Raw genomic sequence first — 109,761 nt, 5'->3', positions numbered from 1 at the left:
GGTTTGGGCGTAATTTGTTAAGGTTTTGTTTAACCCGTGCGAAGCCGGAGCGGCTCACTAGTGCTTCTAAATAACCAAACACTTATGATTAAATATAACACTTTAAACCCTCGCGTTTTGTACACATATTTAATTACACAAACGGGGCTACGGCGATATAATTTCATTATTTTTACCTTTATTTCCGACGTTTCAGCTGAGTTGCACCAGGTCACGTATGATTAACTTGAGACACAAGCCTTTTACATTCAAGTGAACTAAAAAAATGTTATTTAAACACTTGTTGTTTTTTTACCATGTGAATTTAGGTTTAATTCATTAGTAGTCTCAGGAATATGGACATTTGTAAATATACAAGATCTTTGCCTTGTTAAAACAATTTAAGCAAGCAGTTTTTGTGATAAAATAGTAAAATACAAATAAGATTAAACCTTAAATCTGCTATATTGATTCTCATTAAATTTCTTAATCATTTATTTTGTGGCAACTAAGGCCCATAGATACATACCTTTTTATTTATAGCCTTATTTCAGAAAAGGTACATTTTTTTTATACTATGTCTACAGTTTTCATTATTCTACATTCTACGGTAACCGCTTCTGTGTGCCATTGGGCTAAGGCCTCCCCTAATCTTCTCCACTCTTCCTTATTATGAACTAATCTGGTCCATGTTTTTGTTTTTGTCCTTCCAGCCATATCTTGGATTTTATTGGACCATCTTTTAACACTTGTTCTTTTGTACGCAGCTATAGACGACCGGTTTCTGAGGTAGTGCGCCGTTTTTTGCCCGGTTGCGAAAGTGTTAAACTGCCTGCCTCTGTTTCTTTTGTGCCCTCTAGGGTGCCAGAGTGTTACAGTTTTGCTCCATCTTAGATACATGACCTTACAAAGTAACAATAATAAAAGCTTAAATAAAGTGTGGACACGAAAAAATTTGGTCGTACATATTTTTTTGTAATTTCCTCAATAAAACGAAATTTAATGTAACTTTTTTTTTACTAATAATACATGTCAGAGGCTATAAAAATACAATACAAAAGTTACTCAAGTTTATGCGTGTGTATGACATTACGTACTTTAGACTTCACCTTCGTCATCATTCGCTGAACAACATAATCAGAAACTTCTTTACTAGCTTTTTGCCACTTCGCCTTAAAAGTTTTAACGTCTTTACAATCCGTTTTATACTTTTTTAGATTTTTTTTCACTATGGCCCAATATTTCTCAATGGGCCTCAGTTCTGGGCAATTGGGGGGATTTGCTTGTTTTGGTACTACGGTTACGTTATTATTTCTGTACCACTCCATGACAACCGCACTGTAATGGCATGTCGCCAAATCCGGCCAAAACAGTACAGAACCCGTATGTTGTTGGATGAAAGGCAGCAATCTCTTTTGCAGACACTCCTTCTTGTAAACTTCTCCATTGATTGTCCCAGAAGCCACGAAAGCTTTGCTCCTCTTACCGCAGGAGCATATCGCTTGCCAAATCATGTGACGTTTTGGGAATTTTGATAATTTAATTTTTTTATATTCATCAGGAATAGTTGCCTTATTTTTTGCCACATAAAACTGTTGCCCAGGTAACTGATTAAAATCAGCCTTGACGTATGTTTCGTCATCCATGACTAGGCAATCATATTTTGTCAGAAACTGGTCGTACAATTTTCTACAGCGTGATTTGACAGAATTTTCTTGTTTTTCTGACCTATTAGGCCTGACTACAGCTTTATAAGTCTTTAAACCTTCGTAACGTTTAATTTTCTGCACATACGATTTGGACACTTTCAACTTTTTTGCAACATCTCGGATAGATATGCCCGGATTTCTCGTAAAACACTCGACTACCTTCTTTGCCTTTTTTTTGTCCACAGGTCCACTTTTTCTACCGCTTCCTTGCTTCCGTTCCACAGTCAAGTCCTTTTTGAACTTAGAAAGTACCGATTGTACCGTCGATTTATTGATTTTCAGACACTTAGCAATGTCGTTTTGTGAAATGCCTAGATTTTCTTGAAACATGTTCACGATTTTTTTTCGTATTGCAAGTTCTTTGGACGGCATTCTTTTAATTACATCATATATTATAAAAATACCGAAACAGATTGATAGAATCGAGTATTGACAGTAAGGTTTGACATAATTTTTTTTGTTTTTAAAACAAATGAACGCCGACAGATCGCATTCAAACCGACCAGATTTTTTCATGTCCACACTTTACTATAAAATCGCAAGTTGCGTGCGGCTCTTCACATCACCCATAAAATTAATGAACATTATACTTAATTTTAAATAGTTTGTATAAGTTTTGTTTTTTTGTATATTAATTGAAATGATAAAAATTGGCATTTGATTATGATTAAACTATCCTGTAAAAAGGCAAATTACCGAACTTTATGAACATTTGAATTGAAAGTTCTTACGGCACTGAAAACAACACCTGCAGTTCTTTAAGCTTCTTTGCAGTGGCGTAGCTAGCATGGGTGGCACCCGGTGCGGAAATTGTGGGTGTCACCCCAAAAACCAATCAAAATTGTAAAATAGTATATTTAAAAAGAGTAATTGTAATTTATGTTAAATAGCTCAGGATTTACTCCATCGCTATTTTACGAATTTTTATAGGTGGCACTACTGATGTTCACGGTCGGGTGTCACCCCTAAATGGGTGACACCCGGCGCGGACCGCCCCCGCCCCCCCCCCCCCCCTAGCTACGCCACTGCTTTGAACTGGTGGTTTCTACTGCAGTTGTCTCTTCTCAAAAGTTGCCATCCCCTGGCCTTAACTATTAACCTGATGTGTATATTTTTACCTTAATTTGATTTTATAATAATTGCAACCCTTTCTTTCAGTCCTTGTTAAGGAGGAAGCTGAATACACGGACGAGGAGTGTGTGAAGGAGGAGTGTGAGGACAGCAGAGACGGGTGCGGCGTGAGCGAGGCAGCCATGATGGCCGGCCTGTATACCAAGCACGAGGTGAAAGACGAGCTTGTGCTGGGGCCGGAGCTCCCGCATCAACCCATAGTCACCATGGAGCTGAGAGGTGTGTGGACATTTGTTTAACATGAATATGTACAGTAGGGCGTCCCTTATTTTGCGATTTTTAAAATTAACAACGCATACCTCCTAAATATAAAAAAATTAAGTATATACTAATTACCAGTATCAAGAACCAGTGCCAACCCACAACTGAAATTCCCATACAAATTACTATGGAGTACTTTGACCAGACACTAATTTGATAATTTTTCATTGGTTTTGTGTTTTTTTCTTGTGTGTTTTTTATCTGTATTTTGTATGTAATTTGACATTAAGAGACCATATACATCTCTTAGTAATTGTAATACGTTAGATTGAATTGTTAGTTTTATTTTATAAAATTGTTGATGTTATTATTTTTGCTTTTATGTAAATTCAATGTTGATGTGTAAAAGTGCCCTTGTGGCCTATTTGCTGAATAAATGTTGATGTTTGATGTTTGCATCAAGATTTTTTTGTTAAATAAATTTTATAAATATATCAATATTATACAAAATCGATATGAAAAAAAAATTGTCATTATCATACATTGTATGGAAAAATCTCATGAAAGTCGGCACTGGTTACAGTTACAGGAAATTGGAATGACCTGAAATTTTATTACAGAGTATTTTGGGATAAAAGAAACTGATTTAGTGGGTATGCCTTATTTATTTCTGAAAATCGTGAAATAAGGGACATCCTAATGTACAGTCAGCTGCAGATACAAACAAATACAAATCCCTGCAAAAAATTTTGCTTGTAATTAATATATGTATCACATAACTGTTTGCTAATTCTAGGAAAAATAGTATAAAAAATATCACATCGATTTCCACTGCGTAATCTGTGTTAGAAGTTGCATCAGGCTAAATCATATTTATGTAAATATATAATTATTCGTAAGAGTTATAGGAAAATCTTACTGCTATCAGAAAGGTACATTATTTGCAATATGCCTATGATAAAGTTTATAAATATAAAATAATTACAAACCCCAAAAAAACTGTCGAAAATCACATACAAAAAATTATCAACCGGGGTTTACCAAGTTTTCCGACATTACGTCGTAAAACAAATGTAATTTTTATAAATTAAAATACTGCATAAATTTAAGTAATCATTCGAAAAATGCATTAGTTTTACTATTGAAATAATAAACAGGAACAAATAGAAATTGTCTTATACTCGTAATGCATACAATTATTTTTTTCAGTCGGTCTCGGTACAAAAAATATTGAAGTTGATTGACATGACAAATACGAACGTTTCCGAGAAAATACGAAGGAAAACAAATATGCACTACATCTGTAATATTGAACTTGGCTCTCATTTTTTCATTGATGTTTTCGATGGGTCTTTTTTTACAGTTTGTTCATCGTTTCATCCCGCATAATATATCAAGCAAAAAAGTTTTTTTATGCTAGAGTATTGATTTGAATGTGTACTTTAAGTATGCAAACCATTAGTATTGTTATGTGGTGTTGCAGCGCCCGCTCCCGTCTCGTCTGCTGTGGTGTCGGGTCGGCGCGGCTCGTGCTCGGTCAGGCTGGAGCGCCTGCTGGTGGACGCGGAGCGGCGCACCTGCCGGGTCGGGCGCCGCACATACAAGCTGCACGCCACCGAGCCCGCACCCACACCCCATGTCACCGCCACCATCTATCAATGTCACCATTGCGGCAAACGGTTCAGGAACAAGTCGGTTTTGGAGAAACACATAATCACTCACTTGTCGCGTAATTCCACCCGAGAGAAAATTGCTTTGGATCGTCAACAAATGTCACAAAGGAATAGAAAACCTAATGACAAAGCCTTTAATTGTGATTACAAGTCCAATCAAAAATTACACCCAGGGAATCACAAGAAGACACGCACTGGTGAAAAGGCATTTAAATGTAACTACTGTGACTACAAGTGCAACACAAAAAATATGTTACGGAATCATATGATGACTCACACTGGTGAAAAGCCATTTAAATGTAGCTACTGCGATTACCGGTGCAATTTAAAAGGTAGTTTGCGGAGGCACCTATTAACTCATACTGATGAAAAACCTTTTAATTGTAAGCACTGTGACTACAAGTGCATTTCGAAATATTTGTTACGGAATCATATGATGACTCACACTGGTGAAAAGCCATTTAAATGTAAGTACTGTGACTACAAGTGCATTTTGAAAAATAATTTACAGAGTCATTTGATGACTCACACTGGTGAAAAGCCATTTAAATGTAGCTACTGCGATTACCGGTGCAATGCAAAAGGTAATTTGCAGACGCACCTATTAACTCATACTGATGAAAAACCTTTTAATTGTAAGCACTGTGACTACAAGTGCATTACGAAATATATGTTACAGTATCATCTGATTAACCACACTGGTGAAAAGCCATTTCTTTGTAACTACTGTGACTACAAGTGCATTACGAAGTATATGTTACAGAATCATATGATGACTCACACTGGTGAAAAGCCATTTAAATGTAGCTACTGCGACTATAAGTGCATTACGAAAAGTATGTTACAGAATCATATGATGACTCACACTGGAGAAAAGCCATTTAAATGTAACTACTGTGACTACAAGTGCATGAGGAAAAATATGTTACAGAATCATATCATGACTCACACTGGCGAAAAGCTATTTAAATGTAGCTACTGCGATTACCGGTGCAATTCAAAACGTAGTTTGCAGAGGCACCTATTAACTCATACGGGTGAAAAGCCATTTCAATGTAACTACTGTGACTACAAGTGCATTTCGAAATATACGTTACAGAATCATATGATAACTCACACTAGTGAAAAGCCATTTAAATGTAGCTACTGCGATCACCGGTGCAATTTAAAAGGTAATTTGCAGAGACACCTATTAACTCATACTGATGAAAAACCTTTTAATTGTAAGCACTGTGACTACAAGTGTATTACAAAAAGTATGTTACAGAGTCATATGATGACTCACACTGGTGAAAAGCCATTTAAATGTAGCTACTGCGATTACCGGTGCAATTTAAAAGGTAATTTGCAGAGGCACCTATTAACTCATACTGATGAAAAACCTGTTAATTGTAAGCACTGTCACTACAAGTGCATTACGAAAAGTATGTTACGGAGGCATATGATGACTCACACTGGTGAAAAGCCATTTAAATGTAACTACTGCGATTACCGGAGCAATTCAAAACGTAACTTGCAGAGGCACCTATTAACACATACTGATGAAAAGCGGCGCCCGCTTCGTTCCAGCTAATGAATATTGTATAAAATCCATTTTAAAATAAAAAGATTAATACAAATTTTAATTTGTTTTGTGTTTATTTTCAACTTCACGAAGATAATATAAAAAAATAACTATTTATGCTGAAAATATTTTGCTGCGTCGCTTTAGTATTTCGTGTTCGTATCACTAAAAAAAATCACCCCTTATGTCAATTTACGGAAAATCGCTGGAAACAATACTTCACATGTTTTTGTACTTTTAATTGTCAGGGTTCGGTCGGTAGGAGAAGTTGCTAAGCGCGCCAGGTGTTCAAAATGTTCTTGTCGTGACGTTAATTATTAAGTGAATAAGAGCGTGTCAAGGTAATTTTGAACACCTCGCCCGCTTAGCAACTGCTGCTGCTGACTGTACGGTAGTACTATTATACTATGGTACTGCCCTATAATGGTTCTGTTCACGGGCATGGTTCTGGCTACCCCCGGTGAAGTGAGCCAGCAAATCCTGCGCCGTCTCAGCCAGATGACGGAACACATCTACCTTCTCCCTCTCCACTCTCAGCCTCTCCCTTTCCAGTCTCAGCTTTTCTCTCTCTCTCGCGTGCAGGTTTCTCTCTCGTATCTCATCTAACTTAAGTCGCCGGCGTTCGATCGATGTGAAGTTATTGAGTGCTTCGGCGAGGGACACACGCGGTAGTAGGGAGCGACGATTTGCAGGAGGACTAGTAGGAAGATGACTAGTTGCAGTAGAACGACTAGTAGTAGCACTGGTTGTAGTAGAATGGCGAAAGCTTGATGGAGGATGAGTATCTGAAGTAGGAGCGTTTAACGATTCTTGTGAATTTGCCGTGTTTGGTGTATCGGGCGCGGGGCGGGGGTGCGGTGCCGCGGGCGCGGGGCGGGGTTGCCGGGAGCAGGGTGTTGGTGGCGCTCCGAGTGCCGATGCCGTTGAATATGCTGAAAAGTACCATTCCGTTTTACCAAAAGTCAAAAACTTTTTTTTTCATAATTTATCATTAATAACTTAAATCGACATAATATTTTTGTATTTTATTATGTGTAACGCAAGTCACGTAGCTTATTAACCTTTTGAACACCACAGACGGCAATTGACGTCAACACAAAATCGTGACAACGACGCCAAAGACGGCATTTGACGTCGAATGTTTTTTGTTGAAAATCTACTGAAAAACAGCGCACTTTTAGGTTGGCATTACTTATTCACAAAACTAAATTTTACCCCCGTAGCGTTAGTGGTACGGCAAATGGCAAATGGCGTTCAAAAGGTTAATACTTAATACTAACTATGAACTGTAATTGACAGGTAAATATTTGTCTGAAAATAAAAACAGTATTCTCCAGGTCATGACGGGCTCAGCATTGAGCATTTGCAGTATGCGGGCACACATCTGCCTAGACTTTTGGCCGTGCTGTTTAATCTGTGCATTAAACACTCATACCTACCAACGGAGCTAATGAGAACGGTAGTTGTGCCGATTATTAAGGACAAGACGGGTGATATTGGAGATAAATCCAACTATCGGCCGATCTCATTGGCTACCGTTATCGCCAAAGTATTTGACAGCATGCTTAATAGACATCTAAATATTCATGCTACGCTACATGATAACCAGTTCGGGTTTAGACCCAAACTCTCAACAGAAAGCGCCATTGTCTGTCTGAAGCATGCCGTCAAATACTATACCGATAGAAATACGCCCGTTTACGCCTGCTTTCTCGACTTGTCGAAGGCATTTGATCTGGTTTCCTATCATAAGCTGTGGGAAAAGCTCGACAAGATTAAATTACCTCTAGAGCTTATCCGGATATTTCAGTATTGGTATGGAAGCCAGATCAATCATGTCAGATGGGGGGAGAGTATTTCGGAGGGGTACAGGTTGGAGTGTGGCGTGAGACAAGGGGGGCTGAGCTCGCCCACACTCTTCAACCTGTACGTTAACGATCTGATTGAGGTGCTCAGCAGCCGTCATGTCGGTTGTCACATTGACGGGGTATGCTTCAACAATATTAGCTACGCAGACGACATGGCGTTGCTGAGTGCATCTGTTGGAGGTCTCCGCGAACTCATTAGTCTCTGCGAGCAGTTTGCCAGTAGTCACGGCCTTAAATATAACGCTAAGAAGAGCGAACTAATGATTTTTAGGGCGGGGACTAAATGTCCGTCCGAGGTACCTCCTGTACGTCTCAGCGGGGTCCCTTTGAAGCGTGTTCACCGGTTCAAATATCTAGGCCATGTATTAACTGACGACCTTAAAGATGACGAAGATATTGAACGGGAGCGGAGAACGTTGTCAGTCCGAGCCAATATGATAGCCCGCAGGTTTGCTCGTTGTTCTTTTAACGTCAAAACTACACTGTTTCGTGCATATTGTACCACTTTTTACACGAGCAGCCTGTGGGTTAAATACACACAGAAGGCATACAACGCTCTCCGTGTTCAATACAACAATGCTTTAAGGGCGCTGCTGCATCTGCCGAGGTTTTGCAGCGCCTCGGGAATGTTCGCGGAGGCGCGTGTGGACTGCTTTTACGCCACCATGCGCAAGAGAGCAACATCAGCAGCGAGACGTGTGCGCACCAGCGGCAGCGCCCTGCTGGCAGTCGTCGCCGACAGGCTTGATGGTCCATTTATGGGACACTGGTTGTCATTGCATGCACCAGTGTCCCATAACTGGGCGAAATGATGTAACTAGTTAAGTAAGGTTCTAAAATTAATATTGTTTGACATTCCGTATTCCTTTTTATTGTATTGTATATAGTATGCCATTGTATTGTTTATGTGTATTTTTATTATGGGTTAAAAGCCTGAAATAAATGATATTTTATTATTTTATTTATTTTTACAGTATTTCTCATAAAATCATCCCTTGAGGTGAAAGTGGGCTATGGAAACGCTAATTCTACGTAAACCAAGTGGCGGGCAGACGCCAATAATAAAATGCACATACCATCTCCAGCGTTAGCGGCCTCCGACTGTCCTGAGCCGCCATGCGCTACGTTGTCGTCTTTAGGTGGTGCCGAAATCTTTGGTGGAATCTGGCATTAAAAGTAACATCGTTTACCTCTTACCATCTTATAGGGTATTTGACTGTATTTAACTTTTTGAACGCCAAAGACGGCATTTGACGTCAAACGTTTTTTGATGGGAATCTACTGAAGAACAGCCCACTTTTAGGTTGGCATTATTTATTCACAAAACTAAGTTTTACCCCCGTGGCGTCAGTGGCACGGCAAATGTATGCGCCGTTTGGCGTTCTAAAGGTCAGTGTTGCCAACTCGGATTTTGAAAAAATGCTAGACTATTGTGCAGATTATGCCAAAGTTTTTTGAAAAATGCTACAAAAAAAAAGCTAAAATGTCACTTGAAATTAGACACTTAAAAACACATACATTTTTCAAATTTGCCGCCTTTTTCTACTGACAAGATCTGCTTGACCAACTTTATATAGTCCGTCGACGTCCATCCGTCCACAAAAGTCAAAATTCATAATTATGAAAATATGAACCACATAAGGCAATGGCGCATATTGTTGCTGCCAAGTTTTTGCAGACTAGGCTTAGACTAAATTATGCTAAAAAATATGCCCGATGCTAAATAGAAAATTTTGGTGTCAAAGCGAGTGAAAATATGCCAGATCTGGCATCATTTATACCAAGTTGGCAACACTGCTAAAGGTTAAAATAAATTATTCTACAACATGCATGAAATAAAGCACCAGAAGATTAATAGAGAAACGTAGACAGCAGTTATTTTTAGACACAATTTCTATTTGAATACCCGTGTAAAACTATAAAGAGTAGGTAATTTGATCGTGACGTCACATGCTAGTGTTTCAAATAAATTCCATAGTAGAAAAGTCGTTTTGACAGTTCGAAAAAAGAAACTGATTTGACAGTAGTCAAATACCCTATTCGCCAGTAACTGGCCACCCTAAACTAGAAATGATTCTATTCACCTATAAACATAATTCATTTTAGTATAAAAGGTTTCAATAAGTGGCCAGCTTTAAAAAACTATTAGCCACCTTATACTAAAATGAATTCTGTTTGTAGGTGAATAGAGCTCATGTTTAGTTTAGGGTGGCCAATTGCTGGCGAATAACCTACTTCGTTTTACTATTTTTACTTCTGAAACCAAAACTAATGCTTTTCCCTTAAAACGTCACACATGGTATACAGGGTGACTCATTCAAATCGGTCAGTATCGGAAAATCTGAAACTATAAGACATACGACGATCTCTTCTTAGGAACCATCTCATCGATTTTAGTAACAAGAAAAACTGCATTCATACATTTAATAAAAATGTATGTAAAATGTATTGAAAAAAAAAATTGGTCATTTCCAAAATAACTAAAATAAATTAAAGGATATGAAAACAACCTATGCCGTCCTCTATAATAGTCCATGCACGGGGCCCATAAAAAGTTGAATAAATATAAAACAAGACCGAAGTGATCCCATAAGTGTTCCGTAAACAAAGTTTTGTACGGAACACTAAAAAAAGCGGCCAAGTGCGAGTCGGACTCGCCCATGAAGGGTTCCATAGCAAGCAAGTAACATAATAAAATCGCGGTCTATGACGTATTAAAAAAACTACTTACTAAATCTCGTTCAAACCAATTTTCGGTGGAAGTTTGCATGGTAATGTACATCATATAGTTTTTTACTTTTATCATTCTCTTATTATAGAAGTTACAGGGGGGGGGGGGGGGCACACATTTTACCACTTTGGAAGTGTCTCTCGCGCAAACTGTTTAGTTTAGAAAAAAATGATATAAGAAACCTCAATATCATTTTTGAAGACCTATCCAATATACCCCACACGTATGGGCAGGCCTATGGAACTCTCCGCGCGAGCTCGGATTTATACCTACGATTCTGCTCCCGTTCACGGTAGAAAAGCAAGCCAGTTGGTTGCCACATGCGCTCACGCACGCGCGTCACCGCGCGCCGCACTGACAATATTTACGATAGTTACAAGCTACGTAGGTACTACTGAATTACTTTAATTAAATAATTAAACATGTAGTGTTTATTACGACAAATGTACTTATAGTTAGATATCTATTTGCAATAGGTAGCTAACTTGGTAAATGTTCATTTTATCGACAGTAAGATCTTAATTTTACACCGGAAAATAGGTACTCATTTATTTTGCTCTGGTTATCTTATAATGAATTGATTTTAAATCACACGAAGTTTTAAAACTAATTCTTTCTAGGTTCATTGCGTGGTTTATAAGACGGCGTAAACACTGCGGTCACTGCAGGGACATATGACCTTTTAAAATGAGTATTTCGCAAACACTACCCTAACCTAACGCATAAACGGAATACTATAAATTATTGCCGAAGGGAGGAAGAGATAGATATTCGAGTCCAAAACGCCCTAAGATGCTCGGCAGCGCTCCATCGAGTCTTAGTGTCCAAGCTGATCAGTAGACCAACCAAGATTCGAGTCTACAAGACCGTGATTAGACCAATTTTGATGTATGGGTGTGAAGCTTGGACGCTGACTCAGAAAGAAGAGAGCAAGCTCTTAGTGGCGGAGAGGAAAATCTGGCGGAAGATTCTGGGACCTATCAGAGAGGAGGATGGAACTTGGAGGCGAAGAAAAAATAGGGAGCTAGAGGAGCTGGTTGCGATGCCTAATATAATTGGCGAGATCAAAGCAACACGACTCCGCTGGCTTGGTCACCTGGAGAGAATGGGGGAGGATCGTGCTGTGAGAAGAGCGTATGTGGGGCGCCCGGGCGGAAAACGTCCATCTGGGCGTCCCAGATACCGCTGGAGTGACGAAGCCCAAAAAGACCTGTCTGCCCTCGGAATACCCAACTGGCGTGAAGTGGCGCAAAATAGGGCAGAATGGCGCTCTCTTGTGTCAGAGGCCAAGATCCTCTTTGGGTCACTGAGCCAGTGATGTATGCATGTATGTATGTATAAATTATTGCAACTTAACTTGCTTAAATGTAGTTATTTAACGCTATATGCTGTTATCGTCGGGTGACAAGCAAAAGTCACTAAGCACTATCAAAAAATTAAAGTAACAATGCACTTTATTACACTTGTAACACGGTTTATTGTCCAATAATTTCAATGGTGTTAGTTAGTGATTTTTGCTTGTCACCCGACGTTATATACTTTATGGCAAGTTCTAATGTTAGTTTGATAGTTTGATCAATCGAATTAGAGACCGGTCTTCACACGTATAAAAAATTCTATGCGTCGCGTCGGCAACCCTAGCGTTGTGCCGGTGCGCGCGGTGCGGCGCGCTGAAGGTCACTCCATTGTATTTCTGTGTAGGTATCAAACCATTTTTATTTATTATAGTATTTGCGTTTTCTTTGAGAGATAAGTATCTGTTCGTAAGAACTATTATATAATTTGTGGTATGGGTTTGATGAAAAAAACAAAATTTGAGTTACAGTTCCAAGTATGGGGAACCCCCCAAATTTATTGTTTTTTTCTATTTTTGTGTAAAAATCGTAATGCGGTTTACAGAATACATCTACTTACCACGTTTCAACAGTTTAGTTCTTATAGTTTCGGAAAAAAGTGGCTGTGACATACAAACGGACAGACAGACAGACATGACGAATCCGTAAGGGTTCCGTTTTTTGCCATTTGGCTGCGGAACCCTTGAGCTAAAAAGCTTGTAAAAAAAGATACTTCTTCCCTAGTCTAAAGAAATTACTTATTGAGCTGTGTCCGTATAGCCTTAACGAGTACTTTATAAAACTTAATGTAAGATAGAATGAATTGCATGCTTGCTATAATATTATTTTAAATATTGTATTTTAATATATGCTACACCGATCTGGTAAAATTGTATTGAGACAATATGACATGTAAAATGGTACCATCTTATGTAAACATACAATTCATGGCAAATAAATAAATGAAATGAAATGAAATGATACTTACAAAGCCTTTCTCCAAGTCGGCCATTTTATAGGCAGTCGGTTTCATGACGCCCAACACGCGCTTCTCTAGAACGTTGAGGGGACCCTTTGCCGCGTTATTCTTTCTTAATATGATTGCCTTCTTCTTTGTATTGGCTTTCCAGTCAGCCCACACCTGGAAAACGAACAGTTGATATCTTAGAATACGTCAATGTGGTGAAGATCGGCGTATAAAATACGGTCTTCCCCAACCTTTCTAGAAACTATTCTATATCCTTCCCCACGACATACTATCTATATACCAAATTTCAACTAAATCGGTTTAGCGGTTTAAGCGTGAAGAGGTAACAGACAGACCGACACACTTTCGCAAAAGCTTTTATTTCGGACAAGATATCCATAGTAAACTTAATAAATTACAAAACAACATCAATATAATGAATAGAATCAGGCGTCACTTTGCGGAAATCCATATTAATTAAATACAAAATATTACTTTGTTAATCCGATAAGATAACGTGCCATTCATAGTCATTCAGTGCTAACCCGTTACAGGTGAAAACCGCATGAAAATCCGTTCAGTAGTTTTGAGTTTATCACGAAGATACAAAAACACAAACAGACAGACGCGGCGGGGGACTTCGTTTTATAAGGTGTATTGATTAATTAATGTTCAATACTTTAAAGAAACAAAAGCTTACCTATAGTTCGTTTTTTTTGCATTAGAAAGATCTTGCAAGAAGGTAAGCGATCTTGACATGTCTTTTAATTGAAAAACGCTTTTTAAAAATCAAAAACTATTACTTATGAAAGCAGAAGAATATAAATCATCGTATTAGATTCATAATTGTTACATATTTGCCGTAACTTATTTTTAAATTGTGTTTTTCAATTAAAAGACACATCATGATTGTTTACCTTATTTCTAATGCTAAAAAAAACGAACTATAACGTGAAATGTTTTTAAACTCTATAGTGACTTACTTTCTTCCACTTCTCGGGGGGCTTATAGACGCCGCCGGGCACGGCGTTGAGCGTCGTCACGAGCTGCAGCCACAGCCGGTCGCCCCACAGCCGGCAGCCGCGCTATATCCGAGTGTCTAATACACAATAAAGGATTAAACGAACTTACCTGACTTGACGTTAGTTTATACTTACTTTCTTCCACTTCTCGGGGGGCTTATAGACGCCGCCGGGCACGGCGTTGAGCGCGGTCACGAGCTGCAGCCACAGCCGGTCGCCTCACAGCCGGCAGCCGCGCTATATCCGAGTGTCTGATACACAATAAAGGATCAAACGAACTTACCTGACTTGGCGTTAGTTTCTACTTACTTTCTTCCACTTCTCGGGGGGCTTGTAGACGCCGCCGGGCACGGCGTTGAGCGTCGTCACGAGCTGCAGCCACAGCCGGTCGCCCCACAGCCGGCAGCCGCGCTATATCCGAGTGTCTAATACACAATAAAGGATCAAACGAACTTACCTGACTTGACGTTAGTTTATACTTACTTTCTTCCACTTCTCGGGGGGCTTATAGACGCCGCCGGGCACGGCGTTGAGCGCGGTCACGAGCTGCAGCCACAGCCGGTCGCCTCACAGCCGGCAGCCGCGCTATATCCGAGTGTCTGATACACAATAAAGGATCAAACGAACTTACCTGACTTGGCGTTAGTTTCTACTTACTTTCTTCCACTTCTCGGGGGGCTTGTAGACGCCGCCGGGCACGGCGTTGAGCGTCGTCACGAGCTGCAGCCACAGACGGTCGCCCCACAGCCGGCAGCCGCGCTATATCCGAGTGTCTAATACACAATAAAGGATCAAACGAACTTACCTGACTTGACGTTAGTTTATACTTACTTTCTTCCACTTCTCGGGGGGCTTGTAGACGCCGCCGGGCACGGCGTTGGGCGCGGCCACGAGCTGCAGCCACAGCCGGTCGCCCCACAGCCGGCAGCCGGGCGGCAGCCGCGCTATATCCGATTGTCTAATACACAATAAACGATCAAACGAACTTACCTGACTTGGCGTTAGTTTATAGTGACTTACTTTCTTCCACTTCTCGGGGGGCTTGTAGACGCCGCCGGGCACGGCGTTGAGCGCCGTCACGAGCTGCAGCCACAGCCGGTCGCCTCACAGCCGGCAGCCGCGCTATATCCGAGTGTCTGATACACAATAAAGGATCAAACGAAGTTACCTGACTTGGCGTTAGTTTATAGTGACTTACTTTCTTCCACTTCTCGGGGGGCTTGTAGACGCCGCCGGGCACGGCGTTGAGCGTGGTCACGAGCTGCTGCCACAGCCGGTCGCCCCACAGCCGGCAGCCGGGCGGCAGCCGCGCTATATCCGAGTGTCTAATACATAATAAAGGACTATACACTTAAAGGGCCAATTTTTAATGTATATTAATAATAATAATAATAAGCCCGCAGGGCAGCTTGTGGCGAGCTGTTGGGGAGTAACGACCCCACGGACCCGAGTGCTCCCGAGAGTCGGTCAGGGTCTCCGTCTCCGGCGTGTCTTCGTCGGTCGGAGTGGACCCCAAGGGGACCCGCAGGACTCTCAGCTCTGGCTTGCCTTAATTGGCCGTCCAGAGAGGAGTCGCTAGAGCTATATGCTCCAGGGGTGGAAGTGAAAGATGCATAAGACGCGAGTTGGCACAGTGGTTGTTAACAGCCACTGGGTAGAAAGCGGCGCACACCTCTCGACACCCCTGAGCCGCTCACACCGGTGTTGCCTCTGGTCGTCTTTACGACGGCAGTTTCAGGGGCCCATCTAGTAAGCGGCGAGTCACCACCTGCCTCGATAACGTGTACTAACATTGTTATGGCAGGTGTCCGGACCTCTCAGCAATAGCCCAATCTTTTGACAAGCCAAAATTCATCACTATAACCAGCACTTTTCTCCACTATATTTACAATAGCCCCTACGCCTGTTGGGACCGATTGACGGGTATCTATTTGTACCCGTGAATGGGTTCTAGCAGGTGTATTACATAACAGCAAACTTCTCCAAAGGGCCTCTACGTGTTGGATCTGTATCCCCACGCACGCCTATCAAATGACCGGGATGTATATACCCGTGAGTTTTTAAGAGAGACAAATAATAATAACCCCGCGGGGGCAGCTTGTGGCGAGCTGACGGTGAGTGGCGACACCGCGGACCCCTATTCCAGAGGGCCCTGTCATCTGGCCCTCGCCTCTGTGCTTGCCTTGATTGGCCGGCCAGAGTGGAGTCGCAAGAGCGGGACCTATGCTCCAGGTTGGAAGTGTAAAATGTCATAACGCCGGCGGCCTGCTGAACGGATCACCGGGATCTGGCTACCGCAGACTCACCTCTCGACAACCTTACAGCCGCTCCGAAGTGTTGCCCTATTGTCGCACTGTGCGTGCGGCCGTTGTAGGGCCCACTAAATGAGTAGGCGAGTCACCACCTGTCTTACACAATTTTGAGACTGATTGTCACGGCAGGTGTCCGCTAGTCTCCTCCCATAACCCATTATCCAGTCCATCCAACTTGCATATCAATAGCCCATGACCTTAGTTCCCATCGCAGCACAAAAGTGCTGCACTGCAATAGTCTTTGCACCTGCCGGGACCATCTCCGGATGTATCATATTGTGCGCTCGGGGATGGTATCCGCCATGTGTATCCTTTGCTTTTAGAGTAAACTGTCTTAAAGGGCCTCTGCGCTGTTGGCTTCGGCCCCACGCACGCCTCCCAAAGGTCCGGGATCCCATGGTCCCGAGATATGGAAAGGACAAACAAATAATAATAATAAAAGACGTTTATTCAAAAAGTTTGAACATAGGTACATAATAAAAGTACACGATAATGCTTACAAACTAATTGAAAAGGTTGTAAGGCTCAGCTTATGTCTGTGCCAGAAGGCTTCGGGGCACAGCGGCCTTAAAGACTTGCAGCAACGGACGCTGTTATTCTGCCACCGCCGTATTTGTATCTAGCTAAGGACAGTAAAAACATTTACACTATTTATTACATGTAGGACAAGATAGCAAAACCGAACAATGTGCAGTGGATAAAAAAGTGCTAACTTTACTAAAATTAAATATCTATAGAGCAGGTCACTCAACCAAAAGTGTATGTTACATTCTTTTGGAGGTCCAGCAAATAAGCCTTGCAACGTAGTTTGAAAACCGCCAGGGACTTACTGTTAACTACTGGTGGCGGCAAATTGTTCCAGCATTTAGACGCAGCATAGCGAAAGCTGCCTCTAAATGACTGAAGCCGGAGCAATGGAAGGGAGATACGCTCTTGTTGCTCACGCAGACCTTTCAACTTTCGGTTTGGCTTCCATTCAAGTTTACACGCGAGATAGGGTGGAATACCAGATTGTTTAAGCGTAAATACCATTGACGCAAGCTTTAATATTCGTCTGTGTGACATATTCAGTTTACCCGCTTTATTAAGGTAAGGGCTAATATGTGAGCGGCGAGGGATATCTTGACAGAAACGTATGCATGAATTTTGTACACGTTGAATCGCTCGTTCTGTTCTTTTTCTTATGCATTCATACATATACACATACATGTACATATAATCATGCCTATTTCCCGGAGGGGTAGGCAGAGACCACGGATTTTCACTTGCTACGATCCTAACATACCTTTTTCGCTTCCTTCGCTTCCATAACATTTTCTCGCTCGAGCTCTCGAGCTCGCCGGTTTAGGGTGCTCTTGACCTGGCCTTTTTTCAGGATTTCCCCGATCTGATCAGAGAAAGTCCGCCGAGGTCTACCCCTTCGAACTCCAACTTCCACTTCTCCCTTATACACTCTGCACTCTCATTGTTAGCCTTCTTTCACTCATTCTTTCCACATGTCCAAACCATTTCAACATACCTTTCTCAAATTTTGTCACTACATCTACATCCATTCCACACTTTTCCCTTATCACACTGTACACATACATATAACTACGCCTATTTCCCGGAGGGCTAGGCATGTTTTATATGACTTTCATAACTAAAGGAGATAGTATGTATGAAAATAAATTTAATTGTACCTTTCCATAAACCCAACTAGAGTTGCATATTGTTTATAATTAGCGCGCGCCCGCGGCTGCATAACCATGCCTGAAAATATAATAATATTATAAATAAAATAACATAAAACGGTTTGCAATTTTATTAGGCAGACGTCCGATTTTTTATCCCATAGCTCAGTACTTAGTCCATCTCTTTCACCCAATATCCTAGTTCATATTAGATCCCATAAACTCTCAATAGTCCTTACACCCTGGCGATGGCGGGTGCTGCCTCTGCGTGCGTCCCATGACAGCCCTTACATTTCATTAAAGTGTAAAAAGGTCCTCTACATGTTGGCTGCGGCTCCGGGCATGCCTCCCAAAGGTCCGAGGCACCATTGTTCCGTGATGGGAAAGACTTATAAATAAATAAATATTACAGGACTAATATTTGGCTAAATATAGCTGTGACACTTTGCGATATTTGGACAAATAAGGCCAAGAGTGTAGAGGTAAGATAAAGTGTTGTGAACACACTTCTTCTCCTCTTCTCTCACTGATTGATGAAATCTACTTTAACACTAAGGCCCACTTGCACCATCCCATTAACCCGGGGATAAGCGGTCAAAACTAATAACCTAATGTCAAATTGTACTGGTAACCATGGTAACGCCAGGTGCCAGGATAACGCGAGGAAGAAGTTAGTGTACCTAATAAAGTAAAATAAATAAATATAATAAACATGGAGATATTGGAGAGGGCAAGTTACCATGCGTCGGAACCTCAGCTTCCTCTGGCTCCAACACAACGACTTCTTCAAGCACGTGGCTTGTGTACAGGCCGGCCAGCACGCCCGCCTCGCTCGCTTCTGCACTCTCACACTCCTCCTTCACATCCTCTACTTGTAATAATACTGCTTCCTCTTCATCTAAAAACAATGTGTGGACATTAGACCGATCTACTTTATAGATATCATAGACACAGCAATACTTGGCTACTAAGTGTAAGATAATTCAATACCTATTTATGTCTCTACGTTCATGATTTTAATTTGTTTTATTGTTCTTTAATTTAGTATATTATCTCTTTGTCCGAGATACAGGATTATATTCCTAGTTCAGGCGCACGTAACAATGTACGTAAAATGTAAAAGTTCACATAATGTAACATTAGCAATTCGAAACGTCGGGATGTAGTATGAATTCAATATACGCGATATAATTTTTGTCACTACATCTACATTCAGTCCACACTTTTTCCTTATCACACTGTACACATAGATATAACTACGCTTATTTCCCGGAGGGGTAGGCATGTTTTATATGACTAATAGTTTTATTTCATGGGTAACTATCGCGGTAACCGAAGACAATATTTCTGCAGTAAATCTGGATAATTAAACCCACCCGTGAGTAGCAGCGGTATTTGTTTACAGTAAAATAACGTACGTAGTAAACTCACCGTCATCACTGTCCTCACATTCGGGTCCTTCCTGGATGTATACCTCTTCCAGCGACATACTGCCAACCACGAATTCATGTAAATGAAATTACTTATATGACGAGTCTATATTGATGCAATCTTTACACAAAACTGAACGATTCTAAATGAAATAAACGGATATGATTGATATTTTAATTATTTTATCACTGACGCCGTACGCCGAGATCCCGAGATTGATTGTCACTGTCAGTGTCACTCAGTGTTGCCGTGGTGAAGTAAGAAATGACAGCGTTTTACACAAAAATAAAACGCTAATTAAATAACTTACCCTATTCGGAACCTAATAATAATATTGAGAATGGCAACCCTGTTGTCGGTCGTATTGTCCTTTTCTAGCATATACGTCCCTCTCTCTCCCACACTCCCACCACACAGCAGTTTGCTTTTTGGCGGTTGTCGCAAAAACAAATTTCCAACTCATTGTCTCAAAATTACACCAGGCAGGATTAAAACTTTAGGTTCCGAATAGGGTAAGTTATTTAATTAGCGTTTTATTTTTGTGTAAAACGCTGTCATTAAACAACTGTACCGCTATTCGGAACCTAATAATAATATTGAGACGTGTTTGTTATCGCCTGGTGGTGGGAAGACGCCAAGCCAATGTGATTATACATGTACTTATTATGTATATGTAATATTATTATATTATGAGTGTTTAATTAATTATGCAGTACACCCTTTATTTTAACACCTGTGAGGAGAGAGGTATTTAGTAAAGCATACAATTTGATATTCCATTATATTATGATTATGATACTAACTTAACATTTTGTATACGTACTTAATGTACTTATAAATGTTCAAAAAGAATAAGTGAGTCACCACAAGGGTGCTATACTTAATTACTTAAATGTAGGTATGTGAAAACTAGGTAAAAGAAGATGTGATAAGTCAGTCTACTCTTCAAAGAGCATACAACATCTGTTATAAGGAGTAATGTAATTCAAGTATGAAAAGATAAAAATAATAACGTACTAGAGTAGTTTTTATTTATAAGTCGCAATTCTTATCAAATTTGATAATAATTATCTATAATAGTAAAGTAAGCAGTTGCAGGAATATAACAAGGACAGGACCTTTCTTATTTCCAGAATCCCTCGGGATTAGGTAGACGAATATTTTAATTATTCGTTATATCACTATCACCACAAACAGAGTTAATAAAATTAGGTACTTATTCAAATGTCATAGGGAATCACTAAATTTATTTAATGACTGTAAGCCATATACTTGGTTATAGGTTATAGTTATAGCTATAAAATGCATTTAACCCTTTTATATGCTTTACTAACGAGAACGCAAGTCACTGTAAATACATAAATAAACCTTACTTAAAAGTGTGAAGGTTAGGTACTATGAGAGCTTAAGCCACAACACTCATTGTTCACTGCGCTGTGGCACTAGTTATGACGCTTTGTGGTGTTCTTGTGTAGAATTGCCACAGAACTTTATCAATAATATTTGCAGAGTCATTCTAATTAAATTCATGTTTAGCTATCATAACCTTAATTTTACTCAATAATTTGTATATATGTAGTAAGAGTAGTTTCTTAGTGGTTTACTTTATCTGGTGCCTACTGGTAGACATAAGCCTTAAAACTTTATTGGTTCTGACCGCTAAAGTGGCTTAATTTCTGTAAACTATTCATAGACATTGCTTAATTCTGAATATTCAGTTTTCTCTATTCAGTGTGTAAATTATAAGGAATCAGATACTTAATTCGAAACCCTAGCTCATCGCATAGGTGCTTTTAACCGAAATACAAATTTATGTGCTTATTTCGTGATTTTACATTATTTGCTGTGGGAAACCAGGGGGTTCCCGACCATTTGCCGGGCGCCTGTGGCCCCAAAGCCACAGCGCAGAGGCCCTTTAAGAGGGACCTATTTTATCCAATGCTAGAATCAACACTTTGTCGAATCTATTAGATATTTAGGTATACTTATCCTCCTTATGAACTAAGGATAATTGTTACTTGTTTATATTTCAATAATAGCAAGATTGTAAATTATTTTATATTCTGAAATATAATATTACTTAATTTGGGCCAGTGTACTTTTGTATACTATATCTCTGGCCTACTACCTACTATATAGGTTAGTCTAATAACATCCCGCCTCCTGGGAGGCAATATACAGAGTTCTTGGATATATATTCACGATATCGCTAAGTGTGTGGATCTAGTTTTCCGACACTTGACTGCATGAAATTATTGTGTACATTTTTTACAGGTCTCGAGCAAGAAGGGTACCTATATATAGGTTGAGGTCCTTAACTTGTGGATTTGGTAATAGGAGCAAGACACAGACGGGGTGTAAATTAATTGATCCACCATGTTTCAAGAGATTCATGTGCATTGATGCCTTCAAGTTACACTGTACAGACAGACTATATAACTCTTTTGCAGAGTTTTGCCAACATATTATAATATAATATAAATGACTGCATTTGTTTGGGTGTACTTGTTCCACGACAAAAACATATTTATATATATTACAATGTATTTTTGAAAAGTACTCGCCTTTCAAAATAGCTTCGCCTTTTCGCAAGGCTTGCTGCTGTTTCACATTGTGCAAAGCAAACAGTATCGCAATGCTATAATTTTGTATAAATTGAGAACTAGAGGGTCATGCCCTAGACGTGACCGCCCAGAAGTTATACTAGAATCGTTCGTGCAAACCATTAAGTCACTGTTTATTAAAAACCTTATGACTGGGTACATTACATTCCACGGTGGGTACATTTGTTAAACGTATAGTATCAAACTATGACGAATAATGTTAAGTGAATTAAGTGATAACAATATTTGGTCCGTGCATAGAAGCACGTGCCTTTGAGATTAGTGCATGGGTAGTTTAAAATAAACTTAATCTGTGCATAGGAGCACTTACGATCAAGGTGGTTCGAATCCTCAAGGTTCACAAGGCAGACATAAGGGTGTAAAATAAATCATTCATAAACGCCCCGTTAGGTCAGTTTTGTACATTTTTATTTCCAACATGCTTGTGCAGCACATGACAATTTTCCTATACCATGCCAGTCAGGGATATAATAATTAAATAGGTACCTAACCTTGGTTATGTCGTGTACCTACATAGGTAGGTACTCGTAAAAATGTTAACTGAAAGACTAGTGCTCTCGAGGCAAATATAATTTATATTAATTTCTAGTCTGTCATAGCAGGCATAGACTTCAAAGGTTTTTAGATATTCATAGGGCCGCTAAACGGAACCCTTTGTACACCTTGAGCAGGCTGTTTGTGCTCTTGTAATTTTATTTTCACACCATCAGTGATATTAAACATAGCTTATTTCAGAATTGAACCGTAAGCTATGTTGTGTCGTGAGCTTAAGTGAGCCTGATTTAATTAGAGTCCACAGATTATCTGGACCTTGGAGGATTGACCACACCTTATTCTAAATATCAATATTCTGTCTGGGCTTATGGTCGAATTTAGGTGACTAAATCTCTTAGTATTATCTATGCCACCAACGTTATGAGGCTTAGCGTCTCTAGACCACAATTTTATATTAGGGTGCAAAGATTTTTTCATCTTTAAAATAAAAATGAGTCGAGATAGGCCTGGAATCTTAGGTTATTTCATATCTATTATATTATAATTTTAGAAATGTTAATTATTCCAATTTTGAGTTTAGCCAATAGGGTGTCCGGGACCCTTAAAATAGATTGGTAAACAAAAATGAAACCTCGAATAACGTAACCTATTTCGACTGATTTTTACCCAGAACATTATTTTGTTAGAACCCTTTTCACTTGTCCTTTGTCCAAAAGGAGGTATTTACATATTCATCTTTGTTATATTTTTATGATTGTGGCCTACTCGCTCGCCTGTGTTATGACCATATCATTTAATTTCTGACATGCCTTGCGCAGGCTTATATAGGTTGTAATATCATGATCAGTAACTTGACATCAATTTGTGAATGAATCAAAGATTCTTTGGCACACCTTACGCAGGTGGAAACATGGCAGCCTTGCGCAGGCTTAAATAGGTACACAACATATTGGTATCATCACAAATAACTTGACGTTAGTTTGTGACTGAATAAAAGATTCTCTTAGGCACACCTTACGCAGGTGGAACCATAACAGACATAGCTTAAGAATATCATTCAAATGAAGTTTATGTTTATGGGTAATATTCCCTTAGTTGCGAGTTCTTCGCTCGACAAGGGGAAAGGATTTACTTTAATAGGCACTTTTAGAAAGTGTCATTCACGGTGACGAGATTTGCCATGACTAAACTTTAACTCTACAGTTAGCGAATATAATTTGAAATTATGAAGCAAACCATGCGTCTTCGTCAATGAATCAATCTAAACATTCCCATATTGTTAATGCCCTTTCAAGTCACAGGCTTCCGATTTTATTTAAAACGTTTACAAGTGTAGGTACTATTTATGTAGGTAGGTAGGTAGGCTTAAAGAACCGTCTTGTATGTACCTATAGTTACATATAGAATGAATAATCAAGTTATTCAAATCCAAAATAATACACGCACATATAGCAACTACATGCAAGAGTTCTTTTAAGCTGTTAGTACCTGTTATTTATTTAAAGAGATACCTATCTACCTACATTTTAACCATTTTTTTTTTTTTTCAAAATCTAAGATCTAGTTGGAGAGATGTAAATTGATAAGGAGTGAGATACTTAAGGATTTCCATGTCATTCTTGCGCAGAGCCATGCTAATATATCTCTTTATCTAGTCAGACTTAAGTTTACGTACTGCCGAAGTACTCACTTTCCACAAAAATAAATGCAATTCTTGCGATGTAGGTTTGTTCGTTACCTTGTGTCCCTCAGAGCGGAAATAGAAGCCCCGCGAAGCGGGGCTTCGTCGACTCCTAAGCGGGTACACGTTATTTATCAGCAAGTTTATTACCAAAAATGCAATATTATATTTAACCCGGAACGGGATAAACCGACAAGTTGCTGATAGATACTTGGACAGATAAACCCTACACGTCTATAAGCTTCTACCTTAATACGTAGGTTCTACGTAACACGTATTAACTATCCGATCCTTTCGTATTCGAAAACACAAATCACTTGAAAACTGAAGGGTATGCCTCCACACATCACCATTTAAGTGTTATACCTAATTTCAACAGTTATTATAGACACACAAAGATTTAAAGTAATTAAGTAATAAGACTCTGAAGAGACTTAATGTAGGTATAATATTAATTAAATTCTAATGGTGACAAGTGCACGCTTTACCAGCTCGATGTGTTTTCTACCATTATGTGTTTTAGTATTTTCATTAGCATAGCCACGGTGCGCGCAGGCAGCCTTTGAAAACTTACACATTACTATTCCGGATCGTTTTTATTTGCTAGATAGTTTAACGGACACTAAATTTAATTATTTATTTCGAACGGCAAAAGCCGTTAGAAACTGTTTTTCAATATAGTCAGCTAAACTGGGGTACAATTCAAAAACTCACCAGCAGTTTAGCTTCACGACCTTCCAGATGGAAAAACAGCAAGCCAATGAGTTGGAAATTTGTTTTTGCGACAACCGCCAAAAAGCAAACTGCTGTGTGGTGGGAGTGTGGGAGAGAGAGGGACGTATATGCTAGAAAAGGACAATACGACCGACAACAGGGTTGCCATTCTCAATATTATTATTAGGTTCCGAATAGCGGTACAGTTGTTTAATTTCTGATATATATAAACTGGGTCAAGCAAGTCTTGTCAGTAGCAAACGGCGGCAAATTTGAAAAATCGCGGGTTAGCAACACTGTGTCCGAATAATTCAAAAATCGCGTGTCATATGTGTTTTATCTGTGGAATGTGGATCGTGAATGACAGCCATCATCTTTGTTTACATTCTGAATCGTTTCTATTTCAAGAGATATTTCTGTTGTCACCATTAAATACCAATATATTAAATAAGATTGTGAATGGTCTTAAGTAAAGCTAAGGTTCCTACAATGCCTATAGTGCCAATGCCAACTGAGAAATCTAATAAAATATTAAAATCCAGTAGGACGTCTGTATCTACCTGCGGAAGCAATGATTTTATTCATACATTCTTGTTTAAATTCTTAAGGAAAGAAATTAGCGTCAATCTACACCGTAGACTTAGAGAATATAACCAAACGGAGTGGTCATTAACAGGCGTTCCCCTCTGTCGAAAATAGGCGGCCAATGGTCAACGACATGTCAACGGTTATCAACAATGGCTTGTTTACGTTACGTATACATTTCATGTGCCCCTCCCCCGAAAAAAACGGCAGATTATTTTGTACCGAAAATTATAGACATGGCGTCTCCGTTGGTTATATCCTCTAAGACCATAGATTTGAACTGAACTTAGCTTCGAGCAACACCGGCTTCCGACACGTAACTTAAGTCACGAGAATAAATGAACTTTTGAAAGGGACATGTATAATATGTGTATTTATATAAATCTTATTTTATTTTATTTTTATTCGTATGTTATATACTTGGTCAAGCAGATCTTGTCAGTAGAAAAAGGCGGTAAATTTGAAAAATGTAGGCGCGAAGGGATAGCGTCTCATAGAAAATTTGAATTTCGCGCCTTTTTCTACTGACAAGATTTGCTTGACCATCTATACTTTTATACTGTTTTGTATTGTGTTTTTCTGTGCTAAAATTCTTATATTGAATTTGAAACACCTACTGACATGACATAAATTTATTAATTTCCGCTACCTAAAGGTTGTCTGGAAGAGATCGCTTTTTAGCGATAAGACCGCCTGTTGTTTAACCTCTTCTTCCTGTATTATTTGTATTGTTTTCTGTAATGAGGTGTGCAATAAAGAGTATTTGTATTGTATTGTATTGTATTTTTTTGTATGGAGTTATCGTTCTGTTCCTTCGTGAGTATTGTATTCTTGAATCTCAACCTACGGCAGTACGGTACCTAAAAATGTAACCCCGTTTAGGAAGGAAGCTTTCTAAAAAGATTCAGAATCCTTAATTTTAAAGCCGCCGTTTTTTTAGTCTATTAAGACTACCGCACCCATCTTTCATCAGGTATATCTTTCTCGCTCTCACTTATGGGTGCGGCGCGGTCATCTGTTACGGCTTTTATGATCCCAGTTAATATGACTGAACTAAGGTGGAATAAGTGTGTGAAGCGTTTTAGGGTTGATAAAAAAAATATTGATATATATTTTTTAATTTAATAGTTTTATTTACATTTATTTTCTGTCTTTATTAATGGTTAATTTCTCTTTTAATTTCTGTGCCTGTTGCCGCTTGCGACTCCTCGGCCAGTCTCGGCCGCCATGTTTGGTCTCGATGTGGAGCCGCAGCGAACTCTTAGTACTGACGGTGCTCCCACAGATGTCGCACGCGAAGCAACCGCGGAGGCCCAGGTGCACCTGCAAAAAAGTAAAAATGTTTATAGTACATACGGTCCCATTTTCCCGCACTAGTGAGTAAAATAGCACTTTTCGTGCGATGTCAATAGTTCAAAAGGGCCATATATACTGTAAAACGTTATACGATACACGCGCGAATAGGTACTCTTTTCGCACTTGTATCGTAAATAACTATTATACCTACCTACTATGAAGTATTTGAACAAATTAAATTATTTTCCAGGAAGGAAATATTTTAATTTTATTTTTAGGGGGCGCCACAAGCCTTCAGTAAAAAGTGCATATACTTGGAAAATTTGACTATTGTCTCTGTGACCCGGTGGCCGAGTGGTTCAGGCACCTGCCGCGATAGCAGAGGACGCTGGTTCGATTCCAGCCTGGGGCACTGGAGGCCTTGGTCACTTTTTCTTAGTATATGACATCTATTTCAATTTATAACTATTATACTACTACTATTTTGATACATACTTTTACAAAAAAACCGGGCAAGTGCGAGTCAGACTCGAAGTCGAAGTCGAGTCGCACGAAGGGTTCCGTACCATAACGCAAAAAAAAAACAAAAAAAAGCAAAAAGAAAAACGGTCACCCATCCAAGTACTGACCACTCCCGACGTTGCTTAACTTTGGTCAAAAATCACGTTTGTTGTATGGGAGCCACATTTATATCTTTATTTTATTCTGTTTTTAGTATTTGTTGTTATAGCGGCAACAGAAATACATCATCTGTGAAAATTTCAACTGTCTAGCTATCACGGTTCGTGAGATACAGCCTGGTGACAGACGGACGGACGGACGGACAGCGAAGTCTTAGTAATAGGGTCCCGTTTTAACCTTTGGGTACGGAACCCTAAAAAAATGTGTAGCTAACTGTTTTCTTTCACCAATCATCAAGGCGAAAACAATTTTTCGCCAATCTGATTAAATTGTCCGATCAAATCAGGTGGTGCGGACGCAAACGCCAATTTGGCCACTTTCACATTTTAAATTCATGGTGATATTTGAGAGCTCTAAAATTCTAAATTAAATAAAATGCCCCAATCGCGAATACTAGCGTCACAAATAGGTGTTCTTGCGTCCGCACCCCATTTCATCGGTAATAATCGGCGAGCCAAATTGGCGTTTGCGTCCGCACGGCCTGATTTGATCGGACAATTTAATTAGATTGGCAAAAAATTGTCCCCGTCGGGATACGCCTTTAGGCAAGCCAAATTTATCAGTAGAAAATGTGTGTGCGAGATCAATTCTTCGCACCTACATTTTTCAGATTTCCCGCCCTTTTCTACTACATAACACTAGCACTGCGTGGGCTATCAAAATGGCTGCAGACTTTTTTTGGTCACCGCGTTGTGGTGTCGGTCGAGGTTCCTCTTCATGGTGAAGGCGAGCGGGCAGTGCGTAAGCCTTACGACTGTAAAGTTGTAAGTTGTATGATGGCGGTATGGTGTCGAGGTTACCCCACGCGCTGAAGGCGAGCACGCAGTGCTTACAGTTGTAAGGCTTCTCGCCCGTGTGAAAGCCCGATCTGTGGAGGGGAGACTGGAGAGACTTAATGTTAGGGGAGACTTAGTGTTCACGATGGTACTCACCTTATGATGGCGGTATGGTCTCGAGGTTACCCCACACGCTGAAGGCGAGCACGCAGTGCTTACAGTTGTAAGGCTTCTCGTCCGTGTGCAAGTCCGATCTGTAAAGGGGAGACTGGAGAGACTTGTTGCGAAGGGAAACTTAGTGTTAATATGGTACTCACCTTGTTATGGTGTCGGTTGAGGTTACCCCTCATGGTGAAGGCGAGCACGCAGTGCTTACAGCTGTAAGGCTTCTCGTCCGTGTGCAAGTCCGATCTGTAAAGGGGAGACTGGAGAGACTTGGTGCGAAGGGAGACTTAGTGTTGAAGATGGTACTCACCGTGTTATGATGTCGGTTGAGGTTACCCCTCATGCTAAAGGCGAGAGAGCAGTGCTTACAGTTGTAAGGCTTCTCGCCAGTGTGCGAGCGGATGTGGTCCTGCGCATATAGTATACACATTTAATTGAAATGTAACGAGATCCAAACTGCTGTTGATAAAATAAATTATGACTATAATTAGTAGGTAGAGTAGTATTATCAGTTATGTTTTACTTATTTTCTCTTCGCAAAACGCTTTTGTATCTTTTAATGTTTACATTATGAACCTCCAGGTCTGTTCTTATATCTTTTTATAAGTTATATCATTATTTCTTTGTATGACTGTATGTGTTCTGAACAATAAATAATAAAAAAATAAATCAATAACGAAATAAAACTCGATAGTACAGCTCGATTCACAAGAGCTGTCATAAAAGGAAGGTATGAGCGAATGAAAATATCTGTGTGTATCACATTTGCCAATAAAATAGTGGCTCTGACTGTATACGCTGTGAGACTTTCAAACCGGAGATCGCGGGTTCAAACCCCGGGTCGTACCAATGAGTTTTTCGAAATTTATGATTGCAATTGATATTTAAGGTAAGTACCCCTATTAACGACCCCATTAAAATTGGCATTCATTACCGCGGTATGTACAAAATAGCGTTTAATAAGAAAGCTTATTAACTTTCTTTGAATCTAAGAACACAGAAATAAAGCCTTATCTTTTGACTGTCGAATAAGTATAACACTACTACGAAAACATCACACAAACAAGTCGAAAAATGTAAACTAGCGTATTAAGAGCGCAAGATTTGGTTGCTCCATACTAACACGCAACACCTCAAGTAAGTAAACGCGTATTTTATTTAGTGATTAGCGTAATAATGGTAAATATTATGGAAAGACTAAGACTTGAGATTGATTCTTAGTTATTATCTCTATGATTGCCAAATACTTTATTTGCGATATTTGCTCGCCAATAGGGGAAAAAATAGGAAATTAAAAACCTCGGTGTTAGGTTCCATTTTCTTTGTGTGACACCTAATTTCGAGGTATACCTCGGTAATAACGGAAACGGTATTTTAGATTCGAGCGATCTTATATTCATATATAAATGCACATTTCCTTGACTTTTGATGTTATTGAATTATTTAACCACCTATAAAACTAAAGAGCTATTAACGTGGTATGAAACCTATGCAAGAACTCTTAATTTTGATTACAATTTTAGACACCTTCTCACACGTTTTCTTAGAAATCCTTATATGAGAAACTCGTTCAAGTATTGATATAAAAACAGGAGTATGGTTATAAAGTTTATTTTAACCATTGTTTTGTAATATTTGCAATCATCCATATTGATAGCATTAAAAAAATACAAGATTACTATTTATTTTGATCAGTCGTAAATGAGTTTTAAAATTATTTGAATTGAACCGTTTAACGATGGTTAGAAAAGACATCACTCGGTAATAAGCTGTATGAGAACCTAATACAGACCCACCCAAAACTTTCATGGCTTCGAAATTATTAGGTTCTAAAAATACCTAATACTTTTGATACTCTTTTGTATACCAGGTACATAATAAAAGGGTTCTTAAAATTCAAGGGCCTCATTTTCAGACCTAATGTTGTACCGTTGCACACAATATTTTTTATAAGGAAGCAAACATAAAATGATGTATAAAGTCAAACGAAATATTGGTTTTTAGATCTTTGCCTAGAAAAATATTTTTTTTTAATACAACTCTTGGCTATTGTGATATTTGTGATCATATAGAGTAGGTATAGACAAAGGACACGGCCCCCTACGCACCGCGCTTCAAGTGTAGCTGGTTTAGATATCACTGGCAGTCATTTAATCGGCAAATAGAAGTGCTGCAGTAGAAAAATATATTTTATGTTAAATATATAAAATAGACACTCAACACAAACATACAACATTAACATTAACTTACACAGATCTTGTATATGTATTGTGTAGAATATAATTGTGATAGCCTGAACGTTTTGGCACAATTTGCCCTCCACGTCCGGTTGAAATAATTAAGTACCTATTTATTTAACGTACCATGTGTTGGGGGTACTGTCTACCGTGGAGTTGAGAAGTTTCGGTACCTGGGATGCACTATTACCGACACAAACACCAGAGAGGAGGAGATCAACATACGCATCCAAAACGCCCTGCGGTGCAGTGCAGCCCTCCACAAAGTGTTGGTGTCCAGGCTTCTCAGCAAACATACAAAGTTACGGATATATAAAACCGTTATACGGCCTATCCTAATGTATGGCTGTGAGGCCTGGTCCCTAACACTAAAAGAAGAAGGTCAGCTCCTGGTAGCAGAGAGAAAAGTTTTTCGCAAGATCCTGGGACCTATTCAGAGAGATGACGGCACCTGGAGGATCCGGAAAAATGCCGAGATCGAGGAGTTAGTGGCCGAACCCAATATCATCGGCGAAACGAAAGCGCACAGACTTCGCTGGTTCGGTCACCTACTCAGAATGGGAGAGGATCGGGCTGTCAAGAAGGCGTTCTTGGGACGACCGACTGGTAGCCGTCCAGTGGGTCGGCCCAGGTATCGCTGGGAAGATAGTGTGGCGGCGGATCTGCTTCAGCTTCGCGTCAGTAACTGGCAGGAAGTTGCGCAGGATCGGGACAGGTGGCACGCTCTCGTTTCGGAGGCCAAGATTCTCTTTGGATCGCTGAGCCAAAATAGTTAGTTTAGTTAGTTAGATAGGTAATAAATTAAACAAGAATTTCGACAGCATCACCCTTGCTCGTAAAGGGTACCCCACGATGTTTTTAGCGTTAAAGGAACCAACTATTTATATTTTAAATGTATAAATTAAATAAGTCTTATAATATTAAAAGCGTAGGTATTGAATATACCATATTTTATCCATTATTGTCAAATAAATAATATTTAAGATAAGATAAGATAAGATAAGATAATCATTTATTGCATAATTATAGGTGTTACAGAAAGGAAATTATAGGTGTTATCATAATTATGGAACTAAAAATGCGACGAGTTATCTACCCTCGTAAAAAGGAACCCATATCCGCGGTATTTGGGTAACAGTGGTCCATTACCACGGTAATAGGCGATTTCGACATTTTGGTTTTGATAATTATTTTTTCCTTTATAATTTTCTAAAACAAGGCCAGAAACTAAAATAATATAAACTTTAACTAACAAACTAACATAAAAAAATATGTCTTGTTCCTTACACCGCCGGTTTATGCTTAATTTTTGGCTCTTTTTGGGAAACTTGCTTAACCCCCTCGTTAATAGGGGTACTTACCTTACCAGTTGCTTTTCGGTGAAGGAAAATGTCGCGAGGAAACCGGACTAATCCCGATAAGGCGTAGTTTCCCCTTTGGGTTTGAAGGTCAGATAGCAGCTACATCAATTCTTAGGATTAGTTCTCAAGCGGACCCCAGGCTCCCATGAGCCGTGGCAGAATGCCGGGATAGTAGTAGTAGTAGTAATCACTTTATTGTACACAACACAGGTTTACATAATATTTACAGAAATAAAGGTACAAAGGCGAGCTTATCCCTGCAAGGGATCTCTTCCAGCTAACCTTCGAGTAGATGAGGGGAGAATTCAAATTAGATAGACAAACTTAAGGAATGCACTGTAACATTTTAAAAGTAAACTAACCAAAACGTCCAAAAGTAAATAAAATACATAAATATTTTATAAAATAAAATACATGCTACATACATAAATACTAAACATATATTACATATAATATAATTATATATATATACACAACTGTCAAAAAAAAAATTAATAAACATCAGTACTTAACCAAATCACGCTTGGTTGGAAAGCAGAATGCCGGGATAATGCGAGGAAGAAGAGTATTACCTCTAAACCTGCCTTCGATGAGAAGCCTTTCGCGCATTCATTGCAGAGATACGGCTTCAGAGCCTGATGGTATTTTTGTTGGTGTAGCTTCAGCTGCGATGGGAACTGCCACAAAATTGCATTATTAGATACAGTCAGCAGCAGAAGTTGCTAAGCGGGCGAGATGTTCAAAATGACCTTGACACGCTCTTATTCTTTTAACAATAAAGTCGCGTCAAGATCATTTTGAACACCTGGCCCGCTTAGCAACTTCTGCTTCTGACTGTAATATTTCATATTTGTGACATTCTACGAAAAAAGGTACCTTATGGCGGCTGGCGCTTACGTCGCATAGCGCTGCAATAATATTGGAGCGGCGTTAATAATAGCGTAAGCGCCAACCGTCATAAGGTACCTTTACCCGTGGGACGTCACATTTTATTAATAACTGACAGTAATATCGGCCCTACTATGAAAAAAAAACTCGTATCTCTTAATCAAAATAAAAATGCGGTATCTATGTATGGGACGCATACAGAGTTAAGCGGGATTTACATTACGAAATTAGTGTCATGCATGTTGAAATCAGTTTCACGAAAGTAGTTTCGATACATGCGGAAGTAATTTTGTGAAATAATTAGTGTCGTGAAATTCACAGTATCGCAGTGACCATGGCCCCATCAGCATCGAAGCTACACGTCCGAAAAGCGCAGACGTCACGTCGCATTTACACTACGAAATTAGTTGCATGACACTAATTTCACCAAAAAATCGCGCAGAGCACGAAACTGATTTGCATTCGTGAAATTAATGCATGCATTATGAAAGTACTAAATTACACGTGAAACTGTTGGTAAAACCAATGTCACGAAACCAATTTCATGACACTAATTTCGTAATGTAAATTCACCTTAAGGTGTAGGAGGGTCATTTCGACTGCGGGGTAATTTCATCTAATCGAAATATCTTCCATGTTTTATATTCATATTTTCGCTATCTGGAATACGTACTCTAAAGTCTATTCCAATACAACTTGCTAACTATGTAAACAAACAACGTAATTATGTTTTATCACTGTTTCTCTTTGAATTTTCACACCACCTCATCAAATACCATTGAAACCATACACATATACACTATTGAAACGGTCCGTTCCGTAAAATACATAAATATGTAACTGTATCTTGGATATTTCATTAAAAGTTTAAAATGGTTTCATAAGTTAGGTTATTAGGACCTGGGCCCAGTTTTATAAAGTTACAAGTTACAAGTTTACAGGCGTTTACTGGCAACACTTGCTCCGTTTTTTACAATTTGCGTTTTATAAAAGTACTGTGTTACAATTTTACAGGTTACAGGTACAAGTGCCTGTAGCTCAACCATAGACGAAAATACGGGAGTTTTATAGTTTTAAACTCATAATCGAACAGGCGTTTTATAAAAAAATTGTAAATTACAAGTGTAGATTGGTACACTTGTAACAAAAACTTACATACGTCTTGAGTCCTGTAACAGCACAACAGCAGTTACTTGTAGACTCGTTTTCTGAGAGATTTTAAACTTTACTCTTTATTGTTAAGCACCAACGCCAACGATTGTGCCAGGGCATGCATACTTTTCCATGCACTGACCTTATCAGTTTTTGTTAATGTATCTGAAATATATAGTAAATAGGAAATAAAGTGACAATATGTTTGATATTGATTTTATTGACGATTCGTTTTATTTTATCTACTAGGAAATGGAAAGGGATTATTGCCGATATTTGTCGTTGATTTATTAGCATTCGTCTCTTTATATAAGTATAGTGCATTCACATTATGGTAAAGTGTACTATTCATAATTTTCGATACACACCGTATTTATCTTTGAGCCGCTACCGAAACGATACATTTTAATGTAAGAATGTGAAAGAGTACCTACTTATTTACATGTTATTTACTTATTACGTAAATATTTCATTAAATCTAACTTAATCTGAATCTGAAAACGGCCCAAAAAGTATATCCTTGGCATGGAACGCCGCTCTCAACCACTCGATTTTTCCTTCATTTCTGGCCATTTTTCCAGTAATTAATATTTTACAGCAAACAAAAACACATAATTTAGTAGAGAACCGAGTATCTATGACACACATTTTTTTTAAAATAGTGATGTCCTTCACACCTGTAGATTTCACATGTAATCGAGATTGACCGTGGTTCTTTACAACTGTAATTATTTATGTGTATTTATAAAACACCTGTAGCCGTTCACAGTGCATTACAGGTGCCTGTAGCCTGTACTCTTGTAACCTGTAACTTGTAACTTTATAAAACTGGGCCCTGATGGAAGGGCGGTTTTGTTTCTTTTAAATTCTACTATTGTCTATGATGGGTAGTGTTGTGACTAAAGTTTGTAATATAAACCCGGTACACACTACCCAACCCACGCTCTGTACCTACCGCCACGGTTATAAAATACATCAATACATCACTCTTAAGTACTAATTTTTGTTCTGATCGTGATTAAACAAATTAAAATTAAGTAACTACTTGTTTTTTACTTTTGGTATCTTATTATTCGATATGGTTTGACATTAGTAAAGTAGTAAGTAGGAGTCTTGCCCATCACTAGTAAATTGATCATTCAAAGACAATTTCAATATGGCGGTTTGTTTACATAGTTAGCAAGTTCTATTGAAATAGACTTTAGTTAATAATGTAAAACATGGATGGTTTATGTATGTTGATAAGTTGAAAATTTCAAGTAATCGAAATATCAGCCGTCACATGTTTTGCCGCGAAATTACCCCGCATTCGAAAAAAAAGTAGTGTCTATATGTGACATTCCACGTGTACCATTGTGTGTACCTTATGGCGGTTGGCGCTTACGTCGCATGGCGCCGCAATAATATTGGAGCGGCGTTAATAGCGTAAACGCCAACCGTCATAAGGTACCTTTACCCGTGGGACGTCACACATGTCATGTGTTGCGTATATTACGTACAAAATGCTTTATAATGTGAATGCTGTCTACCTTTTTCTGTCTTTTTGTTGTTGTGTGTTGTTGTTTCTTGTTGTTGTTTTTGTGTTTCTGTTGTTCTTTTTTGTATCTAAACACTTAGATAGATAGTAGCATCTCCGGCATCAGCCATTTGGATGCAATTAATTATTATTATTATTATTTTTATTATGAAAGGGCTTACTCATGGCCACAGACTAGCCGAGGCGTAGACGTGGCCTACGTTGGAGCGAGCTCGCCCAGAAGGTGCCTGTTCACTCTTGATTTGAAGGTTGCCGGGTTATAAGAACTCGGAAATATAGACGCAATATATGAATTAAATGTAACAAATGGGGGTTATTACCGGGAATTTGTCTCCGCACTGCTCGCACATAACTTCTGTCTTCTTCACGCCGGGTGACTGCTCGCATACAAGCTCTGTCTTCTTCATGAGGGTCTTCTGTTTCTTCCACTCGCGGTATTGTCGCGATTGCTTGATGACCATCCTCTCCTGGAGATGCGAGCGCGACACGTGGGTTGTGTAAGCTTCGGTATTCGGGAACGATATCGAGCACTGTTCACAAATAATCAAGTCAGAGACGTCTTCTGGGCAGCATATGAGCATACATCGGGGTTTCCGGTGCAAGAATGTTTTACACTAGCCAAATCATCATCATCATCATCATCATCTCAGCCTATATACGTCCCACTGCTGGGCACAGGCCTCCTCTCGAGCGCGAGAGGGCTTGGGCTATAGTCCCCACTCCCCGCGCTAGCCCAATGCGGATTGGGGACTTCCTGATTGCCAGGTCATTATATGTATTACAAATTAAAGATATCTTATTGATACTGTTTTAACACCCCCTGGCACTGATTAAAATAACCGACTTGGTTTCACATTACATCTAAAACTTTTTTGTAGTAGAAGTGTTGCGAGACTTGCACCTTTTTACATGTAATGTTTTTGATGGGATATTTTATTTCAGAATAAAATTATTAAGACGTTATCTTTGTGGTCATTTTTCTGTACAAAACAGTCTGCCGATTTTTGCGGGGGAGGGGACGTCAAATGTATTGCTATTTATTCGTCGCCTAGCACCCATAGTACAAGCTTTGCTTAGTTTGGGGCTAGGTTGATCTGTGTAAGATGTCCACCAATATTTATTTATTTATTTATTTCTACATGATTTCTACGTAACGTATACGTATACGTAGCCATGTCAGTCCATACAAAAGTTTGCACAATTGTGCAAGGTTTTCGGCAGAGGGGTGGGTATGCTCTTAAAGGCGACTCCAGTTATTAAATGCTCTAAGCCTTGCACTAACCACATCACATCGAATTGACTCCTTCGAATGTGTGTCTTCCACATGCTTTTGTAGCGCGTCCTCGCTCGCACAGTTCTCGCCGCACTGCTCGCACGGCCGCAGGTCTTTATGCTCGCCAGCCGTGTCAGTATGTCTGTCCAGAGCGGCTGAACTCACGAACTTGGCTGAGCAGATTTCGCAATTCATTTTCTGAAAAAAAAAGAGTGTAATATCAACCTTCGTGAATTTCGCTAAGGTTGACTATGGTTTGAATGGACAGATTGTTAGTATTTAATTGTTACATTTTCTACATAAATTAATAATTACTCCTCATGTACATAGCTATATAAATATTTCTACGCCGATGCATGCCGGCAGAATGTGCTGACCTAACACCTTTTACTAACCAACATTGTATGTACCATATTCTTGGAAATAAAATATTGAATTGAATTGAATGTGCTTTCCAAAAATGTCTACTAAAGTTTTACATGACAGTAGGTACTCCATATAAATTAAACAACTGTCATTGGGGTCTCCGTGATTGCACATGAGAGCACAGAAGTAACAGAAAAGAAACTTCCTACAAAATGCTACTACTTTGTGAAATGTATTTTTTTTCTCCTTTCTTTTTTCTTAACATTTTTTTTGTGTTGTTTCCACTTAGTTATTGTATATTAACTGTATTTTTGTGAACATCTGTTATTGGCTTTGTTTTTTGCTCACTGTGCTATGTATCATGTACTTTTTGTATTGCTGTTGATGCCCCAAATAAATAAAATAAAACCGAAGTTTCACAGCGATTCAGGGACGAATCATGCTGTCGCTTTCTTATGGTACTTTCACTTTCGGCTATTTAGGGTTATCAAAATTCCAGTCATTATCTTGTCTGGCTCCACATGACTCTGGCATTATGGCTCCTCTACACGATGGCTCAGCGCTGGCCCAGCGAAATGGCCTTGCGATGGTTTTCTCGTCGGCACGATGGCCCAGCGCTGGAACAGCGAGATGGCCAAGCGATGGTTGAGAGCACGCCCTATGGAATGGGCCACGAGTAGATGCGTGCGTACGCACCATCGCTGGCGCACTACCTTTGATGTGGGATCGAAAAACCGACATCGTGGCAATTAGAGATGCACCGGATATTCGGTTACTATCCGGTATCCGGCCTATCCGGCCAATATATCAATATCCGGCCAGATACCGGAAAGTAACATTGCTTGATTTCGGATATACAAATTGGATTTAAGAAACAGTCACGGTCATAATCGTACTTGTTTATTATTTTAAAACAATTTAAACATTCCACTGACCTACACGCGCACTCATTTCGAACCTAGAAATGTGTCCGCGCGAACGTTCATTCGGAAACAGGTCAAACCTGCACAATGCGCACCTGAAAAACTGAAATGTAGGTATAGTTCCGCCGGCCGAATATTCCGCGGCCGGATACAGGATATTCGGCCGATGGTCAGGCCCAATATCCGGTATCCGGCCAAACAACTATCCGTTGCATCTCTATTGGCAATCCCATCGCCATCCCGCTGCGCCATAAGCCATCCGACACCACTGACAGTGTAGTGGGACTAAGATGGGCCAGTATATCCCATCTTATTGGGCTAGTATGATTGCGCATCGTTTATTTCATTTATTCCTTGCTTAGTGTGTGTACAAAAGGTCTTATGTGTAAATCATTACATGTCTCAACACAACCCTGTGAGGGTATTGCAATACACTTAACCTCTAGCCGCCCATACGTCAAACCTTGCCAAGCAAAATGAAACTTTGATTCATTCGACATAAAGTTCAAATTAGAATGGAACATGAGACCTTTTTACAGCCCTCTGGGCGGCTAGAGGTTAAGAGCTAAGAACTAAAGTACCAATACATAATAACATTTAATATACAAATCTAATTAGTTAGGCATTAAAATTACATTTTAAATTAATTTAAAAATATGATAATAATATAATTTCCATTGTTTTATGATAATTTTAAATAGGATATATTGCTATTAAAGAGAGGTGACAATATCTATGACCATTTTCAATATTGTGTTAACTTGACTCATCATTTTGTAGATATTCCGCGACGTTATAATAGTTTTTTTCCACAAGAAATTGCTTTAATATACGTATAAATTTGTTATAATCAGGTTCAGTTTTTATGTGATTCGGTAATTTGTTAAAAATCCTTATTGACGTGGGATAAGGTCCATTTTTATGTATCGCTAAATTAGATGATATTTGTATTAGATTACTTTTGGAACGAGATTCAAAACGACGAGGTACATCTCCGATTTTAGTGAACATTTCTGGGTGATTTTTAAAGAATTTGCATGATTCTAAAATGTAGATACAAGGTAAGGTTAGGATGCCAAGGTTTTTAAAATAAGGTTTACAGCTTTCTGGGTGTTTAGTGTTTGAAAGAATACGGATAGATTTTTTTTGTAAGATGAATAAATCTGGTGCGTCAGTGCTATTGCCCCATAAGATCACGCCATAGCTAAGCCACGCGTGCGCGAAGGCGTAGTATGCCGATAGGGTGGTCTGTAGGTCGGTGGTCCTTTTTAGTTGCCCTAGTGCATAATAAAATTGGCTGAATTTTGTTTTTATTATTTGTACGTGATCTTTCCAATTTATATGGGTGTCAATAGTGATGCCGAGAAGTGGGAACGTGGGGACGCGTTCTAGTTCAATGCCGTTGAAGGAAAAGTTCATTTCTAATTCGGTTTTTTGACTGGGCCTAAATTGCATTATTTTTGTCTTGGTAAAATTTATTTATAAATGTGATCGTTCATCCACCCTACAATGTTTGTAACTAGTTGATGTATTCTGTCATTGAGGTTGAAACTATTTTTACATGATAGTAGTAGGGAGAAATCGTCTGCAAACATGACACAAGTTTCGGAGAAAGTTCTAGGGAGGTCATTTATGTAAATAATAAAAAGCACGCACCCCATAACGCTTCCCTGGGGGATTGAGTCTAACACGGGCTGGACATCATAATTGACTATGCCGCAATGAGGCGTAGTATTCAAAACTGATACCATTTAGCCAAAAAAGCAAAACGGTCGAACACAGATAATTTCATAATCATTTAGATTTCCAAGTTTGGTTAGGATTGGTTAAGTTTTGGAGGAGGAAACAGTCGAGTACGAAACCTCGATTTTTTAGAATATTTCGCCTTGTCCTTATCGCACTAGTTTTAGGAGCCACTTCCGTTAGCGAGACGGGTATAATTACCTAAAATTTTAAAACTCAGCTCCTGTTTCGTCTTAATTATTATTCGGAGCAATGCTGAGCCGAACGGAGCCGAGAATGCCCGAAGGGATCAGTTTCGCCCTACTAGTGAGAAGTATGGAACTAACCTTGGCATGTATTTTGCCCTTGTGCATCCCGAGGCCCTTTCGGCTAACGAACACCTCTCCGCACTCCTCGCACGCCACGTTCAGTCCGGGGTGAGCGAGACGCACGTGGGAAAAGTGGGTCGATCTTTTTCTAACAAAAAATACTCAACTTAAGGGCTCCTCTACACGATGGGCCAGCGCCGGCCACTCCAAGGGACGTAGCCATGCGGTAGAATGAGATAGCAATATCACTTGCTCCTTACGCATAAATGCGTCCCTTGTAGTGGCCGACACTGGGCCGTCGTGTAGAGGAGCCATAACATAGTCCGACCTGTGAGTCGTGTCACAAAAAACGCAGGAATTTCAGTACAAACCGCACCTGCCAATAAAATTACTATGAAATTAAATGACAGCTTGAAACCCGACAGCTTATTTGATAGGCAAAAAAGTTGCCATATAAAGAATTTTAAAAAATAGCTTGTGGCACTCGCTGGTCAGACTCTAAGCCCCCATTCGCACGACAGCTTTTTCAACGCGCGTTAAAAAAGCGTTCGTATGGCACAAATGGATACACGTGTATTTATTCACACGACGGCGGTGGCGCTTTTTATTAAGCGTTGTTGGATTTTCGACTTTAAGCCTTGGTCGTTAAATCGAATTTAGAGTGCGGACAGATTCAAGCGCTTTTTTAACGCGCGTTGAAAAAGCTGTCGTGCGAATGGGGGCTAAGACTTGGTAAACTATACTCGTTATCTTTAGGTACTTAAATAAAAGTAAACAAATAATTTGTACATTTTCGAGTAGTTATAATATTTATTGATTAACTGACCAAATACAAAACCACCTGAACAGTCACTGAACGACCAGGTTTTTAACCTACATTATTTGATCATGTAATGTTTTCATCTAACCTCATTGAGGTTCTCTTAAGAAGAAATTTGAAGATAGATTTTGTTTCACTTTATAAATACCTAAATATACAGACTATAGCCATTTTTCGGGTTTTGTACCTAAAGGGTAAATACGGGACCCTATTGCTAAGACTCAGCTGTCCGTCTGTCTGTCACCAGGCTGTATCTCACCATGATAGACAGTTGAAATTTTCACAGATGATATATTTCTGTTGCCGCTATAACAACAAATATTAAAAAGTACGGAACCCTCGTTGGGTGAGTTTGACTCGCACTTGTCTGGTTTTTTTTATTACAAGCTTTTATTTAGTTTCACCTGACCGTTGTCTGTCTGTCTGTGTGTGTGTTCAAATCTTGCATGTTAAATTTGATCCACTTCCCGGTTTCCGATTGAGCTGAAATTTTTCATGCATGTTTAAATCGGATGACAATGCAATATTATGGTACCATCGAGCTGATCTGATGATGGAGACAGGAGGTGACCATAGGAACTCTGAAAGAACGTAACCTAATTGTGTTAGGGGTTTTTAGAATTGTCTCGATGAGCGTTAGTTGTCTGTCGTAAGAAAAGTACAGTCAGCCATAAAGCTTGCACCAAAAATGAAATTTTTGCCAAAAACTTATTTAAATTGGGAATGGTATTGAGTGACCACTCTGCGTACGCCGGAGTCACAAATGCGATTTTGACACCCACGAATTCGTAGTGCTCCTATGATTCGGTCAAATTGTGTTTTTTGAAAAACAATTATAGCCAGCTTGAATTGAATGTATTATGGTCATTTACGCACACAAGCGTCCTATCCCCTCCCCCTGACGCAACCCCCCCCCCCCCCTTTAGCATAACTATGTTACGATTGACGGTTTTTTTTGAGACAAGTATTAGAGTTAGGAAAAAAGTGTCCAGGTAAGAAATAATCCTTAATAATTTTAAACAAAAAAGGCTATAAGCAACTTTTTGGCGAGACTAACCATACTCAAAAATATCATACTACATTCATTTCATGCTGGTTATAATTTGTTCCCCATACATTAGATTAGAAGATAACTTGACCGAATCCAGGCGTGGCTAGCCATAAGCCGCGCGTGGCGCTGTCGCCACCCAGCGGTCATATCTATATCTGTCCTAATCGTAACAGACGCGTATTGTTAGAGGGTGAGTCTTCTTTACCTAGTACTATTATTCATTTTGTGCCGAATCAGTAAGGCGTGTATTTTCGAAATAATATATAAATCAATGGCATAAACCCACTTGAAGCTCTTGCCACAATGCTGGCACTCGTAGACGCGGCCCGCGTGCACGCCGTGGTGTAGCATCGCCTGGGACCTGCAGATATCCATGCACACATTTACATACAGTTGTGTACATACAGTCAATAAGTAAATAAAGAATTAGGGGAAAACGATAACATTAGATCAATTATATTGGATATTTTCTTATAACTCGTCTGCATTACTTGACATTGTTTCAAAATTAGCTGTAGCCTTTTTAAATAACATCGGAAGTAAAAAAAAACCGGGCAAGTGCGAGTCGGACTCACGCACGAAGGGTTCCGTACCACAATGCAAAAAAACAAACAAAAAAAGCAAAAAAAAACGGTCACCCATCCAAGTACTGACCACTCCCGACGTTGCTTAACTTTGGTCAAAAATCACGTTTGTTGTATGGGAGCCCCATTTAAATCTTTATTTTATTCTGTATCTAGTATTTGTTGTTATAGCGGCAACAGAAATACATCATCTGTGAAAATTTCAACTGTCTAGCTATCACGGTTCGTGAGATACAGCCTGGTGACAGACGGACGGACGGACGGACGGACGGACGGACGGACGGACAGCGAAGTCTTAGTAATAGGGTCCCGTTTTACCCTTTGGGTACGGAACCCTAAAAATTAGGGGAAAACGATAACATTAGATCAATTATATTGGATATTTTCTTATAACTCGTCTGCATTACTTGACATTGTTTCAAAATTAGCTGTAGCCTTTTTAAATAACATCGGAAGTAAAAAATATATCATGAAAATCGGTTTTTTACTACTTCGCTGAAATTCTTATAAAAACGTAACCACCTACTAAAAATACAATTGTCTAATATTATTAGAGATGCAACGGATAGTTGTTTGGCCGGGTACCGGATACCGGATATCCGGCCTGGACACTGGCCGAATATCCGGTATCCGGCCGCCGGATATTCGGCCGGCGGAACTATACCTACATTTCGGTTTTTCAGGTGCGCATTCTGTAGGTTTGACCTGTTTCCTAGTAAACGTTCGCGCGGACTCATTTCTAGGTTCGAAATGAGTGCGCGTTCAAGTCAGTGGAATGATTAAATTGTTTTAAAATAATAAACAAGTACGATTATGACCGTGTCTGTTTCTTAAATCCAATTTGTTTACTCCGAAATCAAGCAATGTTACTATCCGGTATCCGGCCGGATAGAAGGTCACTATCCGGTATCCGGCCGGATAGTAAAATAGTGGCCGGATAGGCCAGATACCGGATAGTAACCGGATATCCGGTGCATCTCTAAATATTATTGTTACTTAGTATTTTGCGTATTATTTCCAATCAAAGCTTTCCATCTAAACCTATGTCATCCAGAAAAAAATAAACTTTTCTATAAGACGATTTTTTTTAATTCCAATAATATTTAAGTAAAGGTATAGTTAATTTTGAAACAACGTCAAGTAATGCATAAGAATTAAAAAAGATCCCATATAATTGATCTAAAATTATAGTTTGCCCCTAATTTTCATTTTACCATTAACTGCTTGTTTAAGTAGATTCAAAAAGTGTATATCAATCTTCATCACTGCCGTTATATTGCACACAACTGTACATATTTATTTAAGGATCACCGAGGAATACATCTACATTACAAATTCCGTGTCCGTCTGTCTGTCAGGGCGTGGAGGTATCGAGTTGAAATTGAAACCATGTCCTCAGGTGTAATGTCCCTTGAAGCTGTAAAAATGAAAGGACCCCAACAAGCATAAGGAAACAGGGAAAAAGCGGTTACAGTTAAATCTCACGAAATTTTAGTATGATCGGTGGGCGACTCGCACTTGTCCGGTTTTTAGGGTTCCGTAGCCAAATGGCAAAAAACGGAACCCTTGTGGATTCGTCATGTCTGTCTGTTTGTCTGTCCGTCCGTATGTCACAGCCACTTTATTCCGAAACTATAAGAACTATACTGTTGAAACTTGGTAGGTAAGTAAATGTATTCTGTGAACCGCATTAAGATTTTCACACAAAAATATTTTTTTTTCTAAACTGAATTGTTTGCGCGAGAGACATTTCCAAAGTGGTAAAATGTGTCCCTCCCCCCCCCCCCCTTTAACTTCTAAAATAAGAGAATGATAAAACTAAAAAAAATATATGATGTACTTACCATGCAAACTTCCACCGAAAATTGGTTTAAAAGAGATCTAGTAAGTAGTTCTTTTTAATACGTCATAAATCGTAAACCGCAATTATTATGTTACTTGCTGCTACGGAACCCTTCATGGGCGAGTCCGACTCGCACTTTTCCGGTTTTTTTCCTTTTGATATACGGAACCTTAGCTTCAATAGAGATACTGACTTTTTCCTAGAGACGAAGTCGCACAGTGTGCAGAGAATCTTGGTGCGATGCATCTCCTGGTGCGCCGACCGGTTCCGGTTACTCGCGAAGCGAATGTGGCAGAGATCGCACTCGTACGGACCGCCGCCCTAAAATTTAAGATAAGGTCAAGTTTATTAAAAGGGTTACAACTTGTACATTATTTATTAAAGCTGAAATTCCAGCCAGACATGTAAAGAACTGAATTTGTATATATTGACATCTTATTTATAACTCGTGTTTTATCAAATAAACGATTATCTTATCTTAACTACATTACATTACATAGGGCTCAATGTACTTAAAATCAGATGGGAATAAATGCATTATTTTCGAATTATAATTAATAAGTAATGTAATAAAACTAGAAACAGGGAATTAATACATACATACATCACTGGCTCGTTGACCCAAAAAGGATCTTGGCCTCTGGCACAAGAGAGCGCCAGTCTACCCTATTCTGCGCCACTTCACGCCAGTTGGGTATTCCGAGGGCGGACAAGGAAAGAATACTAGGCTCAAATTAAATAAATACCAAATTAATTTTGTATTAAGCACAAACCCCTGCAAATGATGCTATGAATGAAATGAAAAACTCATTGATATTCGCGATTCATCGCGATTTCCGGATTCAAGGTCGCACGCTCTTACCGCTAGGCCACCAGCGCTCTTCGAGGCGGTTTTCCACACATTGACCAACTAACACATTGACTATCTTCTCTCCAAGATAAGATAAGATAGGACTGTGCCTGTGTGTGTGCTTCAAGGAAGTATTGCTTAACTGTTCCAATATAATAAGTCTATGTCTATGCTAATGTGATGTGCTATAGTTGTTAAAATAATTAATTGTTGCTTTTATAAGTACAGTAGAATCCGTTTATTATGACTCCGCTTATACTGACCAACCGCTTACTATGACGTAATTATTGTGCGAAGTTTGGTTTTCATATAAAATTCTTTGCTTACTATGACCTAAAAATCCTATTTCCATGAAATTATGTCCGGTTATACTGACACATTCGCTTAAGAAAAAACTCATTTCTCTTAAAGGAATTTGAGATTAATTTGGAAAACAACAAAAATAACATGTTGTACAAGTATGTTTTATATGACATCCGCTTAGTATGACGTCTTAGTCACTTCCCTCGATGTCATTATAAGCGGATTCTACTGTATTGTTATTGTTTTCAGTCTAAGTTTCGTGACGCATTGGTTTAACTGTAATGTCATGTAAACATTTTTATCAATAAAATAAAAAATAAATAAAAATAAAATAAAATAGTTATTAAGATAGGACTTACAGCACTATGCCGATGCATGTGGTTCTCATAAGAGTCTTTCAGCCAGAATCCTTTGTAACACTCCTTACACTTGAAGTCCGTCTTCAGGTACAGTGAAACCTGGTTAATTGGAACCTGCATAAATGGAAAACCTCAATAATTGCAACCAAAAGTCCGGTCCCGGTCCCTTGAGACCAAAAGGCCTCTATAATTGAAATTTTGGAACCTCTATAATTGCAATTTAGATTTTAGTGCTATTCGTAATTTTGCCTCTATAATTGACCACATCGCAACTTAAGACCTCTATAATTGACACTGTGCAAAAAAAATCCGCTATTTTTGCTCTTGTTTTTACCTCTATTATTGAAACGAGTCTTGCTTATTACCTCTATAATTGAAATAATGTAGTTGTAGACAGCAGAAACAATATTTCAATAGCAATGATCATTTTATTTATATCTCCATCCAGAATTTAATTTAGTTATTGGGTATCTATCACAGCCTGTAGTAGGTGAAATAGTTTTTTTTGATCAATAAAAAACAAAGTATGCTTTCTAAATTCTAATAAAACTTTCTTCTACAATTCAAGGGAATTTTTTAAACCCAAATGATAAGAAAATAAAGTGGTAATTAATGTAGTGTAAAAGTGCAAGTATAGACAGAAGCAATATATAGACCAGAAACCCAGAACGTAAGCGTGTAAATCTACTTTAAATTGTTATTTGCACCTCCATAAAAGAAATTTGTCAGAACGCAACCTCTATTAATGAAAACCTCTATAATTGACACAACGATTTTTTGAACCTCGTTAATTGACACGACCTGCTTAAATGAAAAACCTGGTTAATTGACAAAAACTGGCCGGTCCCTTGAGATTGCAATTATCCAGGTTCCACTGTAGTTGTTGGTTTTCTGGCGCGCTGCTAATTCTGCTAACTGCTCCTCCTGCACAAACAGCAACACTCGACCTTATTACAAAAGGCATAAGGTCTACCTTTGGACAGTTAACAGTGTGGGCGGTGATACACAAAAAAAAATCGAGAAAAAAATTGGCTCTCTCATAGAAAATATAAATATGAACAGCCAAAATGCATGAAACAGGCGATTTTTCGCGTTTTCGGTGTTGGTCCCATAGTAAAAATTTATAAGTAACATGAGCAAACAAGGGCTTCTAATATACTACTTAATTCCTACTAGGTTTGTGTTTCTTTTATTAGTTGTAGGTTTTATTTAAGTTGTTCCAGTTAAATTTAAGTCTCAGCCTCAGTAAGATTTACTGTCATAAATTTTTTAAATTCATTCTAAGTTAATTCTTACCTTGCTCAAAAAGACAATTTTCACTGAATAATTGCTTTCGAAAATCTCATTCCTTCTCATTTTTTCGTTTTCTTTTTTTATTCTTTTCCTTCCTCTCACCAATTTACGACTCGCAATTTTTTCCTTAAGTTTACATTCAGTTTTTTTCTTCTCTTTTTTATTTCCATTTAGCTTTTTTACTGTATTATTAGGATTTTGTACACTACTAACATTTCTTTTTCGTTTTTTGACTGGATTTTTTTTATTTTGTATACTACTAGCATCATTCATATTTTCAATATGATCATCTCCAAATCCTACGTTTAATTCATTTCCTTGACTGACTGACTGACAAGACTTATCTTCATTTTCATTTATAATACCTCCATCCATTTCAATGACATGACCATTTACACTCTCTATTTTAGATTTGGTTCCTGTTCTATCTTTTATAGGCACTATATTGTTTCCTATATGATTACTTTCTTCATCTATTTCTGTATCAAATTCTATCATTTCATCAGTATTGTTTAAAATATTATTTATGTCAATTATATCTATGTTTGGTTCATCTTTGATGTCTTCTGCTATTGGTGTCTCTAAGTTTATGTCTTGTGTTAAGGTTTCCATTATTTTAATATAATTTTCTGGATCAGTTTCATCTTCTAGGATGCAGTCGATAGTTTCGACTTCAGTTATGGTTAAATTGAAGAATCGGTGAGAAGGCTGATATATACTGTGAATGTAATTTGTGTTTAACTGGAAAATTAAGAAAATAATAACATTTACATACCACCAGAGACCAGTAAATATTTAAGGCGTACAACCTCCATACAACATTGTGTTCCATGCATACCTCTTTACGATGTTTACTATTTTTAGAATATAGCCACAAAGTAATAATACTACCATACAAAAAGGACACTTCCTAGAAAACCGAAGTTTAACAGCAATTCAGGGTCGAATCATGCTGTTCCTTTCTAACTTAGGGCACTATCCCTTTCGGCTATTTAGGGTTGTCAAAATTTAAGTCATTATCTTATCTGTGGTCGTGTATGCAAAGGGAAGTCAAGTAGTGCCACCCCTAATAACGGAGCAATGCTGAGCCAAAGGGATAGTACCATATATTAGAAAGGGGTAGCATGATTCGTCCCTGAATCACTATAAAACTTCGGTTTTGTAGGAAGTGTCCTTTCTGTAGAGTAGATTTTTTCTTGTTTCATTTATTTATTCTGTTTTTCGGTAAGTCTATCTTTGTTACCTGTCCCGTCTGCAACCCTAGCAGGAGCTGTTGTTGTGTTCGTGTACACATGTTCCTGAATGAGGCGAACTTCATCAGCAGGGTGCGGCAGTGTGAGCACAGATATTGAGGCAGTTGGTCCCTGATTATCTATTAAAAAACATACATATGATTTTATTACATACATGTAAATTGTATCCGTAATATTTAATAACAAGAATTCGGACAATTTATCACAAAAATAAATATAGTATGGAAAATTATACAATTTTTTTAACCAATATTAAACTTTCGTGAGTCATATTTTAAATTGTTTATACGACAACGGTTTCACTCACATGAATTTGAGGACCCCCGACGGGCCTGAAACATGTCGCCAGTAGCGACTAAAAATTCAAGTGAGTGAAACCGTTGTTGTATAAACAATTTTTTTAACAATTTTGAACTGCAGTTTTTGAGTATAATCTGGAAATTTTATAAAGATACTGTGTACATAATATGGGTTTAATAAATCTTGTCCTATTTTAAGATATAAATTATTTTTGATGGTTTTGCGATGATTTGTCCGATCACTGTTAATAACATTAGACTTCAGACTACAAGAATTATTCTTGGCTAAAGAAAAGACTATTTCCACAAGGATTTTCATACATTAACCCACCTGTTGCTTTCTCTATTGCAAGCACATTATATTGATATTAGGCCAAGCAATGGCGCGCTGGTGGCCTAGCGGTAAGAGCGTGCGACTTGCAATCCGGAGGTCGCGGGTTCAAACCCCGGCTTTTACCAATGAGTTTTTCGGAACTTATGTACGAAATATCATTTGATATTTACCAGTCGCTTTTCGGTGAAGGAAAACATCGTGAGGAAACCTGCATACATCGAAGAAATTCAAAGGTGTATGTGAAGTCCCCAATCCGCATTGGGCTAGCGTGGGGACTATAGCCCAACCCCTCTCACGCTCGAGAGGAGGCCTGTGCCCAGCAGTGGGACGTGTATAGGCTGAGATGATGAGGCCAAGCAATAAAAATGTATAGAGGGAAACACTACGAACACAATTTTTGACTCTGTAACTTTGTTTGGACTAGTTAGATTTAATAAATAAGTGTAATAACAATGAAAGTGTAAAAATAACAAAAACGCATGAAATAAAGGCTATTACTATTACTACATATTTATTTAAAGTTATATGTTTTTACTTTGGAATGGTGTCAATGTGATACCATAAATAACAATAATAAACTAACAATAATAATATTGGTACTCGATATACATAAATATCGGAACTCCCGATTTATACGAAAACGATACCAAAAATGGTAGTAGTAGTAACTTCACTGATGTAGAAGTCAAGATAAAATTGAGAGCCCCAAATAAACTTTCAAAATTGGATATCCTGAAAACTATTCAAAATGTACCGAATAAAACATGTAGTAAATTTAATCAGCTTTCGCGTTTTGGTTTGTCTAAGTCAGTGGTTCTTAACCTGGGGGTAATTACCCCCGTGGGGGTAAAACTGGTATTTTACGGGGGTAATAAGCTAACCTAATATAACAATACAACAAACGTACACGTTTTATTTTTTATTACTATTGGGAGGAGGGGTAAAATCAGGTTCCCTAGTTAGTCATAGGGGTGACCGGACTGAAAAGGTTAAGAACCACTGGTCTAAGTAGTCATGTCGCTAAGACGCAAAGTTTCCGAGATTTTCTTTAGAAGTTAACACTTACAGATGTCCCAGCGATGGCAGAGAAGGCGTCAGCAAGTTTATACTCATGGATATTGTATAATCCGCCGTCGGTGGACAGGCAGGCGCGGCAGCATAACAAATCCTGGTCGGAGCAAGTATTTTGTACCACGGGCAAGACTATGTAGTAGGTATTCGATCCATTGAGCTTAAACATTGTAGTTTGAAGAGAACTGAGTGTTTATGTGAGTTGGTGGCTGTTTAAAATGCATTATACTATTTAAAATTAGTGCACGAAATCCAAACAATGCAAAAATCTAAAAACAAACCAATAAATATAACCATGTGAAAAATTGTGACTGTCAAATCTGTCAACTATCAATAAACTGACAGCGTTTTACACAAAAATAAAACGCTAATTAAATAACTTACCCTATTCGGAACCTAATAATAATATTGAGAGTGGCAACACCGTTGTCGGTCGTATTGTCCTTTTCTAGCATATACGTCCCTCTCTCTCCCACACTCCCACCACACAGCAGTTTGCTTTTTGGCGGTTGTCGCAAAAACAAATTTCCAACTCATTGTCTCAAAATTATACATATTTACACCAGGCAGGATTAAAACTTTAGGTTCCGAATAGGGTAAGTTATTTAATTAGCGTTTTATTTTTGTGTAAAACGCTGTCATTAAACAACTGTACCGCTATTCGGAACCTAATAATAATATTGAGACGTGTTTGTTATCGCCTGGTGGTGGGAAGACGCCAAGCCAATGTGATTATACATGTACTTATTATGTATATTATGTAATATTATTATATTATGAGTGTTTAATTAATTATGCAGTACACCCTTTATTTTAACACCTGTGAGGAGAGAGGTATTTAGTAAAGCATACAATTTGATATTCCATTATATTATGATACTAACTTAACATTTTATAAGTATACGTACTTAATGTACTTATAATTGTTCAAAAAGAATAAGTGAGTCACCACAAGGGTGCTATACTTAATTACTTAAATGTATGTGAAAACTAGGTAAAAGAAGATGTGATAAGTCAGTCTACTCTTCAAGGAGCATACACATCTGTTATAAGGAGTAATGTAATTCAAGTATGAAAATATAAGTACTAGAGTAATTTTTATTTATAAGTCGCAATTATTATCAAATTTGATAATAATTATCTATAATAGTAAAGTAAGCAGTTGCAGGGATATAACAAGGACAGGACATTTCTTATTTCCAGAATCCCTCGGGATTAAGTAGACGAATATTTAAATGATTCGTTATATCACTATCACCACAAACAGAGTTAATAAAATTAGGTACTTATTGAAATGTCATAGGGAATCACTAAATTTATTTAATGACTGTAAGCCATATACTTGGTTATAGGTTATAGTTATAGCTATAAAATGCATTTAACCCTTTTAAACGCTTTACTAAAGGGAACGCAAGTCAGTGTACATAAATAAACCTTGCTTAAAAGTGTGAAGGTTACTATGAGAGCTTAAGCCACAACACTCATGTGTTCACTGCGATGTGGCACTAGTTATGACGCTTTGTGGTGTTCTTGTGTAGAATTGCTGCAGAACTTTATCAATAATATTTGCAGTCATTCTAATTAAATTCATGTTTAGCTACCATAACCTTAATTTTACTCAAAAATTTGTATATATGTAGTAAGAGTAGTTTCTTAGTGGTTTACTTTATCTGGTGCCTACTGGTAGACATAAGCCTTAAAACTTTATTGGTTCTGACCGCTAAAGTGGCTTAATTCCTGTAAACTATTCATAGACATTGCTTAATTCTGAATATTCAGTTTTCTCTATTCAGTGTGTAAATTATAAGGAATCAGGTACTTAATTCGAAACCCTAGCTCATTGCATAGGTGCTTTTAACCGAAATACAAATTTATGTGCTTATTTCGTGATTTTACATTATTTGCTGTGGGAAACCAGGGGGTTCCCTACCATTTGCCGGGCGCCTGTGGCCCCAAAGCCAACAGCGCAGAGGCCCTTTAAGAGGGAGCTATTTTATCCAATGCTAGAATCAACACTTTGTCGAATCTATTAGATATTTAGGTATACTTATCCTCCTTATGAACTAAGGATAATTGTTACTTGTTTATATTTCAATAATAGCAAGATTGTAAATTATTTTATATTCTGAAATATAATATTACTTAATTTGGGCCAGTGTACTTTTCTATACTATATCTCTGGCCTACTACCTACTATAGGTTAGTCTAATAACATCCCGCCCCCTGGGAGGCAATATACAGAGTTCTTGGATATATATTCACGATATCGCTAAGTCTGTGGACCTAATTTTCCGACACTTGACTGCATGAAATTATTGTGTACATTTTTTACAGGTCTCGAGCAAGAAGGGTACCTATATATAGGTTCAGGTCCTTAACTTGTGGATTTGGTAATAGGAGCAAGACACAGACGGGGTGTAAATTAATTGATCCACCATGTTTCAAGAGATTCATGTGCATTTATGCCTTCAAGTTACACTGTACAGACAGACTATATAACTCTTTTGCAGAGTTTTGCCAACATATTATAATAAATGACTGCATTTGTTTGGGTGTACTTGTTCCACGACAAAAACATATTTATATATATTACAATGTATTTTTGAAAAGTACTCGTCTTTCAAAATAGCTTCGCCTTTTCGAAAGGCTTGCTGCTGTTTCACATTGTGCAAAGCAAACAGTATCGCAATGCTATAATTTTGTATAAATTGAGAACTAGAGGGTCATGCCCTAGACGTGACCGCCCAGAAGTTATACTAGAATCGTTCGTGCAAACCATTAAGTCACTGTTTATTAAAAACCTTATGACTGGGTACATTACATTCCACGGTGGGTACATTTGTTAAACGTATAGTATCAAACTATGACGAATAATGATAAGTGAATTAAGTGATAACAATATTTGGTCCGTGCATAGAAGCACGTGCCCTTGAGATTAGTGCATGGGTAGTTTAAAATTTAATCTGTGCATAGGAGCACTTACGATCAAGGTGATTCGAATCCTCAAGGTTCACAAGGCAGACATAAGGGTGTAAAATAAAGCATTCATAAACGCCCCGTTAGGTCAGTTTTGTATATTTTTATTTCCAACATGCTTGTGCAGCACATGACAATTTTCCCATACCATGCCAGTCAGGGATATAATAATTAAATAGGTAACCTTGGTTATGTCGTGTACCTACATAGGTAGGTACTCGTAAAAATGTTAACTGAAAGACTAGTGCTCTCGAGGCAAATATAATTTATATTAATTTCTAGTCTGTTATAGCAGGCATAGACTTCAAAGGTTTTTAGATATTCATAGGGCCGCTAAACGGAACCCTTTGTACACCTTGAGCAGGCTGTTTGTGCTCTTGTAATTTTATTTTCACACCATGAGTGATATTAAACATAGCTTATTTCAGAATTGAACCGTAAGCTATGTTGTGTCGTGAGCTTAAGTGAGCCTGATTTAATTAGAGTCCACAGATTATCTGGACCTTGGAGGATTGACCACACCTTATTCTAAATATCAATATTCTTCCTGGGCTTATGGTCGAATTTAGGTGACTAAATCTCTTAGTGTTATCCATGCCACCCACGTTATGAGGCTTAGCGTCTCCAGACCACAATTTTATATTAGGGTGCAAAGATTTTTTCATCTTTAAAATAAAAATGAGTCGAGATAGGCCTGGAATCTTAGGTTATTTTATACCTATTATATTATAATTTTAGAAATGTTAATTAGTCCAATTTTGGGTTTAGCCAATAGGGTGTCCGGGACCCTTAAAATAGATTGGTAAACAAAAATGAAACCTCGAATAACGAAGCCTATTTCGACTGATTTTTACCCAGAACATTATTTTGTTAGAACCCTTTTCACTTGTCCTTTGTCCAAAAGGAGGTATTTACATATTCATCTTTGTTATATTTTTATGATTGTGGCCTACTCGCTCGCCTGTGTTATGACCATATCATTTAATTTCTGACATGCCTTGCGCAGGCTTATATAGGTTGTAATATCATCATCAATAACTTGATATCAGTTTGTGAATGAATCAAAGATTCTTTGGCACACCTTACGCAGGTGGAAACATGGCAGCCTTGCGCAGGCTTAAATAGGTACACAACATATTGGTTTCATCACAAATAACTTGACGTTAGTTTGTGACTGAATAAAAGATTATCTTAGGCACACCTTACGCAGGTGGAACCATAACAGACATAACTTAAGAATATCATTCAAATGAAGTTTATGGGTAATATTCCCTTAGTTGCGAGTTCTTCGCTCGACAAGAGGAAAGGATTTACTTTAATAGGCACTTTTAGAAAGTGTCATTCACGGTGACGAGATTTGCCATAACTTAACTTTAACTCTACAGTTAGCGAATATAATTTGAAATTATGAAGCAAACCATGCGTCTTCGTCAATGAATCAATCTAAACATTCCCATATCATTAATGCCCTTTCAAGTCACAGGCTTCCGATTTTATTTAAAACGTTTACAAGTGTAGGTACTATTTATGTAGGTAGGTAGGTAGGTAGGCTTAAAGATTGACCGTCTTGTATGTACCTATAGTTATTTACATATAGAATGAATAATCAAGTTATTCAAATCCAAAATAATACAAGCACATATAGCAACTACATGCAAGAGTTATTTTAAGCTGTTAGTACCTGTTATTTATTTAAAGAGATACCTATCTACCTACATTTTAACCTTTTTTTTTTTTTTTTTAATCAAAGATCAAGTTGGAGAGATATAAATTGATAAGGAGTGAAATACTTAAGGATTTCCATGTCATTCTTGCGCAGAGCCATGCTAATCTCTCTCTTTATCTAGTCAGACTTAAGTTTACGTACTGCCGAAGTACTCACTTTCCACAAAAATAAATGCAATGCTTGCGATGTAGGTTTGTTCGTTACCTTGTGTCCCTCAGAGCGGAAATAGAAGCCCCGCGAAGCGGGGCTTCGTCGACTCCTAAGCGGGTACACGTTATTTATCAGCAAGTTTATTACCAAAAAATTTTGCAATATTATATTTAACCCGGAACGGGATAAACCGACAAGTTGCTGATAGATACTTGGACAGATAAACCCTACACGTCTATAAGCTTCTACCTTAATACGTAGGTTCTATGTAACACGTATTAACTATCCGATCCTTTCGTATTCGAAAACACAAATCACTTGAAAACTGAAGGATATGCCTCCACACATCACCATTTAAGTATTATACCTAATTTCAACCGTTATTATAGACACACAAAGATTTAAAGTGATAAGTAATAAGACTCAGAAGAGACTTAATGTAGGTATATATTAATTAAATTCTAATGGTGACAAGTGCACGCTTTACCAGCTCGATGTGTTTTCTAGCATTATGTGTTTTAGTATTTTCATTAGCATAGCCACGGTGCGCGCAGGCAGCCTTTGAAAACTTACACATTACTATTCCGGATCGTTTTTATTTGCTAGATAGTTTAACGGACACTAAATTTAAATGTTTATTTCGAACGGCAAAAGCCGTTAGAAACTGTTTTTCAATATAGTCAGCTAAACTGGGGTACAAATTCAAAAACTCACCAGCAGTTTAGCTTCACGACCTTCCAGATGGAAAAACAGCAAGCCAATGAGTTGGAAATTTGTTTTTGCGACAACCGCCAAAAAGCAAACTGCTGTGTGGTGGGAGTGTGGGAGAGAGAGGGACGTATATGCTAGAAAAGGACAATACGACCGACAACGGTGTTGCCACTCTCAATATTATTATTAGGTTCCGAATAGCGGTACAGTTGTTTAATGACACATAACTTACGTTCGGAATTTTTTTAAACTTTAGTGGCCTAAAGTCCAGACCATAGAGTTATAATATATAGAGATGGTGTCTCAGCGAGCTGTCACTGTTGCCACTTTTGTTTAGTGCATAGATTTACTATATATAGAGATCCCGTCTCAGCGAGCTGTCACTGTTGCCACTTTTTTTAGCGTACGATTAACAATTTAACACCACCTTGCTGTAGCCATGTCGATAAAGTCATATCGATAAACTATCGACATTTCTTGCAATTTTAATTTTACTTCAAAGGTTTAACGATACCTAAAATGAACAAAAACGCTTTTATTCTTTATTGTGGTTATCAGATCACAATTTTATCGTCACGCCCCAGCAGGGAACCAAGGGAAAGTTCAGATATTTAATTAAAATACATAAATACCTACCAAAATGTGTGTTCCGCAATAATTGAATTATTTTATTATATTCTAATATATTTATTATTCATTAGCATTACAATTATGTATATGTTTAACGAAGATATTGAAGCTTCAATTAATAGCAATTTCGTTCCGCTGTGTAGCGTTTATCGATATACAGGGTGATCAATCTAAATGGGTCAGTATGGAGAAGTCAGAAACTATAAGAGATAGCAAAATCTGTTCTTAGGAACCATGGCTTCGATTTTAGATTCAATAATAATGGCATTCAATTTTTTTTTTAAATCTATCATACATAACCTCATACATATCATACATATCATACATAACATCAGTTGCTCGCGCGCATTCGGGTACGACGGGTGTGTGCACTTATCGCTGCACTACGGTAGTGGCCGCTAAAAAGATGTCCACTTTGAAGTGTAATACGTGTAATATAGTGATAGATGAATTATTAGCTTATATTCAGAATAAACTCAGTGTTTCAACGGAGGATACTCTAGTGCGAATATGCAAGTCGTCGTTCTCGTCAATGGAAATCAAGACGTCAAAATCGTTATTATTTGAATCCCTGCCTATCAATAAACGCAAAATCTTAAGAAAAGGCGAAGGCAGAGAACAACGTGACTTAGAGGACATTATAAGTGTGTTCAAAAATACGGATCCTGAATTTATGCCTATATTTGTTGCCCGTGATCTGGACAAGTTGCCGCCTCTAAGCTATGATCACATCGACGTTTCAAAGCTATTGAAAGACCTACTGAAAGTCCAAGCTGAGGTTGCCGACATGCGATCTAGGTTTGCAACAGCCGAACAAGTACAGGAGATCAGACATGAGCTCAATAATTTAAGGTGTACACCCGCTATTATGGACTCGTACTGCAATGTAAACAAACGGCGCGGCGCTTATCTCGATAGCGGTCCGACTGGTTTTACTCATCTCGATGTTACCACCAATAGTCCACAGCAGCCCTCATGTCTGCATAGTAATATTTCAGCTCGAGAAACACATAATGATAGTCTGTTGCAAAGCCAAATATTGTCAGCGAATAATGATTGCAATTCACCGTGCGCCAAAGAGGGTACACCTGAGCGCCGCGATAGCATAGATGCAGCGACGGTTGAACTTGAACCCGCGATGACGTCATCGTACGAGATAACTACTAAGCTGACCGCTGGAGTATGTTTACCTGTTAGTAACAGCAATGCGAACAGCGAATGCACTTTTATAAATAACAAGACTAAATTGTTGGCGGACGTCGTTAAGACGACAGTATCTAGTCGAGGTGCAGAAAAAAGTCCTGAGCTGAACCCGAATGAGTGGAAGAAAGTTGAGAGCCGTAAGACTATACTGCAAAAACGGCTTATAGGCAAACGAGGCGTAGCGTGCGAGTCAAATTCTAATTTCAAAGCCGCTGTGATGAAGGTACCGATACTTATCACCAACGTGCATAAGGACACGGCAGAGGACGACATTGCCAATTACATTCGGGACAAAACGCATGAAATCGTCAGGCTTCATAAAATTGCCATTAAAAAACATAATGACTACGATGCGTATAAATTTTTTGTACCACAGCACAAGTTGTCATTGTTTTTAGAGGATAAGCTGTGGCCCGAAGGTATCATATTTAGACGCTTTGTGAATAATAAGCCCAGGGAAGTTACGAGTATAATCCCTGGATCCGGAACTGTTCCTACAAATACGTTAAGTTAATGAATATAACGTCAAATCAGTTTGTCAGTTATAACTGCAAGAATGTGAAGCGTTCTCTTGAGAGTATTAGGGAAATATGCAGGTGCTCCGATCTGGTTGCTCTTCAAGAAACTTGGTTACTACCGGGTGAAGTGTCGTATTTAAGTAGTATTGATGATGAGTTTGGTACCACGGGAACTTCGGCAGTTGACACTACCGTAGGTATGTTACGTGGCAGGCCCTATGGTGGCGTTGCCCTTCTGTGGCGAAAAAGCGTATTTCGTGATGTGTCTGTATTAAGCTGTGACAACCCGCGTGTTTGTGCGATTAAAATAGTTATTGAAAAGCGCCACATACTGGTTGCGAGTGTATATATGCCTACAGACAGGCATAGCAACTTAGCGGAGTTCACGGATTGTCTCGGTGCGGTGAGTGCTATAGTGGATAATGCTAACTGTGAGTCTGTGTATATACTCGGGGATTTGAATGCGCATCCTAGCGGTTTGTTTTTTACTGAGTTGTCGGATTTCTGTAGTGAGCGCGAGTGGACTATAGCGGATACAGATATTTTGGGCTTGTCGTCGGAAACATACACCTTCATAAGCGATGCTCATGGATCTAGACGGTGGCTAGACCATTGTTTGGTGACTGAGACTGCACTGAAGTCTGTTATGAATGTGTATGTTGACTATAACACAGTTTGGTCCGATCATTTTCCGTTATGTTTACGAATTAATTTAGGTGTTATTAGACAGAAAAATGATCCTAATACATTTGATTGTAATAATCTTAAGGTTAAATGGGGGCACAGAAATGCGCATCAGATTAGCCATTATACAATGCTTTGTAATGATTTATTAAATTCAATTGACTTTCCACATGAAATGAGTGAATGTTGTAGGTCAAATATTTGTATGAATGAGGGGCACAAAAGTGACATTTCTCGTATATATTTGAGTATCGTGACTGCTCTCAGACAGGCTGCTATGCTAAGTTATCGTGGTAGTGATCCCAAAAGATAAAAGGCGAAGTGTGTTATTGGATGGAATAGGCACGTAGGTGAGGCACACAGGCAGGCTAGACTAGCCTTCAAGGTGTGGGATGAATCCGGTAAACCTTCGACGGGTCGGTTATATGAGGCGATGTGTGCAAGCCGTAGAATATTTAAGTCAAGATTAAGGTGGTGTCAAAACCATCAAGATCAAATTAAAATGGACAAACTTGCATTACATCACTCAAGGAATGACTTTCGGAGTTTCTGGAAAACGACTAATAAATTAAACCCTGCGCCTGGCTTGCCTGTGAGCATGAATGGTGTGACCGACCCTGTAGAAATAGCTACTTTATTTAAAAACCATTTTGCGGTGAAGTCACCACTCGGACCGTCCACGTCGATGCTTGACACTGAGATTAAATCTGATGACCCAGTTCTCGAAATTTCGGCTAAAGATGTGGCACAAGTGCTCAAACAGATGTCTAGAGGAAAGTCACCCGGTCACGATGGTCTCAGTGTTGAGCATCTTCGTTACGCCGGGCCGCATTTGCCCAGAGTGCTTGCAATGTTTTATTCGCTATGTCTCCGCCACTCATATTTGCCAATGGAATTAATGAGAACTATTGTAGTGCCTATAGTAAAGAGTAAGGTGGGGGATATATCGGATAAGAGTAACTATAGGCCTATTTCCTTAGCGACTATTCTGGCTAAGGTTCTTGACGGCTTGCTTAATGTTCAGTTGGATAAATATCTGACAGTCCATGACAATCAGTTTGGGTTCAAACCCGGATTGTCTACTGAGTCCGCCATACTGAGCCTTAAGCATGTCGTTAGGTACTATACCACACGGAAAACACCTGTTTACGCCTTATTCCTCGACTTATCTAAGGCTTTTGACTTAGTAAGTTATGATCTGTTATGGAAAAAGCTTGGAGAGTCTAACGTGCCTGTTAGAGTAATGAATATTTTTAAATATTGGTATAATAACCAAATAAATAATGTTCGGTGGGCCGATAAGCTCTCCGAGCCTTACAGGTTACAGTGTGGGGTCAGACAGGGTGGGTTGACTTCACCGAAGTTGTTCAATGTATATGTGAACGCGCTGATCGTCGCGCTCAGCAGCCAACATGTCGGCTGCCACATAGATGGCGTGTGTGTTAATAACCTAAGCTACGCGGACGACATGGCGCTGCTGAGCGCGTCGGTCTGCGGGTTAAGGAGACTGCTTCGGATATGTGAAGACTATGCATCTACTCACGGTTTGATATATAACTCTAAAAAGAGTGAAGTAATGGTTTTCAGGTCTGGAACTCGTTTACCAGAAAATGTGCCTCCAATTAGGTTGAATGGGGTCGAACTTAGCCATGTAAGGCAATTTAAATACCTAGGTCACCTGCTCACGGACAATTTGATGGATGACGCTGACATCGAGAGGGAGCGTAGGGCGCTGGCAGTCAGGGCGAATATGCTAGCTCGTAGATTTGTGCGATGCACGAGAGAGGTCAAAGTGACTCTTTTCCGAGCTTACTGTACCTCATTGTATACGTGCACTCTATGGGCTCATCACACACGCAAATCTCTCAGCGCCCTACGCGTCCAATATAATGATGCGTTCAGGGTGATGTTGGGGTTGCCGCGCCACTGCAGTGCATCGGGCATGTTCGCGGAGGCGCGCACCGCGTGCTTCTTCACCACTCTGCGCAGGCGGTGCGCGTCCTTGCTCTGCAGAGTGCGTGCTAGCCCCAACACCATCTTGGACATGATCTCCAGCAGGTTTGATTGCCCTTACATGAACCACTGCATGTCAATACATGTAAATAGTAATGTAAAGTAAGGTTATGTATATAGTATTATTAGGTAGTATTATATTTTTTATTTTATTTTGGATTTTATTAGTAACATGTTATTTATGAATTCATCTGACTGTGCCTAATTTGAAATTCTTGACATTTTTATTATTTTTATTATTTTGACTTTTTATATTTTAATTTATTTGACAACGATTTTACAATATTTTAATGAATTTATTCTAATTTAAGTAACTTATTATTTTTAACTGAACAATTTTATATTTTAAATGTGATTTCGTTATTTTATTTTTATAAATGTCAGGAATGTTCAAATATTTCAAAATTTTTATTGTTTATTATTTTATTGTTAATCCTATGGAAATTGTAATTTAATCCTATGTAATTTGTAATGCGATGTGTTGGACCTATGATGTCTTAAATAAACGGATTTATTATTATTATTTGTTTCTCCATTTTGGAATTCACGGGCCTACAAATCCCGGTCTTTTGATAGGCTTGCGTGGGGATATAGATCCAACACGTAGAGGCCCCTTGGAGAGCTTTAATGTCATGTAGAACGCCTGCTGGAACCCGTTCACAGGCGCAACAATAAACACCCATGAACCGGTCGCAGCAGGCATTGGGACTATTGTAGAAAAAGTGAATAGTATACCGGTCTATGGATTGAAGTTTGGATGGACAATGAGACTGGGCTATTGTAGAGAAGTCCGGACACCTGCCATAACAATGCTAAAACACGTTATCGAGGCAGGTGGTGACTTGCCGCTGACTAGATGGGCCCCTGAAACTGCCGTCGCGAAGACGACCAGGAGCAACATCGGTGTGAGCGGCTCAGGGGTGTCGAGAGGTGTGCGCCGCTTTCTACCCAGTGGCTATTACCAGCCACTGTGCCAACTCGCGTCTTATGCATCTTTCACTTCCACCCCTGGAGCATATAGCTCTAACGACTCCTCTCTGGACGGCCAATGAAGGCAAGCCAGAGCTGAGAGTCCTGCGGGTCCCCTTGGGGTCCACTCCGACCGATGAAGACACGCCGGAGACGGAGACCCTGACCGACTCTCGGGAGCACTCGGGTCCGTGGGGTCGTTACTCCCCAACAGCTCGCCACAAGCTGCCCTGCGGGCTTATTATTATTATTATTATTATAACCGGGATTCGAACATGGTCAATATTCTTGTTGTTTGTTTGTATGGCAACTTTTAAACGATGCGTGATAGGTGGGGGGTGCTCGACCAAATATCATAGAGGGCCCCGAGACAAAACAAAGTACATAAAAAAAATCAAAATGGCCGACTTTTTTTTAATTTTTTCAAGTTGGTCCGAGCGCGCTGAGAATTGGCATGCGGCGAGCCTGAAGGCCCAAGATTACAATGTCATTGGAAAAATCCAAAACGGCGGCGGACACGGGCAAAGACAAATTTCCAAGTATGTTAAGCGAGCCTGAAGGGCGAGCTTCAGGCCGGGAGGCCGAAGGCCGACCCCGGTGGAGGGCCGAAGGCCCGAAGCCTCCACCCCGACGCCCAAAAAGCGACTCCCAATAGGAAAAGTGTTGGGTCGTGTTTAAGCTCCAACTTCCCCCTCTCGTGTGACGCTTCGGGCCTTCGGCCCTACGCAGAGCTCGGCCTTCGGCCTTCGCAAGCCTCGACGCTTCGCCGTGGGGCATTTGGCCTGCCGGCTTCGGTTATCAATACAGTTGCCTTGGTAGAACGTTTGGAAGCACCGAATTCACGCAGTTCGGCCTTCGGCCTCGCGTTTTGGGAGTATGGGTGGAGGCTCAGGGCATTCGGCCTTCCACCGGGGTCGGCCTTCGGCCTCCCGGCATGAAGCTCGCCCTTCGGGCTCGCTTAACCTACTTGAAAATTTTACTTTGCCCGTGTCCGCCGCCATTTTGAATTTTTCCAAAAATATTTTTTTGACATTGTAATCTTGGGCCCCCAGGCTCGCCGCATGCCGAATGTCAGCGCGCTCAGACCAACTTGAAAAAATTAAAAAAAAAGTCGGCCATTTTGATTTTTTTTAATGTACTTTGTTTTGTCTCGGGGCCCTCTATGATATTTGGTCGAGCACCCCCCACCTATCACGCATCGTTTAAAAGTTGCCATACAAACAAACAACAAGAATATTGACCATGTTCGAATCCCGGTTATGTATGATAGATTTAAAAAAAAAATTGAATGCCATTATTATTAAATCTAAAATCGAAGCCATGGTTCCTAAGAACAGATTTTGCTATCTCTCATAGTTTCTGACTTCTCCATACTGACCCATTTGGATTGATCACCCTGTATAACACGATTAAAATCAACTTTCCACATCCCTAAAAGAGCACACATACACGTTTTTACGCACACATACACAGCATGGATGCATAAAAAAAGGCAACATTTGATTTGATTCCGGATATAATCATAATATTTGTTAAAAGTAACTTATAAATCTAATAGCTATAACTATAAAATTTATACATAAATTTAAAAAGTTGTATTTTACCAACATATTCTCAATTTAAATCTCAAAAAACATAAATCTCGCTTACGAAGTTTCGAAGTGCGGTTAGTATATTTGCAAATTGGAGTGTATAGTAAGTGTACTTGCTTCGGCAGTACATATACTAAAATTGGAACGATACAGAGAAGATTAAAGTAGCTAACACACTATCGCACCGCACCAAGGTCATTGTGGGACGCACCCATAAGTAAAAGGGAGAAAGCGATATCTCTTTCTCCCTCTTACTTATGGGTGCGTCCCACAATGACCTTGGTGCGGTGCGGTAGTGTGTTAGCTACTTAAAAACAACTGCTGCCTAGGGCCTTCATGTGGCACATGCCTACCGTAGTGTAATTGTAAAGCCCCCTACAGACTATGCGCGTGAATCGCGGGCGAAGCCGCGAACGCGAGTGTGGAGTCGATTTCGCAGGTCTGCGTTCAGGACTCCACACTCGCGTTCGCGGCTTCGCCCGCGATTCACGCGCATAGTCTGGAGGGGGCTTAATATTTATCACCAAAGGCCCAACGTCGTTTTACGCAACCACTTACCTAACGTAGGGTAACTGTAGGACTCGTAAACAAAGGCTCATTACATGATTAGACTGTAGGCCCACTATAAATTACACAACTACTTACCTACGGTAGTATTGTAAGAATCCTACACAAGGCCCAACGTTACAATGTTGGCCCTTTGTGGGACAAGCTGTGTTGGGCCTTCAACCTGGTACACGACTACCTACCAGCCGACCTGACTTGCCGTTGGGTAATTGTTGAATTTGCAAACAGAAGCACAACGAAAAATTGCCCTTTTTTATTTTTTTGCAGTTGGCCGTACAACAAGCCATACGGCCAAATGTAACAATTAACCAACCATCAAACATATGTGTATAGGCCCAACCACGACCCAACCAAAACCACCACCGTTGAATAATAGTATGATTTATTTAAATAGGCCCAACGAAAAAATCTCTCTTATGGAGCTCTGTTGGGAATCTTCGGGAGGGCCTTTGTCGAGGGCTCTCCAGCAAATCGTACGGCCAAATATAACGGTTGCCCAACTAATACGTAAACAAAGGCCCAACCAAATCCCTACAAGAAAATGCTATTAGGGGAAGGAACACGACTATAACTCCATACAAAAAAATTGTTCCTTTCAAAAGTTCATTTATTCTCGTGACTAAGTTCCGACGTGTCGGAAGCCGGTGTTGCTCGAAGCCAAGTTCAGAGGGCCTACCGCGAACCACGTTCGAAGTGTTGCCTCCCTGTCACACTTACGGACAAATTTACAAGTGCGATAGAGAGGCAACAAGTCGAACGTGGTTCGCGGTAAGACCTCTGTTCAAATCTATGGTCTTAGAGGATATAATCAATGGAGACGCCATGTCTATAATTTTTGGTACAAAATAATCTGCCGTTTTTTGCGGGGGAGGGGCACATCAAACGTATACGTAACGTAAACATAGCCATGTCAGATAACCGTCAGTCAATACATGTGGTTGACATGTCGTTGACCATTGGCCGTCTATTTTCGACAGAGGGGAACGCCTCTGAAAAATAGACCACTCCGTTTGGTTATATTCTCTAAGTCTACGGTACAGATTGACGCTAATTTCTTTTCTGATCAATTTGGTCAACCCGTCTGGACGTGTCATTATATATCAGAAATTTCTTACTTCGCCACGGCAACACTGAGTGACACTGACAGTGACAATCAATCTCGGGATCTCGGCGTCCGGCGTCGGTGATGATAAAAATAAATATCAATCATATCCGTTTATTTCATTTAGAATCGTTCAGTTTTGTGTAAAGATTGCATCAATACAATATTAATTTCATCTACGTGAATTCGTGGTTGGCAGTATGTCGTTGGAGGAGGTATACATCCAGGAAGGACGCGAATGTGAGGACAGTGATGACGGTGAGTTTACTACGTACGTTATTTTACTGTAAACAAATAGAGAAACAAATACCGCTGCTACTCACGGGTGGGTTTAATTATCCAGATTTACTGCAGAAATATTGTCTTCGGTTACCGCGATAGTTACCCATGAAATAAAACTATTGAAACCATAGACCTAGTATTACATAGATGAGCTATACGCGTGCCTCCGTGAGGGACAAAACATACGCAAAGCGACAATATTAAAAACACGTTTTAACATTCCTGACAAGATACCAAAAACAATGTACGTAATTCGGTCGGGTTATTTGTTTCCCACCATAAACCATACTAAATTTTTGGTGGGGAACAAGCAAAAAGTGAGACTGTGACAAGGACAAGCAATAATTCCGCTTTCTCTGCTACTCCTACTGAAATTTCCGTAAGTGCATGTTGTTTGGTCGTTTGGCCCCTCCCCCGTGTCATCTCTATATTATTGTACCTCTATGATTGAAACGGATTATATTGCTAATTGCTAATGTTACATTAGGCGTGAACTTTTACATTTTACGTACATTGTTACGTGCGCCTGAACTAGGAATATAATCCTGTATCTCAGACAAAGAGATAATTATACTAATTTAAAGAACAATAAAACATATTAAAAATCATGAATGTAGAGACATAAATAGGTATTGAATTAGGTGTCTAAAATATCTTATCTAAATATCTAGTAATTCAAGACCAAAAAAAGTAAGAAAATGTTGCCACTTTTTACTAGCGCGTCTTGTATTTATGTAAAAATAAGTAAATAAAAGTACTTTTTTTAAATAGTAGGAGTAAAATTTTCAATTTCAAAGCCTTTAATTTCGAGCATACAGTTAATAATAATATTTAGTACAGTTTTCGTTATTTGTTCATGTGTTTGCAGCAACCGTCGGCTTGACGTGTCCTTTTGACACAAAGGGCTCCTCCAATGCCTTTCATGCCTCTCTGTCTCTAGCTAGTCGTGTCCATAGTGGACCCGCAGTTTTCCTTAGATCATCTGACCATCTTTTGTATTGTCTGCCTCTTTTCCTTTTTGTGTTGTCTCGTGGGGTCCACACAGTCAGTATGTTTGACCACTTCTGCTTTTCCCTGAGCATGTGGCCCGCCCACTTCCATTTTAGAGTTTTTGATTTTAGAGTAACATCTTCTAATTTTGTGATCTCTCTTATTTCCGTCGCCCGTTTTCTGTCTCTTTTTGTGTACCCTAACATGCTTCTCTCCATTCCCCTCTGGCATGTTATTAGTTTTTGTGTCATTTTTTCTGTTGCGGCCCAGGTTTGGCATCCGTATGTTAGTATAGGCAATATACACATATTGAAAACTTTTCTTTTTATTGAGATGCGGTAATCTTTATTTTTCATGATGGTTTTTAGGGACCAGAACCTGTTCCATGCATTTGTGACCCTTCTGTTCATTTCTTGTTGCATTTGATCAGACATAGAGATGAGTTGGCCCAAGTAAATGTATGATTTTACCCATTCAATGTCTTCCCCGTCCACTGTGATTGGTACTTCCATTCTGTTGGTCATAATTTTAGTTTTGCTTTTATTTATTGTTAGGCCAACCTCTCTGCTCCTGCTTGTTAGGTCTTGCAGCATGTGTCTTAGGGACTCTGGATCGTTAGTCATGAGCACTATATCATCCGCGAATCTCAAGTGATTTAGTTTCTTGCCGTTTACATTTATGCCTGAATCGGTCCAATCAAGTTTTTTAAATACTTCTTCCAGCACGCAAATGAAAATTTTTGGTGAGAGTGGATCGCCTTGTCTGACTCCTCGTTTGACAGGGAACTCTTCTCCTAGCGACTCTAGTTTGACTTGGGCGGAGCTGTTACTGTACACGTTCTTTATTAGTTGTATGTATTTTCTCTCAACACCCTGGTTTGCTAGGGCTTGCCAGATGTGGTTATGTTCCAGAGAGTCGAATGCCTTGTTGAAGTCGACGAATGCTAGGTATAAGGGTTGTCCATACTCTTGGCACTTCTCGATGGTTTGTTTCAATGTGTGCATATGGTCCACTGTTGAGAAACCCGATCTAAATCCTGCCTGTTCAATAGGCTGCTGTTCCTCCAAGTTCTTTGTGATGCGGTTTAATATTATTTTTGCGAATATTTTATAGATGTTAGACATTAGACTGATGGGGCGGTAGTTGTTGATGTCATCTTGGTCACCCTTTTTGTGAATTAGTATTATGTTGCTTGTGGTCCACTGTATTGGAATTTCCTCTGTCTTCATAGTCATATTAAAGAGTGCCGTTAGTCTTTGTAGGATGTCAGCTAACCTTGACTTTATTAATTCGTTGGTAATACCATCAGGTCCCGGGGCTTTATCGTTTTTTTGTGTTCTAACTGCAAGTTCAACTTCTGTTTCTAGTATGGGCGGGATGACTTCATCGTTGATATCTTCGAATATGGTTTGTGTTTCTTGGATGTTTTCACTTGAGTACATAACAGGTCCTTATAAAAGCTAGTGGCGGTGTTGAGAATAGATGTCCTTTTTGTTGTTTGTTTCTTATCTTTATTTTTAATTCTCGGTATCCAGGCTTTAGATTCTTGCAGGTCTTTCAGAGCTTTCCTTATTCCTCCTGTCCTAGCTATATGGTAATTTATGCTGTCCATCTTCCGATTTTCCTTATCCTTTCTTATACTGTTGCTGATTTCCTTGCTTAGTTTGGTAATGGCTTTCGAGGTGGTCGGGTCTTTTTTCATTTTAAATAGTTCTTTTCTTTCTGCAATTAGTGTTTTCGTTTTTGAGCTCAATACGTCCTTCCTTTCTTTTGTTGTTGTTGTGGTGTTAAACATTTCACTGGTTTCTCTGTCGTAGGTGTTTTGAAAGTCACTGGGATCACTTGTGTTTCTGTTTCTTGTGTGCTGGAGCGTGTGTTGGTGAAAATTGAAATGTCTTCTTGTCTTGTTCCTTGCTTTTGGATATAGTGTAGCTCTGACCATTCTGTGATTAGTGTAGAAGTTAAATTGGTTGATGACTTCGACATTCATAAATACTTTTCGTTGGTTAGTGGCAATATGGTCGATTTCATTTTTGTAAACTCCGTCCGGTGACTTCCAAGTCCACTTCCTTTCAGGCTTATTTTTGAAGAAACTACTCAAAAGAGCGAGATTGTTTTCTTTGGCCATAGATACTACTCGTTCACCATTTCCGTTTCTTTTTCCTATCCCGTAATTACCAATGGTGGCCTCTTCTCCTTGTTGTTGTGTCCCTATTTTTCCATTGAAATCTCCCATAACAATCATGTTTTTATCAGCTTGGCCAATAGTTAAGGAGAGTTGTTCATATAAAATGTCTTTTTTCGTTTCTTCGGCAGAGTCCGTTGGTGCGTATACTTGTATTATAGTCCAGTTGTCCTTGTACCCAGGTATTTTCAGTCTCAATACTGCCACTCTTTCTGATATGCCTTTGAATTCGAGGATATGTTTTTTTAGTTCCTTTTTAACTAGAAAGCCCACGCCGTATTGGCCTTTTGTCTCGCCTACTGAGAATAGAATGAAGTCGTCATATTCATTGATGTTGGTACCTAATCTCCTTGTTTCACACAGGCCTAGAATATCCCATTTGATTTCTTTTAGGGCATTTCTGAGCTCCGTAACTCTTTCACAGGTTTTTAATGTTAGCACATTTAATGTAGCTATATATATTGGTGATGTTGGTGATGATGATGATGATAATTTTGCAATTGGAGGGTGTTGGTCATAAGCCCCCACGGTGACCGGCCGGGTTGGGGACTGTAATGGCTTTTTGTTGTTGTTATGATTTTCTTGTTCATTTATTTGTTTTTTTGTTAGATTGTTATTTAATATATTTGTTTTGTCTAAGTTTGTTTTCTTCCGGCGGTTGCTGCTTGTTCGTTGCTATTGTTTACCTGTTTCGTTTTGTGAGTTTGTACGGGAGCGGTGCATGTTATCGAATGCATTTATTTTATTTATTTTATTGGGCGCCTTTTGTATAATCTCCTCTTCCTGGGCTTGTTTGCTTGGTGTTTCCTCTTTTCTTTGCTTTTGTCTGGGTTTTCTTTCCCTTTGATTATGATTCTATCGTATTTTAGCAGGGCCACATTTCCTTTTTCTATTTCCTCCTTTTGTTTTTGTTTCAGCTCCTTCCTAATCTGCAGTATATCCTTAGGGAAGTCTTCGGTAGCATATATATTCTCAGGGAGATATTTATTATTTTTTAGGATCTCTATTTTTCTCCAGGCAAGGGTAAGCTTCATTAGCACAGGTCTTCGTTTCTGTTCTTGTTTTTTACCAAGTCTTCGAACGTCGCTTATTTCCCATTTGTCAAACTCGTGGATTTTGGTTCCTTTTCCTACGCTGTTCAGGGTTTCTATGACTAATTCCATTAATTCTGAGCTGTTTTCCTCTGTTTCCTCTAATCCATGTAATATTATATTGTTTTTCCTTATATCTCGTTCTAGGTTATGAACTTTCGTTTTAAGCTTTGTAACTTCATCTGTAAGTATTTTGTTCTCTTCAGCAAGAGGTTTTAGCTTTTCATCCATTGTTGCGGTTAAGATGGTGGTTTGTGCTTTAAGTTCTTGTCTCACGATCTGCAAAAACATTTCCGTCTGGGAATCCATCTTTCCGTGAAACGGAACGCTTCGGTTAATGGTAGGAAATTTATTAATAGCCTGGCAACACTAGTCGCTCTATTTGACAGACGTCAAACGTATCGTTTTTTAAAAATGTCAGGAGTAAAATTACTAATAAATAAATTATCTTAGCGTGATTATTTATCAAGCGTTGGGACGACGACATCAAAAGGACTGCGGGGAAGAAGTGGCTCCAGGTTGCAAAAGACCGTGACAAATATGGCATAAAATGAAGGAGGCCTACACCCAAAGGGTAGAAAAAGGCTAGAGAGAGAGAGAGAGAGAGCGTGATTATTTATCAAAAGGAATTTACTATTTTCCAAACAAATTATTGCAGTCTGGTCTTGAATTACGTTTTGCAGTTTGGGTCGATCTAATGTCCACCCATTGTTCTTAGATGAAGAGGAAGCAGTACTGTTACAAGTAGAGGATGTGAAGGAGGAGAGTGAGAGCGCAGAAGCGAGCGAGGCGGGCGTGCTGGCCGGCCTGTACACAAGCCACGTGCTCGAAGAATTCGTTGTGTTGGAGCCAGAGGAAGCTGAGGTTCCGACGCATGGTAAGTTGACCTCTCCAATTTGTCCATGTTTATTTTATTTATTTATTTTACTTTATTAGGGACACTAACTTCTTCCGCGCGTTATCCCGGCACCTGGCGTTACCATGGTTACCAGTACAATTTGACATTAGGTTATTAGGTTTGACCGCTTATCCCCGGGTTAACACATTCACTGCCCCCAACGAACATGTGCGTTCACCGTTATACAAGTTTGTTCCTAGGCCACGCCCCCTGGCAGTGAATGCGTTAATGGGATGGTGCAAGTGGGCCTTAGGCTCACTTGCACCCTTCCACTAACCCGGGGTTAACCGGTTAAACCAGGAGTTGCCATGGTGAGCCATACAATTTGACACTAGGTTAATAGTTTAACCGCTTAACCCCGGGTTAGTGGAATGGTGCAAGTGGGCCTTAGTGTTAAAATAGATTTCATCAGTCAGTAAGAGAAGAGGAGAAGTGTGTTCACAACACTTTATCTTACCCCTACACTCTTGGCCTTATTTGTCCAAATATCGCAAAGTACCACATCTGTATTTAGCCAAATATTAGTCCTATAATATTGTTCAACTTTCGTTTGAATATCGATTTAAGGTGACATCTCTATTAGCCTTTAACTTCCGGTAGGGTTAGTTACATACAACACTAGCCGTTTCCGGCAGCCATTAACCTTCTTATCGGCCAACTAGAAGTACGTTGCTCCGAATTAAAATTGTGAAAGAATTATTGTAAAGCCAACTTTCGGTCAGATTCTGTGCTTTCGGACTAATTTAGAGAAGTGCCAATTACATTGTGCGCGTGGATGAGTGGCAGGCCTTGCAGAGAGGTATTCCAGGTTAAGGTAACGGTAAGCCGAGCTCGCACGTCCAACACCTTGGAATCCTCAGGGAGCGAGCCTGAACCTGCGCGAACCTTCACCATCATCAACGTAAAGGAATGTGATTGTGCACTGTTCTAAGTTGTTATTTCTCGTGAATTCGATATACTTAAATATTTAATAGCAAAAGAAAGTTTTCGTCTTAATGTAAAAATCATACAATCCACTTCAAATTATTTTCGATTCATTTCGCGTTTAAACATTGTTCCTTCGGCCGGATTAATTGAAAAGTTACCTATTTTTGCATTAAAATATCATATTTGTCGTGTCGTAATATTTTCGTAATAAACTTGTGGGTAAACTTTTATTTTCTCAGTTCGGTTAATGGCTGACAGGAAGTGTGGTTTTAGTAGTAGAAATTAGTAGATTTTAGTTGGCAACATTGTAACAGATCATTCCGCTCATTCCATTCGGTCATATCGTAGTCTATGTTTCGTGCTGTGGCAACAATTCGGTTAACTGTCACTGTCACTTGTGTCAACTGTCAACATTCGCGACAATAATATTGTTTTTGCTTTTCGTAGTTTTCGTTCGTTGTTTTTCGATAAAAACAGTGGTTATTGCGTGAAAAATGGTTTCGGAAAGTGATACAAACGATAGAGATGTTGACATGAACATGGTCGAGCGGGGTTACGCGGTCATGCGGTTAGAACTGCTCCATGATTCTGTGAATTTGGAAGGTTATGTTGAAGGAGATTTAACTCCTATAATTAAAGATTTTCATCGCGCTCAAAAGGCAATTATGCTTAAAACGAAAGACATGGATGCGGAGTTTTCGGTTACTGTCGATTTCGAACAAAAGGTAAAGTCAGTTTTAACTAGGTTACGGAAACTGGTTCCTGCCACAAAATCATGTGATGAAAGTGATCAGAAACTATTCAAAAGTGAAAACAATTCGGCCAAGTTACCTAAAATTGTTATAAAACCGTTTGATGGTCAATTACATAATTGGTTGTCGTTTAAAGAATTGTTTGATTCATTAATTCATAAACGAAACATTTCGAATATTGAAAAGCTGCATTACCTTTTGACATCGTGTCAAGGTAAGGCATTCGATTTAATTAAGAACTACCCAATTTCGGATGAAAGTTACACTGACGCTTACAATGCGCTGAATGATTTTTATGACAGGAAACGACAAATAGCTTTCGGTTACTATGAAAAAATGTTACATTGTGATCAGGTCAAATCAAAATCTGCAGTTGAATTAGAAAAAGTAAATCGTATATTTAAAGAAACGTTGCAAGTATTAGACAGATTTGGTTTACCAGACAAAAACTTTATGCTCTTTCATTTATTATGGGGAAAATTAGATAAGTCAACACGGGAGGCGTTTTTACTTGAGTTTAACTCAAACGAGATCCCTCGATTTGAAATTTTGCAAGAATTTGTCGATAAACAGATCCGTGCCTTAGAGGTGGCGGACGCTAGGGCATTGCCAAGTGGTAATAAAAGTAAAAATAAATCCTCACTTCTTGTGCCCTCAGCACCTGTTTTAACTTGTCCGGTGTGTGCGGTTGCTGGCCATGAGCTGGAAAAATGTCCCAGGTTTTTAGAATTAAAGCCAAATGACAGATTTTCCAAGGTGAAAGAGAATAAACTTTGTATTGTGTGCCTAAAGCCATCCCATAGTATGAAGCATTGTAAGTCAACTGCTCGCTGTGATAAATGTAGTAATCGTCACAACACGTTACTTCACTTTGAAAAAGTTGATGAAGGTGGTCAAGGGTCAAAGTCCACTTCGCCGTTGACAACATTATCGGTGTATACTAATGACACTCCAGTAGTTTTCTCTACTGCCGTTGCTCGCATGAGGGATTGCACGGGACAGTTGGTGCCTGTTCGGATTCTTTTTGATTGTGCTTCGGCATGTAACTTTATAACCAAGCGCTGTGCAGACCGCCTTGGGTTATCGATAGGTAAGTGTAACCGATCTGTCAATGGAATTGAAAGCATATCAACAGCCCCACGTGGGTCTGTTGTGTGTGAATTATTCCCTTCAAAAGGAAATAATAAGTTTTCGTTCAAAGCCTTCGTGCTATCAAATATTTGTTCCGATATGCCATATGATCACCTGGATACCTTGGCATGGACTCATCTAAAGGATCTGGACCTAGCTGATCCTCAATATTACCAACCAGGACCCATTGATATTTTGATCAATGTGGGTCTGATGGTCTCATCCCTTCTACCTGGATTAGTGAAGGGTGAGGAGGGTCAACCGGCTGGGGTCAACTCTGTCTTTGGTTGGCTAGTTATGGGCGACTGTGGTATTGATATGGAGCATTCTCGTTGTCGTTCTCGCAATAATCCTTCTGAAATAAGCAAGGATTGTTATCTCGTTTCGTCGCTCTCTATTAGGGAGAATAGGGACCAGTCTTGGGACATAAAAAATGTCGTAAGTCCTAATACTGTATCACCTAAAAATAATTTATCGTGTCGATTTGATGACAGCTCTTTGAAAAATTCCAAGGAGTGTCTTCTGGTTTCGTCGGTGTCTTTGGACAACAGTATCAAGAAGTTTTGGGAAATAGAAAATGTCGTTCGCCCAAACTCTGTTACTTTGGCAAAAGATGACTTGTCGTGTGAAAACCTTATGGGTGCGAAATATTGTCGGAGTCCTGAAGGAAGAATGGTGGTCCCATTAACTTTCGATAGCCTTCAGGATCGCCCCCGGTTTTCTAATTCTCGGGAAATCGCACTTAAGCGACTTCTACATTTGGAAAAGAAGTTTAATATTAACTCTGATTTTCGGACAGCGTATGTCAACTTTATGAATGACTATTTGGATAGTGGTCATATGGAGGAGGTCAGGGCCCCTTCGTCGTGTGAAGGCCCCTTTTATTACATACCCCACCACGGAATTTTACGCCCCGATTCGGTTTCTACCCCGTTGAGGACGGTGTACGACGGAAGTGCCAAGGATAGCCGCGGAAAGTCCCTGAATGACACTCTTTTGCCAGGCCCAAAGTTGCAAAAGAATATTTTCGATTTATTAATTCGGTTTCGATGGCACGTTGTCGTTTTTACTGGGGACATTAAACAGATGTACCGCCAGTTTCTGGTCGATAAACAAGATTGCGATTATCAACGCATACTTTGGCGGCCATCTCCCTCGGAGCCTGTTAAGGACTTTCGCTTGCTTACAGTCACTTACGGCGTGTCATGCGCGCCCTACCAAGCACTGTGGTGTATTTCGAAGCTGGCGCAGGAGTTTAACGATACCGCTCCTCTGGGTGCTGCAGTTCTCAACAGGGACACTTATGTCGATGACATCGTGTCAGGGGCAGATTCGGTAGAAAATGCGATACTCATTCGTGACGAGCTAGTAAAAATCTTGTCTTCTGCTCGTTTGCATTTAAGGAAATGGACGTCCAACGATCAGGGTTTCCTTGCAGATTTGTCGGATTCCGATTTATACTCGGAACATTTTCGAAATTTCGAGGACGTTCATGACGTATCCCTAAAGATTCTAGGGTTGCTGTGGCAACCTAAATCTGACACATTTTCGTTTAAAACTTCTAATGTAGAGTGTCGTTGCACTAAACGGTCGATTCTTTCAGAGATCGCTCGGATCTTTGATCCTTTAGGATTCCTTTCGCCAGTGGTCTTCCTTGCGAAATATTTGATGCAGCTCTTGTGGTCTTCCGGGCTCCACTGGGATGAGGATGTTCCAGCACCTATCGCTGAGGAGTGGCTCAAATTAAAATCTCAGTTGTCGTGTTTGAGTTCACTCTCCATACCTCGTCGAATGGTTTTGTCCCATGACATTCAAATTCATGGCTTTTGTGACGCCTCGGAGCGAGGATATTGCGCAATAGTTTTTTGTCGCATGGTTACTGATGACGAAGAAATTATTGTTCGTCTCTGTTGCGCAAAAAGTAAAGTCTCCCCCCTCCGTCGGCTGTCCATTCCTCGATTGGAGCTGTTGGCGGCAGTGTTGTTGGCGGATCTCGTAGCGTCCGTTCGTCATGCGTTGAAGGACTTCCATTATGATGCTAAAACATATGCCTGGTCAGACTCAACCGTGGTCTTGACATGGATTCGATCATGTCCGTCTCGTTGGAAAACATTCGTTGCTAACAGGACTGCAGCGATTCAAGAGCAAATTGCTCCTGATTGTTGGCACCATGTCTCCACTGGTGATAACCCAGCGGATCACGGATCCCGTGGATTACTTCCCGCTGATTTAGTGCAGTGTAAGTCATGGTGGGCGGGACCTGCATGGTTGTCGCGTCCTGAAAAGGATTGGCCAAGGCACCTCACCCAAAGTGACGGATCCGCATTCGAAGAGGAAAAGGTTTTGACACTGTTTAGTGCCATAAATTCGGATTTTGTCGATCAACTTTTGTTGAAATATTCGTCATTTTGTCGTATCGCTAATATATTAGCATATTGTTTTCGTTATCTTCATAATTTGAAGAATCCCGCAGCGAGAACCTCGACACAGACCTTGTCGACGTGTGAAACCAATTCGGTGATACGATTTCTCGTAAGGCATGTCCAGGAGCATGTCTTTTCGACTGAAATTCGTCTCATCAAAAAGGGTTCAACTAACTCACTTCACAAGCCTCTTCGGAAATTGAACCCGTTCATTGACGAAGAGGGTTTGTTGAGGGTGGGCGGACGGTTAACTCATAACCACACGCTCGACTATGAAAGGAAGCACCCCATGTTGTTGCCTCGTGAACATCGGCTCACGGCGTTGGTGATCGAGGAATATCACCGCAGGTTTTCCCATCCAGGGTTACAAACCCTGCACAACCTCATTGCTCAGGATTTCTGGATTCTTTCGCCCAAGCGCGCAATTCATTCTGTTGTCTCGTCATGCCTCAGATGCTTTCGGGTGCGCCCGCAAATGGCCCCACCGCCTCTCATGGGAGACCTACCGTCATTTCGTATAAGCCAGTTGAAACCCTTCTCGTCTACCGCAGTAGATTATGCTGGACCTTTCACTATTTCGTTAGGTAGGGCAAGAGGCAGCAAATCGTACAAGGCATATATTTGTGTTTTCGTGTGTACTGCCACTAAGGCAGTTCATTTTGAACTCGTCTCTGAGCTCACATCAGAGGCCTACTTGGCAGCTCTGCGCCGGTTTATCTCGCGACGCGGTCGCTGCTCAAGAATTATATCGGACCAAGGCAGAAATTTTGTAGGTGCCTGCAACCTGCTTCAGGATTTAATGGCTGAAGCTTCCCAAAGGGAACAAATAGAATTTGTGTTCAACCCGCCTGTTAGTCCACATTTTTCTGGCTTAGCCGAAGCTGGAGTAAAATCGGTGAAAACTCATCTGTCGCGTGTAATAGGCTTACAACGTCTGACATATGAGGAATTTTACACGGTATTGACTCAACTTGAATCTATGCTGAACTCGAGGCCTCTGTCCCCAGTCAGTTCGGACCCTAATGACCTATCGGTGTTGACCCCTGGTCACTTCCTCACATTGGAGCCCCTCACGATATTGCCAGAAAGCAATCTGACTGATGTTAAAATAGGTCCGCTCCAAAGGTGGAAATTACTCCAAAAAATCCATCAGGATTTTTGGCGTAAGTGGCACTTAGAATACTTACACACCTTACAACAACGCCATAAATGGTTTAATAAACAACCTGACGTAAAAGTCGGGGATCTTGTCGTCATTGCTAACGAGCAATGTAGTCCACTCAATTGGGCCTTAGGCCGCATCGTACAACTGCATCCCGGTAACGACGGGATTTGTCGTGTCGCCACCATCCGCACAGCCACTGGACAGTATAAACGCCCAGTCGTGAAGCTGTGCCCTTTACCAATTTTGAACTAATCACCTAAACTAGTATCACCACTTAGCATAGTATGTTAGTTTTAAGTATTTTGTCGGATTCTAATGTTATTTACAGCGTAAATATTGCATATTTAGGTGAGCGGAATGTTCAACTTTCGTTTGAATATCGATTTAAGGTGACATCTCTATTAGCCTTTAACTTCCGGTAGGGTTAGTTACATACAACACTAGCCGTTTCCGGCAGCCATTAACCTTCTTATCGGCCAACTAGAAGTACGTTGCTCCGAATTAAAATTGTGAAAGAATTATTGTAAAGCCAACTTTCGGTCAGATTCTGTGCTTTCGGACTAATTTAGAGAAGTGCCAATTACATTGTGCGCGTGGATGAGTGGCAGGCCTTGCAGAGAGGTATTCCAGGTTAAGGTAACGGTAAGCCGAGCTCGCACGTCCAACACCTTGGAATCCTCAGGGAGCGAGCCTGAACCTGCGCGAACCTTCACCATCATCAACGTAAAGGAATGTGATTGTGCACTGTTCTAAGTTGTTATTTCTCGTGAATTCGATATACTTAAATATTTAATAGCAAAAGAAAGTTTTCGTCTTAATGTAAAAATCATACAGTCCACTTCAAATTATTTTCGATTCATTTCGCGTTTAAACAATATTTATTTATTTATAAGTCTATCCCATCACGGAACAATGGTGCCTCGGACCTTTGGGAGGCATGCCCGGAGCCGAAGTCAACACGTAGAGAACCTTTTGACACTTTAATGAAATGTAAGGGGTGTCATGGGACGCACGCAGAGGCAGCACCCGCCAGTAAGGACTATTGAGAGTTTATGGGATCTAATATTAACTAGGTTATTGGGTGACAGAGATGGACTAAGCACTGAGCTATGGGATAAAAAATCGGACGCCTGCCTAATAAAATTGCAAACCGTTTTATATGCTATTTTATTTATAATTTTGTTATATTTTCAGCCATGGTTATGGAGCCGCGGGCGCGCGCTACTTATAACCAATATGCAACTCTAGTTGGGTTTATGGAAAGGTACAATTAAATTTATTTTCATACATACTATCTACTTATGAAAGTCATATAAATATTAGTCATATAACACATGCCTACCCCTCCGGGAAATAGGCGTAGTTATACGTATGTAGATTAAAATTGGCCCGTTAAAGGCCGAGCCACACCGGCTTGCGTGTGCGTGACGTGCGCGTGTGCGTGCGCTAAAATGTTGGAGCTGCACGCGCACACGTCACGCAAGCGGTGTGCCGTCTCTCATAAGGATCTAGATACTACAACGCCGCACGCGCACGTGCACGTCACGCACACGCTGCCGGTGTGCACAGGCCTTAAGTGTATAGTCCTTTATTGTGTATTAGGCACTCGGATCTAGCGCGCCTGCCGCCCGGCTGCCGGCTGCGGGGCGACCGGCTGTGGCAGCAGCTCGTGACCACGCTCAACGCCGTGCCCGGCGGCGTCTATAAGCCGCCCGAGAAGTGGAAGAAAGTAAGTCACTATAAACTAACGCCAAGTTAGGTAAGTTAAGCAGCGTTCTGGTAAGAAAATTGATGTATGGAATGAGCATTCATCATCATCATCTGTTTCTCGTAATTATACTGTATACGAGATTTTACCGAATTTCGCAGTGACAGCAAAATTTGTATGGAAACTTTAAAAATTATTCACACGACTATATATCGAAAATTAGATTTGCCCGCACAGACGCCGTATGCCATGCGAGTGTGTGAATAGTTTTATTTTTGTTTTATAAAGGTTGGGGAGGACCGTATTTTAAACGCCGATCTTCACCACATTGACGTATTCTAAGATATCAACTATATATATATCTTTATTTAGAAAACATAGTCATACATTTAACATTAGGTTAAGAATATCTTATAAAGTACGTTTTTTCAATGACTTCTACCTGAACTAGGAAAATCCTGTATCTCAGGTAGAAAAATATTAATTACCAAAAGGAAAAACTTACGAGTGTGCATTTAGGTAGACATCAATTAGATAAGTTTACATTATAAAATTATTGCTGAACAATGTTATGTGCTGTTCTGTTCGTTTTCCAGGTGTGGGCTGACTGGAAAGCCAAGACAAAGAAGAAGGCATTCATATTAAGAAAGAATAACGCGGCAAAGGGAACCCTCAACGTTCTAGAGAAGCGTGTGTTGGGCGTCATGAAACCGACTGCGTATAAAATGGCCGACTTGGAGAAAGGTTTTGTAAGTTTTTTTTTATTTATTAGGGTACATCTTACACAGACCAACAAAACAACTGACTGACTGAGAGAAAAGTACAACAAAAATACACTTAGGGCCACATGCACCATCCCAGTAACCCGCGGTTAAGCGGTTAAAGCATTAACCTAGTGTCAAATTGTACTGGTAACCATGGTAACACCAGGTTTAACCGGTTAACCCCGGGTTGGTGGAATGGTGCAAGTGGGCCTTAGAATTACAAAAATAAACTTAATCCGGGGACAAGGAGAGTTAACTAATAGGGACATATTGACTTTTGCAATTTCTATTAGTTCTTGCAATTTCTATTATCTGTTTGTTGAAATTATATTTGGGATTACTGAGCTGTTTGCAGAAATAAATAAACTTTACAGAAATAGTGAAACGTCCATAATTATTACTAAAACTTCATTTTTTCCCCCAGTACAGAACTGTTTTTTAATTCCTGGTGACGATTTTTCTCTCAGTGTAGCCCCAAACTAAGCAAAGCTTGTACTATGGCTGCTAGGCGACGATATACAGTGTGGAAAGATAAGTCGGGCCCTGGAGGGAAACTACCTTAAATCCTTAACCTGGCTCATTTTACTTAAAGGAGACATTCCTTTATTTTTAAAAAGAAACATAACTGCATTCAAAGATTTTCTAAAACTCGCTTGCCTCGCCCGGGACTCGAACCGACTAAAAATTCCAAAAAATAAAAACTCGCAATTTTATTGTACTAGTCGATACAGTTAATGTTAATGATAACATTTCTCCAAGAAACATTAGGTCTTACACTCGTCTGTCGTACAAAATATCCATAAAATCTAATATTTAGTACTCAAGATTTTTGTAGACAAGCGAAATTGAACAAAAAAAGATAAAATCTTTGAATGCAGTTTTGTTTCTTTTTAAAAATAAAGGAATGTTTCCTTTAAGTAAAATGAGCCAGCTTAAGGATTTAAGGTAGTTTCCCTCCAGGGCCCGGCTTATCTTTCCACCCTGTATATACTTATATAGATAAATACATACTTATATACATAGAAAACACCCATGACTCAGGAACAAATATTAGTGTTCATCACACAAATAAATGTCCTTACTGGGATTCGAACCCAGGACCATCGGATTTGCAGGCAGGGTTACTATCCACTAGGCCAGACCGGTCGTCGTTTTTTTACAAGCTTTTTATATTTATTCAACTTTTTATAGGCCCCGTGCATGGACTATTATAGAGGACAGCATAGGTTGTTTTCATATCCTTTAATTTATTTTAGTGAGTTTTGGAAATGACCACATTTTTTTTTCACTACATTTTACATAAATTTTTATTAAATGTATGAATGCAGTTTTTCTTGTTACTAAAATCGATGACATGGTAAACAAGAGATCGTCGTATGTCTTATAGTTTCAGATTTTCCCATACTGACCGATTTGAATGAGTCACCCTGTATACCATGTGTGACGTTTCAATGGAAAAGGTACCTTATAGCGGTTGGCGCTTACGTCGTATCTAGCACCGCATTAGTTTTGGTTTCAAAAGTTTTACTTTTGAAAGTAAAACGAAGTAGTTATTCGCCAGTAATTGGCCACCCCAATAGTTATTGAAACCTATTATACTATAATGAATTATGTTTATATGTGAAAAGAATCATTTCTAGTTTTACGGTGGCCAGTTACTGGCGAATAGGGTATTTGACTACTAGTCAAATCAGTTTCTTTTTTCGATCTGTCAAAACGATTTTTCTACTATGGAATTTATATGAAACACTAGCTTGTGACGTCACGATCAAATTACCTACTCTTTATAGTTTTACACGGGTATTCAAAGGAATTGTGTCTAAAAATAACTGCTGTCTACGTTTCTCTATTAATTTTCTAGTAGTTTATTTCATGCATGTTGTAAAATAATTTATTTTACCTTTAGAACGCCAAACGGCGCATACATTTACCGTGCCACTGACGCCACGGGGGTAAAACTTAGTTTTGTGAATAAATAATGCCAACCTAAAAGTGGGCTGTTCTTCAGTAGATTCACATCAAAAAACTATTGACGTCAAATGCCGTCTTTGGCGTCGTTGCCATAATTTTGCATTGACGTCAATGGCGTTCAAAATGTTAAATACAGTCAAATACCCTATAAGAAGAGGTAAACGATGTTACTTTCAATGCCAGATTCCACCAAAGATTTCGGCACCACCCAAAGACGACAACGTAGCGCATGGCGGCTCAGGACAGTCGGAGGCCACTAACGCTGGAGATGGTATGTGTATTTTATTATTGGCGTCTGCCCGCCACTTGCTTTACGTAGAATTAGTTTACGTAGCCCACTTTCTTGAGAAAAACTTAAAAAAAAAATTGTTTTTATTTTCAGACAATTATTTACCTGCCAATTACAGTCCATAGTTAGTATTAACTTAAGTGTAAGCTACGTTACTTACGTTATACACACAATAAGATTGCATAAATGCAATTAAAGTGTCATTCTATGTAAACAAACCGTCATATTGAAATTGTCTCTGAATGATGAATTTACTAGTGACTATTGTTTACATAGTTAGCAAGTTCCATAGAATGACACTTTATAGATTATTGATTCAAGTTATTAATGATAAATTATTAAAAAAAAGTTTTTGACTTTTAGTAAAACAGAATGGTATTTTTCAGCATATTCAACGGCATCGGCACTCGGAGCGCCACCAACACCCTGCTCCCGGCAACCCCGCCCCGCGCCCGCGGCACCGCACCCCCGCCCCGCGCCCGATACACCAAACACTAATTCACAAGAATCGTTAAACGCCTCTACTTCAGATACTCATCCTCCAACAAGCATTCGCCATTCTACTACAACCAGTGCTACTACTAGTCGTTCTACTGCAACTAGTCATCTTCCTACTAGTCCTCCTGCAAATCGTCGCTGCCTACTACCGCGTGTGTCCCTCGCCGAAGCACTCAACAACTTCACATCGATCGAACGCCGGCGACTTAAGTTAGATGAGATACGAGAGAGGAACCTGCACGCGAGAGAGAGAGAAAAGCTGAGACTGGAAAGGGAGAGGCTGAGAGTGGAGAGGGAGAAGGTAGATGTGTTCCGTCATTTGGCTGAGACGGCGCAGGATTTGCTGGCTCACTTCACCGGCGGTAGCCAGAATCATGCCCGTGAATAGAACCATTATAGGGCAGTACCACAGTATAATAGTACTACCGTACAGTCAGCAGCAGAAGTTGCTAAGCGGGCGAGGTGTTCAAAATTACCTTGACACGCTCTTAATCACTTAACAATAAAGTCACGTCAAGAACATTTTGAACACCTGGCCCGGTTAGCAACATCTGCTGCCGGCCATACAGAAAATAAACTTCCTACAAAACCGAAGTTTGACAGCGATTCAGGGACGAATCACGCTGTCCCTTTCTTATGTATGGTACTATTTCGGCTATTTAGGGTTGTCAAAATTCAAGTCATATTTTCAGTGGTCGTGCACGCAGAGACGTCAAGTTGTGCTAACCCTAATAATTTTCTCAGAGCAATGCTGAGCTCAAGGGGGTTTGAACGTGTCCACGGTGGCTACGGCTATGGTCGTACAAACGCAGAGGGAGATTCAATTCTCAGCACCTGCCTTGTATCAGATCTAGCTGTCGTGAACACTTTCTTCCAAAAGATTGTTATGAGGTGCTCAGGTTGCACCTCATAACCTACAAAAGTGGGTCACATTCCACCCAGATAGACTACTTGCTCATAAGAAGGAGCCAAATCGGCAAAGTGTCTAACTGCAAAGTTATTCCTGGCGAAAGCCTCACATCGCAACACCGCATCCTTGTCATGGACCTGCTGGTAATACCGAAGAAGAAAGTACCCGAGCGACGTAGGCCCAGAACTAAGTGGTGGCTGCTGAATGGAACAAAAGGGGATGACTTCCACGAAGCCGCTATAAGTTTAGATTTATGCCCAAGCGAGGAAGAGTCCGCCGATAGTTAATGCTCTAAGATTCAGTCAGCAGTCAGCGCGCTGGCTAAACGGATGCTCGGCACTTCCAAAGGAGGCCGCGTCATCGACAAGGAGACGTGGTGGTGGAATGACTCAGTGCAGGAGGCAGTTCGGGAGAAGAAGACACTTTTTAAAAAGTGGCAAGAGACTGAGTCTCCTGAAGATCGCGAATCTTATAAAGCAGCCAAATGTGCCGCAAAACGAGCCGTTGCCAAAGCCCGGCAAGATCAATTGTCACCATTGTATGAAACATTGGAAACCAAAGAGGGCCAAAAATCCATCTTTCGTCTGGCAAAGGCTCGGGAGAAGTCAACACAAGACATAACCAAATGTCTGTGTATCACAGACTCCCACGGCACTTTGGTTTGCGACGTATTCCGAGTGAAGGAGAGGTGGCGTAGCTACTTCAACGAGTTACTGAACAAGCAACACGCAAATGTGTCTCCTCCAGAACTGGCCCCTAATCTTGGACTTGTTGCCCCTATTACGCCAGACGAGGTGCGAGATTGCCTTCGCAACATGAAAAACCGAAAGGCCGTGGGTCCTGACGACATACCGATTGAAGCGTGGAAATCGATGGGTTCTCATGGTGTGATCATACTTACTGACCTTTTTAACCGCATCCTCACCAGCCGCAAAATGCCCAACTCATGGAGATTGAGCATTATTACGCCAATTTATAAAGGCAAGGGTAGTGTACAGGACTGTGGAAGCTACCGAGGTATTAAGGTCATGTGTCACACCATGAAACTCTTCGAGCGCGTGATCGACAAGGCTCCGGCAAGAGTGCACGGTCTCGGAATGTCAGTATGGGTTTCGTCCTGGCTGTGGCACTATAGATCCCATCTTTGCCCTAAGAATGCTAGTCGAGGCCTACAGGGAAAAGAAAACGCCCTTGCATATGGCTTTTCTGGACCTACAGAAGGCTTTCGACTGCGTACCGCGCCAGGTAATCTGGTGGGCTTTGAAGGAGAAGAATGTGCCACAAACCTATATTGACATTATCCGAGACATGTACCACAACTCGGAATCCATAGTAAGGACCGCCGTTGGCGATACTCACCCTTTCCCGATCACAGTTGGTGTTCACCAAGGCTCAGCCCTGAGTCCTTTTCTGTTCAGCGTAGTGCTAGACGTAGTTTCAGCAAAAGTCCACGAACCATCTCCATGGCTTATGATGTACGCTGACGACATTGCACTGACAGATGAGGACAAACAGAAACTGGAGCATAAAGTGAACCAATGGAAGGGTGCGCTAGAGAACGGCGGTCTGAAACTAAATGTTGCGAAGACCGAGTACATGGCATGTGGCGGCACGGACCCCGACCCCATAAAGGTAGGAGACGATTTTGTCGTGAAAACGAATAAATTCAAATACCTTGGGTCCGTGCTGCACGAATCGGGTGAAATCGATCACGACGTCCAAGCCCGAATTAGCGCTGCTTGGGCAAAATGGCGAGAAGTAACCGGTGTCCTCTGCGACCCCAGGATACCGGTGAAGCTAAAGGGCCTTGTGTACAAGAGCATCATCCGACCGGTCCTACTATATGGTAGCGAGACCTAGCCTGTCCTCGGAAGGCATATCCAGCAGCTTCACGTCACGGAGATGAAGATGTTGCGATGGATGTGTGGCGTTACGCGACTAGATCGCATACGTAACGAACACATCCGTGGCAGCCTCGGAATCCGTGACGTAGCGGATAAGCTGCAGGAAAGTCGCCTCCGATGGTATGGCCATATACGCCGCAGACCGGTAGACTACATCGGAAATAGATGCCTCAATCTTACTGTCCAAGGCCCTAGATCACGCGGTAGGCCTAAGAAGCGCTGGCTGGACGTCGTGACAGCGGACATGGGAGAGAACAATCTCACACCCGAGGATGCCGAAGACCGGGCGAAGTGGAGAAGACTGAGCAGGAAAGCGGACCCTGGCGCTAGGCCGGGAAAACGCTAGGTCGAAGAAGAATGCTGAGCCGAACGAAGCCGAGAATGCCCGAAAGGATCAGTTTCGCCCCCCTGGCAATATTGGCCACTCGAAACGAGATTTTAAAGAACTTTGACAATAAAAAGTACAAAAACATGTGAAGTATTGTTTTCAGCGAATTTCCGTAAATTGACATAAGGGGTGAATTTTTTTAGGATACGTACACGAAATACTAAAGCTACGCAGCAAAATATTTTTCAGCATAAATAGTTATTTATATTCTCTTCATGTACTTGAAAATAAACACAATAAACAAATTAAAACGTGTATTAATCTTTTTATTTTAAAATGGATTTTATACAATATATTTAGCTGGCACCGAGCGGGCGCCGCTTTTCATCAGTATGAGTTAATAGGTGCCTCTGCAAATTACTTTTTAAAATGCACCGGTAATCGCAGTAGCTACATTTAAATGGCTTTTCGCCAGTGTGAGTCATCATATGATTCTGTAACTTATTTTTCGTAATGCACTTGTAGTCACAGTAGTTACATTTAAATGGCTTTTCACCAGTGTGAGTCATCATATGATTCTGTAACTTATTTTTCGTAATGCACTTGTAGTCACAGTAGTTACATTTAAATGGCTTTTCACCAGTGTGTTTCACCATATGCCTCTGTAACATACTTTTCGTAATGCACTTGTAGTCACAGTAGTTACATTTATATGGCTTTTCACTAGTGTGAGTAATCATATGATACTGTAACATATATTTCGAATTGCACTTGTAGTCACAGTCCTTACAATTGAAAGGTTTTTCATCAGTATGAGTTAATAGGTGCATCTGCAAATTACTTTTTAAAATGCACCGGTAATCGCAGTAGCTACATTTAAATGGCTTTTCGCCAGTGTGAGTCATGATATGATTCTGTAACATATATTTCGTAATGCACTTGTAGTCACAATGCTTACAATTAAAAGGTTTTTCATCAGTATGAGTTAATAGGTGCCTCTGCAAATTACCTTTTAAATTGCACCGGTAATCGCAGTAGCTACATTTAAATGGCTTTTCGCCAGTGTGAGTCATGATATGATTCTGTAACATATTTTTCCTCATACACTTGTAGTCACAGTAGTTACATTTAAATGGCTTTTCACCAGTGTGAGTCATCATATGATTCTGTAACGTATATTTCGAAATGCACTTGTAGTCACAGTAGTTACATTGAAATGGCTTCTCACCAGTATGAGTTAATAGGTGCCTCTGCAAATTACGTTTTGAAGTGCACCGGTAATCGCAGAAGCTACATTTAAATGGCTTTTCGCCAGTGTGAGTCATGATATGATTTTGTAACATATTTTTCCTCATGCACTTGTAGTCACAGTAATTACAATTAAAAGGTTTTTTATCAGTATGGGTTAATAGGTGCTTCTGCAAATTACCTTTTAAATTGCCCCGGTAATCGCAGAAACTACATTTAAATGGCTTTTCGCCAGTGTGAGTCATCAGATGACTCTGTAAATTATTGTTCAAAATGCACTTGTAATCACAGTACTTACGTTTAAATGGCTTTTCACCAGTGTGAGTAATCATATGATTCCGTAACAAATATTTCGTAATGCACTTGTAGTCACAGTAGTTACATTGAAATGGCTTCTCACCAGTATGAGTTAATAGGTGCCTCTGCAAATTACGTTTTGAAGTGCACCGGTAATCGCAGAAGCTACATTTAAATGGCTTTTCGCCAGTGTGAGTCATGATATGATTTTGTAACATATTTTTCCTCATGCACTTGTAGTCACAGTGCTTACAATTAAAAGGTTTTTCATCAGTATGAGTTAATAGGTGCATCTGCAAATTACGTTTTAAAATGCACCGGTAATCGCAGTAGCTACATTTAAATGGCTTTTCACCAGTGTGAGTCATCACATGATTCCCTAACACATCTTTTCTATTGCACTTGTAGTCACAGTAGTTACATTTAAATGGCTTTTCACCAGTGTGTGTCTTCTTGTGATTCCCTGAGTATAATTTTTGATTGGACTTGTAATCACAATCAAAAGCTTTATTATTAGGTTTTCTATTCCTTAGTGACATTCTTTGATGATCCAAAGCAATGTTCTCTCGGGTTGAATTACGTGTTTTTCCCAACGACAAGTGAGTGATTATGTGTTTCTCCAAAACCGACTTGTTCCTGAACCGTTTGCCGCAATGGTGACATTGACAGATGGTGGCGGTGACATGGGGTGTGGGTGCGGGCTCGGTGGCGTGCAGCTTGTATGTGCGGCGGCCGACCCGGCAGGTGCGCCGCTCCGCGTCCACCAGCAGGCGCTCCAGCCTGACCGAGCACGAGCGGCGCCGACCCGACACCACAGCAGAGGAGACAAGAGCGGGCGCTGCAATACGACATAATAATACTAATGGATTGCATATTTAAAGACCGTCCACATGCAAATCAATATTCTGGCATAAAAAAAGAACAATTTATCCTGATATATTACGCGGGATGAAACATTGAATCTACTGCCTGCGTTGAAATGAGAGCCAAGTTCAATATTACAGATGTAGTGCATATTTGTTTTCCTTCGTATTTTCTCGGAAACCTTCGTATTTGTCATGTCAATCAACCTCAATACTTTGTGTAACTGATAACATTTTTTATGCATTATTAGACAAATTCTATTTGTTCCTGTTTATTATTTCAATAGTAAAACTAATCCGTTTTCCGAATTTATACTTAAATTTACGCAGTATTTTAATTTATAAAAATTACATTTGTTTTAAGACGAAATGTTGGGAAACTTGGTAAAACCCGGAAGTTGATAATGTTTGTGTGTGATTTTTGGGGTTTGTAATTATTTTATATTTAAAATTATTATCATAGGAATATCACAAATATTGTACCTTAAGATTTTCCTATATCTTTCACTAATAATTATACAGTGTGGAAAGATAAGTCAGGCCCTGGAGGGAAACTACCATAAATCTTTAAGCTGGTTCATTTTACTTAAAGGAGACATTCTTTTATTTTTTAAAAGAAACAAAACTGTATATATTAATTATAAACGAATAAAACCGATTATCGTTTTAAAAACTTGTTATTTAAATGTGCAGCGAATAAAATAATTTAAATAAATTTTCGGTTACTGATGAAGTTAAAGTGACGTCACAAAGTTTGTGTCTCCCCCCTCCCCCATGTCACACTATGTCACATTTTCTTGGCCCCCTCCTTCCCCCTAAACGTGTGATGTAATTAATGGATGACCCCATTGCCCTTATGACGGAATTAGCCACATTGACCTTAGTCATAGTACTGTGTCACATTGTCATAATAAATTAAAATATTATCATAGAAAGTACATAATTGAATTTGTTCATAGAAATCCCTCTAACCTAACTTACTCCTAAACTTACAGTGCTTATAATGGCTGTATCAGAGCTTTTTATTAGTGTTTCTTTAGGTGAATAATTAAGTGTTGTTTTAGCTTGCACTTGTATGCGCAATAATTGCACTGTAAATACGTTTCATTTGTGTGTGTCATCTCGTGAGTTCGTAACTGCTTTTTCAGTTTGCATTTGTATTCGCAATAACTACACTGGAAAGGCTTTTTATCGGTGTGTTTTGCTGCATGATGACGTCGTAGTTCTGATTTGTTTGTGCACTTGTAGTCACAGTTACTACATTTAACAAGCTTTTCCCCGGTGTGTCTTATCTCGTGGTCTCGTAAATTACCTTTCTTCTTGGACTTGAAGTCACAGTATTTACATTTATAGGGTTTTTCACCAGTATGTATCATCTCATGAGCTCGTAGGGTTTCTCTAAGACGGCTCCTGTGGTCACAGTACCTACACTGAAAAAGCTTTCCTCAAGTGTGAATCATGAAGTGCCTCTTAAAGCTTGATTTCCGCGTACACTTATATTCACAGTAGTAACATTTAAATGGCTTTTCACCAGTGTGAGTCATCAGATGATTCTGTAACTTATTTTTAAAAATGCACTTGTAGTCACAGTAAAGACATTTAAAATGGGTTTTCACCAGTGTGAGACATCATATGATTCTGTAACATATTTTTCCTAATGCACTTGTAGTCACAGTGCATACAATTAAAGGGTTTTTCATCAGTATGAGTTAATAGGTGCCTCTGCAAATTACCTTTTAAATTGCACCGGTAATCGCAGTAGCTACATTTAAATGGCTTTTCGCCAGTGTGAGTCATGATATGATTCTGTAACATATATTTCGAAATGCACTTGTAGTCACAGTAATTACATTTAAATGGCTTTTCATCAGTGTGAGTCATCATATGATTCTGTAACATATTTTTCCTAATGCACTTGTAGTCACAATAGTTACAATTAAAAGGTTTTTCATCAGTATGAGTTAATAGGTGCCTCTGCAAATTACCTTTCAAATTGCACCGGTAATCGCAGTAGCTACATTTAAATGGCTTTTCGCCAGTGTGAGTCATGATATGATTCTGTAACATGTATTTCGAAATGCACTTGTAGTCACAGTAATTACATTTAAATGGCTTTTCATCAGTGTGAGTCATCATATGATTCTGTAACATATTTTTCCTAATGCACTTGTAGTCACAATAGTTACAATTAAAAGGTTTTTCATCAGTATGAGTTAATAGGTGCGGCTGTAAATTACCTTTTAAAACGCACCGGTAATCGCAGTAGCTACATTTGAATGGCTTTTCACCAGTGTGAGTCATCACATGATTCCCTAACACATCTTTTCTATTGCACTTGTAGTCACAGTAGTTACATTTAAATGGCTTTTCACCAGTGTGTGTCTTCTTGTGATTCCCTGAGTATAATTTTTGATTGGACTTGTAATCACAATCAAAAGCTTTATTATTAGGTTTTCTATTCCTTAGTGACATTCTTTGATGATCCAAAGCAATGTTCTCTCGGGTTGAATTACGTGTTTTTCCCAACGACAAGTGAGTGATTATGTGTTTCTCCAAAACCGACTTGTTCCTGAACCGTTTGCCGCAATGGTGACATTGATAGATGGTGGCGGTGACATGGGGTGTGGGTGCGGGCTCGGTGGCGTGCAGATTGTATGTGCGGCGCCCTACCCGGCAGGTGCGCCGCTCCGCGTCCACCAGCAGGCGCTCCAGCCTGACCGAGCACGAGCGGCGCCGACCCGACACCAGAGCAGAGGAGACAAGAGCGGGCGCTGCAACACGACATAATAATACTAATGGATTGCATATTTAAAGACCTTCCACATGCAAATCAATAGTCTAGCATTAAAAAAAAAACTTATCCTGATATATTACGCGCTTCGAGCAACACGGAAGGGGGGCTCCATTCGCACTATTTCCCCTCTGCCTAGGTACAAGATCAACTGATCTAGCGCGGGTAATAAAACTAGTTGCGCTCGGATTTTTCACTAGACCGTGTTCAGACGCGCGCGTGAACACAGTAGCAGAAGAAATGCCTAATTACTCGGTTATTTGAAAAGAGGTCTGGGACATCAAATTTACAAAAAGAAGGAAGGAAGGAAGGTTACATTTCACATGTAATATTTATTTCACATATCATACATATAATTACATTTAAACACAATTATTATATTTTAGTCTTATGTTATTGTTGGATTTATTGATTTTGCTCGCCCAGTATCAATTGCGGATCAGTTGAGCGACAAATCCGACTTCTTATCTCTCAGAATACTTCGACGAAAATGTGTTAGTGTGCGTATTGTGTTGTGACACTTGTCACTCGTCCGTACACAAAAAGAGATCGAGGTTTGCAAGATTTGTCTTTGACATGTGTCATTTGCTATGTATTTGTGTCGTCATTACAGATTGGATTTTGAATGTGTGTGAGAACTTGAGAAGTGCGACTGTGTGCACCTTTCCCCCCGCAAAACATGGCAAAAAGATTTGTACGGTGAGATATCGCTTGCTCGAAGATTACGCGGGATGAAACATTGAATCTACTGCCTGCGTTGAAATGAGAGCCAAGTTCAATATTACAGATGTAGTGCATATTTGTTTTCCATAGTGTTTTCTCGGAAACGTTTGTGTGACAAAAAAAAAATTATGCGTTATTAGAAAAATTCTATTTGTTCGTGTTTATTATTTCAATAGTAAAACTAATCCGTTTTCCTAATTTTTACTTCAATTTACGCTGTATTTTAATTTATAAAAATTACATTTGTTTTAAGAGGAAATGTCGGGAAATTTGGTTAAACCCGGAAGTTAATAATTTTTGTATGTGATTTTGGACAGGATTTTTGGGGTTTGTAATTATTTTATATTTAAACATTTTATCATAGGAATATCACAAATAAAGTGATAGCAGTAAGATTTTCCTATATCTTTCACTAAGCTAATTATACAGTGTGGAAAGATAAGTCGGGCCCTGGGGGGAAACTACCTTAAATCCTTAAGCTGGCTCATTTATTTATATAATATGGCTGTATATTTACATAAATATGATTTCGCCTATGCAACATCTAACACTGATTACGCAGTGAAAATCGATGTTATATATTTTTTACTATTTTTCCTAGAATTAGTAAACAATTATGTGATACATATATTAATTCCAAGCAATTTTTTTGTTTTTGTATCGGCAGCTGACTGTACAGTCACCTGCAATAATATGTTACGCAACGATGGCCGCAAAAATATCTACACGATCTTAATTGGGAGTAAGAGCCATTAGTTTAGTTTATTTATCTCAATATACAATTTTCACACAGTTAAAATATAAAATAAAATTACAATTAAAATTTAGTACATAAATTTCTTATGTAATGCAAATAGAAATAAAATAAAAACGTCAAAATGTCACAATAGTAAGAAATATAAAAATAAACAATCACGTCCGTTGTCAGACCGTCAACAGCTCCTGAGGATGCCTCGTAGAGAGGCGAAACACGTGTCGAGTATTATTCTTTTGGTGGTGGTTTGTTATTTTTATTTGCGTATTTATTTTTGCGGTGGGAGGGTGGGAACATTAATTGCATGCAAAAAATACGCAAGTAAGTATAACGGGTTAGCACTGATTGACTAAAATAAACAATGTCAAATAGAAAAATTAAATCAGTTTCAGAACTAGAAAGTACAAATCATAGTAAAGTATGTCAATAAAAACAAGACCGAAGTGATTCCATAAGTGTTCCTGGACAAAGTTTTGTACGGAACACTAATAACTACTAAGTCTAAAAAAAGCGGCCAAGTGCGAGTCGGACTCGCCCATGAAGGGTTCCGTACCAGCAAGTAACATAATAAAATTGCGGTTTACGATTTATGACGTATTAAAAAAAACTACTTATCAGATCTCGTTCAAACAAATTTTCGGTGGAAGTTAGCATAGTAATGTACATCATAAATTTTTTTAGATTTATCATTCCATTATTTTAGAAGTTAGAGGGGAGGGGGGGACACATTTTAACACTTTGGAAGTGTCTCTCGCGCAAACTATTCAGCTTAGAAAAAAATGATATTAGAAACCTCAATATCATTTTTGAAGACCTATCCATAGACACCCCACACGTATGCGTATGATAAAAAAAAATTTGAGTTTCAGTTCTAAGTATGAGGAACCCCCAAAATTTATTGTTTTTTTTTCTATTTTTGTGTGAAAATCGTAATGTGGTTCACAGAATACATCTACGTATCAAGTTTCAAGAGTATAGTTCTTATAGTTTCGAAAAAAGTGGCTGTGACATACACGGACAGACAGACAGAGAGACATGATGAATCTATAAAGGTTCCGTTTTTTGCCATTTGGCTGCGGAACCCTAAAAATAGAATAGAATACAAAATAGAATGTTTTTTATTGACAAAAGAAATCAATCTTACAGACACATGGACACAGGTGGATCCCAAACTAGGATATGCCTGTGACTTGGGCTCCCAGAATGCAATTGACATTACAACATTTTACAGAATATAATATGTTACCGACATTTAAATAACTAAGAATTAGTATAAAAAAAAGTTAAAGTTAGGTTCAATAATTAAAGAGCTTACAACTACGAGTAGTTACTAACTAATTAATTTATAAATTATGTTGTTCAAAAACCAGCAATATATGTGTAATAATATAATATATCATGGTATAGTTCATCATACAAGCACACACACACAACACATAAACACACATACACTCACACAACACACTTACGTAATTATCTTAGCAGTAGGTATAATAAATAATAGTAATAGTCTAACGGTAAATATAAATGTATAAACAGATGAGTATATATATAGTTGATACTGGTCTAAGGGCAATGTCATATTTCTATCATCCGTGTTAAATTATAAAAATTGTTGCCATAAATGTTGCATTGTATATGTTTAGTTCTATATGTAAGCGATCAGACCTTCGGTATAAATTTTTAACTTGTGTATACTTCCCAACCAACGTTTGCTGCAATGCTAGAACTAGCGGTGGTTTAATCCCTGATCCCTATAAGACAGGTTTACCTAGTTTAGGGCTCAGGACACTATTCCTAGGCTGTCTAACAATAGAATACTTTTAAAAATGTAATACCCTTCTACAATGTAATAAGCTGCATTTTTGATACCTAAATAAATAATTTTTCATTTTAATTTTTTCAATTAAAGTGAGTGAGGATGTGTGAGTGAGCGTGTGTGTGTGTTTGTATTTGTGTGTGTGTGTGTGTGTGTGTTGGTGTGTGTGTGTGTGTGTTTGTGTGTGTGTGTGTTTGTAAATATGGGTGTGGGATAGAGAGGGAGTGATAGATTCAGTTATAGACAAATGTTTCTTAAGAAGCGTTCAGTCTCGTGATAGTTCCAGTCCAAGCAAGTTTTAGTCACTGCAATTTTTATTTTTTTTAATTTAAAAATAACATAATAAACAGAATTATTAGTTACTACATACATATGTAAAAAGAATGTGACATATTTTTGCGGCCTTCGAATAGTAACATATTATTGCAGGTGACTGGACGTATGTTAAACAAAAGCCCACGCACCTCTCAGCTCCATGGCGACTATGGGTCGATGCGGGCGCTCCGGCCCCAGCACGAGCTCGTCCTTCACCTGGTGCTCGTCGTACAGGCCGGCCAGCATGGCTGCCTCGCTCACGCCGCACCCGTCTCTGCTGTCCTCACACTCCTCCTTCACACACTCCTCGTCCGTGAATTCAGCTCCCTCCTTAACAAGGACTGAAAGAATAGTTGCAATTATATCAAATCAAATTAAGGTAAAAATATAAACATCAGGTTAATAGTTGGCTAAACTGTAAGATAAGATCAGAAACTCAGAAATAAGAAAGAAAACAAAGATTACTGACATACTTGCTCGCATTGACCATATAAAGTGGGGATGGACAGGCCACATGCTACGATGCCCAATGCCCAATAGAAAAATGGAGCAAACAGGTTAAAGTGGAAAGGAAGTCCGTTCAGTAGTTTTTGAGTTTATAGCGAACATACATACACACAAACAGACAGACGCGGCAGGGGAATTTGTTTTATAAGGTGTAGTGATATAAAATTTAATTAAATATCGTTTATTACAGGCAACTTAATTTAGATATATATTAATAGAAAGAAAACTAAAATTAAGGATATATCAGTGACTGTAAAAATGTTAAAATGGAAATGGGCTGGACATATGGCAAGAGAAGGTAAAAATAAGTGGGATAGAGAGGTAGCGGAATGGTATCCTAGAGATGGAAAGAGGAGAGAAGGGAGACCAATAATGAGGTGGTCAGATGACATCAAGAAGCATGCGGGAGTAAACTGGATTAGGACGGCACAGGATAGAGAGACGTGGAGAGAGCTGGAGGAGGCCTGTGCCAAGAAGGCAGACTAAAATATTAAAAACAATGACATTAAAATATATTTATTAAAAATTTATTAGGAAAGATATTGAAACTAATATAATGATAAATGAAATGTGAATTTATTTAAATGCAATATGTACTAATTCTATTTTGGTCAATAAAGGCTATTCTTATCTTATCTTATCTTATTACAGGCAACTAAGACCCATAGATACATACCTTAAAGATAAAGATAGCCTTTATTGCTAGATATTATTGGTAGTTACATGTTTTATTTTATTGCCTCTATTTTTTAATTATTTCTAGCTTGTCCACTGAAATAGGCCTCCTCTAAAACCTTCCAGCGCTCTCTCTCCCGCGCTTCCCTACTCCGAGCTGGTCCAGCAACCTTCTTTATATCATCTTCCCACCTTAGTATCTGTCTGCCTCTCTTTCTTTTAGCATCTCTGGGGTACCAGTGGATTAGTTTCTGTGACCATTTGTTTGGGCCTCTGATCATATGACCCGTCCATCTCCACTTAAGTTTTTTGATAGTTTTTGTTATGGGGATACCTTACAAACTAACATATATCATCATCATCATTTCAGCCTATATACGTCCCACTGCTGAGCACAGGCCTCCTCTCATGCGCAAGAGGGCTTGGGCTATAGTCCCCACGCTAGCCCAATGCGGATTGGGGACTTCACATACACCTATGAATTTCTTCGCAGATGTATGCAGGTTTCCTCATGATGTTTTCCTTCACCGAAAAGCACAACATATATACAACATACAACAACAACATATATACAACATATATACAATAGTAAAATCTTACAAGCTAAAAATTTAATAACAAAACTTCCGTGAGACAAAGACATATTAAACATATTGTTTTTCGACTTAACATACGTGAGTAACCCGTTCTCAATATATTTAATAAGCTAAAAATTATTTCGGCGACACGGCGGTTTTCAGTTGTGTTGCATGTTCCGCTGTAGGATTTGGCAGATTCCCACGGAACCGCCCAAACACCACACCCTTCAGCCAGAAGTCCGCGCTCGCGATGGTTTCCAGCAGCGGCCGCGGCACGCGCACAGAAGAAATAATAGTATCTACTACCGTACAGAAAGGTCACTTCCTACCTACAAACCCGAAGTTTGACAGCGGTTCAGGGTCGAATCATGCTATCCCTTTCTAATATATGGCACTATCCCTTTCGGCTATTTAAGGTTGTCAAAATTCAAGTGGAATCTGTGGTCGTGCACGCAAAAGGAAGTCAAGTGGTGCCATCCCTAATAATTGCTCGTAGCAATGCTGAGCCGAACGTAGCCGAGTTCGATCGAAGTCAGGAGTGTCTCCCCACTGATCTCGGTTACTAAGTAAATTAGATATAAGCCCACCTCGTTCCCACTGGTCCGTATCTGCACTCTCGGGCTCCGCCTTCACGCGCGCTGGCGATATGCTGCCAGAGTTACTTCCCTCCATCTTCACAATGACGGCGTCACAGCTAACGAACGAAGCGCGACGAAATTACAATTAGAAGGTGACAACAGCATTTATATGCATGATAGGTATTAGTTAATTAAATGAATCGTAAAATAAATAGCCACGCTTATAATGCTAATCCTCAATACAGCCTGACTGATGCGGATATGACATATGACATTGACAACCAAAGAGAATATAATCACTACGTTTTAAGAGACGGGACTTCCATGCTAGCGATTTGAACAGTCTGTGTATGTTAGGTTCTCGAATCATTAGCAGGGGTGCGAAGCTCCTGACTTCGGCCAAACTCGGCTCCGCTCGGCTCAGCATTGCTCCGAGCAATTATTAGGGTTGGCACCACTTGACTTCCTTTTGCGTGCACGACCACAGATAAGATAATCACTTGAATTTTGACAACCCTAATTAGCCGAAAGGGATAGTGCCATGTATTAGAAAGGGATAGCATGATTCGACCCTGAACCGCTGTCAAACTTCGGTTTTGTAGGAAGCTTCCTTTCTGTACGGTAGTACTATTATTTATTCTGTGTCATTAGCAACATGTACGACAAAGAACTGTCAAAGAACAATAGTATCAACATAACAGACTTAAATAGTGTAGTACACGCTTGCCTATTTTATCGATATCGATAAATTGGGGAGGGTTGAAACATGGGCCCCTGTCAACAAATTTCGTACTCGAAATCAGTGGCCTATTTTATAAAGCTACAAGTTACAATTTACAAGCGGAAGTCTCGTTCTAAAACATAGGGTTAGAAAGAGACTTCCGCTTGTAAATTGTAACTTGTAGCTTTATAAAATAGGCCACAGGTTGTCGTACTTGTAGTACAACCCTAGTTCACAATGAAAGTGGATATGAAATATCTAATTTTCGATGTGTTTATAGCCTGTTAAGCCCCCTCCAGACTATGCGCGTGAATCGCGGGTGAAGCCGCGAACGCAAGTGTGGAGTTGATTTTCGCAGACAGCGGGGGCTTTACACCAAAATAAGGCTAAAAGAATCTGAAGCTATACTTACCGGTCTTCATCTAATGGAAATGTCGCCATAAACTTCCTTTTTACCGATTTTCGCGAGCGTATCAATTGCCCCATATTTCGCACTTAAACACCTTAGTTTTCGGTGGCATTTAAACAAAATCTATTGACTCACTGTATGTTCTTATCACGTGTGACTGTTTTGGAAAATAAAGAAGGCTTTTAAAAAAGAAATTGCAAGATAATTATAAAGGTAAAACATGCGAACCGCCATGACAAGCAACAAAGCAATGTGGATGACAGTTGACTTGACAGATAAATAGCACTGACGTTTTATTTTGTTTTTTTGGCTATGGCTAGGTCACTAAATTCCATACAAACGCTTTTTTTGTTCCTAGTTGCGTCAGCCTGTTGACAACTTCTTTTATTTTAATATTTTAATGGCTTTCTGGTCAAACAGGTTCGCACAAATTTGCCAAATACATGAATCTAGTATATAACTGGATCTGGCATGAAAGGTGGGGGAGGTGACCGAACAGGATAGTCTTATGTACCTTTCAGTAGGAGTAGCAGCGAAAGAGCTATTATTATTATTTTTTTTAAATCAAAAATTATTTATTATACTTGGTCACAAGTAGATCTTGTCAGTAGAAAAAGGCGGCAAATTCGAAAAATATAGGCGCGAAGGGATATCGTCTCATAGAAAATTTGAATTTCGCGCCTTTTTCTACTGACAAGATTTGCTTGACCATCTATAAGGTTATGGGTGGGGTTTACAAAGGTGGTACAAATTATTGATGTTCTCCATATCCTGCCTTACACAGGCGTACAATATTGGTAAGTTGTCTTAGATTAGAACTAAATACAATTTTACACTTCATTTACACTTAACTATTGTTTGTCCTTGTCACAGTCTCACATTTTATTTGTTCCCCACCGTAAATTTAGTATGGATTATGGTGGGCAACAAATAAATTCGACCAATCATAGTGTCGCATTGCGTGTGTTTTGTCCCTCACGGAGGCACGCGTATACCACTTGTATAGGATTCTACCTTCTGAAGCCCCCTCCAGACTATGCGCGTGAATCGCGGGCGAAGCCGCGAACGCGAGTGTGGAGTCGATTTTCGCAGACAGCGAAATCGACTCCACAAGTCCACACTCGCATTCGCGGCTCAGAAGAAAGCGGTATCCAGACGGGATGATCAAATCGACCGATTTGATCGGAAATGACATGAGGACGCACACTGAAAGGTTAGGACAGATGTCGCCAGCGCCACTGGTCCCGGCCTTATATTATTATACTCTTTGGTCCCGGCCAAAGAGTAAAGTAAGTATAATGTCCCGGCTTTGTTTACGTTTTGTTGTCAAGTGCGAATTTTTCAGTAACACTTGCGATTATTAAAGTAAAATGTATTCATTTATGACTGTACGGGAACTGCAAACCGAGCTTCGAATGAGAAATTCTACAGTTGGGGGAAAAAAGGCTGATTTGATACAAAGATAATCACTTAATATATTTGAGGTTATCTTGTGTATTTTACCGTTTATACAAATAAGAAGGCGCACGTGCAGTTTTTTAACAGACTTCCAAATCTCAAAAGGAGGAGGTTATGTTTTTAATGTTTGTTACTCCATATCTCCGTCATTACTAAACCGATTTTGAAAAATCTTTTTTTGATTGTGTATGTATATGCATACAGATTGGTCCCGTTTTTGTCAAAACCCAGTTCTGATGATGGGATCCATGAGGAATCGAGGGAACTCCTCAAATCTTAAATGCATACATATAGTGATTTTTGTGTTTTTATCAACAAATCAAGCATATACATTCAAAAAAGTGACATTTGATGAAGTGGAACTGCTGATGATGATCAGAACGGAACTCTTCAACGACGCATAGTTCACGTTTGGCGATTTGTCCTCTTCGTTATGTTTGTTAAGCAAGTTAAGTTTTTAAGCCACATTTTTTGTCAAGCTCGAGTTCTGATGATGGGATGTATGAGGAATCGAGGAAACTCCTCAAATTTTAAAGGCATGCGTATAGAGATTTTTGTATTTTCATCAGACAATCAAGCATTTTCATTAAAAACTGTCGCATTTTTTTAAGTGGAACTGCTGATGATGATCAGAACAGAACTTTTCAACGACGCATAGTACACGTTTGACGATTTCGACTTGGACTGGGACCCGGACCCGGCCCGGTTCGGACCTGGACCTAGACCTTAAACCCGGAGCCGGACCTGGACCAAGAACTGGACCTGGATCCGGGCTCTTATCTGGACCTGGTCCTGGACCTAATAGTTCTGGACCCGGACCTGGACCTTGACCGAGAAAACCACTATGATACCTAAACTAAATAAACCACTATGATTATTACATTATTAGCTTCTAGAAAAGCGGGTTAGGTTAGGTTTGAACTGCGATCCTCACAGAACCGAACTGCTATCAGAAAAGTGGGTTAGGTTAGGTTAGAACTGCGACCCTTACATAAACGAAATGCTACCAGAAAAAGGTGACGAAGTGGTTTAATTATACAATACAATACAATACTCTTTATTGCACACACGTCACATACACATAGTTTACAATAAATGTACAATAACATAAACAAAGACAATAGAGGTAACATCAGGCGGTCTTATCGCTTAAGAGCGATTTCTTCCAGACAACCTTTGGGTATCGGAGAAATAAGAATTAGAATATACGGTAGGTGGCGCAAAGAAAAAATATGAAAAGTCGAATTGAATATAACCAAACAACACAAAACATTAATATAGATAAACATACTTAAATACGTATATAACCATAAACATACATAGACATACATACATACATAAAAAGTATATATTAAATAAAGAAACAACAGTGTCAATATTATAAAAATAAAAACTAAGGTAGGGAAAGATAGTATTCCTTAAGGTTTGATTTGAAGGAGGTATTAGATTGAGAACCTCTTGTCGTCGTATTAGGGTCTCCCCTGATATACCTGACGCGCATTCGGCAAAAGCCGATAGGAAAAAGCTTTATGTCCACGCAATAAGAGCGAAAAAGTCGTCGTTCGGCTCGGCTCGCATCGGCCGGCGCCTGCCGACGCGTCGAAGGCTTTTTCGCTCTTATTGCGTGGACATAAAGCTTTTTCCTATCGGCTTTTGCCGAATGCGCGTCGATATATCAGGGGAGACCCTTATACTATGTATATATTGTGATCAGTTAAATAGCAGCCAATAATTTATACCTATAGCATCTCAAACTGTTTTGAGAAGTCGGTTTTTTCTATTAAAGATTATGCTCTTATATTACAAGTGTTCGATCGAAAACAAAGCTTTGGTGTATACCTGGATGTACAAGAAGGCGTTTCATATACGCCCGCCCTACGACACATCAGATAGGTACACAAAGTCGTGATGCGTATGGAGTACAGCATGTGTGGCCAAGCCATTATGCCCTAATTATGTACTACTCCATTAAGGCGCTCTTTTACTTGAGTTTTACGTTTCCGAGGGGGTGAAGCAGACGAGTGGTAGAACAGGCGGGCGGGCGCCCCGCGCGCCCCGCCGCACTATTCTCGCGCAGCACGTCTACATCCTTATTCTGGCGCCATCGGTATTCTGAATATTCTGATTTGTCAGTTCCGGGATTTTTTCCGGAAATTAATATCGAATAAGGTTTATTAGCAAATTCGTATTTTAATGAGTAGTTAATGAAATTATATACAATATGAGAGTATACCCCGATAAACTAAGAACCTAATCAAATTATACCCCCAATTATTATGAGACAGAAATTAGTACTTACTTACCTTAAAAATATAATAGAGTTAGACCAAGAAAAGTCTGCAACGATTTTGATTGCACACGCAGTGCAAGTGTTATTTTGAACGACAAACCTCTATGAAATTATGATTAACACTTGCACTGCGTGTGCAATCAAAATCGTCGCAGACTTGGTCTAGTTCTAGAAGTCAGTTTCGGGCAAGTAGGTATTGAAAATAAGGAAGAATACTGTAGTTCGTTTTTTTTAGCATTAGAAAGTACTTGAAAGAAGGTAAGCGATCTTGACGTGTCTTTTAATTGAAAAGCACTTTTTAAAAATCAGTAACTATTACTTATGAAAGCTTATTTTATATATTAGGACTTTTATTTTATATAAAATCAATCAACATTTGGCATGATGTGTCACATCCCCTAGCTGCTCCCGTAGCTGCAGGCGTCCATAGGCTTATGGTGAATGCGGGTCGTATGCTTGCTTGTCACCAGTGTGGTATATAAAAACAGCATTATTTGGAACAAATTTCCATATCGCACGGTACGGACTTGGCGGAAATAAGGTAGAAGTACTAGTGCTCAACGCTGCACTAGTATTCGACACGAGCACTTTATGTCAAAGTGACAAGAATTAAATTTGAATACAGAAAGATCGTCGCCATTCAAATTTAACCTATATTACTTTGACATAAAATATCAAATAGAGCTCAACGGCTAATCCCATTGTCTATTGTTAAGTAAAACCGCACGTGCTACTTACCTGCAAAAAAGGGTCTTAATTATTTTATTTGGCACCTGAGCGCGGGCTAGGCCAGCGCTCAAAAAACCAGTGTAGGTGCCGCTCTCCGATAACGCGCCTTTGTTACGCATCTCGATGACACATTTTAGACTGGTTCTGTAGCGTTCGACTCGCCGGCACTCAGTACCCAAAGTACGTATTTTTTATGCAGGTGGTTGTGGCACGTGGCACGAGCGGTTTAACTTAACAATAGACAATAAGATTAGCCGTCGAGCTCTATTTGAAAGCTATACACACTATACCCATGTCGAATACTAGTGCAGCGTCGAGCACTGGTACTTTTACCTTACCTAATATTAAACACAAAACCATTTTAGGCATTTTTCGACCACTTCCCTTAAAACGCATGTAGGTAACTCGGAAACTAAAAGCGGTGAAATGGTTACCACCATACACTAAACACTCCCACATAGGTATTTGAATCCCGTACACATATGTTTCAAAATGATTCAATTTGATTAATTTAATAGCCTTTAATAAAATATGTTTACACAATTTATCAATCGTGACTGAATTCCCGATTGGTTAGATGGGTGTGTGCCTTTGCTTCCCAACTTATTATAAAATGACAATATGACGGGCGAATGTCTGAAATGTCACAGTAATTAAGAATTATTTTGCTTTTCTTCGTAAGTATATTGAAAAACATTGTGTGTATAACATATTTGCATATTTATACAGTGGTTACCCATTTTATGAAACGTCTACTAAACTAGCATAGGTCCGACGCTGGCAGTGGCCACGGGCGTACTGGCGCGGGGAATGGGCGCAAGGTATTGCCGCGTAGGGTGTAATTTAGTAGGCAAAAGTTGAATTCATAAAATTATGAATGAAAAGATTAACGTATCGATAAAAGGACCAGCAATAACGAAGATTTACTTAAAAGCTATCGAATGAGGTAAGTTTCATATCCATTTTCGTCGTAGTACTTCTAAAATATGGATCAAAAGACAGCTTTAAGTATGTTTTAAACTTAAGATTCTATCGAGAAAATAATGAGCCGTTGTTTCTGACAAGCAATAACGTAGTTCAAGGACTAAAGTTATACATACTAGAAAATAATGCATGAAATCCTTGTAAAAGTCTGTAAATATGGTTACAAAAAAGCGCTTTTTACTACACACAGCGCCTTAAAACCTAGGTTACCTGTGTATTTACTATTTTCAAAATATTTATCTTCCTTAAAATGCAGCCTACAAAAACGGTCTTTGTCATTTGCCTTAGTTTTTGATACTCAAAGCTTTTTCTCACCGATTTATGCATATCGGGTCCTTGGGAAAAAAACCGGCCAAGTTCGAATCGGACTCGCGTTCCAAGGGTTCCGTACATTTCCCAATGTGTAACAATGTATTTTTTATATGTGAAACGCGAGTCTAAAACCCGTGGGCGTCGGATCAAAAACTAAGTAATTAGTCCGACTCACGCTTGACTGCATAATTCTAATGAGTTTTCCTGTCATCTATAGGTAAAGAACTATTTTGAATATTTTTTCAAAATTTTAGACCTAGTAGTTTCGGAGAGAAAGGGGGCATTTTTTGGCTATTTTCTTAAATAACTTCTAAACTATTTACTACACAAAATATTACAAAAAAAACTATTTATGGTTCTTAAAATGAGCTCTTTCATTTGATATATAACACGATATAGTTTAACATATATTTTTTTTACATTTTCTCATTTACCCCCCTAAAGTGGCCTCCATGTCTAAAATTCATTTGTTTACGTAAGATGTCCGTCTTTGGGTCACGAATATACATATGCGTACCAAATTTCAACTTAATTGGTCCAGTACTTTTGGAGAAAATGGGCTGTGACAGATTGATAGACAGACAGACAGACGCACGAGTGATCCTAATATAAGGGTTCCGTTTTTTCCTTTTGAGGTACGGAACGCTAAAAAAGTAGTAAAGGTAGGAAAAAACAGGACTTTTATTACAATAGGCAACTTTAAATGTTTAGGTCCTCTCCTAAACGCAAAACAAGTTTTAACACATTCATGCAATGCCAGCAACCCGCCAGTCGGGTTCTCTGTTCGTAGGCCCTTTGCGCTACAAAGCGGAAAATGCACGTTATAGGCTACGGCTACGAGGTTAGTGCATAGCATGCGCTGGCGCTGAATGTGTTTATTCTGATAATTATAGAAGATATTGATAAAAAATAATATTTTTACGAAATCACCATTTTTTTTAAAATTAGCACACTATATGTAATCAACAAACATAAAATTCTCACCTATGCTTGGCGTTGTTAATTTTTTAATAAACACAAATAATTGCCAATCGTTCAGATAGAAAGCATATTTCTTCTACGAAAGGTACCCTCAACTGGCTTAAGGAGCCATTTGAGGGTAGATTTTGTTTACTTTTATTTAAAAACCTAATCAAGATACAGACTTTAGTAACGCACATTGTTTTAACCTGCTCCGTGCACACGCGCCAGCTCCGCTAGCTTAAAAATAAACAATTTGATGAATTATTAACAACCTTTTCTGCAACTTCTGAATTTATTGTAACAAAGTTGAACATTAAGACAAATTAAAGTTAAATATTACTTTAGAGACATGTCCGCGTCGCCCTGGCGTGGGGAGACCTGACCTGGAGAACTCCATTTACTAAAAACCGAAAGAAATTAATAGTATGTTTACTTGAAATAATAAATTAAAATATTTTCATAGAAAGTAATTTATTTTGTTCTTATAGTAACTCCTTTTACTCCTCAACTTTCAGTGCTTATAATGGCTGTATCGGAGCTTTTTATTAGTGTTTCTTTAGGTGAATAATTAAGTGTTGTTTTAGCTTGCACATGCGCAATAATTGCACTGTAAAGACTTTTCACTTGTGTGTCATCTCGTGAGTTCGTAACTGCTTTTTCAGTTTGCATTTGTATTCGCAATAACTACACTGGAAAGCCTTTTCATCGGTGTGTTTTACTGCATGATGACGTCGTAGTCCTGATTTATTTGTGCACTTGTAGGCACAATTACTACATTCAAACGGCTTTTCCCCGGTGTGTCTCGTCTCGTGGTATCGTATATAATTTTTCTGTTTGCACTTGAAGTCACAGTATTTACATTTATAGGGTTTATCACCAGTGTGTATCCTCTCGTGATCTTGTAATTGACTTTTCTGCTTGCATTTGTATTCGCAATAACTACACTGGAAAGGCTTTTCATCGGTGTGTACTGCTTGATGACGTCGTAGTCCTGATTTGTTTTTGCACTTGTAGTCACAGTTACTACGTTGAAAAGGCTTTACCCCAGTGTGTATAATTTCGTGGCTTCGTAAATTTTCTTTCTTCTTGCACTTTAAGTCACAGTATTTACATTTATAGGGTTTTTCACCAGTATGTATCATCTCATGAGCTCGTAGGGTTTCTCTAAGCTAAACCGGCTCCTTTGGTCACAGTACTTACAATGAAAAGGCTTCTCTCAAGTGTGAATGAGGTGCCTCTTGATGAATGAAAATGAGGTGCCTCTTGAAGTTTGATTTCCACGTACACTTGTACTCACAGTAGTTACATTTAAATGGCTTTTCACCAGTGTGAGTCATCTTATGAGTTTGTAACGTACTTTTCGCAATGCACTTATAGTCACAGTAGTTACATTTAAATGGCTTTTCACCAGTGTGAGTCATCATATGATTCTGTAACATATTTTTCTTAATGCACTTGTAGCCACAGTAGCTACATTTAAATGGCTTTTCGCCAGTGTGAGTAATCATATGATTCTGTAACATATATTTCGAAATGCACTTGTAGTCACAGTGCTTACAATTAAACGGTTTTTGATCAGTATGAGTTAATAGGTGCCTCTGCAAATTACCTTTTAAATTGCACCGGTAATCGCAGTAGTTACATTTAAATGGCTTTTCACCAGTGTGAGTCATCATATGACTCTGTAACATACTTTTTGTAATGCACTTGTAGTCACAATGCTTACAATTAAAAGGTTTTTCATCAGTATGAGTTAATAGGTGCCTCTGCAAATTACCTTTTAAATTGCACCGGTAATCGCAGTAGCTACATTTAAATGGCTTTTCACCAGTGTGAGTCATCATATGATTATGTAACGTACATTTCGAAATGCACTTGTAGTAACAGTAGTTACATTTGAATGGCTTTTCACCAGTGTGCTTCTTGTGATTCCCTGAGTGTAATTTTTGATTGGACTTGTAATCACAAGTAAAGGCTTTGTCATTAGGTTTTCTATTCCTTTGTGACATTTGTTGACGATCCACAGCAATGTTCTCCCGGGTTGAATTACGCGACGGTCCTAACGACAAGTGAGTGCGTATGTGTTTCTCCAAAACCGACTTGTTCCTAAACCGTTTGCCGCAATGGTCACATTGATAGATGGTGGTGGTGACATGGGGTGTGGGTGCGGGCTCGGTGGCGTGTAGCTTGTATGTGCGGCGCCCGACCCGGCAGGTGCGCCGCTCCGCGTCCACCAGCAGGCGCTCCAGCCTGACCGAGCACGAGCGGCGCCGACCCGACACCAGAGCAGAGGAGACAAGAGCGGGCGCTGCAACACGACATAATAATACTAATGGTTTGCATACTTAAAGACCGTCCACATGCAAGTTAATACACTAGCATAAAAAAAGCACCGTATATTATCCTGATATATTACGCGGGATGAAACTTTGAACAATCTACTGTAAAAAAAGACACATCGAAAAGTGTTCTGCCTTTTCGCAGAACTTTTTTTGGCCGAATTTCATTTGCCAACTAACATTTCGTCGACGTTTCACTTTGACAACTAACGATTAGCAAAGTTTTGTATAACAATGTTTCAATTGGTAGAATTATTGCAAAGCAGATTATTATAATGCCTCTAAACTTTTGGGAGACTTATCATTTGTCAAATCTTTCACTTGGTCGAACAACTCTTGGACGAATAACGTTTCCTTGATGCAACAGTTCCCTTTTCATACATTAGGCAAGTTACAAACAAGAAAAAGATACGAGTACATACCCATACCTACCTACCTACCTACTTTTTTGGTTGGAAATATTAAATTTATAAATATACCTATTTTTTTTTTTGAAAAATGAAAATGAAAAAATGAAAATGAAAATGAAAAATTATATATTTAGGTAAAGGTTTCGTTTTAACAATACAGTTAATGGAGTCTCCTAGTAAGTATAATTATACCTGTGACAGGAGACCCCGCTATTTATATGCTAATAATGAGTTGCGACTTTAGCCAACACCTAAAATTAATAAATTTAAAATAATAAGTACTTATAGTAACAGAAATCTCATCTGTGACAGAGTCCAGTTAGGTGCGACGACGAGCGAAGAGAGGAGGAGCGTGTTAGGTTAACCGTGAGCAAACCGGAACCGATTTTTTATGTCATATTTTATTCATATAAACAAATAAAGTCTTATAAAAAAAGTAGGTATTACAAAACAACTTCCTAAAAACATTTGGTAAACAATAATAGTTATTTGTTTTACAAGGGGGCAAAGTTGCTGTTTAACCGCTCGTGCTAATATTGATACCCGAGTAAGCGAAAGATTCCAAAATTGAACCACGAGCGTAGCGAGTGGTTCGAAAAATGGAATCTTGTGCGTTGCGAGGATTTCAAAGCACGAGGGTTAAACAAAATTTGCCCCCGAGTGAAACACAAACTTTTTCACCACACCAACCCGAGGCAAATATTAAATGTAAAATATGAAACAAAATCAAATCAAATCCAAATGAATGTTATTAAACACTTATCATCCAAAATCATCATTTTAAAGTCAATTCTACTAGCAAACATTGTTTTCTTAACAAGTCAAAATTTGCATTTAATTACTTTGTATCACATGTGAATAAAATGCAACTTTGCTATTAGTTTTTGAAGTGCAAAGTAAGCCTTTCCGAGCTGGTGTGGTGAAAACAACTAAGTGTATATTATGCCAACTAAAACATTCTACACCATAAAGGTGGTATTTTGAATATTGACGTTATAAAATGATCATCATTGATATCTATTTAGAACGTATTGAATTATTATTAAATAAGCTAACTGACGAAAATAAAAAGTACCTCATTGTTGGCGATCAAAATGTGGATTATCTATCTGACAATCGTTCAAAAAGGCGGGTGGATGACGTACTTAATTCTTTTGGTTGTATAAATCTTGTAACTTTTCCAACTCGCGTTACGGATGACTCTGCCTCGTCCATTGACTGCGGATTAGCTAACTACGCGCGCGAGCATCTCACAGTAACAGCAGTGGATACCGCTATAAGCGATCACAACGCGCAGCGGTATGTGTTCACTATAGAAAAGTTAGACACCAAAGCGAATACGACAATGGAACGCCGATTATTCAATAGCCAATCTATTTATGCACTTTACACCGACATTTCATATTACAATTTTAATTTTATTTATGATAGTACTATTGACATTAACTATAAATTTGATAAATTATTTAATATATTGACATATTATATAGACTTACATTTTCCAATTAAGACATTGAAGTTAAGACAGAAATCAACTGTTCCATGGGCGACAGACGAACTGTTTGGATATATGCAAATGCACCGCGACCTTCATGAGATATTGCGCCAATATCCTGACAACCAAACCATATCAGACTGCATAAAGCATTACTCGCAATTAATCAAGTCAGAGACATTACGAGCCCGTCAACAATATGTTGAAACTAGACTGGCGGAAAGTAAAAATCCATCTAAAGAGATATGGAGGATTGTTAACGAAGAGGTCGGCGTGAAAAAATGCACCCAAACCGTTACTCTAAAAAAACCTGACGGGACCGATTACATGTCTCATGAGGAAATCCCTAATGCATTTAATTCGTACTTTTTAAACATAGCTTCGAAATACGTGATAAACAGCGATGAGTCATTATCCAAACAGTACGTCAGTAGGCACTTGGATGGCTCTGATATACCGACATTCACTTTTCCTGTCGTAACACGTGAACTGCTAGACAAGACGATTAAGTCTATGTTAAACACCAGGACTACAGTTGACGTTTATGACATATCTTTAAACATTATATTAAGTATATGGCCTATTTTATCTGACATGTTTCTAGTTGGTACATACCCAAGTGTTCTTAAAAGTACACGAGTATGCCCTGTATATAAAGGGAAAGGAGACAAGAGTGATGTAAACAACTATAGACCCATAACCATCGTGCCTACCATCTCAAAGCTGGTGGAGTCCATTCTATCATCTTCCCTAATGGCCCACTTGGAATCAAATAAGCTACTTACTGACCATCAGTACGCATACAGGCAAAAAAGATCCACCACCATGGCGGCGCATAAGATGGTAGACGTATTACGACTGGTCTAGATGATACCTAGGTACAAAATGGCGGGCATACTGTGCGATCTTTCGAAAGCATTCGATGTAATAAATCATAAATTGCTTCTAAATAAGTTAAGTATGTACGGCATTACTGATTCCGCTCT

General features: G+C 39.3%; 6 protein-coding genes across 6 annotated transcripts; 2 read left to right on the top strand and 4 right to left on the bottom strand.

Annotated features, from left to right (window-relative positions):
• Positions 1–3,025: 3,025 nt before the first annotated feature.
• Positions 3,026–6,277, top strand: LOC134677295 (gastrula zinc finger protein XlCGF26.1-like). The gene is made up of 2 exons (XM_063535728.1): positions 3,026–3,038; positions 4,504–6,277. Exons 1-2 carry the CDS (start codon positions 3,026–3,028, stop codon positions 6,264–6,266), a joined length of 1,776 nt encoding a protein of 591 aa, XP_063391798.1. The 3' UTR covers positions 6,267–6,277.
• Positions 6,278–26,834: 20,557 nt separating this feature from the next.
• Positions 26,835–37,269, bottom strand: LOC134677294 (zinc finger protein 765-like). Its single transcript, XM_063535727.1, has 5 exons — positions 37,070–37,269; positions 36,108–36,317; positions 32,783–32,887; positions 28,923–29,021; positions 26,835–27,017 (listed from the first exon to the last, which is right to left on the bottom strand). The coding sequence occupies exons 1-5, from the start codon at positions 37,253–37,255 to the stop codon at positions 26,835–26,837; spliced, it is 783 nt and encodes a 260-aa protein (XP_063391797.1). The 5' UTR covers positions 37,256–37,269.
• A 5,280-nt stretch (positions 37,270–42,549) lies between these two features.
• On the bottom strand, positions 42,550–50,752 carry LOC134677565 (uncharacterized). Its single transcript, XM_063536040.1, has 6 exons — positions 50,456–50,752; positions 48,747–48,875; positions 47,507–48,244; positions 46,211–47,134; positions 44,892–45,019; positions 42,550–42,632 (listed from the first exon to the last, which is right to left on the bottom strand). Exons 1-4 carry the CDS (start codon positions 50,627–50,629, stop codon positions 47,033–47,035), a joined length of 1,143 nt encoding a protein of 380 aa, XP_063392110.1. The 5' UTR covers positions 50,630–50,752; the 3' UTR covers positions 42,550–42,632; positions 44,892–45,019; positions 46,211–47,032.
• A 6,075-nt stretch (positions 50,753–56,827) lies between these two features.
• LOC134677558 (uncharacterized) lies at positions 56,828–59,257 on the top strand. Its single transcript, XM_063536029.1, has one exon. The coding sequence runs from the start codon at positions 57,060–57,062 to the stop codon at positions 58,368–58,370; it is 1,311 nt and encodes a 436-aa protein (XP_063392099.1). The 5' UTR covers positions 56,828–57,059; the 3' UTR covers positions 58,371–59,257.
• Positions 59,258–67,936: 8,679 nt separating this feature from the next.
• Positions 67,937–70,158, bottom strand: LOC134677293 (uncharacterized). The gene is made up of 2 exons (XM_063535726.1): positions 69,521–70,158; positions 67,937–69,173 (listed from the first exon to the last, which is right to left on the bottom strand). The coding sequence occupies exons 1-2, from the start codon at positions 70,156–70,158 to the stop codon at positions 67,937–67,939; spliced, it is 1,875 nt and encodes a 624-aa protein (XP_063391796.1).
• A 15,715-nt stretch (positions 70,159–85,873) lies between these two features.
• On the bottom strand, positions 85,874–91,514 carry LOC134677292 (zinc finger protein 729-like). Its single transcript, XM_063535725.1, has 4 exons — positions 91,415–91,514; positions 89,528–90,696; positions 88,962–89,355; positions 85,874–87,900 (listed from the first exon to the last, which is right to left on the bottom strand). The coding sequence occupies exons 1-4, from the start codon at positions 91,512–91,514 to the stop codon at positions 85,874–85,876; spliced, it is 3,690 nt and encodes a 1,229-aa protein (XP_063391795.1).
• Positions 91,515–109,761: the final 18,247 nt, after the last annotated feature.

The sequence above is a fragment of the Cydia fagiglandana genome, chromosome 26, assembly GCF_963556715.1.
Source record: "Cydia fagiglandana chromosome 26, ilCydFagi1.1, whole genome shotgun sequence".
Taxonomy (NCBI): domain Eukaryota; kingdom Metazoa; phylum Arthropoda; class Insecta; order Lepidoptera; family Tortricidae; genus Cydia; species Cydia fagiglandana.
The sequence above is the reverse complement of the archived record's forward strand: the minus strand, read 5'-3'. Positions and strand labels throughout refer to the sequence as shown.

Coding starts and splice junctions, on each gene's coding strand:
- LOC134677292 (XM_063535725.1), bottom strand. CDS start 91,514: ATGCACTACATCTGTAATATTGAACTTGGCTCTCATTTCAACGCAGGC. Junction 90,697..91,414: donor CGAGCAAGCGATATCTCACC/GTACAAATCTTT, acceptor GTCGTGTTGCAG/CGCCCGCTCTTGTCTCCTCT. Junction 89,356..89,527: donor ACACTGGTGAAAACCCATTT/TAAATGTCTTTA, acceptor AAGCTTTTTCAG/TGTAGGTACTGTGACCACAG.
- LOC134677565 (XM_063536040.1), bottom strand. CDS start 50,629: ATGTTTAAGCTCAATGGATCGAATACCTACTACATAGTCTTGCCCGTG. Junction 48,876..50,455: donor CTGCCATCGCTGGGACATCT/GTAAGTGTTAAC, acceptor GTTTTTTAATAG/ATAATCAGGGACCAACTGCC. Junction 47,135..47,506: donor AAATTGTCTTTTTGAGCAAG/GTAAGAATTAAC, acceptor CTGTTTGTGCAG/GAGGAGCAGTTAGCAGAATT.
- LOC134677294 (XM_063535727.1), bottom strand. CDS start 37,255: ATGAATTGCGAAATCTGCTCAGCCAAGTTCGTGAGTTCAGCCGCTCTG. Junction 29,022..32,782: donor CATCGAAGGCAGGTTTAGAG/GTAATACTCTTC, acceptor CTATATGCGCAG/GACCACATCCGCTCGCACAC. Junction 27,018..28,922: donor TCAACCGACATCATAACACG/GTGAGTACCATC, acceptor ACTTTTTTGCAG/GTGCACCTGGGCCTCCGCGG.
- LOC134677558 (XM_063536029.1), top strand. CDS start 57,060: ATGTCCACTTTGAAGTGTAATACGTGTAATATAGTGATAGATGAATTA.
- LOC134677293 (XM_063535726.1), bottom strand. CDS start 70,158: ATGGATTCCCAGACGGAAATGTTTTTGCAGATCGTGAGACAAGAACTT. Junction 69,174..69,520: donor AAGAGGAGATTATACAAAAG/GCGCCCAATAAA, acceptor AACCTGTGAAAG/AGTTACGGAGCTCAGAAATG.